This window comes from Xenia sp. Carnegie-2017, unplaced genomic scaffold (assembly GCF_021976095.1).
Source record: "Xenia sp. Carnegie-2017 unplaced genomic scaffold, XeniaSp_v1 HiC_scaffold_23, whole genome shotgun sequence".
NCBI lineage: Eukaryota > Metazoa > Cnidaria > Anthozoa > Malacalcyonacea > Xeniidae > Xenia > Xenia sp. Carnegie-2017.
Genome location: NW_025813486.1, coordinates 1,790,393 through 1,912,288, shown reverse-complemented (window position 1 = coordinate 1,912,288; position 121,896 = coordinate 1,790,393). Strand labels below are relative to the sequence as shown.

General features: G+C 35.2%; 20 protein-coding genes and 1 non-coding gene across 30 annotated transcripts in view; 15 read left to right on the top strand and 6 right to left on the bottom strand.

The window, feature by feature from the left end:
* Positions 1-1,781: 1,781 nt before the first annotated feature.
* Positions 1,782-9,242, top strand: LOC124448442. The gene is made up of 20 exons (XM_046999457.1): positions 1,782-2,260; positions 2,483-2,785; positions 3,080-3,162; positions 3,259-3,388; positions 3,483-3,557; positions 3,791-3,879; positions 3,974-4,047; positions 4,374-4,450; positions 4,710-4,793; positions 4,894-4,967; positions 6,070-6,147; positions 6,227-6,287; positions 6,680-6,764; positions 6,920-7,215; positions 7,289-7,406; positions 7,582-7,649; positions 7,768-7,845; positions 8,239-8,283; positions 8,369-8,458; positions 8,526-9,242. The coding sequence occupies exons 2-20, from the start codon at positions 2,486-2,488 to the stop codon at positions 8,646-8,648; spliced, it is 2,028 nt and encodes a 675-aa protein (XP_046855413.1). The 5' UTR covers positions 1,782-2,260; positions 2,483-2,485; the 3' UTR covers positions 8,649-9,242.
* On the bottom strand, positions 8,644-9,249 carry LOC124448444. The gene is made up of 2 exons (XM_046999459.1): positions 9,000-9,249; positions 8,644-8,822 (listed from the first exon to the last, which is right to left on the bottom strand). The coding sequence occupies exons 1-2, from the start codon at positions 9,218-9,220 to the stop codon at positions 8,741-8,743; spliced, it is 303 nt and encodes a 100-aa protein (XP_046855415.1). The 5' UTR covers positions 9,221-9,249; the 3' UTR covers positions 8,644-8,740.
* Positions 9,250-9,779: 530 nt separating this feature from the next.
* Positions 9,780-12,573, top strand: LOC124448443 (nuclear distribution protein nudE homolog 1-like). Its single transcript, XM_046999458.1, has 9 exons — positions 9,780-9,799; positions 9,872-10,009; positions 10,134-10,287; positions 10,491-10,639; positions 11,387-11,432; positions 11,508-11,598; positions 11,716-11,948; positions 12,086-12,187; positions 12,260-12,573. Exons 2-9 carry the CDS (start codon positions 9,912-9,914, stop codon positions 12,278-12,280), a joined length of 894 nt encoding a protein of 297 aa, XP_046855414.1. The 5' UTR covers positions 9,780-9,799; positions 9,872-9,911; the 3' UTR covers positions 12,281-12,573.
* Positions 12,574-12,739: 166 nt separating this feature from the next.
* LOC124447768 (leucine carboxyl methyltransferase 1-like) lies at positions 12,740-17,728 on the top strand. Its single transcript, XM_046998769.1, is given in 11 exon segments — positions 12,740-12,991; positions 13,069-13,157; positions 13,546-13,735; positions 13,737-13,855; positions 13,971-14,073; positions 14,139-14,307; positions 14,583-14,636; positions 14,705-14,796; positions 15,084-15,181; positions 15,605-15,672; positions 17,611-17,728. Coding segments are annotated over 10 exon segments (951 nt in total). The 5' UTR covers positions 12,740-12,980; the 3' UTR covers positions 15,631-15,672; positions 17,611-17,728.
* Positions 17,729-17,742: 14 nt separating this feature from the next.
* On the top strand, positions 17,743-22,266 carry LOC124447767. The gene is made up of 3 exons (XM_046998768.1): positions 17,743-18,143; positions 18,236-18,802; positions 22,017-22,266. The coding sequence occupies exons 1-2, from the start codon at positions 18,111-18,113 to the stop codon at positions 18,767-18,769; spliced, it is 567 nt and encodes a 188-aa protein (XP_046854724.1). The 5' UTR covers positions 17,743-18,110; the 3' UTR covers positions 18,770-18,802; positions 22,017-22,266.
* Positions 21,613-28,294, top strand: LOC124448004. Its single transcript, XM_046999014.1, has 2 exons — positions 21,613-21,647; positions 26,805-28,294. Exons 1-2 carry the CDS (start codon positions 21,613-21,615, stop codon positions 27,640-27,642), a joined length of 873 nt encoding a protein of 290 aa, XP_046854970.1. The 3' UTR covers positions 27,643-28,294.
* Positions 28,295-28,842: 548 nt separating this feature from the next.
* On the bottom strand, positions 28,843-31,552 carry LOC124447766 (bifunctional apoptosis regulator-like). Its single transcript, XM_046998767.1, has 6 exons — positions 31,070-31,552; positions 30,790-30,997; positions 30,399-30,713; positions 29,629-29,814; positions 29,368-29,552; positions 28,843-29,303 (listed from the first exon to the last, which is right to left on the bottom strand). The coding sequence occupies exons 1-6, from the start codon at positions 31,255-31,257 to the stop codon at positions 29,024-29,026; spliced, it is 1,362 nt and encodes a 453-aa protein (XP_046854723.1). The 5' UTR covers positions 31,258-31,552; the 3' UTR covers positions 28,843-29,023.
* Positions 31,553-31,756: 204 nt separating this feature from the next.
* LOC124448003 (coiled-coil domain-containing protein 57-like) lies at positions 31,757-43,286 on the top strand. Its single transcript, XM_046999013.1, has 13 exons — positions 31,757-32,317; positions 34,047-34,340; positions 34,631-34,770; positions 34,969-35,127; positions 35,718-35,880; positions 35,958-36,093; positions 36,741-36,941; positions 37,033-37,242; positions 38,370-38,464; positions 38,776-38,830; positions 38,911-39,057; positions 41,758-42,309; positions 42,399-43,286. Exons 1-12 carry the CDS (start codon positions 31,961-31,963, stop codon positions 42,306-42,308), a joined length of 2,508 nt encoding a protein of 835 aa, XP_046854969.1. The 5' UTR covers positions 31,757-31,960; the 3' UTR covers position 42,309; positions 42,399-43,286.
* On the bottom strand, positions 42,357-43,994 carry LOC124448002. Its single transcript, XM_046999012.1, has 8 exons — positions 43,917-43,994; positions 43,734-43,841; positions 43,591-43,674; positions 43,335-43,518; positions 43,146-43,228; positions 42,871-42,998; positions 42,653-42,762; positions 42,357-42,574 (listed from the first exon to the last, which is right to left on the bottom strand). Exons 1-8 carry the CDS (start codon positions 43,992-43,994, stop codon positions 42,375-42,377), a joined length of 975 nt encoding a protein of 324 aa, XP_046854968.1. The 3' UTR covers positions 42,357-42,374.
* A 418-nt stretch (positions 43,995-44,412) lies between these two features.
* Positions 44,413-46,608, top strand: LOC124448350 (growth factor receptor-bound protein 2-like). Its single transcript, XM_046999361.1, has 6 exons — positions 44,413-44,720; positions 44,798-44,895; positions 45,347-45,447; positions 45,526-45,547; positions 45,675-45,840; positions 45,948-46,608. The coding sequence occupies exons 1-6, from the start codon at positions 44,643-44,645 to the stop codon at positions 46,113-46,115; spliced, it is 633 nt and encodes a 210-aa protein (XP_046855317.1). The 5' UTR covers positions 44,413-44,642; the 3' UTR covers positions 46,116-46,608.
* Positions 46,609-47,617: 1,009 nt separating this feature from the next.
* On the top strand, positions 47,618-49,603 carry LOC124448349 (growth factor receptor-bound protein 2-like). The gene is made up of 6 exons (XM_046999359.1): positions 47,618-47,805; positions 47,898-47,995; positions 48,440-48,546; positions 48,615-48,636; positions 48,708-48,885; positions 49,055-49,603. The coding sequence occupies exons 1-6, from the start codon at positions 47,728-47,730 to the stop codon at positions 49,226-49,228; spliced, it is 657 nt and encodes a 218-aa protein (XP_046855315.1). The 5' UTR covers positions 47,618-47,727; the 3' UTR covers positions 49,229-49,603.
* Positions 49,604-49,961: 358 nt separating this feature from the next.
* Positions 49,962-54,300, top strand: LOC124448412 (syntaxin-8-like). The gene is made up of 10 exons (XM_046999429.1): positions 49,962-50,047; positions 50,144-50,215; positions 50,601-50,700; positions 50,977-51,071; positions 51,368-51,421; positions 51,508-51,564; positions 51,938-52,068; positions 52,502-52,594; positions 52,727-52,828; positions 53,812-54,300. Exons 2-10 carry the CDS (start codon positions 50,199-50,201, stop codon positions 53,874-53,876), a joined length of 714 nt encoding a protein of 237 aa, XP_046855385.1. The 5' UTR covers positions 49,962-50,047; positions 50,144-50,198; the 3' UTR covers positions 53,877-54,300.
* LOC124448411 (netrin-1-like) lies at positions 54,080-62,398 on the bottom strand. Of its 6 annotated transcripts, none has more exons than XM_046999425.1 (9): positions 61,839-62,398; positions 59,085-59,725; positions 58,690-58,836; positions 57,790-58,051; positions 57,254-57,436; positions 56,270-56,419; positions 55,782-55,814; positions 55,649-55,714; positions 54,080-55,188 (listed from the first exon to the last, which is right to left on the bottom strand). In XM_046999425.1, the coding sequence occupies exons 2-9, from the start codon at positions 59,676-59,678 to the stop codon at positions 54,839-54,841; spliced, it is 1,785 nt and encodes a 594-aa protein (XP_046855381.1). In that variant the 5' UTR covers positions 59,679-59,725; positions 61,839-62,398; the 3' UTR covers positions 54,080-54,838. The 6 variants fall into 6 exon arrangements, with proteins under 6 accessions (XP_046855381.1, XP_046855382.1, XP_046855384.1 ...); XM_046999426.1 differs by having other exon boundaries at positions 59,085-59,722; XM_046999428.1 differs by having other exon boundaries at positions 61,922-62,398.
* On the top strand, positions 56,848-56,976 carry LOC124450169. The gene has a single exon (XR_006949890.1). It is a non-coding gene; the product is annotated as a U11 spliceosomal RNA (small nuclear RNA).
* A 1,328-nt stretch (positions 62,399-63,726) lies between the features above and the next one.
* On the bottom strand, positions 63,727-65,036 carry LOC124448774 (cold shock domain-containing protein C2-like). 3 transcript variants are annotated; one of them, XM_046999741.1, is made up of 4 exons: positions 64,938-65,036; positions 64,730-64,859; positions 64,478-64,603; positions 63,727-64,405 (listed from the first exon to the last, which is right to left on the bottom strand). In XM_046999741.1, the coding sequence occupies exons 2-4, from the start codon at positions 64,840-64,842 to the stop codon at positions 64,240-64,242; spliced, it is 405 nt and encodes a 134-aa protein (XP_046855697.1). In that variant the 5' UTR covers positions 64,843-64,859; positions 64,938-65,036; the 3' UTR covers positions 63,727-64,239. The 3 variants fall into 3 exon arrangements, with proteins under 3 accessions (XP_046855697.1, XP_046855698.1, XP_046855699.1); XM_046999742.1 differs by having other exon boundaries at positions 64,730-64,856; positions 64,938-65,031; XM_046999743.1 differs by lacking the exon at positions 64,938-65,036 and having other exon boundaries at positions 64,730-64,886.
* LOC124448772 (protein zwilch homolog) lies at positions 65,012-67,230 on the top strand. The gene is made up of 3 exons (XM_046999739.1): positions 65,012-65,155; positions 65,359-65,407; positions 65,523-67,230. Exon 3 carries the CDS (start codon positions 65,524-65,526, stop codon positions 67,162-67,164), a length of 1,641 nt encoding a protein of 546 aa, XP_046855695.1. The 5' UTR covers positions 65,012-65,155; positions 65,359-65,407; position 65,523; the 3' UTR covers positions 67,165-67,230.
* A 412-nt stretch (positions 67,231-67,642) lies between these two features.
* On the bottom strand, positions 67,643-68,702 carry LOC124448773 (bifunctional TH2 protein, mitochondrial-like). The gene has a single exon (XM_046999740.1). It carries the CDS (start codon positions 68,544-68,546, stop codon positions 67,668-67,670), a length of 879 nt encoding a protein of 292 aa, XP_046855696.1. The 5' UTR covers positions 68,547-68,702; the 3' UTR covers positions 67,643-67,667.
* A 190-nt stretch (positions 68,703-68,892) lies between these two features.
* On the top strand, positions 68,893-85,142 carry LOC124448456 (lethal(2) giant larvae protein homolog 1-like). 2 transcript variants are annotated; one of them, XM_046999475.1, is made up of 21 exons: positions 68,893-69,074; positions 69,154-69,251; positions 70,843-70,924; positions 71,002-71,120; positions 72,598-72,741; positions 73,369-73,444; positions 73,548-73,799; positions 74,303-74,468; positions 74,552-74,621; positions 75,194-75,341; positions 75,910-75,977; positions 76,812-77,115; positions 78,314-78,489; positions 78,560-78,648; positions 79,657-79,920; positions 80,203-80,433; positions 81,553-81,711; positions 81,780-81,999; positions 83,084-83,170; positions 83,442-83,625; positions 84,079-85,142. In XM_046999475.1, the coding sequence occupies exons 1-21, from the start codon at positions 68,994-68,996 to the stop codon at positions 84,214-84,216; spliced, it is 3,156 nt and encodes a 1,051-aa protein (XP_046855431.1). In that variant the 5' UTR covers positions 68,893-68,993; the 3' UTR covers positions 84,217-85,142. The 2 variants fall into 2 exon arrangements, with proteins under 2 accessions (XP_046855431.1, XP_046855432.1); XM_046999476.1 differs by lacking the exon at positions 84,079-85,142 and adding an exon at positions 83,736-83,783 and having other exon boundaries at positions 68,902-69,074.
* Positions 85,143-94,453: 9,311 nt separating this feature from the next.
* On the top strand, positions 94,454-112,456 carry LOC124448399 (myosin heavy chain, striated muscle-like). The gene is given in 44 exon segments (XM_046999409.1): positions 94,454-94,758; positions 95,308-95,451; positions 96,902-97,086; positions 97,224-97,329; positions 97,403-97,498; positions 97,572-97,635; positions 97,709-97,807; positions 97,918-98,163; positions 98,257-98,375; positions 99,341-99,433; positions 99,498-99,554; positions 99,653-99,823; positions 100,457-100,754; positions 102,616-102,889; positions 102,984-103,104; positions 103,197-103,333; positions 103,420-103,501; positions 103,586-103,627; positions 103,972-104,085; positions 104,184-104,393; positions 104,487-104,609; positions 104,798-104,884; positions 104,968-105,048; positions 105,332-105,396; positions 105,469-105,559; positions 105,651-105,707; positions 105,797-105,883; positions 105,957-106,123; positions 106,192-106,330; positions 106,428-106,613; positions 106,732-106,928; positions 107,089-107,221; positions 107,310-107,447; positions 107,790-107,868; positions 107,983-108,098; positions 108,635-108,759; positions 108,985-109,010; positions 109,013-109,056; positions 109,131-109,199; positions 109,292-109,471; positions 109,652-110,020; positions 110,100-110,303; positions 110,960-111,127; positions 112,234-112,456. Coding segments are annotated over 44 exon segments (5,811 nt in total). The 5' UTR covers positions 94,454-94,575; the 3' UTR covers positions 112,273-112,456.
* Positions 112,457-113,584: 1,128 nt separating this feature from the next.
* LOC124448001 (forkhead box protein K2-like) overlaps positions 113,585-121,896 on the top strand; it is a 12,343-nt gene continuing 4,031 nt past the window's right edge. The window contains exons 1-7 of the mRNA XM_046999011.1: positions 113,585-113,654; positions 113,784-113,840; positions 113,934-114,070; positions 117,865-118,116; positions 118,419-118,544; positions 118,613-118,846; positions 121,244-121,848. Coding sequence (XP_046854967.1) covers positions 113,585-113,654; positions 113,784-113,840; positions 113,934-114,070; positions 117,865-118,116; positions 118,419-118,544; positions 118,613-118,846; positions 121,244-121,848 — 1,481 coding nt within the window. The remainder of the gene's footprint in view (positions 113,655-113,783; positions 113,841-113,933; positions 114,071-117,864; positions 118,117-118,418; positions 118,545-118,612; positions 118,847-121,243; positions 121,849-121,896) is intronic.
* LOC124448403 (TNFAIP3-interacting protein 1-like) lies at positions 114,147-119,553 on the top strand. Of its 2 annotated transcripts, XM_046999413.1 has the most exons (8): positions 114,147-114,971; positions 115,533-115,695; positions 115,870-115,941; positions 116,419-116,491; positions 117,865-118,116; positions 118,419-118,544; positions 118,613-118,846; positions 119,075-119,553. In XM_046999413.1, the coding sequence occupies exons 4-8, from the start codon at positions 116,426-116,428 to the stop codon at positions 119,249-119,251; spliced, it is 855 nt and encodes a 284-aa protein (XP_046855369.1). In that variant the 5' UTR covers positions 114,147-114,971; positions 115,533-115,695; positions 115,870-115,941; positions 116,419-116,425; the 3' UTR covers positions 119,252-119,553. The 2 variants fall into 2 exon arrangements, with proteins under 2 accessions (XP_046855369.1, XP_046855370.1); XM_046999414.1 differs by lacking the exons at positions 114,147-114,971; positions 115,870-115,941 and having other exon boundaries at positions 114,987-115,695.

Sequence of the window (121,896 nt, the reverse complement as noted above, 5' to 3'; positions counted from 1 at the left end):
TATGTTTAATGACGTCATGTCCGGCTTTGTTGTGTCTATTTTTACCTTCTTTTTTAGCAGCCCAAGTTCTGTGCTTGAGGATTTCATTGCGCCGTTTTTCGGCTGCGTTCAATTTTCTCTCAACACTTGTCCGAATTTCTTGGCTTAGTTCACTGCAATAATACAGAATGTTTGAATTTTTTACTCTGGTTGGAGGTAACAAAATGATTGCTTTGTCATCTGAGACGAAGCCTACTTTGTATTACACGATTTTTCATATACTATCTGGAAATTATTGTTTAGAAAATGAAAAAGACTATTTTGTCGCGGGCTCTTCTTCTAACACAATTAATACTTCATGAAAGATTAGTGAGTGAAATAAGGAAACATATGAACTGTCGTACTTTCTGGATTTCATTCTAACATTCAACTTCCTTTTGTTTTTCCATTCTCATTACACTTCTCGGCTTTCTCCACATTCCTAAAGATCCCCAGAGATCCCTATACATTTCTCTACGCCACTCATATCATATAAGTCAGTTTTATTTTCCTGCAATATCATATCTCACCGTTGAACTTCTTCCTGTTTAGCCGGAGTAACTTTGGCTGTAGAATGACGTCTTGCGGACTGAATTCTCTTCGCAATGTTCATATTTCTGCGTCGCTCTGCCTCTTTTTGTCTCTCCTCGATGCTTGGAGGTTTTGGCTGAAATGTCAAATGGAAAATGCAGGTATGTCGAGTCAAGCTACTGAAGATGGTTGCTACAACTTTTTGTAATATATGAATATCCTTATTCTCGGTTATAAACTTCCAAAAAGTGATTTTTTATTCTTATTTTTTATCATTGTCTGGTCGGGAAATCAACATATTTGTAAACAGCAAGGTGGAAACCAAAGATTTTGTGGGAATAAATTGAAAGGTATGGAACTTGTTGCTTGTTTTGGATAGGAAAACAAGAAATAAACTTCTTGTTTTTCTTTGCATTTTTGATTGGAGTTACGATCTGTACATCAAGTGTTTGAAACCGTACAAAATGTCGCGATTTACCCGGTTATAATAACGATCGTTGTCGCGCGCTACGATTCCAATTGGCACTCGTCGTAAATTGCATTTGAGTTCATTCGGCTTGCCAATACTAAATGCCGTGTAGCGTGTTCGTTTTTTCTCATCTGGTCTCAACAAAACTCTTATTTGACTGTGAATGTTTTTGATGTTTTTTTGCTGGTCATCTGAAACGTCGCGCGTCGTTATAGCTGGAAAGACTACAAAAAAAAAGGAAAGATTTTGATATGGCATTCTCATAAGGTATTGTGGGAAGGAGGTAGGTCGATTTGATTGGATATGATTGAAAACTCCGAGAAAAGGTGGTACTTATTCTCTCCGTGGTGCGAATTTGAATCGTGTTCTCGTCTTCAACAAATTTTTTTTCCTTCCACCGTATCTTTTTAGCGCCATTTTTTTCTTGATGATGTTCTACGTATGGAATAAACTGATGCGGTTTGCGCTGAGGTGGTATTGGGGGTGGAGGTAAACCAGCAGTACGGAGGGGTGGAAGAATCGTTTTCAATTTGTTGATTTTCAGTTGACATTTCTTCATTCTTGGAATATCTGTGAAAAAAAAGGAAAATTATTCATCCTATTCCTTTAATCGACTGTGTTCATTGTGCTAGAGACCTTCTTCAAAGTAGCGCTACCGCGCGCAGTTTTTGGTCTGGGACCCTCAGGTGCTACTCTAGCTGAACGAGAACCAAGGGTGCAACAGTATTGTCCCATTATTTTATCTTTTATTGACTGTGAAACAGTTTTTTTGCCTTGTAATTTGCTTCAGAATGGTGCGTTATGTCGTTACATTTGCTGTCAATTAACTCAACAGAGTTTATGAATTAATTAATTGCGCGCAATCATTATGACATCAGTAATTGTGCCATTAGTGTCGCGCGTGCTACGTGCGTGTCTCGCGAAGCATTCCCACGTCACTCGTGGGAAATTCTCTAGCTAAATGTCGCGCGAATTCGAAAAGAAAATGACTTTGAATTTTTTTAAATTTAATTTACAAAAAAAAAACTGTAATATTTTTACTTAACAGGGAAAAAATATTCAATAGATCACTAATCATTATCATGATAAACATATTCAAAACTGTTTACACAGGAAAACTGGGTCAACAAGTAAGGATTAAATCCTGCATTCCTTTGCAGCGAGGGTTACGCGTTTATTTGATTAAACTTAAAGATATCGTCTTTCTTCGAAACATTTCTCCAGCTTCACTGCATTTTAAAGGTAACTTGTACTTTTTTTTATCTTCAAATCTTTTATGAAAGAAATATATTTCTGGATCACGTTAAACCAATAAAAGTTGCGGTTTAAGTCGATTTATGCTTTGGGTTGTCTTTAGTAATATTTTACAGCGATTAGTTCTGATGTAGCCGTCGAAGCTATCACTTATAAAGCCCTTATTCTTCATATATACTTTGATTATTTCTACTTGTGAAAAAAACCCAGAAGATGTCCAAATCGAAAAAAAGCAATCAAAAAAATGGATTGCAAGAAATTCATTTCCAGTCTCTTGACGTTCTCGTTACGCGACCAAGAGCTCGTTCCCAAATCTATCAAGTGGCGACGCAAATTGTAGATGGTCGAAGACAGCGCAGTCTCTCACAGGTCCAGAGACGTGTGAGTCAAACCTTTCGTAGACATAGAGAATCCCGACATGCCTTGCAAGGTGTGTGCGAAACACGTGATCAAAGTTTGTACTCGGTCAAGAAACTGGACACGAAGCAAAAAAATTCGTGTTATTTTGACATGGTGAGGCTGTTGTTAATAATCTATTTATTGTTCTTCTAATGGTATGCTCGTCATTTCCCGAATTATCTGAATAAATTCTACATTATTGAGTTCAAAAACACAGTAAAATCAAGGAACTCAACTGTTTAGTAAATATACATCCAACACTGAATTATTGAGCATAATTATATAATTTTTAGAATAAAACTATTCAATGCCACTGCCACACGTAAAAGTTCCTTTTTGTTGATGAATTCTTGGAAATTTAAAAAATAAGACCATTTTAGTCAATCTTGGATCTATATTTCTTTTCAGAATTTATCCAAATTGGAAATTTTTCGTCGAGCGAGTAAAATCATTCAACTTTTTGCATCGATATGCTTGTACTGCCATCAGAAGTATGTTTTAATGGAGAGTCGTCAATGATTGTTAATTTTGTAATTAAAGACTGCTTCTTTTCGAATGAAAACTTTATATTATTACATCTTCCGCAGAGAAAAATCAAAATTGGAGTATATAAAACACACAGCGTTTACAGAATACCTTCAAGATGAGGAGAAAGTAAATGAAGAATCGGAAAGCAATATACATTTTAATGTTTCGTATTTCAAAGCTAGTCGTAAGGTACATGATTATTGTTCCTCGTTCATAATCTTTAAATCAATGATTGTTCGTAATTTATATTGTTTGGATGAGTGAATGAATAATTGTATTTCAGATGTATGTCTCTTCTGAAGCAAAGTTTGTGCTATCTTTAGCAAAAAGCGAAAGGACAGAGCAACAAATAGCCAAGGTTTTTACGTCTATTTAAAACTCCAATTAAACGTTTCATGTCACGAATGACACAGATAGAAAACAGCGAGTTAAAATCCTTTTTTATCGTTGTGTTTCCAATGCCTTATACACAAAGGAAATTTTGATGTGTGAAACGGGCTTTAAAGACAAGTTAACATTTGTTCAATTTTCATGTCGTTTTTACTCATTGCGCTCGAAGTATTCTTCAAATAATTTTATTTTATAAATAAGGTGAAATTTTGGTTTGGTCATATTCGAGCTTTTGCCGAATATCCTTGTCGCATTCAAGAGAAAATGATCCAAGTCGGTTGGTATGAAGGGTAAGCGAGTCTGTTCAGTCGTGAACGTTTCTGACTTAATGAGGAAAATTTTAATGTAGAAAACAATTTTTAGATGTTTGTTTACACTTTACAGGCATCCTGCAAAACGTGTGTTGATCCGACAAGGTCACAGACCACAAGCATTTTATTTTCTTCTCTCTGGTTCAGGTAAACTCGTACATTTTTATTTAATAAACTAGGAAATCTTTACTCTGACATTATAATGGTAGTAGATAATAGTACGGGATAGTAGGGGATAGTAGAGGACAGTATGAAATGGTTGATGATTATATACATGTTGGTAAATGAGCGTGACTGGTGAGATGATAATATGTAAAGGTATATTATGAGATATAATAGTACATGTTAGTATGTAAAGTTAAATGATACTATGTACATTAGAGTATATGATGGTGAATAACTTTTGTCGTCAGAAAACATCGATACTGTATACTTGTACTTTTCTATCTATTTATACTTTTCATTATATCCAGCTGTGGTCACTGTCATGGATAAAAATACTCAAGTCAGTCGAACCGTTCATTTTTTAAAGCGTGGCGATAGTTTTGGAGTAAGTGACATAAATAAACTTCTGTTTTTGTTGTTATTGACTGACGTTTCGACAACCTTAGCGGTAGTCATCTTCAGAGTCAAAATCCTTCTCAGGACTATACCAACCTGGACGATCTACATCTACAAACATGTAACGATACTCCCGGGTTCAAACCATTTACTTTATATATAAACTTCGTAAAAGCTTTCCGTTTAAAAGTCATTGTGGATATTTTAGCCAGGACTGACTGACATATATTTCTTCTGAAACTTTATAGGAACTCGCTATACTTCATGATACGACAAGACAGTCATCCATTATCACGAGAGAGTTTAGCGAAGTACTGGTCATTTCAAAAGAGGTTAGATGACATTACTAAAGAAAATAGGAGTTGGATGCTTTTTAAATTTCCATTCAATTGTATTGAGTAAATGACTACGAAAATTTCTCAAATTCCTTAGGATTTTGTTGATATATTCATGACTAGTAGTGGTGTCAAGACGGTAAATGATCCCGATCATCTTGACTTCATCAGGTAAGATTTAATATTTATAATATTTATGAGTAAAAGCAAGGCATCATGATCTATAATAAAGTAAAGGGTTTGAACCCGGGAGTATCGCTACATGTTTGTAAATGTAGATCGTCCAGGTTGGTATAGTCCTGAGAAGGACTGTTTTTGTTGTTGTTGACTGACGTTTCGACAACCTTAGCGGTAGTCATCTTCATTTGACTCTGAAGATGACTACCGCTAAGGTTGTCGAAACGTCAGTCAACAATAACAACAGTCCTTCTCAGGACTATACCAACATGGACGATCTACATTTACAAGCATCATGATCTATAAATTACCACGTATCCCATGATTCAATGTCTGTATTATCAATGGCTGTCTAACACAGATGTTTGACGTTGCATTGATAGTAAGTTACTTTCGCAAACCAATAAAAACGCCCCATCCAATCAATCATGACATTCATGTACGTCAGTGTTCAACCCACATCTGTACCACGAAGACAACACGTGACCCGAATATATGTGGAGTGTGAAACGTCGGCATCCATAAGATTTATATCCACTTCTTCCTTGTATATTTTGAAACATTATCAGTTATTGATTTCTTTAGAAATTTTGTCGTTTTTACAGTTATAAATGAACACAAAAATATTTACTGATTGATATAAAAAGTTTTGCTGACTAGTGGCTACCCTAGTGAGCACAGTTGTACCATTCACACCAACCCTAGTGACCACAATTGTACCTTTCAAACCAACGCTAGTGACCACAGTTGTACTTTTCAAACCATCGCTAGTGACCACAGTTGTACTTTTCAAACCAACGCTAATGACCACAGTTGTACGTTTCGATACAATGCTAGTGACCACAGTTGTACCCTTTCAAACCATCGCTAGTGACCACAATTGTACCTTTCAAACCATCGCTAGTGACCACAGTTGTACCTTTCAAACCAACGCTAATGACCACAGTTGTACGTTTCGATACAATGCTAGTGACCACAGTTGTACCCTTTCAAAACAACGCTAGCGACCACAGTTGTACCTTTCAAACCAACTCTTTCCATGTGGTTAACGTATGAAACATAGTTGTAACAATTAACACAATATATTTCTTTCAAGGAATATTAATTTTTTGAAAGACTGGCCAATTGAGATTCTTTCCCTTAACACAAAGCGATGTTTATTTCACTTCTTCGGGTTTGTCTATTGTCTATTTCAATTTTTTCTCTTCTTTTTGTTAAACAAGTTCTTCGTCTTTATTTTATTTCATCCTTAGACGTGGCTCAGTGTTAGTGAAAGATAGCAATCATTCAGAGTGGATCTACATTATTAAATCGGTACGCATTTCAGTAAATAGAAAATATAGAATTTTGTTTTATATCGGTAGTCCAGGGTATTTGTTAGAGTTGAGATTTCTTTAAAATTTGGATTGAAAGAATGAAGTATTAATTTTATTAATGTTTTAAACTCGGTGCTTCAAGCCTTCTTCAGAACATAGAATATAAATGTATGATTTTATGCAGTGCTGTAGAGCTAAATTTATCAGATGGGGCTCTCTTGACGAAGCTGAAGCCATGAAATTATGAAAAGTTACCCATTTCAAAGGTAGAAGGGGGCTCCTCCCCCAAGCGCACCCCCACTTCTACAGCACTGATTTTATGCATGCAATGCAAAGAATGCAAGTAGGACTAAAAGATCAAGTTCGGATAACAGGTAATTTTCTTCGCAGGGAAGTTGTCGCGTTCTGAAGAAATTGAAGAAGGTTCACTCGCATTTGACGCAACATCAGAAACGAGTCGTTGGTTTTGAGCGAGGTTTGTGACTGGCTGGCGTTCTCATGTTCGCAGAAAGTCATCTCATTCCCGGAGCCCTTCGGAATTATTGTCTTAATTGCGTGTGTTAAACTATCACCAAATCAGAAACATTCTTCTCAGAGGGCTGACGAGAAATCCATTTTTTCTTTGTTTAGTTTCCAGTCGTATTAGAAAGCCCTCAAAACAATGTAACAATTTACAACTGAAAATCTCAACTGTAACTGAGGGTGACGAACCAGGAAGCTTTATCGATGACGTCAGCAACCAAGCACGTGACAACGCGGATGGTACAAGTGAAAATAGTACAAGTGAAACTGACGTCATTGATAAGGTAGCGCATGCTCAACGTACTATTACTGGTTGGATAGAACCAGAGGTGGAGCATGTAGATGACAATAAGTATCTTGGAGAATCCATTAGGAAGAAATTCAATAATAATGTCAACAACAAGGTAAAATTCCCAAGTGCATAGAAGGTGATTGAGCTAAGTCATTGCATATAATCAGAAATGCTATTTGCTTTAGCATACCCTCAGCTTGCCTTCATTGGACAAGTCCCAAAAAAGTCTTTCAAATAAAGGCAATCATTCGTCATTGAAAGTTCGCTCTCCTCAAAGAAACTACGAAAATTTCCTGATAAAAAGTCTGTTTATTTTCTCAAATACTGACATTATGTGAATTCTTAATTAAATGTTGATGAACGGGGATAACATGAGATAAAATGCATAACATATGATGATGCATATGGATATTAAGAGGTAAAATGGTTAACAAGTTGATGCATGTGGATAACAAAAGATAATTTGCATTGTACTTAGACAAAAAAGATAATGAAGATGTACTTCCTTTGAATCAATTGTCATTTCTTGATGAAGACGACACAAAGGTACTAAAAATGTCTTTCTTCTAGCTGTTTTAGCACTAAATTAATTTGATGGTGCTAATGATGTTTATTTGTAGTAACTTGGTAAGAATGGTCCTTTTAAATACTTAAAATTATTTAGAAAGATAATTCGGTGACATTTGATGAATCCAAGTCGGTGTTTGTCGAAGTTGCAAGTCTCACTAAAGGAGATACCTTTGTAAGTCTGATGCAGAATTAATATCAGCTGAGATAACTTAAGAATTTTAACCCTTTCTTATATTGTATTATGGACCTTTCAACTAGGAACACAGAGCATATTTTTTATTGGGGGTGGTATAGACTTGAGGTGTTGGTTGAAAGTAGGGAATTTGGAGAGAAACATTAAAAATTCAGAATGGTGTTTAAATTACTGATGTGAAGGATGGGCTGTAGCTAGAGAGCCACCAACCTTGCTCCTTAAAGTCTGTGTAGTGTTTATTCTACATATATAAGCACAATATATTTTGTGCTAAAAGCTACAACAGTGCCAGAGCAAATAATTTCAGAACCATTTAGTGTCAGCATCTCTTTTCTTACATCTATTTAACAAGGTCATATAATTCTATTGCAGGGAGTAAACCACTTGGTGTTCGAACGACAACCAAGTCTAAGTTTGGTGGGCAATCATTTAATATCTTGATATTTTGAAATATCTTGAAATGTTGGTTGAATGGTATGTAATGGTGGTATTCTTAATGAAGGTTAGCAATGGTGCCGAATGTATTGTTATTGCAAAGAAGTTCTTCCTTGAACATTGTAATGAGGCAATGAAACGAAGATTACTTCTTGAGGCAAGTAACTATGGCAACTCTGATGTTATCGTGCTCTTTCATTCTTTTCTTGAATTTGATGTCACAGGAACAAGCTTACCCGAATGACGAAATTTTGCAGAAAAGTCTTCAGAATAAGATCAATTGGGAAAGTTTCAAAAGAAAGACACTGAAGTGCACAATACACAACCTTACTCAAAAATTAATTTAAACTTGGGAAAATATATGTATTTCATAACAAAGAACAAATATTTTTGTTATATTTTAAGTAAACTTTCAATGTTCATCATGATAGTAGTTCAATCAACACTCAGGACAGCAAAAATTTCCAAACCAAGAACAGTTTTTTTCTTTCATCAATGATACTTTCTCATCATACTGGTATCTGTAAAGTAAATGAAATTCATTTAGCAAGTCAAAACCTGAAGTTTAGCCACTCAAACCTGAAGTCAACCCTGCATTTCTGGTAGTTGCTAACAATTCACCATTGTTCTATGAGTACATCACTAAGAATAGTGATGAAGATTGTCTGTACTTGAAGAGAAATGCTAAATCAACTTACGCTTCAAATGTTTGTACTCGATGCAATAATTGAGAAACATTGCTAAACCAATAACGTGAAGGAAAGGGTGATTTTCCCATTTTGCAAAGCAAGTACTTCTGCTGATAACGAGATACCATTCCCATAAATCCACGTGGAATACTATTCAGTTTAAACTTCTTGAAATACGCCGGTAATTCACCAAGTTTAACGTCACTTATCGGAGGATTATTGGACGCCATTTTTCACAGGGTACAAGAAAAACTGATCTCAATGAGTAACTGGAGCTATGAATGCATAAATATCCGCCAATCAAGACAAAAGAAATGCAAATGTAGATTGACAATAGTTCTGCTTTTGTTGCACTTTTGGATCGTGGTGTCGTGGCAGTCTGTCAGGGACTTTAGTAAGTCCTTGTATATTGCGAAAGAAATTATGACGATAATCTAATGATTTACCTTTTGGGAATAAACTTGCCAGGCTGCTACGCTACTATTAGGCTGTTAGCAGTGTTGTAACATTTTCTGAGCCAATCAGTGTTAGTAAATTACTGTTTTAAAAACAGTAACTTACACTTATTGGCTCATAAACGTTTCAAATTATTACGTCATACGTGCACACGTGGATCATATATCATACATCCGATATCAACTGAGCATATATATTACTGGAGTACGATTTGTTTCCCATCCCAAGCTCCTTTGCGAGCATGATGTCATTGAAAGAGAAGAAGCCATCATTATATTCATATGTCAGTAACAAAATTTACATTTCACAAATTCCACTGTACTGATGAAATGTCTCTTCCATTACTTCATTAGGTCCTCACTGCGGTATTGATTACGTAGGAAGAGACTAAGCCATATGTGACAGATATTTTCTTGTTCGTGTAGTGCTTGCATTGGCTTGTAGCCGCGTGGTAAACACTTTATTATGCCAGGCATGAACTCAAACGATGAGGTTCCTAAGTTCGCAGATACGAAGGAGGAAGCAAAATACTGGCGAAAGTTAGCAGAGGAATACTCCATGAGGTATTTTTATGCATTTAACGTTATCTGATGGCGTTATACGATTGTTAAAAACTAGGGAAATGTTGCTTTGTTTAACGCTACGATGAACATAATGTAATCAAACTTCTCCTTTCAAATTCTCAAGGTTGCGCGAAACAAGAGAGGAACTCGATGAATTTCAAGAAGGTAGCAGAGAGCTTGAAGCTGAACTCGAAGCTCAACTGGAACAAGCAGAAGTTCGTCAACGCGAACTGTTATCAATAAAAACACGACTTGAAACTGACAATGAAAATTTAAAGGTATTGAAACAGCGAATATTACATATCAAAGATAAATGTAAACTTCGCATAAATATTTCAATGCCGTTATGAATGCCCGAAAATTCTGCTTATAAGGTATATACATGCGAAAGCTCTCGAGTATTCAATTCGCCAAATCTATACAAGCAAGATATGTACTAATATAGACCAGCGATGACTATTTCTTTGTCTGCCTTTTACAGGAAAAGCTGGAAGCGAGTCAAAACGAATCATATATAACCATAACATCTTTACAAGATGAAAATGCTCAGCTGAAAGCGATTCAAGACGAACTCAGGAAATATGTCAGAGAATTGGAACAGTCTAATGATGATCTTGAACGAGCAAAACGGTATCTTATATATTTATTTGATATTAGTTTAACTTAATGTAGAGGAAGTATGTCAATACTCAGTTTAATACACGACACCTTTCATGAAACGAATCAAAGTAAACATAAGTAAACATATTTTAAATGCTTTCGTTCTGAAGATCTTGACATTTTGATTAAAGACAGATGGGATGTGTCATTCTTTTGAGAACGACGAATCCTTTACGAATTGTTTATGTAAATCAACTCGATGGTTAATTTAACATAATTTTTAACGATGAAGTGTTACTTGTTAATCGCTCGTTTTCCTTTCGTTAAACAGCCTTCGCTATGGTAAAGTTTATGTTATTTTGTTTAATTGAATAGTTTCTTGTCCCCTTATCAATAATTAGCTAGAGGAGACAGTTCCGAGTATTCGAGATTCCTTCCTTTAATATGCGTCTTTAACAGGAAAAAGTTCTTTGTTCGTCGCGTCGTTATTTGGCAATCAAGTCTAATCGTCTTAGTCATAGATATATCTGCTCGCTTTCAATAAAGACCAAGAAAATTTAACAAATGTTAATGACTTGTGTGTTATGTTAATGTATTGTGAAAACGGTTGACTAGTTGCCATTGTGCTGTGTGTCTGTGTATAGTCCAAATAACATTCAATTTGATGATTAATCTGAAAATCTTTGACTGATTTCATATCTTTTTTACCATGGTGAAAAATTAGTGTTGATATTTTAGCAGTTTTTGAATTCATTCAAGTTTTTACTCCTTCTCTAGAGTGACAGTAAGTTCACTTGAAGATTTTGAGCAGCGACTAAATGAGGTACTGCGATGCTCACGTATAAAGTTATTTTTATAAATCACAGCTTTGTTTATTCATTTATTATTTTCACTTTAGGCTATCGAAAGAAATGCCATCTTAGAAAATGAATTGGACGAGAAAGAAACATTAGTTGAAACCATACAGAGATTAAAGGATGAAGCCAGAGGTTAGGATATTTTGATTCTTTCTATTGTGAAGGATGTATTTGTAACTTAAGAACATTATTTGTTTTGACTTATTTCTTAGAAACATAATTTATAAAATTTTATTGATGTTTGTTTAGATCTTCATCAAGAACTTGCTGTTCGCACGCAAAAGAGTTTAGAATTAGAAGATACAGAAGGAACAACAGATGGAAAGAAAGATGATAAAGCGAAGCCACATATCAGAAGAGATGTGAAAGCTGAACATTTAACACCATCCCCGCATAAATCTCAAAATGGTGGAACGCCTCTTGCACCTTCAGCCAGAATTTCAGCACTAAACATTGTTGGAGATCTTCTACGTAAAGTTGGGGTTAGTTTATCATAGCCACATTACAAGTCTTTTCTTTTGACTGTCTTTAAGATTGTATTCATATATTGAGGGTGGTTTGTTGTAGCTACATTACAAATTTTTCTTTTAACTTATTTTCTTTATTGATTTTACATCAGGCTCTTGAATCCAAATTGGCATCATGTCGAAACTTTGTTAAGGATCAACCAAGGACAATTAAAACCATTGGTTTACCAAATGGATCTTCGCAGATTCACAAGGTGACTTTCAAACTGCATTTTTGTTTTCATTATTGTCTCTCTCACTTACCTTTCATTTGTTTACTATTTCAGAGTCATGCAATAAAGATGTAAATAGCCAACATGCCAACATTTGTATGTTGTTTGACTTATTTTTACATCTTTGGAGCAGTGTTGTAGAAATGTGACAGTTCCTAATGATGTTAAAGACATTTCTTCTTCAGAAACTTCTTGAAATGTGACAGTTCCTAATGATGTTAAAGACATTTCTTCTTCAGAAACCCTCTTGTATGAAGAATTTATAGTAAAGTTAAAAAATTATTTCTATGAACTTTGAGAAAATCAAATGGTCTATCATTGTAAAATAATTGTTTTATTTCATGATTATGATGTTGTATATACTAAAAGATGTTTTAATACAAATATGAAAATTTTATGTTTGAAATTCACAGTTTGTTCATACCATTGCTGATGCGGGGTGTGAGGAAGGATTTCTGCAGGTAGATAAGAGAGCTGGGTTCTAGTGATAATGACATGGTCCAATCATTTTGTCCAATTTCTGAATCCAATGCAAGGACCAAAGGTTTGGGCCAAGGTTTGATACAAGGGCATGGTCCTTCGAATATATTAGTCAATAATATGCCGCTGTTAAAAATATTAAAGGCTCGTGAATTCAATATGGCCGATAAGACTGATTTTTTAAATATAAGCTTTTTCTACGAAGCTTCATCGTTATTCTTCTTCAACTTTTGTTCAATTAAAACGCGATGCTTTCGCAAGACGAGGTGTGATAGCCACAAATGACGATGCATCTATGTGTAAAAGGTTGTCCATATTTTGTTTATATTTTGCTCATTGAAAAAGAATTGATAATTTCAGCGATTGTTTTCATATTTTTTTAGATTTGCTGTTCACTTGGGGTACTGGCAAGATAATTATATACAATATTTTGTGAAGAAAACAGAAAGAAAGACGCCTGAGATTAATAGAGGTTCGTTCTTTAAATCGTTTATATGAAGTGAAATAATGAATTTTTTGCAGACAAACTCATAGCAGTTATACACTCGTAGTCTCAGCATTTATTATGTATAGTGCACTCCAGAAACATTTGTATGTGGCTGGGTAACTCGTTGAATAATGAGACTTGCTATACTTGGTATAGGTTCCGTTTTGTACATATATTATTTGCACATCAGCAAAGTGTATCATATATTTTATTTTTAAAGTATAGTATAAGCTTGACATGTATATATTACACTTTTATTATCACTCATAAATAGCATACTATTGGTTGTTTTTCGTGCATTTATGGTACATAATACTTTCATTGTGCAGAGAAAAGATCTTGTGGAAAATTTTCTCTTCAATATTCTACACAGGTTATTATGCTCGTAAAAGGAATGGAAACTATACTCAACCAATTCCTGAAATGACATCCAACGGTTGTCAGGTTATCAATCTTGGCGCTGGATTTGATACACGCTATTGGCAACTCAAGGAGTCTGGCACTTGTCCAATGATGTTTTATGATGTGGACTTTGGTGCCGTTACAAGTAGAAATGTATGGCCAGGTGAAAAGAATTGATAATGATGACAGTAAAAGGGATGTGAAGCTTAAATTGTCTTGGTTTCTAACTCTTAGACAAAAGAAAGCGTTGCAGTTGTATTTTGATGCAAGTGTTGAATATGGTTTGTTTTATCTCGAAATGATTTTTTTAACCAAAAAAGCTTCATCATTTTATTGTTGCAGAAGGAAACAACGCAATTTTTCTCACTTATAGTGAAACATTTTGTCTCATTGTAGGTCATGAGGAAATTCACTTTAGGGATTATCATTTGCTTGCTGCTGATATCAGGAATATTACTGAACTAGAAGAGAAATTATTGAAATACTCACTTGACAAAAGGTATTTTACTTTTGAAACACACATCCTTATCATTTTGCTTATTTTTGTTTTGCTCATCCGGACAGCCTTCCTACGGTGTTTATTACTGAGTGCGTCTTGGTATATCTTCATCCTAAAGAGTCTGAGACTCTGATTAAATGGGCAGGAGAGAATTTTCCTACTGCTTTATTTTTAAACTATGAGCAAGTGAATATGAACGATACCTTTGGTCAAGTTATGATTGATAATCTCAAGGTAGGCCTCATATTTTATCTGCCTGTGCTTGTTTTGCATCAAGAGAATAATCCTTGCATTTTGTTGATCATATATGTGCTAATTCAAATTTTATGAGCTTGCCATAAAATACAACAATCATTAGATTGTGATTTTAAAAACATCATTACTAACACCTTGTTGTGGATTTGATTTTCAAACATTAGTTTCACCAATGATACGTGTTAGCAAACATCAAATGATCATCTTCAAGTAGATCATGAATTTTTGATTGTGCAATCATATTTTCATTTCAGGTGCGTAATTGCTTTCTTTATGGTGCTTTAGCTTGTCCAACCCTTAAATCACAGGTAAACCGATAAACAAAAGCTAGCAAATCATTTATACTTTAGCTTTATTCAGGCATATTTCCTTTAAGGTTGAACGCTTTGAAAATCTGTCATGGAGCACCGCTGGTGTTCTTGATATGTCGCCTGTTTATCAAAAATTACCATATGAAGATCGTGAAAGGTTAAGTATGTTGTTGAATAAAACTTTCTATAAAGTAAATGGTTTGAACCCGAGAATAACATGTTTGTATGATGCCCAGGGAAGCCTATAGGATTGTGTTACGGTAGTCATTCAGAGACAACAACTCTAACTTTTTGACTCTGAAGATGACTACCGCTAAGGTTGTTGAAACGTCAGTCAACAACAACAAAAACAGTCCTTCTCAGGACTATATTAACCTGGACGATCTACATTTACAAACATGTAAAACTTTCTATGTTAGTTTTTACACAAATCAATAATTTTAGGATTGAAAAACTCGAAATGCTTGATGAAGTAAACTTGTTTTATCAATTGCTAAATCATTATTGCATTTGCTGGGCAATTAATGATACACAACAAAAAGGTATTCTCGTCGTATTGAACACATGACTATAAATAATTTATTCATATATTATAATATATTATATTATATTATATTATATTATATTATATTATGTTATATTATATTATGTTATTTTATTACAAGCGTCACTTCCGGTGAAAAAGTGCGCTTTGATTGGCTCCATTATGAAGGACAAACGGACCATTACAAATAAATTAAATGCCCGCAAAAAACATCAAAAGTATAAATATCCTATGCCATATGATAAAGTTTTCGTCAACCTTGCGTGCTTTGTATATAACGGAGAAATATCGGACCTCTGTATTTTTGTACAAAGGTTGCACTGCTGGCTCTGTCTGTACAAAAACACTTCGTTCCTTTATTTCTCTGCAAAAACCTTACATTTTGGTTAATGATAGTTTATTGACAAGTGTTTTTATGCAGGTCTTGTAAATCTTGGCTTTCATTGAAGTTCGTGTCTCTTGAATGGAGCACCATCCAGTAAATGTAAGGTCAGTTACTATTCAGAAGCTTATAGTATATGGTGATGGTGTAGCGAAATTAGAGTGAGTTACCTTATTGCTGCGAATGAAGGCGAATTTCCACTTCAACATAAATTTATGTACATAAACGTCAAAAACAGTTGTTTTAGAATTGTTAGGTTAGTGTTCTGGGTTCAAACAGCTCTTTTAACAACTATTACGTTATTATTTTGACTATTCACAATGGTATTTGCTATTTTTAAGACAATTTTTGATTTTGTCACAACGACAAAGTCGTTATTTTACTATGTAAATCGACTTATGTTAAATCAACGTCTTTTGACATTTATGCAATCGACATACTGCTATTGGCAAAGTCAACACAACATCTCTCACAATCATTCATCACCACACTTCCTAAAAATCTATCATTCAAATGATAGATTGAAAAATCGTCTTTGAAACACGTTTTCCATCAAACGCAACAGTAAAAAACAATTCTCAACTACTTATTACTACTTTACTGTCCTTAAACATCACAAAAAAAGTATAGAAGTCAAGAAATTGAAGAAAACACTAAACTTTAGGTTACAGTGTACTTTTCATTTCTCTTATTTGGCATATAATTTAAAAACTGTACGGTAGAATTTTTTTAAACTTGTCCAGAATATAGATAATTAAATTGTCTAAAATACATCCAAAATCTAGAGAGTGCACAAAAAAATTAAGTTGTAGAAAATCATCGACAAAGTTAGGTGACACGAATGCGCGTAATATAATTTTATATAATTAAGTTAAGAATTCTGGTTCATTACTAAACAAAGGCCTATAAATAAAAAACTACACGGTAGAATTTTTTAAACTTTTGCATATTACACATGTTTTTATTGTCTAAAATATATCCAAAATCTAGAGAGTGAACAAAAAATTTTTAATACAATTCACTTTTTACAAAATTGTTTCAAAGTAGTAAACTCTGTTTGGTTGTTTATGCCAAATTAATTATGCAGTGACGTAACAGTGCTGGTTATCTTTCTTGAAAGTTTGTTCTAGATGCTCATCGCTTTTAATTTTTTCAAAATTTAGTGAATCTAGTAAAGTAAATGACATAATTAGTTCACTTTATTATCTTACAATTACAAATCGGCTATTATTTACCTTAGTACTTTTTTTCTATCGCATTTTTTACGTTGTTAACACGATCAGAATATCGATAAATGATTTCAATTTTTCTGAAAATGTTCCTCTTGCATTCTGAACTTATATGAAGTTACTTTATTTCGACGATTGATAGAGAATTGAACGTGATTTTTGGCAGATTTTGATTACAACGCTCTCGCCCGTTTCTGCTTTCTAAACACGTCACTTGTAGCTAAATAGAAATGTAGTTATTCATAGATTATGTTACGCGCATTTGAGTCACCCACATTTGTCGATGTTTTTCTACCATTTATATTTTTGTGCACTTTTCAAATTTTGGATATATTTTAGACAATATAAAATTCTATAATATACTTGAGTTTAAAAAAATTCTACCGTGTAGTTTTTTAGCTATAGAGCTGTTTGTCGAATGGTGCCAACTTCACAGTTTATACCAGAGTATTCTCTCGGAATGTTATTCCTTATATTTTTGTGTACTCCAGATTTTGATGTGTCATTTTCTACAACTTATTTGTACCTCCAGATTTTCGATATATTTTAGACAATATAATTATCTATATTCTGGCCAAGTTTAAAAAAATTCTACCGTGTAGTTTTTAAATTATAAGCTAATTAAGAGAAATGAAAAGTACAATTTAAATTGAAGCTTAGTGTTTTCTTCGATTTCTTCACTTTTATACATTTTTTGTGATGTTTAAGGACAGTAAAGTAGTAATAAACAGTTAAGAATTGTTTTTTACTGTTGTATTTGATGGAAAACGTTTCTTAAAGACGATTTTTCAATTTATCATTTTGAATAAATTTTAGTTGAATGTGGTGATGAATGCCGTGTGTGTGTTGTGTTCATTGTGGTGCCCAATAAGGTGCCAATTTCACAGTAGTAAACCGGAAATGCGTCAGCCAAACTCGTTCTCCATTTCCCCCGAAAGATAATCAGCCGACCGACTTTCTTTAATGCTCTTAATAAATTGCTCGCTTAAGATGTCTACTTTAAAGGAGCGTCTTCAAATTGTGCGCTTCATCCTTCCACGATATCACCCTGTCGATAGAATAGACCAAGCAGGCCAGCGGAGGAAAAATTTGCGCAGAGTTTGTTAAACATTGGTCTACCAAACGCTGCAATTTTCCCCAATTTGCGGATACCAACGATACCGACTTCTCGTAAAAGACGCAAAAATCCGATAAAAGACGCAAGGGATGTCGTAACGGACCTTATACACGTGAGATAGATTTTGTTTTGATTCACCATAGTGGGATATACGTATTGGAAATAAAAAATTGGTCTGGGAATCTTTCCGTTAGTAAAGATGGTGGGAAATGGATTCAGTCAACGCTTAGAGGTAGCCAAAACATTGAAATCAAATATGACAATGTTTTAAAGTGTCTAGAAGAAAAGACGCGATTACTTCATGATTATTTGTCTCGTAACAAGGTTATAGTTCATAAAGAATATTTGAAGCCAAGAGTTGTATTCGTGAACAGAAATATTTGCATCGACAAGAGAATAGAAAACCAGTCAGAAGTTATTCTTCCAAATCAATATCGAAAGTTTATTGGCGGTTTTCGAGAGGGCTCCGTTACAGACAATGCACGACGGTTACCGGAAGCACTACAGCATGAAGTAAAGGACGTTTTGAAGAATGTTGGCTCATGGGATGTGATGTATTTGAATGGTGGTAAGCAGTTACATGGGGATTTCAAAGGTTGTCCATGTATTACAGTTGATAGAAAGATAACTGAACGCCTTGTTTTTTCACATGAACGAAGTTGTATAATAGGTTTTTTTTCTGCCTTATTTGGACAAACTCCGTCTGTGAAAGTCACCTTACATGAACGAGAAAACACAGGTTATCGGACGAAGATTCAAATCCCTCACGATGCATTGTTTCAATTTCATGAATGTGGTGTTAATAATGACGTCAGTATTTTAGCAAATGACATTAACAAGATTGAATTAAGTATTTAACTTGATTTCATTCATCGATTATTGCACATAGAGATGTACCATTGATATAGACAAGTTTTTTTTCAGAGTCTGTTTAGAGTAATTTATGATTACGTGGGGTAGTCTTATTTTCAAAACCTTGTAAAACTATAGTTTAGTTAGTTTAGTAGAGCTTCGTTATAGTTTCAGCATTTGTTTTTTACTAATTTTATTTATATTTTGCTTAAACATTAATACAATATCTTGGGATTTTTTTCAACGACAACTATTTAGATTTTACTTTTAATTAAATTTTATTTTGATTAGAAAGGTTTTTTTTTGTTAGGAGCATATTTTGATAAGAAACGAAACTTCCAACCTGTAGATGTTACATTTCGACAAACGTTATGTTACAGTCAAACCGGATGTTGTGTTCCATGAACATTGCAACATACCTGTTCACTTTACAATATTTACTGGTTGATTCCAAACGTTGCAGTTTGAAAATTCAAATTGCAATTTGTCTGTTTTGCTGCGCAGGGTCTTTCATCAGCGTACATCAGCATTACATCAGCATTACATCAGCATTACATCAGTTTGAATTCTGCAGTAACCGTACTCAACTTTTGAAGCTTTTGATATTCGACATGTTCGACTACATTAGGGTTGGCAAGTAGCCTGTCCTTTTCTCCAGGTCGTAATGCCAGTAAAAGACTTCTTTCAGTTGCACTTGATATAATTTTCGAGGATGCTCTGTTTGAAATGTCCAATTTGGAAGTAATGCATTTGAATGTTTCGCCTTACCCCCGTATAGCTACCCCACGTTCTCAACTTGGTAAAGATTGTTTATGAATGGCATAATGAGACATACCAACTGTACCGCACGCGAAAACTTCAATTTGTGTAATAAAATTAATGCCCAACTTAAAGTTTTAATTAGAGCCAGAAATAGACCAAAAATTGTAAAATTGAATTTATTAAGAATCGCACACTGTAAATCCGCGCGTACTTGTTATTCGTGACAAGTGATCGACAAAATTTCCTATAAACCATGCAAATTGTCCGTTCAGACTTGACTGATATATTCATAAAAAGGTGTTAGTTAAAATTTTGACTGCCTGCCGACTGTATCCGACCACCAGCCACCCTTGTTCTAGATGTCGCTTTTAATTTTTCTGAATTTAGTGAATCTAGTAAAGTAACGTGACATAATTAGTTCACTTTATTTCATTCAAAATTACAAATCATGTATTTATTTATCTTTTGGTAATTTTTTTCCATGTTGTTAATACGATGAGAATAAATTATCGGATTAACAATTTCACTTTTTCTAAAAATGTTCCTCTGCCTGAACTATATGAAGTTACTTTTTATTTCGACGATTTCAGATAGAGAAATTGAAACGATATTGGCAGATTTGATTACAAACGCCTGCCCGTTTCCTGTGTTTAATCACGTCACCATGTCAAAACAGGAATGCAGTTATTCATAGATTATATTACGCGCATTTGAGTCACCCACATTTCACTGATTTACCATTTATATTTTCAGCATCTTCTGTGACAATATAAAATTCTAAATATACTTGAGCTTAGTAAAAAAAAATTCTACCGTAGTTTTTTAGCTATAGATGTTTTGTCGAATGGTGCCAACTTTTACAGTTACCAGAGAAATATTCTGCTGAATATTATTTCTTTATTTTCACAGCCACCTCCAGATTTGGATGTGAAGACAAATAAGAATATTTACATTATTGAGTTTAAAAATTTACCGTGTAGTTTTTATTTATGCCTTTGTTTAGGAATGAACCAGAATTTTAATCCACTCAAATAGATAAAATTATATTTACACATTCAAAAAAAAGTTTTCACTCTTATCCTTTGTCGATGATTTCTTTCACAACCATCCCTTTTTTTTGTGCACTCTCTAGATTTTGGATTTATTTAGACAATTTAATTATCTAACAATGTTTAAAAATTCCTACTGTACAGTTTTTTTTAAATTATATGCCAATAAGAGAATTGAAAGTACACTGTAACATAAAGTTTAGTGTTTTCTTCAATTTCGACTTTATACTTTTTGTGATGTTTAAGGACAGAAAATAGTAATAAGTAGTTAATTGTTTTTTACTGTTGTATTTGATAGAAAACGTGTTTTAAAGACGATTTTTCGATTTATCATTTTGAATGATAAATTTTAGTTGAATGTGGTGATGAATGCTGTGATGAATGTTGTGATGAATGTTGTGTTGATTGTGGTGCCCAATGTGGTGCCAATTTCACGGTAGCAAACCGGAAACTATTGCGTCAGCCAAACTCGTTCTCCATTTTTCCCGAAAGATAATCAGCCGACTGACTTTCTTTAATGCTCAATTTTGAGATCAGTTTACACGCTGATAAATTGCTCGCTTAAGATGTCTACTTTTAAAGGAGTTGCTTCCTCCGGGTACCTGTGCGTTTCATCCTTTTCCACAGTATCATTGATGCGTCGTGATAAAATAAGACAAAGCAGAAAGTCGGATTTGCGGAGAGGCAATTTTGCGTATTTGCTAAAGATCGGTCTACCAAGGTGCCGCAATTTTCCAATTTGTGATAACAATACTATCTTGGTAAAGACGCAGAAAATGTTAGTAAAAATGGCTTAGAGGTAGTCGATACATTCAAATCAAATATGACAATGTTTTAAAGTGTCTAAAAGAAAAGACGCGATTACTTCATGACCATTTGTCTCGTCACAAGGTTATAGTTCGTAAAGAATATTTGAAGCCAAGAGTTGTATTCGTGAACAGAAATATTTACATCGACAAGATAATACAAAACCAATCAGAAGTTATTCTTCAAATCAATATCAAAAAGTTTATTATGTTTTCGAGAGGGTTCCAGACAATGCCCGACGGTTACCGGAAGTACTACAGCATGAAGTAAAGGATGTTTTGAAGAATGTTGGCTCATGGGATGTGATGTATTTGAATGGTGGTAAGCAGTTACATGGGGATTTCAAAGGTTGTCCATGTATCATAAAGTTGATAGAAAGATAACGCCTTGTTTTTCACATGAACGAAGTTGTATAATAGGTTTTTTCTGCCTTATTTGGACAAACTGTCTGTGAAAGTCACCATGAAATGAGAGAAAAACACAGATGCCCGGAGAAAGGTTATCGTGAAGATTCAAACTCTCTGATGTATTGATTCAATTTCATGAATGGTGGTAATAATGACGTCAGTATTTAAAGTTAACAAGATTGAATTAAGTTTTAACTTGATTTCATTCATCGATTATTGCACATAGAGATGTACCATTGATATAGACAAGCTTTTTTCAGAGTCTGTTTAGTTTAGAGTAATTTATGATTACGTAAGTAGTCTTATTTTCAAAACCTTGTAAACTATAGTTTAGTTAGTTTAGTAGACTATAGTTTCAGCATTTGTTTTTTACTAATTTTATTTATATTTTGCTTAAACATTAATACAATATCTTGGGATTTTTTTCAACGATAACTATTTAGATTTTACTTTAATTAAATTTTAGTTTTTGATTAGAGTATTTGTGTATTTTTGTCTAGGAGCATATTTTGATAAGAAACGAAACTTCCAACCTGTAGATGTTACATTTCGACAAACGTTATGTTACAGTCAAACCGGATGTTGTGTTCCCATGAACATTGCAACATACCTGTCAATTTAGCAATATTTACTGGTTGATTCCAAACGCAATTTGCAGTTTGAAAATTCAAATTGCAATTTGAACTGTTTCCCGTGCGCTATTGTTGGTACCTTTCATCAGCGTACATCAGCATTACATCAGCATTACATCAGTTTGAATTCTGCAGTAACCGTACTCAACTTTTGAAGCTTTTGATATTCGACATGTTCCACTACATTAGGGTTGGCAAGTAGCCTGTCCTTTTCTCCAGGTCGTAATGCCAGTAAAAGACTTCTTTCAGTTGCACTTGATATAATTTTCGAGGATGCTCTGTTTGAAATGTCCAATTTGGAAGTGATACTTTTGAATGTTTCGCCTTACCCCCGTATAGCTACCGCACGTTCTCAACTTGGTAAAGATTGTTTTATTTTCTATGTGAATGGAATAATGAGACATACCAACAGTACCGCACTGGAAAAACGTCAATTTGTGTAATAAAAATTAATGCCCAACATAAAGTTTTAATTAGAGCCATAGAAATAGACCAAAAAATTGTAAAATTGAATTTATTGTAACGTTTCGTCGCACACTGGTAAACTTGCCGCGCGTACTTGTTATTCGTGACAAGTGTGATCGACAAAATTTCCTAGTTAAATTGTGCAGCAAAAGTGCGAAGATCATATCGTCATTTAGGCCCGGTTCAAACGTCGCATTTTACATGCGCCGAATCAAATCTGAGTTTTAGTCGACTAAAATAGTTTTATGCGTAGTTTGATTCAGACGTCGAATTTAATAGTCGCATTTATTATAGTTATGCTTCCACTTTTTTTCATAGTTTATTCATTTTCTTGTACCATTTCCTAAAATGGCGAACAGAAATGTTGAGTTTATGCATTTCAATATGATTCGTGTTAATAGGAAAAGACGAAATTATGCATGTTACAGCAAATAAACTATTTAGAAACGAGACGGCAGCTTCTGCAAATTCCATGTTTTCTACCGTTAATTGGTCAAAAAAGCTTCATACGTAGCCCTTATCGATCACGAAGACAAGATAGAAATTCGGCTGGTGGAAGAAAGTTTGAAGTATTTATTTGATTCAAACATTTATCCGATGAAACTTTCCTGTACATATAAATTTTGCACTTTAAACAAGTGTATTTTGTTAAAATGTGCACGAAATACAAGGCCATTACCCCACTGCCGCCGCCATGTTTTTACAACTTTGCGCATGGCATTTAGCATGAAATAATTATTTTGCCTTAGAAATATCTTAAAATTATGCATAAATTCATGACGGATCAACATCGAATTGTCGAATATCTGACTAACTCACGAATATGCGACTAAAGTCGCATTAAATTAAAATCCGTCGAATTTAATTGATTCAAACGTCGCATTTTACATGCACATAATTCTCGCATTTGATTCGGCGCATGTAAAATGCGACGTTTGAACTGGGCCTTAATTTCAAACACCGCACTGCATATAACATTCTTTCAACTTCCAGTGCAGCTTTTGAATGATAATGGTCGACAAACGAGTCAATATCAACGCGTTTGATATTGTCGGCCTACCAATAACAATGTTCAAAACCTCCGCGCACACTAGGAAATTTCGTCGATCACACTTGTCACGAATAACAAGTACGCGCGGCAAGTTTACCAGTGTGCGGCGGGCTTAACATTTCGTCTTTCCTTAAGACATCTTCAGACAGGGGTTTGTTCCAAGTTGGTATACCAACTTTCTAATGTAAGCCGTTGTCTATAGTCAGCACTGTAAGTAATGCATTTTGCCGAGTCCCAGTCAATGTTGTGCTTTGTGATTCGGTGATGTTCGGCAATGTGATTAGTTTTGTCTTGTTTCTTAGTAGCTCGTTTGTGCTCAGTAAGTCTTATGTTTAAGTTCCTGCCAGTTTCCCCGATATAGGAGAATATAAGATATTATATATACAAAAAGGTGTTAAATTACTACTTCTCTTGTCTTAGGGGGTGTTTACATGAATCCGGAATGACTTTCAATCCCGATCAAAACGTGATGTCAATCCGTGTTTACATGGGAAATCAAAACAAGGATTGACATTTCGCGGGAATTTTGAAATTTGAAGATGGAGAAAATAAACATTATAGCAACCCTTTTTTTTCTGTTGTTCCTGCGTTAATACAGCTTAACACTTGCATGAAGCTAATTGTTGTTTTTCTTCGCACTCATTTTAACCCATTTAGCCTCTTTATTTGCTTATGAGCTTCAATTTGCCAGAAGACAATACCCATGGCACATGCGTGCTTCGTCATTAATCACAATATCATTCCAGAATGAAACTCAATTCGCGTTTACATGAGATAAAAAGTAAATTTCGATCCGGAATGAAAATAAGAATGAACTCGATCCGGATCGAGTTGTGACTCATTCCGTATTCATGTAAACATGCAGTAGGATTTCTTTTACAGTGGAATGAGTTCATTTCGGATCGAAACTCATTTCGGATCGAAACTCATTCCGGATTCATATAAACACCCCCTTAACGTCCTATTTATTAATTGTCTGAAGATCTCATGAGTAAAGACGAAACGTTACAATAAATTCAATTTTACAATTTTTTGGTATATTTCTGCCTCTAATTAAAACTTTATGTTGTCCATTAATTTTTATTACACGAATTCGATTTCCGCTCGGCAACTCTCTCGCTACTATTTTAAACTTCAATTTGCAATTTGAATTTTCAAACTGCAAATTGTGTTTGGAATCAACCAATGAATTGACAGGTATGTTGCAATGTTGAGTGGAACACAACATCCGGTTTGACTGTAACATATCGACAAGTCTTGCATTGAAATTACCTGCAAAAATCAAACTGAAAGTGAATGTGTTGACTAAGAAAACGATTATCTTTTGCATTGATACGGGCGCAAGTTCTTTGAATTCGAGTTTGTCGCTCGCGGAAATACCTCAATATTCCACTTGTTTCAGACATTGCTCTTTCAAAGCAAAAGTCAAATTTTTAAAGTACTTGTACATTTCACCATTTCTTAATCCTAATAATGAAAACAGTGATGAGTTTTTTTGCTGAGGAAAACCAGAGAAGTGAAAACCAACCTTGCGAACCAACACGAAAGAGAAAAAGCAAGAAAGTGTTGTTTCAAGTCAAATAGCTTGCCTGACTGAAGCCATTGATTGGACTGCATGTCTTAGTGCAAACCAATGATATCACACGGTACAAATCTCGTACTTCCGGGCCCCGTCTGTACGAAAACAGTGTTCCAGTGAACTCGACATTTGAATAACTGGAATGATAACCGAAGCCAAAAATTGAAGCCAAAAAAATATTTGTCGTCATCATTCGTCATCACACGTCTCTCGCGTGTTCATTTTAATTTTTTTCAATCATTTGTCCCTTGGTAATGGTAGAGTTCGGATCTTGATCAGAGCGTAAAAATAAGGAAATTTTTGGAGTGAAAAGGTTCACGGAAAGTGAATCAAAGTGATAAATCGAGAAGCAGGGTGAGGTGAACTTAGTCGATCTGCTTTTACGCTGCGGTTTTCCTTTAAAACAAAGTCTTTAAGGATATTCAATTACTGATATCGATGACAACCATTTAGTATTTTCAAGCACTATCAAAATCGATGAAAGATACAATCGTTTCTTGTAAAAAGTGAAATGCGAGTTATAGACTCAACATTTTTATGAACCTGGATATTCGCTTTTTTCTTCGGAAAAACAAGATCTTTAAATCCATTGAAACGACAAAAAAGACAAACACGTCTGACACCGTTTGAAAATTTACCTTCCGACGAAAGAAAATTCATGCTTGAATATTTTCTCATCATGTTTTATATATTGTATTGCCTTTGAGCATAAAGTAATTTTCAGTTGGCTTTTTCCTCGTTACAAGTTGTGCTACAACGAACTCACTAGTAAAGTTTTAGCTGTAAAAAATAATCTTTTGCGAAGAGTTGGCCTCGTGTGTTGTTTGTCGTGATTTTGTTTATATGTTTATGCTTTTGCAATTTGTATTCAAATTTATAGTGGCCGTGTATGTTTGGCACTCAGGGGAATGAAACTGACGTACAAACCGCGTGAATATTCGACTTTGAAGGACTGGAACTGACGTACAAACCGCGCAAGAGACTAGGACTTTGGCTTCAATTTTATATCTATAAAATGTATTGTCGTTATCATTCCAGATATATATATATGGAGTTCACTGCAGTGTTCTCATAAATTAGTGTCTTTATGTTAACCAATCAAATTCGTGTTTTTCAAAATAAAATTTACAAACGAGAAAGAACAATATCAAAAGAAGGATAAAAGAAGAAAACAAAGCATTCGAGTCGGTTGATACTCGCTAAAGATGCCTTCTTTATGGCAACGTATTCAGGAGGTTCATCTTTCTTCCAATCCAGGACAACACAGCGTAGATGAAAAGATAAAGCAGGCGCGATGCGGAGAAATTATTTGAGAAGTTCTTGTATGATAGCGGTCTGCCAAGGGAATCAATTTTTCCTAATTTACGGATACCAGATTTTAAAGGTCATCAGAAACGAGAGATAGACTTTATCTTGATTCACGTTAGCGGTATATACACGCTGGAAATAAAAAATTGGTCTGGGAATCTTAGTTTAAGTGCAGATGGTCAAAAATGGATCCAATCAAGGTCTGGAGGTAGAGAATCTGTTGAGTATGGAAATGTTTTGACGAGTCTTGAAAATAAAACACAGGTACTTCGTAAATATCTTTTCAAAAAGAACATAACAATTCGTAAAGATTACTTGAAGCCAAGAGTAATATTTATGAATAATAAAATTCATATTGATGAGAGAATTGGAAGCAAACCTGAAGTTATCCTTCCAAATAAACGAAACGATTTCATTAACGGGTTTCTAAATGGTTCCCTCCTTCCAAATGATCAACCTCTACCTAAGAAATTACAAAGTAAAGTCGTTACAGTTTTGAAGAATGTTAGTACATGGGATGTGATGCATTTGAATGGTGGTCAGCAATTGTATGGGGATTTGAAATGTTCTTCAGTTGATCGTAACGCAATTGATTATCTTGTCTTTTCTCACAAGAGAGATCTACTAAAAGGCTGCTTTTTGGCTCTTTGGGGACGTAGTCCTTATGTTAAAGTATCTCCTCACGAAAGAGGCAAAAATACGTATCAAGAAAAGTATCGAATCCCAATTGATGAAGAGTTCATATTTCGTGAATGTGGTCATGATGCCGACACTAGTATTCAAGCAAATGAAATTGACAAAATCCAACTAAGTATTTAAGCAACCTTTTAATGCCCATCTATTGTAGGTTTGGAGTAATTTAGGATTGTGCATGGTAGTTTTAATTGTAAAACCTTAATTTTTTAGTTTTAGTTTAGGTTATAGTTTTAGCATTTGTTTTTTGATAATTTAATTCATGCTCTAGTTTAACTATAGGCTGCATTATTGTAGAATGCTCAGGATTTAGGCATACAGGAAATTCAATTTCTTGTTGAGGGCAGATTACCCAACCAAATTTTTTTTAGCATTGTCCATTGTTGTAATTTGTAGTCATATGAAAGTTATTGTTTTAAAGCAATTGGTCAAGTAAACTGACATTCGTTCAAGATCATAGCCAATGATTCAATTGCTGCTAGTCACGAGCCCTAAAGGCATGAGATTGAAGTCTGGAGAGTGTTTTTCTTAAACCTGTAAATTGCTATTTACTGCATTTTTGAGGACACTTTAGTACAAGAAAATGTGAAAAAGGCATTGAAAATAACTGACAAAAGGCTTTTTGGTATGTGTGGGAAACAGCACTTTAAATCTTAGTCATTTACTTGCCCAAAAAGCCACCTCTTCTCAATACTGGGAGAGCCTAGCCCCTTGGATTTAGCTGCTAAATAGCATTTCATTATGGTGCAAATTAATAAAAAATTGTACATTCGTAAAATGTTCAATTCTCAACCTTAGGTCATCAAAATCATTTTGTCAATTTTGCATCCTACTTTTGCAGTCAATTTTTTTTGTCAATTGTCATGCTGCAAAATGTCTTTCATAGTCAGCATTCGTATCACTGCAATGAGCTATGTTTTACTTCATTCATATATTCTGTAAAAATGGAGTAAAGAAGATTTTATTGATACATTTCACCTTTTTCGTGTTGTTTCATACAAAAATCTACCATCATGAAAATTGTCTTAATTTTAGACATATATGTTGGTAGGTCTAGTTCTGAGACAGCTCACTAGAGTTTAGTGCAATCGAGAGACATGTTGATTTTGGTGTAGACTGACATTTCAACATCCTTATCTCTAGAAAGCCAACAGCAAGAGCAACTCTTCTCAGGACAGCACTAACCTGGATGATCTGCATCCTAAACATGTAATGGGACAAGACTCTTGTCGCAATATTTTGTTTTACTCTTTGTGGCCTTCTGTTTCTCATTCGCAGAATCAAAGCTAACTGATACAATGCATTTTTCAAGTGACATAACTGGCATGGCTTCTAAATTAGTTTTATTTAAAAATATCTATTTCTAGTATAAAACATCGTAACCATAAAATTTGTGATGATTGTTAATAAAAAACTAAACATGAACTTAAAAACTAAACTACAAACAGAAATTTACTTAAAAATTACAAAAATCAGTAACCCAGTAATTTCCAACAAGATATAATAGTCATCTCCTGTGGTTTCCTCGTCTAATGTTGAATAGGTTTCTTAGAGATCTCTCCAGCGTTGCAGCAGCTACCAAAACATTAAGTCCTCGGAGAATGCTTCTCCTCAAATATTCAAGTCTTACTCTGTGAGCTGTTTCAAAAGGTCCATAGTAAAGTTTAGTGATAAAATAGAAATCCAAGATGAAGGATGGTGCAAACCATGTTGCAATCTTGTACATTACACTTCTGATGATAAATGAGAAGACTGCCTCGGTGTAAGTTGTAAGTGCCGCATTCCAACTGTGTAAAACAATGGAAGTTAGCACAAGAAGCTATTGTGAAGATGTCTGACATACATACGTACCTTTTTTCAGCATTGAAAAATTGTACAATCTCATGAACAGTGAGCATTGTACAATGGGCAATGATCATCCACACTGTATAGAAATGAATCTTCACAAAATGATAAGAAAACTTTGCTACAGGCAAAAATGGCAATAGAAGACATTCAAGATAAAACCACCATCTATCCACCAATGTGATTTCTTTCTGCAATAAATGTAAATAAGTTCATGTCAGGTTTTTGCGAGATGGATGAAATAACTGGTTCTTTGAATCAACTAACCTCTACACACAAATTATCAATGTTATAGCCACTTAATGAACTACAGTCCTGCGGTTCACTGATCACGGTTTCCATGAAGGGTCGAAAAAAATGGTTGTAATTGAAGCAGCGAAAACAAAATAATGTAAGACGTGGAAATTCTTGTAACATGAATAGGAGGAAAACTGATGAAATTCTGTTTGCATTCTGTAAGAAAAATAAAGAAAAACATGTAATTCATAAGCTAACTACTTTTTCTTTTCATAAGAAAAATAACCACTGGCAAGGGCTTGCCCTCAACTTGTCGTCTTGCCATATAAATATTTCTGTGCTTATTTAATGAGAAAGTTTGAAACAAGGGTACCAGTTAACTCTTGATGCAATTGGCCAAATTGAATAAAAAAATTAATTTGACAAATAATAGTATTGAAAGTGATTGAAGTACCTTTAGAGGCATATCGAAACACAGCAACAGTAAGCCTGACAAAGTGATTTTGACAAAATTTAAAAACGTGAAAATCACTTTGTCTTCCTATTATTTTTCCAACCAAAGCTTGTGAAAATGAAGTTATTTGTTTGGGCAAATGCCAAACTGGAAACCTTGGTTTGTGACTTTAACTCCATCATTGAATACCTTTCTCCCCCCTTCAGACTGTTGGGCAGGCAATGAAAAAATGTACAAAATGCCTTCTTAAAAACATTAGGTTGTACTTCCATCCTAAGTCAATGCTTATTCATCACAAATTGTATGTAAGGATCAAATCTTTTAGATAAAATGTAGGGTAATGTACTTTGTATTCCCATAGATCCCTTGGTGTCCTTATACCAGTTGCTTGGAGTTTGTTGATCTCAGCAAGGATGAGTTTCCTATGAAGATTGATGGTCACATTGAGCGGGAGAGTTTTGAGATCCTCTTCATTCAACGATAACAACAGTTCACCATCAATCTTCAAATTTTGAAAATGCCGGGAATAATCATGACCCAACTGCTTGCTGAATGCCTCGGCCCAGGTCTCCACTTCGTTCACCGACCACAAGTACGCAGGCTTGGAGTAGATGGAGTTACTATGAGTATCTCCTGTGAAGAATAGCCAATATAAAATAGCCTATGAAAAGAAGATCATGATAATATACATCAAAATATTTACTATTGACTAATATACGTGCACAACAAACTCTTACAATCAACAAAATGACTACAGCAGCCACAATGATCAACAAAATCGCACCAATCACAGTCTTTATGTATTCCTCAGAGAAAACCTGATCAGGATCCTTGTTCTTTCCATATTCCTCAAACATTTGCAAAACTTCGTGATAATCCGCCGTATTTTCTTGTGATTTTTGCCGTTCAACGATTTTCACGGGAAACGATTTGTCAATGACACGTCTATGGTTTTCAATGAAGACAATATAACACAAATGTATTTAATGTCAAGGATTTAATGCCTCCTTACTTCACCTTAATGTAATATTGACTTGCGGGAATCCACTCCAGGTTTGTCGACATAAAGGACATTCTGGCTTGTTAGATGTGACAAACCATTTTGCCAAGCAGTAACGACAAAAACTATGACCGCACGTTAATGTTGTCGGGTTACAGAGAAGTTCACAACAGCAACCGCATTCCAACTCATCGACACTCGGCATTTTATAACAGTTCACAAGTTTCTGAGGAAGTTTTAACGTTTGACAGCTCAATGTACGTAAATCTTCAAATATAAACTTGACTACGTTACTCGGAGATGTCGAAAGGACAAAGGTTGATTCTTCACTCTTGTGAACTCTTTTCGTAAGAGGTTTTTAAACTTGCCAAACTTCTTACCATGAAATATTCATACGGTGTGTTTCAATGCAATATTTTAATAAAAAAACTGACAATTTCTGAAACAAAAAGCGAAATACTTTTCTGTTTACTTAAATTTGCATAAGTCCGGGTCCCAGGGAGAACATTACCCGGGACCCCGGTAGACAGCCCCACTCGGATCCATTCCACTACATGCATAAGTGAGGAAATTCAACCGCTTTGTTGGTAAAATTAACGTAGAAATTGCTCAGCTGAAATAAACATCAGCAGTTAGCAAAACCTGGAAAATTTTTGTTCAAAAATTTTTGTACAAATGAGGAGTAAACGTCAGGTACTGTACAATGATCTGTTCAGAAATTTATTCTCACCTCGTGGGTTTCCTCGCAGATAGCGTGACACACGCGAGGAAATATCATGGCGGGTAATTTCGTATAAATGGTTTTTGTAAGAATGGTTGTCATGTTGTATTTATTACAATTTTTCACGTTTCTTTTTTATGAAAATAGATTAACGAAGATCATTTTGTACACAAAAAAAACGAGTTAAATGTCTACAAATAATTCACTGGATTCAGTGGTTTTCCAGAAGGAGAAAGAATGGCGGGAAGCTTTTCAAGCTCACATAAAATCTTTGCAAGAGACTATTTCTCAAAGAGATAAAGAACTGACACAGGAAAAGTTGAAATTCAAAAAATTAAAAGAGGATTTTGAGTATAATTTAAAACTATTGTACGAAAGAGATGAAGAGTTAGAAAAATATGATTCAGTTATTGGTCAAGTTAAAGAGACAGATCATAGCAAGACGGCGCAAATAAGTGAATTATACGCACGGCTAGATGAGATGAAATTAAAATTAGATAATGAACAAAAAGCAAAAGAAGAAATGCAAAAATATTATCAAAAGGTATGACAATTTTATAACCTTGGTATATTCAATACAAGGTCATGCATTAAGGGGTGGGGTGGGTGAATTGTAACCATCCCCCACCCCAAAGCTTTGTGCATAAAATGTTGGTCCAAAAATGTGAAATGGTGAAAAAGTGTTCAGGCTATTATAGGCTGTTCTTTCAAGCACAAAATAGAACATCTCTCAGTAAGAATAGGATAAAACTATATTCTAACATGGTGGCCTTTTTAGCATTACTTGTATCATTAAGGGGATAAGGGGATGTGTGCCTTTGATGTCTTTCAATGTCATTTCATGATTATAAAATTTCAAGATATTGTGCAAGATTTCAATTTTGTGTAGTATCTATCATTTTTCACCATCATCTTTTACCATCATCTTTCACCATCATCTTTCACCATCATCTTTCACCCATCATCTTTCAAATTTTCACCATCATCTTTCACCATCATCTTTCACCATCATCTTTCACCATCATCTTTCACCATCATTTCACCATCATCTTTCAATCATCTTTCACCATCATCTTTCACCATCATCTTTCACCATCATCTTTCACCATCATCTTTCACCATCACCATCATCTTTCACCATCATCTTTCACCATCATCTTCACCATCATCTTTCACCATCATCTTTCACCCATCTTTCACCATTCACCATCTTCATCATCTTTCACCATCATCCACCATCATCTTTCACCACCCACCATCATCTTTCACCATCACCTCACCACCATCCCACCATCATCTTTCACCATCATCTTTCACCATCCTTTCACCATCATCACCCCACCATCATCTTTCACCATCATCTTTCATCATCTTTCACCCATCATCTTCTTCACCATCCTTCACCATCCTTCACCATCTTTCACCATCATCTTTCACCGTCATCTTTCACCATCATCTTCACCATCATCTTCTTTATGTTACAAGAGTACCAAAATGATTCAAAGTATTTTGAGTCCAAAGATCGATTTCAGAAGAGCCTCCTTCGTGAAATTTAGAAAGCAATTACGTAAATGCCATCATCACTATTGTGGATACTTTATCCATGATAAGCTTAGTGTTCTATCTAGTTGTATTGATTTCAGTGGCTACTTGTTGTCGTACCATATCAGATTTTAGCACTTTACTGAGATTTTGCGGTCCCATTGACGGTTCAACTGCACCTCCTCCCCACATCCCTCCCACCACTTTCACTTACCCTCCTCCTCCCTCCTCCCCACCCATGATCCTTCATCCTTCCAATTTCTACTCACCTTATTTCATCCTTTCCATTCCACCCTCTATTCCTTCCCATTCTCCCTTACTAACCCCAACCCTCCCCTGCCCATTACTCCCCAATCCATCCCTGAGCGTAATTTATCATTCCTTTAAAGAATGGCTGGAATGAGGTCGTCAAGAACTTGTACTTTGATGAAACTTTAAAACGTGGACCAGGAATATCGTGCCAAACTTGATGACTAACCATATTAGCTTTCCAATGAGATGAAGGTAACAGTATTGATAAAGTTGTGATATTTTTGTTTTATACTGGAATACAATAAAGGTATACCTAGGAATAGAAATGGATAAATGGTGAGATGAAGGTAACAGTATTGATAAAGTTGTGGTATTGGCTAAACTTCGCCTTTTTCACTCTTCATATATCTGTAAAATAAAGTGTATTTCACTCATCAATTTGCCTCAAATCGATAAATTTAATCATCTATTGTATATAGATAAGAAGTCTTACTAAGGAACTCGAGTTAGTTCGAGCGGATGGCAATCGTTGTAAAACTGAACTCAATAAAACTGAAGTGACTTCACGTGAATTGGAGAAAGTAATAAAAGAGAAAGATTGGACAATTTCCGACATGGAAAACACTCACAAATATTTTGTTGCCGATCTTGAAGTGCAACTCGAGACAGCAAAAAAGACGGAGGAAAAATTACGTGAAGATTTTCAAAGAAAGAATGCCGAACTTGATCGTGCACTCCGTGAGAAAGAGACGATGCTGGATGATGTCAAAAATGTATGAATGATAAGCAGGGTCGACGAGAGAAATTTTGGGCCTGGGGTGAAATATCCGGGGTGTCGGTGACGTCATGATTTAAAACATCCGCTACTGAGTGTAGATGAAATTTAGAAAGGATGCAAGGATGCTCAATTGCAAATGATTCCTTACACCGACCACATTTTTAGGGTACTTTGCTAAACTTGTGCCCAGTCACAGTTATGAGTCCCCCCCTTCTCTCTCGGTGACCCAGATGATAAGGTTTGCAATTCTGGATGCTTTTATCTCACATAATGTCTTGTGTTCAGGGTTTTTCCAAAGAAGAGAGAAAGCTGGAGGCGAAGATTAAGGAGTTGGAAAAAGAGTTGGAATCTAAAATGAAAGAACATAGAGACAATGAATGGCGATATGTTGATAAATTAAAGGAAAATGAAGTCACCATGGGAAGGTAAGGCCATCGGGGGGGAGGGGGGTGAACCTTGACCGGGGGGGGTGGGGTTAATGAGAAAACTAAGTCCTTATGTACTTCTTAGTCATGAGACTCAAGTGACGCTCTCGAGGCTGTATGGCTGCATCCACCTTTTTTTGTTTTGAATGATTAAATATTTTTGATTCATTTTGTTGCCTTTTTTTTATTCTTCTAAAGATTGCAGCAATCTGTTAGCGACCTTCAGGTAAAGTTGCAGAAAGAAAACGAGGAATTCTCACGACAAACTGTTGCTAAAGATTTAGAAATCGAGAAATTACTTCAACAAGAGTCAAAACTAAGAACTGAACTTGCAAAGAGAAGAGATGAATTGGAAAGGTTTTTATCTTATGTTTTATCTCAACAAACATTCTTTGATTTCTCGCATATCTCAATTTGCTCAACATATTGTAATTACAGCACAATCCTTATAAACGTTGATGAAACCCTCGATGCTTATACTATTGATACGATTCATCATATATAACGCCTATGATCTATGTTCTTCTAATCAAATCATAAATGGACCCTGGATACGATGATTTTTTATATATTTTTCAAAGTCCTGGATATTCTCATTGTTAATCCTTCACAGTCCTGGTTGTTCCTCATTGTACACCGTCTTATTCCTGGATATTCTCCATTGTATATCTTTTAAAGTCCTGGATATTCTCATTGTTTATCCTTCACAGTCCTGGTTGTTCCTCATTGTACATCGTCCTATTCCAGGATATTCTCTATTGTATATCTTTTAAAGTCCTGGATATTCTCATTGTTTATCCTTCACAGTCCTGGTTGTTCCTCATTGTACATCGTCCTATTCCAGGATATTCTCTATTGTATATCTTTTAAAGTCCTGGATATTCCTCCTTGTGTATCCTTCATTGCCCTGGTTATTCCTGGACTTCACAGTTTCTCGTTCAATTTAGACGTCAGAAAGATCTTACAGCATCACTAGAGAAGGAGAGAGGACTGGAGCGAGCTAGAACTCAATTGGAATTGGACTGGCAGCGCAGATGTGAAGAAGCCGAGAGGATTGGATTCGAGAAACAAGAGGAACTGGTGACGAGTTTAACTCGGGCCAAGGATGAAGTACAAAGACATTAAATAATCATATCCTTAAGTTTATACAAAGTTGTCATTATGTTACTACGACGATATTTCTTTAGGCTTTATCTCGAGTGAGACAACAAGAACGCGATTTACAAGATAAAGACAGGCTAGTACGTCATGTAATGTCGCAGAGAGACGATGTTATTGCAATTCTCAGAAGCAATGGTCTTGACTTACCGACACCAGCAACTTGTAAGTACACATGTCCAAATTTTATAAGGAAGCTGAGCTTGCGTAAGGGGAAGCAGAACGCCAAACGAAATTTTAATTTAAGAGACTTTAGTTTGGATTGCAGAGTGAAGTGGAGATGATGGTTATGGTTAATAGAACGTAAAACTAGAGATTGAGTTTGGAGATTATGGTTAAATAGAACTGCCTTGAACGTAAAAACTGGGATTGAGTTTGGAGATTATGGTTAAATAGAACTGCCTTGAACGTAAAAACTGGGATTGAGTTTGGAGATTATGGTTAAATAGAACTGCCTTGAACGTAAAAAACTGATTTGTTTGGAGATTATGGTTAAATAGAACTGCTTTGAACGTAAAAACTGGGATTGAGTTTGGAGATTATGGTTAAATAGAACTGCCTTGAACGTAAATGGCTGCTTAATATATAGGGTGGTTGCTTAGTGTATGGTGGTTGCTTATTGTAGGGAGGTTGCTTAGTGTAGTGTGGTTGCTTAGTATAAGGTGGTTGCTTAGTATAGGGTGGTTGCTTAGTGTAGGGTGGTTGCTTAGTGTAGGGTGGTTGCTTAGTAAAGGTTTTTGTATACAGGTTTGATTTTCCTACTTAATCCCGATGATTAAAAGTTCTTTATGATGAATTTTTTTTTATCAAAGTTAGTGTTGTGGCGAACGGACATCCCTCAGAAGGCGACGACAATTTGCCGAACGTTGATCTTAAAAAACAAAATGAAATCTTGACACAAATCATTCGACAAATGAGAGAAGATATGGAAGAGTTAACTAAACAATTAAATCGACAAGATTCAAGTAAAACGTCGACAAAACCTCGGGATTATAAATCCTTTATATCCGAAGGTAATCCGATCATCTGATTAAGATAATTCAAAAGTTTGTTTCTGTTTTTTGTCTAGTTTTCAAATGAAAAAATCGTTTTTGTTACGAATAGATTACGTAGCGAGTCTTGAAAAGGAAATTCGTGAAGTGAAGGGAAAAAATCGAGAGTTGAATGAGGCGATGAAAGATCTTAGAACCAAGGCAAATGACACGGACGGAAATGTCCTCGTGATGGATGGAAAAACGGAGGGAAGAGTCGATGTGACGGATGGTTATAAAAATGAAATCAAAGGACTTGTACAACACTTGAGTGATTTGATTGGTAAGGATAAAATTTTGTCTATATGTTTATAGCTGCCATTTCTGAGCGACCGTTAGGCACAAACTATTTTGCGCTTTGTTTTCCGGCTTAAACGTCAGATCAAGACTGTCCTCCGTGTTAAGTTTTGTCATAAAAAGTCCTTTAGAAACTCCAATATAGCGAGATTGATGACGATGAAGAAACATAACATGTTTGTAAATGTAGATCGTCCAGGTTAGTAGAGTCCTGAGGACTGTTGTTGTTGATGTTTACTGACGTTTCGACAACCTTAGCTGTAATTCATTCCTACATTTGCTACTATCCCTGACGAAAATGTTATCAAGAATGTTGTTTAACATGCAGACGTGACATGTCAAACCTTAAAGTAAATGGTTTGAACCCGGGAGTATCGTTACATGTTTGTAAATGTAGATCATTTTTTTGACTCTGAAGATGACTACCGCTAAGGTTGTCGAAACGTCAGTCAACAACAACAAAAACAGTCCTTCTCAGGACTATACCAACCTGGACGATCTACATTTACAAACATTTAATGTCAAACCTTATCAACTCACAGTCCAAACTATTTACTTGGCACATTTTATCGAGTATGTTTGATGCGAAAAACGTGACGTTTGAGCCTGAAAACGAGGCGAAAAATATTGGAAAACGGTCGCTTACAAGTGGCAATATGTATTTAATGTTTAACATTTACTTAACGGTTACTGTGTTCGAATGGCCTGATCCTAACACGCGGAAATCAACACAAGCCAAAGGTGAGCATTTTGCACCGCTTTTCTTAACTTCAGCAACAACTCAAACTACCGTAATCACGAAGAAAACAATCACGATCTTTCTCATCCAATTCTCCGAGTTTTAAACTTTACATATTTTAATTATATGCCTTACCAGTATCCGGTGTCCAATAGCATCATGGATATAAATCACGTGCTCGATCAATAATTATCCGGTTGAATCCGCTATTGGGTTAAATGGTATTTCGACACGTTTCCAGAACGACATCATGAATGTCAACGTGTTTAAAGGCATCAAATCATTGAACTTACGAAAAATATTTGTCCGCAGACGTGTAATGTGTGCGATAATAGTGATATTTTGGGAGTTGATAAAATCTTTATGTATGTTAGGAGATCTTCGGCAAGAAAAAACAGAAATAAAAACGCTGCAACGTGGGAATGAGCCTGTCCGTGTTCAAAGTCGTGTCAATTATATGAACGATAAGGTGACTATTTACCATCATGCTGGGGCCGGTTGCAGGAAGCCTGGATAGTGTTATCCATTGGATAGCAAAAATTTTCAAACTTGTAAAAAAGGTGTTTATATTTTTCTTACGACAACGATATTTCGTAATCTTCGAAATAATATTTTAATTCATCGATTGCTCATTTGGAATACTACATTTTTTTCTTTTTAAAAGGTTTTATAGAAGTTAAAAAAAATGCTATCCAATGGATGGCGCTATCCAGGCTTCGTGCTACCGGCCCCTGAACGACAAATATAATAGAGATGTTTCATTAATTTTTAACCATCCAGATCGTGAGAGATCCTTACCGTAAAGACGAGCGTCCAATGATAGAACGAGATGTAAGTAAGTATTACAGATTTTCGTTGAACGACTTTCTTTGAATGTTTTTTACAATTTCATCTTTTTACTCGATGAAAATAAAGAAGAAAGAACGAGCAACAACGCATCTCGCGCATTTCTTCAAGAGAAACTATGGGAAGCCAGTCAACGTATTAACGATTTGACAAAGGAAAGGGAACAGTTGATAAAGATGGGAAATAAACTGAGATCTGAGTTGATGAAGTATAAAGGTATTATATTAAACACAAGTAATGTCTTTTTCATATTCTTTCATGTCTTTTACTTATGGTCTTTGAACAACTTTCCTCGATGTTTTACGTCTGTGTTTTTCATATTCTTTCATGTCTTTTACTTATGGTCTTTGAACAACTTTCCTCGATGTTTTACCTCCGTGTTTTTCATATTCTTTCATGTCTTTTACTTATGGTCTTTGATCAACTTTCCTCGATGTTTTACATCTGTGTTTTTCATATTCTTTCATGTCTTTTACTTATGGTCTTTGATCAACTTTCCTCGATGTTTTACGTCTGTGTTTTCATATTCTTTCATGTCTTTTACTTATGGTCTTTGATCAACTTTCCTCGATGTTTTACCTCTGTGTTTTTCATATTCTTTCATGTCTTTTACTTATGGTCTTTGATCAACTTTCCTCGATGTTTTACCTCCGTGTTTTTCATATTCTTTCATGTCTTTTACTTATGGTCTTTGATCAACTTTCCTCGATGTTTTACCTCTGTTTCATATTCTTTCATGTCTTTACTTATGGTCTTTGATCAACTTTCCTCGATGTTTTACCTGTTTTCATATTCTTTCATGTCTTTTACTTATGGTCTTTGATCAACTTTCCTCGATGTTTTACGTCTGTGTTTTTCATATTCTTTCATGTCTTTTACTTATGGTCTTGATCAACTTTCCTCGATGTTTTACCTCTGTTTTCATATTCTTTCGATGTCTTTGATCAACTTTCGATACCTCCGTCTTTCAACTTTATGTGATTATTTTTCCTATGTTTCATGTCTTTCTTTTATGGTCTTTGATCAACTTTCCTCGATGTTTTATTGTGTTTTCATATTCTTTCATGTCTTTTACTTATGGTCTTTGATCAACTTTCCTCGATGTTTTACGTCTGTTTATTTCATTCTTTTACTTATGGTCTTTGATCAACTTTCCTCGATGTTTTACGTCTGTGTTTTTCATATTCTTTCATGTTTTTACTTATGGTCTTTGAACAACTCCTCTTTTACCTGTTTATATTCTTTCATGTCTTTACTTATGGTCTTTGAACAACTTTCCTCGATGTTTTACCTCCGTGTTCTTTCTTTCATGTTTTTACTTATGGTCTTGAACAACTTTCCTCGATGTTTATTGTCTTTTCATATTCTTTCATGTCTTTTACTTTGGTCTTGAACAACTTTCCTCGATTTTACCTCCGTTTTCATATTCTTTCATGTCTTTTATGGTCTTTGAACAACTTTCCTCGATGTTTACCTCCGTGTTTTCATATTCTTTATTTGGTCTGATCAACTTTCCTCGATGTTGATATTCTTTCATGTTTTACTTATGGTCTTTGATCAACTTTTCGATGTTTTACCTCCAGTTTTCATATTCTTTCATGTCTTTATTATGGTCTTTGATCAACTTTCCTCGATGTTTTACGGTTTATATTCTTTCATGTCTTTTATTATGGTCTTTGATCAACTTTCCTCGATGTTTATGTCTTTTTCATATTCTTTCATGTCTTTTACTTATGGTCTTTGATCAACTTTCCTCGATGTTTTACGTCTGTGTTTTTCATATTCTTTCATGTCTTTTACTTATGGTCTTTGATCAACTTTCCTCGATGTTTTACGTCTGTTTTTCATATTCTTTCATGTCTTTACTTATGGTCTTTGATCAACTTTCCTCGATGTTTTATTGTCTGTTTTTATTCTTTCATGTCTTTACTTATGGTCTTTGAACAACCTTCCTCGATGTTTTGTTCACTTTATTATGGTCTTTGATCAACTTCCTCGATGCTTTTATTCTTTCATGTCTTTACTTTATCTTTGATCAACTTTCCTTGATCTTTCATGTCTTTACTTTATGTCTTTGAACAACTTTCCTCGATGTTTCCTCCGTGTTTTCATATTCTTTCATGTCTTTTACTTATGGTCTTTGAACTTTCCTCGATGTTTTACGTCTGTTTTTCATATTCTTTCATGTCTTTACTTATGGTCTTTGAACAACTTTCCTCGATGTTTTATTGTTTTTCATATTCTTTCATGTCTTTTACTTATGGTCTTTGAACAACTTTCCTCGATGTTTTACGTCTGTGTTTTCATATTCTTTCATGTTTTACTTATGGTCTTTGAACTTTCCTCGATGTTTTACGTCTGTTTCATATTCTTTCATGTCTTTACTTATGGTCTTTGAACAACTTTCCTCGATGTTTTACGTCTGTGTTTTCATATTCTTTCATGTCTTTACTTATGGTCTTTGAACAACTTTCCTCGATGTTTGTCTGTTTATGTCTACTTCTTTCATGTTTTCTTATCTTGATCAACTTTCTCGATGGTTTACGTCCTTTTTCATGTTTTCATGTCTTTACTTATGGTCTTTGAACAACTTTCCTCGATGTTTTACGTCTGTGTTTTCATATTCTTTCATGTCTTTTACTTATGGTCTTTGAACTTTCCTCGATGTTTTACGTCCATTCTTTCATGTCTTTTACTTATGGTCTTTGATCAACTTTCCTCGATGTTTTACGTCTGTGTTTTTCATATTCTTTCATGTCTTTTACTTATGGTCTTTGATCATCTTTCCTCGATGTTTTACGTTGTTTTCATATTCTTTCATGTCTTTACTTATGGTCTTTGAACAACTTTCCTCGATGTTTTACGTCTGTGTTTTCATATTCTTTCATGTCTTTTACTTATGGTCTTTAAACAACTTTCCTCGATGTTTTACGTCTGTGTTTTATGTTGGCTACGCAAGTAGTGTTAATCATCAAGCAACAGGTTTCACGAGCGCATCGAACCTCGCGAATGTTGGACGTTTAAAATATGAAACTAGAGAAAACGAACCTCAATACGGTGAACATCCTTCAATAAACAACTCACAAAAGACTGTTTCTTCTTCCCGCCAAAATATCATGACACAAGAGGAAAATAAACGACAGTTGACTAAAGATGATGACGTCACTTCACCATGGCAACCGTCGTTCTCATCGGACGACCGCTTATCGTTGCAGGAAGTCTGGAAACTACTGGATGAGGAAAGTCCCGCGGGATTGACCCCACGCGTGATTCGTGACAAACAAGCGAGAGAGAGTAGCTCAGATGGTTTCACTGTGAAAGGTCATCAAAGTGAAGTTTTGGTAAAACCAGAGATAAGCAGACCTGTTCTGTCAGCAAAAGTTGCCGGTAAGCACAAACTGAGTAAGCCAAAGGCCAGGATAAGAAATTATAACATTCAAGATGAAGACATTCGCGAAGGATTGTGAGGTGGGACTGGTGAAGAATTTTAATGTTTTAAACTCGCACAGAAAATATAGAAACTTTTTAACAATTTATTTACGTTTTTCATTTGATAGTTGCATTGTTCTAACATGAAGTATTATTCCTGTAACAAGAATGAGAAGAAGTTGTATGAGCACAACCAATGTCAGGTAACCTGTTTCAACATAATTTAAACCAAAAAATGCTGCCAATGGATGACGGGATAGATCACCAAGTCTTTCTTTGAGATATTCACATTCGTCAGTCTCCCCTAGAAACAGCGTTCAAAATGACGTCATCAAAACTATGACGTCATCAGTCATATTTACAATGTGATCGTGTGTCTTACCGTCATAAAGTTGAACTGTTGTATTGAAGACCTCAGTGAATTTTATATGACATAGATTCAAGACTTTTAAATGACAAATGCCGATATAGTTTTGTCGAAGAGCACCAGAGCTGTATAAAGAGTGATTTGTTCTATGACTTCCAGTCACTGTTTATAAAGAGCTAAATTGCATTTAAAATCATAGGTTTGTTTTGTTGAAATGTTGTTTGAAAACTCACCAGTTTCCTGGCATTTCAATCCTCCACGGTTTGTCTTCGCGAAGTTTGTTAAGAAAATTGATCTTTTCTATAATTCTCATTCGTGGTGTACACGTCAAATTGACCATGTAGACAGAAAAAAGACCAATCTAGAGATGGTAATTCTTAATTAGGTTAACGAATCTAGCTTTTCTATCTGGCATTTTTACTACGTTCCTTTGTGAAACAAATTATCTCGCTTATGTGAGTGTTGTGTTATTTATGTTCATAGTTTTGATCAAACTATATCAATGAACCTTGCTTGTGGAATCTTGCAGCTCGAAAATCACCACTCCATTTTGTTCGGGTTTTCTAACTAAAGTCGACTGTCCTTCTTTGTCTGTAATATCGATATTCAATGAAGTAATTTTACTCACAGAAAAGTGAACATGAAGATCTTTTGTGGTTTGTGTGTGGTTAGAAAGTTTAATATTCTTCGTACTTACAGTCGTCACAAGGATAGTCAAATAATCCATAAGGCCAAACGAATACATCAAAATTACACAAATCCAATGAATTGGACTTTTTTGACCATCTGGTTATAACACATTTATGTGTGGCAAGCTTTTTTCCCATGTGTATCTCGTTTTTTTTGACAACCATTTTAAAAATGATTGTTTCTTTCCGCCCCTGTTGTTAAGAGAAATCGATTCTTACCGTTCTTTGTAATACGCATTTAAATCTATAGCTGAAATAACGTACAGGTTTCAGAGTATAAGACATCGGAGGTTCGTCAATAAGTTTCATCGTTGGACAATTTAATGTGACTTTGTATGTGTCTTTCGTCTAAAAAATCGATGTTTATTAGTTAAGTAAATATTCTGTCGTGGTTTTAATTGAAATACCTGTTTTTTGTTGGCCAGTTTGGCCTCTACTACTGCTAAAACAAGTGAAGGATGCGGTAGAAAACGATAGAAACCACATTTTGAACGGCGCCTTTTCATAGTTTCATTCTGCAAAAAAATTTTCAATAAACGCACAATGTGTAAGACTTTCGCTATATTTAAGCTTTTTCGTGTCGTCGATACCTTTGTTTTTTCAGCTCCAAAAACTAAACAAGTATGTGCAGCAAGTGCACAACAAATCAACTTGAATGTTTTGTTCATATCGATAAAATATCTACTGTAAAGATGCCTGTTTTTAAAAATACGTTGAACTTGATTTTGCCATTTCCCAATCATACGCACTCAAATTTTCCAAAAACACGCGCGCGTGGCAAAAAAGTGCTCCAACCAATGAAAATCTTCCTTGGACGTGCCACGCGTGGTTGTCACGCACATTACCTAATGCTATTGAAAAGATATTTTTCGTGAAGAACTTAGGTGGGATTCATTTCATTTTCTTGTGTGAACTTAAAGTCCTTATTGCTATGCGACGTATCCATTGGATATACCCGATAATTGCACAAGCATTTTAATGATGTTCGGTCATTTTCTATTTGATATTATTCAGCTCAAACTAAATAATACATAAATGTAGAGGAAATGCTTGAGTAACCCGAGTAAAAAATGTTCTCTTACTGATAGACGTCTTGTTTTCAAAAAAAACCTTCCTGAAGTGTCCACCCGTTCTCGCCATCTGATTCTGACGTGCGTCGTATCATAATCGTTATTCTCCGTCATTTTACGTAAATATTGCCTTCGGAATGCTGCATCGACAAGTGCAATTTGATGAGCGCCGCTTGAGAAGGCTTTGACGCTGTACTTCGTCATTAAAAATATCTCAAAAAAAGGCTGATTCATAGGGTTTCTAAGATGGAAGCTGTGGCGAAATTTCCATTTAAAGCTACCGCAGACGATGAACTATCATTCGAGAAAGGATCTATCCTCAAGGTATGAAAACAAAAGCGTTTCTTTGACAAGATGTTATTGTGTGTTTGTGCTTTTGTTGCCATTCGATATATATGTAGATATTGAATACGGAAAACGACGAAAATTGGTATAAAGCGGAACAAAACGGACGCGATGGTTATATTCCTGCGACTTATATAGAAATGAAGCCGCATCAGTAAGTTGAACGCTTATTTTAAAGCTTTGATAAAAATCATTATCCTTTACCTAACTATAAATCTTTTTACTAGACTTAAATAGTCCTAATATTGATAACTTAGCGGTAGTCATCTTCAGAGTGATGACTACCGCTTTACGTCATCATCAAAACAGTCCTTCTTTATTGACGATCATCATTTACAAACATATAACGATACTCCCGGGTTCAAACCATTTACTTTAAATACGTTTTTATTGAGTTGTGTGTTCGAAGTTCACCGGTCGTATGTTTTCCTTACAATAATCTTACCATTCGCCATGAATAATTGTATACATGCTTACAAAATGTAAATTTTAACACTTGTCTGTACAGGAAAAGGTTTGGTTTTCTTGTAGAAACACGTAAATTTAAGACAGTTATTGATTATAAGAAAATTTTTATCAAATATATTTTTTGTATTGCACGTTAGATGGTACCATGGTAAAATTTCAAGATCTAGTGCTGAAGAGCTGTTAATGAGACAAAATATAGATGGGGTGTTTTTAATTCGAGAATCTGAGAGAAGTCCAGGTAGAGACTGGTTTTGCTATCATTTTATAGCATAAATGGTATTATTGCACTGTGCTGTAACTTATTGTGTTTGTTTAGGTGATTTTTCGTTGTCTGTAAGGTATGCATCTTATATTGTTTGCTTGAAGTAATTTCCATGTACCATGGAGTATCAGGGCTGCAAAGGATGGCTACTTTTGAGACTTTGCAATCTGTTGCAAACCCCAATCTGTTGACGTTCATTTCAGATATAACAATGCTGTACAGCACTTTAAAGTTCTTCGCGATGGTTCTGGGAAGTATTTTCTCTGGGTTGTTAAGTTCAATTCTCTAAATGAACTTGTTGAGTATCATCGAACGTCATCTGTAAGCAGGACACAGAATATAATGCTTCGTGATTTGAATAATGATAAAGTATGCGAAGTATTAGCTTTCATAATTGTGAACTTATTGATTTTTATGTTCTTTTATGTTGTAACGAGAGTTTCCTAACTTAATTGTAAAAACTTTGTTTATCTTAGGGGAAAAAAACCATTGTGAAAGCTTTATTTGATTTCGTTCCACAAGAAGAAGGCGAATTGGCTTTCAAAAGAGGTGACATGATTGAAGTTATTGAAAAGGAAGATCCAAATTGGTGGAAAGGAAAACTAAACAGCAATGAAGGACTTTTCCCCGTCAAATTATGTTGAAGTTCAACCATAACTTGCTATCAATCTGGAAAATTTCACCAAACTTCAATTATAAAAGATCTCTCACATTTTCCAATGGGCTTAGAGTTATGTGATTTTTGATTAGGCTTATGCTTCTATGCTTACTGAAATAAGAACATTGTGGAGAACCTCTCAACTTTAATATATTGATTAGATATTTCTTCCTAATTATAGTCTTAATGCACTTTACAAGTTTCGACTGAAAAATCTGTACAGTTTTGGGAAAGAATGTTTCTCTTCTCGTAGTTAGTGAAATCATGATTTATTGAAATGTTTAGATTTAATTTTGTGTACTGTAATTATGTAGATCACCAGGAGTCAGTTATGTTTTAATATTATGGAAATTCTTCTTAAATTCTATATTAATAAACACCTGTCTGCATGACATTTGACAAGTGTTGAAGTTTTAATATGCATATAAAAAAATGACAGCTTTCATGTAATGTTGTGATTACTAACCTGTTATCATTAAGCTGTGTTTGTTGTCCAAATTATTCTGAGATGTGTGGAGCTCAGGTCCCATGGAACGTCCCTCTTGCCCATTACCGACCTCTTGGTTATATTTAACTGAAATCAAATCATTTTATCATTCAATGTTTTTGAAGTAAGTTTTGTTCTGTAAATTGGTGTACTGAAGTATATATGTTCCATGTGACTTTTACTCTCTTGTTTGTAGTCTGCAAATTATTCATGCATCTTTAAGTCTCAATTTTATCAGTTGGTGAAATTAATGTGTTCGCATTCTTAAAAGTAAAATGACGCAGTGTTGAAAATGCATAAAATGTTTTTATTGTAAAAGATGCCATTAAATTGCATCAGCATGCAGAAAAAGTGATTTCAAAGAACTCTTTAAGGGCTTGCTTCCACTACAACTTTCTATTAACACATATGTCAAAAAGTTGTTGAATATTTTACGAATACTGAAGATTTTTCACCGAAACTCTTTGGTCAATAAATGAAAAAGAATATTTTTAATTAAAATCTTATGTCATCCATCTAACGGAAGTTGATCAATTTCAAACAACATTGAGCGATAATATTGAACATCAATCTATTGCACATTAATCTCAACAATATTTTACTATAATTCAGGAACAATATTGAACGTTAATTCACAATATTGAAAATTAATTAATAATACTGAACATTAACTAAACAATATGGCACATTAATCTTAATGAACAATATTCCTCTATAATTTAGGAACAATATTGAACATTAATTAACAATATTGAACATTAATTAACAATAAAGTAAACGGTTCGAACCCGGGATTAATTAACAATATTGAACAATGTTTGAAAAAATTTCTTCAAAACACCCGACTATCCAAACATGAAAATAGAAAATTTATGGAGTTATTAGTATAACATCCAAAACAGTAAACATTCATAACGATTTATAATTGTAACCAGTGAAAGGCAATGATTTTAACCATCTTTTATCTGTGTCCAGTGCCAGTCTCTAACATGTAGCCGACCGCGTGCTTCCCATATTTGGAAGAAAGAGGAAGACGAAATTGTTGAATATTCTGTAAAGCTTTTGTAAATGTTTTGTTTATTTATGCTGTGCGAATAACTGACCACCAGAAATGGAAGCTGTGGCAAAGTTCGCTTTTCGAGCCACTGCAGATGACGAACTTTCATTCGAGAAAGGCTCCATTGTAAAAGTAAGCATTGTAAACATAAACTACATTAACTGCGTTCTTCGTCACTGAATTTTCCATGTAGTTGATTTGTTTACGTTTTCGTTGCTCCGTAGATTTTAAACATGGACACTGATGCAAATTGGTTTAAAGCTGAACAGAATGGAAAAACAGGTTTTATACCTGCGAACTACATCGAGATGAAACCACACGAGTAAGAAACGAATAGTTCACTATGAATAACAAAATTGTTCCCACTTGTGGTGTTAGCGAAGCTCAAACATCCTAATATAATGATTTAAATCATACCGTAGCAAATTAAGAGCTTCGCTGACCGTTTGATGTAAATATCTTAACGTTTATTTTCATTTTGTGAAGTGTTCTATTTGAACATTTTCCCCGGAACTTTTTAGGAAATGATCTTAAACGGATCACACTTGTTTTATGACCCTTTTGAACCTTTCTATGAGCGTTTGCATATGCCGTTATCGGTCCTACAATTTTTCTAATAAGTCACAATCATCTTCGTTCTAATTTATGATTATTGTAATAAGTTTCAATCCATTGCGTTCTAATTTACAATTTTTTATTAAGTCACGATAAATTGCTTTCTAATTTTCATTACAGATGATTAGTGTCAAAATATTTCTAATTTCAGCTGGTTTCATGGTAAGATAACACGATCAAAAAGTGAGGAGATATTGATGCATCAAGCAGTTGATGGAGGTTTTCTTGTTCGTGAGTCGGAGAGCTCTCAAACACAAGGTGAGGAAGACAACATCTTCTTATTTTACTTTGACAAAAACATTGATACTCTCAATACTTTTTTACAGGTGACTTTTCGCTGTCAGTATGGTATGTGAGAAATGACGTGTTGATGTTGACTGTTTTTCAAAAAGATAAACATTATTTCTATGTATTGTCAGGTTCAACGGAGCAGTTCAACACTTCAAAGTTCTTCGTGATGGCGAAGGCAAATACTTTCTTTGGGTTGTGAAATTTAAATCATTAAATGAGCTTATTGACCATCATCGAAAATGTTCAGTTAGTCGAACACAGAAAATATTTCTCACTGACACAAACACAGTGTCGTCTGGCAACCAAGTATGCAGGCTCAATTTTTTTAATGTTAATTATAAGGTTCTTTTTTCCCTCCCTCCCCCCTCCCCCTTCCCTCCTTGTTGCCTCTTTTTTTAATGTCATTCTAGGACTTAGGGCTTGAAGCAAGGTTTGGTTTACTGTAGTTTCAATTCGAGATTTTTTCTGTTTCTAGGTTTTATTTTCTGTAAAAGCATTGTTCGATTTCAATCCTCAAGAAGAAAATGAACTGCAATTTAAGAAAGGAGAGATTATCGAAGTTGTTGAACAAGATGATCCAAACTGGTGGAAGGGACGACTGCAGGGTAGAGAGGGATTGTTTCCATCGAACTATGTGGCTGTTCAATGATAGAGTGTACTTGCACTTGTGACCGTGTACATACATGTGTACATAGGTATATAATCCTGATTTTGTTAGGACATTTGCATAGCAACTTTAGAAAATCATACGTAACTTTTTTAATAAGGCAGCAAATAACTCTGGCAAAAGTTCAAAATAGAGAACTTTCTTGAAAATGATAAATTTACGCCTCATTATTCGAGGTATGTCTGATTTGTGTGCTGTAAAAAATTGCGCTTCAGTAGGCTTAACAGGCGATGCTAAATAGTTGATTTACTATTTCAAACTTATAGATTTTTCTCATTGTCTACATTGAGCAGTTTTAGATTAATTTTAATTATAGTACTGTGATTATTTAAACAAATACTAACATCATCAAAATGATTTTTACCTTTTTATGTTTGTTTCCAAATTACAGCCTCGGTGTGTGATGAAGTGTGAAAATTTTTTGCCATAATTCCTGCATTTCTTTTATGTACTCTCAATTCCCATTTCATCACATTTATTATTGAATTGCAGGAACCATAGACCTGGGAGATGAGGGAATCTCACATATAATTAATATAAATTTTATTTGTGTGCTATTCTGCCCCCCCCCCCCTCAACATGCTCGGCAGTTTTTGTCTGAGTTGACGAATGGTTAACTCAACTGTCAATATCAGTTCACCTTCACCTCACTAGTTTCCTTTCAAGGTGGTTAAGTTCTAGCTAGTTGGAGGATGGGCTAGTTGGGGCACAAAATCTGTTTCTTGAGTCTCGGATTCAACTCCTCAGCTGGCCACCAGGGAAAACAGGATAGGAGACAGAGAAGTTACTCCTAGACTTAAGGTTACTTCCTGTCAAGTTTATCAACCATTGTTTCCTCTGCTAATGTTGTCAAAATTTTGTTATATTATCTTCAGTCAGCCGTTGTTAATTACACAGGCTTGGGTCACCTGGCTGTGGTGGGAATTTCTGACAACATCACAAGATTTTCAAAATGGCCGGCGATACTTGGTGAGATTTTTGTTGTTTTACTTGTTTATCTAGCCATTTTTTCTCTCTTGTATGGTGTGTTGGAATGTTTAATGAAGTAAATCTTACATGGCTTTCAAGTCGTATCGTTTTTTCATAATAAATTACGTGTATTATGTGTGAGAAGGAACTGATAGTGAGTCAAAGAGTTCCCGTTAATGAACCATGTTTACTTTATCGTGACGAAATATAAAGTGATTTCAGAACCCGTTTTCTTCGAAACTTAAGTTTTTGCGCATTTTTCTTCCATATATAAAGAAGAGGGAGCAAATTTTCTCACTATTCGTTATCTGTATGCTTTGGCAGTATCTTAGATATTCGTTTGTTTTAAACTTATCATAACGTAAATTAAACAAAATAAATGTAGGGTTTTGGAGTGTAAGTCCGCAGAGGATCTTGCCTGTGATATTATGGAAAAGTTAAACGAAAAGAACCGTTTAAAGAGATCTGGAGCGAATTGTTCCAAGGTAGTATCTTATCTTTCACAGTGAAATGTTGCTGCGATGAAACTTTTATGGTCCAGACTTATTTGAAGTTTGAACTCCTATGCTAAGCAAGCTTTTTAATATTATCAAACCCCAGTCCAGAGTTAAACATGGTTTCAGAAGATGTATGTCACTGAGAATAAATGCCAAGAAATTTTATAAGTCGCACAAATAAAACTGGCTTTAAGTATATAGTACATGCAACATATTGACAATCTTTGCTGGGTAAGATGTTCATTGATGTTCTGCTTATTTAAGGTTGATACGCAGTGCCGTCTCATGCTTCAAAATTACACTAAAGAACTTCAAAGATTAAAGGATGAACTCAGACGAGCGTCATCATCTTATTTCATGTATCCTAACATATCCCTTATGATCCCCGTTGTTGTTTATCTATTTGCATTGTCTAATCATGGGCATCATCCTATTACATATATCCCATCATATCCCTTATTATCCTTTGTTCATTGTTTATCTATTTGCATTGTCTGATCATGAGTATCATCCTATTACATGTGTCCTAACATATACCCTATGATCCTATGTTGTTTATTCTTTTACATGGTTTGATCATGATACTGTTATGAAAAGATTTTTTAAATGTTCTGAAATTTCAAATAAATGTTAGTATGATTTAACACTGACTTAGAACAGACAGGGAGGCAGAACGACGTCAGGACATGATTGATCAGCTTGTTACAAGGTAAAATATTGCCTCTAAAATATTGCTTTGAAATACAATTCCCATATGTCCAATATCAAATTGATTGAAACTGAATAAAATTACAGAGAGAAAAGATTAAAAGCAGCATTTTCCCAAGAGTCTGCTCAGTCTGATTATGGAAGGTAGTAAATTATTTGGTTTTATTTTCATCCAGGTTTTTATGGCAATTTTGCAAGAAAACTGCCTGGCAAAGGGTTTAATATCAAAAGTGGGGCCACTATCTGTTTTTCAGAGTGTGGGAAAATTTTCTAATTGAGAAATGGGATATTGAAATGCATCTGGATGTGTAGAATTTTGGAAAAAATAACATTGCAATATCCATTCCTGGATTGTGATTGCCTGTAGCAAATTCTAGCTGTGGTTTTTTGTTGTTTTCAAGTTGTTTAGTAATCTCGTCAACGATAAATATTTTGACCTTTAAATGTGTACTTACGCAAAATTCATAACGAAAACAAACAAACAGCTTTTAAAAAGTCGACCATATGTTTTTCATAGAGGATCCTTGCTTGGTACTGGATCGTCCTTCAGTGTCCCATCAGATCCCTGGTCAACTGATGTGGAATCCGATGACACTAGGAACAAAGGAATAAACGAACTTCGTCAGCAACAACAGCAAATGATAGCAGGTTCGTGGTTTTATCTGGTTTATTATGTATGCAAGCGTCACTTCCGGTCACAAAATGGCGCGCCTTGATTGGCTCAGAACTATTTTTGCCGGTCCATTATTTTCCCGTAATCGACCACGGTTCAAAACGCGTAATTTTACAGTCAAATGTAAACAAACTTCGTAAAGCAAACAGCAAAATGCAAGAAAAAAACGAAATCAAAAACCATTTACGAATGTGAGTCGAAGGGAAAACACTTGGAAAACGGTTTAACTATCCAGACGATACAATTCGAAACGATTTATTTTTTACAAAAAAATTTTAGTCCGATATTTCTCCTAAAGACCTCGAGCTCGGTCAATAAGGGCTTACTATTGCAAGTTTTTTTTTGTGAATACCACTAATTTGACTCGCCAGTTAAAAATGTTCAGCAAGCTTTCTTTCTTACACTTAGAGCAAGATCGTGGCTTGGACGCTTTATCGGAAGCAATTCAACGACAGAAAGTCATAGGCAATGTCATTATGAACGAAGTTGACGATCAAAATGGTATCGTTATTCGATAACTTGCATTCGTTATGATTTTTAGAGAATAGTTTTGCCTTCATTGTATATATATTGATTGCTTTGTGAACTTTATGCATGCATATTGTAAATCGTGTTTCCTTCTTCACTATTTAGAAATAATTGACGATTTATCTAACAGCGTTGATAATACTCACAGAAAATTGATACGAGAAGATGCTCACGTGAGAAGAGTTACAGCAAAATCTTCCAACTGTGGTAGGTATATATATATATATATATATAGTACGGATAATATTCCTGGATAAAAGAGCGCTCAATATTCTATATATTAGAAGAGCGTAAGATAAAATGAAGTAAAATAAAATGGACAATTGTTTGCTGTCGCTACTCGGAGTTTCACGCCGTAGGGCGATCTTCAGGCAACTGACAGATAATATTTTATTTGCTGACTATATACATCTATATATATATATATATATACAAAGTGTATTACAATGTGCCCTCCCGGCTATCACCATATTAAAATGGTGACTCCTGCACTTGGGACACAGGACGTACGGTTATACATTGTATGGATTGTATTGTAGAGTCACCACAGCGCTCAAACCTATATAGGTGAGCATTGCATAAAGCGAATGCGGTGAACGTCTCTTTATGAGACTCTCTACGCAATCCGAGAGCGCTCAAACTGCGCAAGCGCAGCGAGCGTAATATACAAAGTGTATTATCAGCAGTGCTGGATTACTAACTCCAAGGCCTTTATGCTATGACAAAGTTGTGGACGTTGGCAAGCCAAAGTGGACCTTTAAGTGATGTCTATTCCTTCCAATAAGTTTAGTTTCTTGACGACGTTTGCTTTTCTTACGCTTCTTAGCTTTTGCATTTCCTGCCTTGTGTTTGTAGCTTCTACTCAGTGTGTAGAATTAAATTTATCAGACGGGGGGGCTCTCTTGACCCTTTTAAAATCACCCATTTCAAAGGTAGAAGGAGGATCCTCCCCAAGCGCCCCACTACTGCACTGCTTATACTGTAAACAATAGGGAATAAATCTCAAAGTGGGAAAACTCGCTACTTCATGCGTTCATGCTAAGTTCTTGGCATGAACTTTCCAAGATCTGGAGAAGAGAAGTTCTTGTCAAGATGCTCAACCTTTGTAGGCGGACAACATTGCAATATGTACCTGAAGTAAGGATATTGTTTTCAAAACATTTACGTTTCCATTTTTATCGAAATTTTAGTAATGATGGTCGTTATTGTTTTATTAATAATCGCCATTATTGTCGTTGGTGTGGTTCCCAAATGAAAATTTCCTGCTGGTACTTTTTACGACTTCGAATCTGAGGTAAACAAAGTATCTCATTTTTTACACAGCACTCCAATAAATTTTGGCCTCATTTCTCATGATGAATAATTATCGGTGGAAAAAAGATTTCTACTTGGCGATTTTGAAATTAGAATTTCATACGAAGTCTACGAAATACTATTTACTAAGAAATAGTAGGCGAATTTTCAATAATTAGTTTTACTATCGTTAATATAAACGTTGAAATCTGCATCCAAAACGCGGACGAACCACGCAAATGCTATTTATATACATAGTTGTTGTCAATAGATAGATACGGTTTTTCACTTAAATATCTCGATGAATAGGAGAATGAGAGACACTTGCTTTTCTTGTAGTTTTTAAGACAATCAGAATATTATAAACATACTCTAAGACAACGAAACAAAGCGGTCAATTATGTTCTTCAACAGTAAAATTGTTTTTTTCTTGCTTAAACCCAAAACTAAGCGTTGAATTCATCTGTTAAATGCATTTGTGCGCATGACCAAACTAATTTCTAGAGAGTTTGCCCTTTGCACTTGGGTTGTAATATTACAATCTTATAACGAAATTCTACTTTTTCACAAACTAGCTTATTCCTGTTGTAATGATGAATTAAATTGCTTTAGTTTAACGGAACAATGATTCGTTGTCTTTCAAAGCTTATTTTACTGTCTGCTTATCAATCCTCAAAAATGAAACAGTCTATTTTCAACGTTCTGCTTCTAGAACTGTTATAAGTTCATGTTTTATAAGACTATGTACAGTGAGCTGGCATATAAGCTACCATATCAACTAGTAATGTGAAATTAGGCGTTCTTTAAAATCCATGACTGTGCTGCCTGCTTATGAACGCATATCGACTATTGTCTCTCTCTCTATCTCTGAACACTGCCATCAATATGTTATGATTCAGCTTTCTTGAACAGCCGCTTTCTATCTCAGACATTTTCTTCCACACTGGTCGCGAAACAGGCGCCTTTTCTTTGTCTCTTTTTAAACTTTGTCACTCTTCTGGCTACTTTTTTTGACCATTGTGTCACAACAGTCCGCTGATTAACAACGATGCCTTTTTGGATTTCGTGAATGTCGTTGAAACCCACGATCAGGTAGCGCCTGTTCATTCTTATTTTTGGGCAACTGCATTTGAGGTCACGTGTTAAGACCCATACCGCTTGCTCACCCTCGCGTAATCGTGTCTCCCCAGTCCATTTGTAAACCTGCTCGATGTTTACGTTGAACTTTACCCAAGATTTGACGTGTGTTCGCCCCTCTATCTTCACTCTAATGGCTGACAAATAAGTGAGAGAAGAGGTCATATCTAAGTCCAACTTTACTTCATGTAATATTTTTGAATTTTATTACAATACATGCTTGTATACTTGGTAAGGTCACTTTGCCAAAGGTGAAAATTTGTCGTCAAAATTAAAAATTCTAAAGGCCAAAACTATTTTGTATAATATTGCCTTGGGTGTTAATCGACGTATAAGTTTAAGACCATGTCTCAAATTAGTAGAATTAACATTTATTAGAACACAAATTATATTACCGGCGTTTTAAGTTTAAGTTTCGCTTTATATAATTATTTACTGAGAAATTAGTAAGATCGGGCAACTGTGCAATTTCCTTAAAACCACTTCTCTTGTCTGTTGTGGTAAGTCAAAATTTTTGTCATTCTTGAAATTTCTTGCTTAAGGATTTTTCTCTCTAAAACTAAGGGTGTAATTCATCGGAATGCCATAAATACTTACCAAAGTCTCGCTTGCAGTATTTTGTAACCGATAACAACATTGGTCGACATTTTGTACAATCCAAATCTAAAACACATTGAACATAGATGAATGTATGGACGAAATGGTGTTGTTAGTAAGAAATTTGGGTTACCTGTTCTTCTTATGTTCTTTGGTTGTTTAGCTTCTAAAAAAAAGGAAATTATTCTGTGAAAATTTGATCGTTTGTACTTTTGCAGTTTTCATGTATCGTTGACCGCGTTTACTTCTGAAGCAGAAGCAAACATCTCTCTTGAAATATTCAAACTTGTATTTACACAAAGTGGGTGCTCTTTCTTGAAGTATTCAAACATGTGTTTACAGAAAGTGTATGCTCTTTCTTGAAATATTCAAACTTGTATTTACACAAAGTGTGTGCTCTTACTTGAAATATTCAAACTTGTATTTACAGAAAGTGTATGCTCTTTCTTGAAGTATTCAAACATGTATTTACAGAAAGTGTATGCTCTTTCTTGAAGTATTCAAACATGTGTTTACAGAAAGTGTATGCTCTTTCTTGAAGTATTCAAACATGTGTTTACAGAAAGTGTATGCTCTTTCTTGAAGTATTCAAACTTGTATTTACAGAAAGTGTATCCTTACTTATGCAAGGTGCAGCTTTTGTTTTCGTTTTCCTATATCCACGTTTGCATTCATTGCAATTTTTCCCGGTCACACCTTCTTTGCAAGGACATTGTCCGGTTATTTGATCGCACATCTTTCCTCGTGATCCAACTGGATGGCAATCACATTCTAGAAAAAGAAAACTTCCGCTAGTTGTCTAGCTTTACAATAAAACTTTAAGGAACTATCGACGTCATTAAAACTTCCTTGTAGCTGTCTAGCTTTACAATAAAACGTTAAGGAACTATCGACGTCATTAAAACTTCCTTGTAGCTGTGTAGCTTTACAATAAAACTTTAAGGAATTATCGACGTCATTAAAACTTCCTTGTAGCCATGTAGCTTTACAATAAATCTTTCATGAGCTTTCAATTTGAGTAAAAAGGATGCTTTACTTTCGCAGCTTCTCGTACCACATCACCGTACCAGATGTTAAACTCTTAGCACTTATTTAGCCTAATTTAATGTGAAGGTCGTTACTGCGCATGTCAGGTAAGCGTTCACCACAAGCCTGAGCAATGTGTTAGTTATTAAAACTGCGAAGGTTCTCCAGTTTGATAAAAGGGCTTTTACTGTAAATAGTACGTTGGTCTGGCAACGGATCGGCGCGGAATCGCCATCAAGAGATTTCGGAAGCATAATATTTGGCTCCCAGAGGCTGTTGGTCGCCACTGCGCCGACGCCCGTTTACAAATAATTTAGAAATAATACATCCTGTAATTTGGAGATGCTTTGTCATTATAAATCATGAACGAAAAGACCTTGAACAATGTAACTTTACCCATCTTTTAATTTACGACGTTCAATATATTACTCGCGGTTTGCAGTACGTCGTATGCGCAATACACGTGATATATAATTACGTCATACACAACACGCGTGGCATATGTTTACGTCATACACAACACGCGTGGTATATGATCATGTCATATACTCGTAGTCGACAAAGAAAACAATCACTTACTGATGCAAATTTTTTTGTGTGTGATGTCTTTGCTTTTATCTCGGTAATAGCCTTGTTTGCAATAATGACAGAATCTTCCTTCTGTGTTATGACGACAGTTTAAACACTCTCCACCGTGGCCGTCCATTTTGTATAGTTCCAGATTAAAACGACATTGTTTAGCGTGACCACTGCAGTTGCAAGCTGTTGTAACGAAAGGAAAAAGATAGAGGTGTTGAAGAGAGTGAGAAGGGCAAATATATAATCCACGACAGTCAATGCTACTGAGCTGTAATACATGCTGGAATGCTAAATGGTTGCACGAAGAAATACGTGTTGGACGTCTGAGTTTTTGGGTTATCAAATCTTCTGTGGTAAAACTTATGTTGACAGTTTTTGCTGCCTTATTTTTTGTATATGGTTGTTGTTGGTTTTTATAATAGATCGTGGAATTTCTATAAACACAGAAAAACTACCTCAATTTCGGCTTCAAAATGGCGACAACTTTACCGTCGATATTTAAGTTTACTGTACATTGGTAAAAATAACTTTGTTACCTCTACATTCGTTAGCAGAGTATGTAGTCGCCCTCGACCACGGTCTATCTTGATAGAAATCTGCGCATTTTTCACAATTCACGCCACTCGTGTGATGCTGACACTCACACGCCATTCTTCCACGCGCGTTTTTCGAGCACTTTGACGAATGCCCATTACATCGACAGCGACCTCCAATGGAGAAGTCTGATATACCGTAGTAAAGCACATCCTTGCCTCTTCGTCGATGTTTTCTGTTACCTCCTATCTTCATGAACACGACCTTAAAAAATAAGAGCGGTCTTCGAACTGTCTCCGAAATGAAGACGTCCAAAGCTAAGACTTTGTCAATATTCCGTCATCAAATTTTGATCCATTTAAATTGTAATATAAACTGGAACGCTCTCTCTGATGCTTCAAAACATATTTTCATTCGAGTTTTTCTTCCGGTGAATTATAAGAGCTTGTGTGGTAAAACCTATCATGGGGATTTGCGCTACTGTATTATTTATATATCGTTGCTAATTTCTTTAAATAATATCATGAAACTTTTAAAAACTCAGAAAAACTAACTTCACTTTCGGCTTCAAAGATGGCGGTAATGTTTGTGTAATTGAACTAAATATGTACCTGGAATGCTACCTCCCTTTATATAAATATGCTGTACTTGTGTGAAGCCATATTTTACCCCCAAAGACGCGTGTCTGGGGGTCTTATCCCGCAATTTATCTTATTTGAGTAAATGAACCACTGAAATGAACTTTCTTTGGGCCGTGCGTGGAAAGATTGGGACTGGTTGAATTGTTTGCTTCAAATTTTGGCGGGAGATAGCATTCCAGTTATATTCAGTTCAGTGGTTAGCGTTCCAATTTATTTTACAGCTCAGTGGACTGATCATATCATATATGTATATACATGTACCTTAATATCTGTAGCTGTTACCCAGTCTTGAAGTAACTCGTTTCTTTCTAGTTTATGAGCTGATGGTCGGCCTTCCAGAGTACTAAAGGCTATACGACCTCCTCTCAAAGGTCGCATAAGATGATCATTAGTGCATAATACTTCAACCTAAAAGCAAAATTTCCTCATTACTATCACAGCTGGGTACAAGTATAGTGGTCAGTTCACTTTAGTACTCTGCAATCTTTACGGAAAATTCCACTTTAATGGGAAAATTATGAAAGAGATTTGAGAAATAAGACTTGTGCAGAAGCTTGTAGCATTTCGTTAAACTCTTTTAGACTTAAAATTAAATCTTTCATAAACTAACTCTGTGGTCATGCGCACATTGCATTATCCATTCCGCTGACCATTACCTCATTCTTCAGGCTTACAGTTCCTCTTGTTCTTTTGTGAAAGATCTCCATACACTTATCAGCGTAGTACTGGTACGGAGTCCATGTTCTTCCAAAATCGTCCGATTTATAAATGACCATAACACGAGGTCGATATGAACAGAATTCTAAATTAATGTACGTTATGTCAAATTTCTTTCCAAGACTTAAAGTAAGTGTGACGTTCTCTTTAGGATTATCTAACGGATCTGTCTGCCAACATGTAGGATCTGCTGGGTTATTAAGGTCAGTCAGGTATTGAGGAGGATGCGCTAGGGTCGGATCCATAGCGTCACAAATTTCACAGCGTTTATGACGTGGTGATTTACAGAACTTTTTTGCTCCGCCTAACCCGCACGTATGCGAGACCTTAATGCGTTGTTGGTAAGCTATGTTCCTAAATTCGGGCAGACATCTGTGAGCTTGTTCATAACGGTTGTAGCAGGCATCTGACGTGATCTCTTGATCGTAAAACATCGTCACTGTTTTTGCTGAAATTTTCCCTTGCCGCCAAATCATCACATCAATGGTGATGAAAATGCTGTAGGTGATCATAATGAGTTTTGAATTGTCCATTTTTCGTCTTGAAGAATTTCGTTGCACTCTTCTTTATTCTACAGCTGCTATAAAATACAAACCATGTTGTCGAATTATAAAGTTAGATGAAAAAGCGCCAGAATTACTTACTGAAACAGCGAATCGTAACTATGATTTACGAGACTGTAAAAACGTCGGGGTTTTGACTATTTTTAACGATTTTTTTTTCCACAGAAAATGTTAAAAGTTCTTTAATGAAAGTCGGTTACATGTTTATTGACAACAAGATGTGTATTTTCATTGGAATACTTACTAAGCTGTTACCAGAAATTTAGTGAACACTGCAGTTTAAAGAACTGTGGTTAATTTATACGAAGAGATCTGCTTAGAGTCGTATCCTTTAGTTCAGTTCCGTGCTTCTTGTAGTGTGTTGATATAACTTTCAACCAAATTGTCTCTTGCTGTTATATGTGCTAAATGACCACTTGGCACAAGCCATAAAAGGCTCAAAAATAATAACGTTTAGAATGTCCTGTTTAGGGCACAGTCTTAGCACAGACTATTCTTGGCTGTACGGTGTGTTTTTTTTTAATGCAGAGTGAAATACAATACAAACAATAAGTAATTAAAATGATTGTCCCTAGATCTTTAGGATAATAAGAAAAGACAAAGGACTCAGTAGGATATATGTATAACCGTTCGTTGTTCATGATCAAATGAGCAATTGCTAATGTGCTATCGACTTTATTTCATATCGAAATTCTTTCTGAATATTTCTTTTGAATTTTCACAAACCATACAGACTGTTATATTATAAATTGTTGTAAACACTTAAACCAACTAACTTAACACCGTTCTTTCGTGTTTATTCAATGAGCATTCATTAACGTTCATCTTCTAATCATATAACCTAAAAAGCATTCCCTTACAGTTCATTTAATTTTAAATAATTTTGTTTCGTCGCCTAGTTAAGTATTGGTAAATCCTGGAATTATCTCTCCTCAGAAATTTCTCCCATAAAATATTCTAAAAGCATTTAACGCCCAAAAATCGACAACAGCAAATGTCTATGTGTTTGTTAAAAAGATCTTGCTGGATTAACAATATGGACAAAACAGTACATAGAAAATTGGCGTCGTCCTCGACCACATTAACACACAACACCGGAAATTGTTGACATACACTAAACTATACGAAATGTCGAAATTTACAATGGTAGTTTTGATAAGAAGCCTTTGAGCGCCGCTTTGACAGAAATAGTCCAGTGACTTTCTATTGAATTGGCAATCTCTCTCGAATGATTGGGAAGATAAAGGAATTTTTTAATAAGGTGATCAATTCGAGGCGAAAACTTCACATCAATTGTGCAAATTTTAATTTTTAGTTTTAAAACGCACAAGACAGTTTCGTCAATTTTAATGTGCTGATACTGTAGGCAACATATTGAAACTGTTGCTGACTTGTAGTTAGGCACAGTTTGTTTCAAAATGTTCTTCCAGTGTTGAAAAGAGATGGCAAATTGAAGCAAGTCATGGGAAATTTCAAATATTTGGATACAACGTGAATTATAAAATAATGCTTCAATAAAAACATGAAATATCCAAAAAATGCCAAAAAGCTGTTAACAATGAGGGCGTTTTGTATAAAAGAAAGATTGCGAGGAGGCTCGTCGGCGAAATAATCCGTTTTTAGTTAGTCAGTCAGTCAGTCTGGCCCCCAAACCCTTGGTTTTTAACACTTCTTATGTCATCTTGGCGAACCTCTCCATAAATATACTGACATTTTATGCCTTGGAATTTGAAAACAACATTTTTATCGCTTACACCATCGTTCGGAACTAAACACCCCCCCTCCTCAGTCTGCTAATAGCTCTCCTGCTTTGCCATATGACATTAAATTGGAGCGTTTAGTCACAAAAATCAAATAATTTCCTCGAGCCTATTTCTGTGTTGTTTCCTGGACGATATTATTATTTAAAATGGACAAATGGTTGCGTTTGAAAGTCGACACGAAAAATTATGTTGGAAGGAAAGATTGTTTGAGACATTGAAACGCAAAATGTTTAACCTTTTATGTACAAAATGATCTTCACAGCTGGTCCGGTAATTGCAATAGTAAGGAAAGACTAACAGCGTCTTGTAATAAGAGTGTGTATCAATTACATAGACCTTATAAAGAACTCAAAACAATCCTCTATACCTTATACAGTTGATTGCGCCCCCAGATTTCTTCAGCAATAACAGAGCAACTTTAAAAATAAATAACGAGAAATTTCACTTTACCCCTCTCGCAAGGTGAGTTTTCACTATTAAATTACGCCAAAGTACATCATCGAAGTTATTTATCTTGAGAGATGAGAACACTTGAATGGTACTTGAAGAAAGAACTTTATGTCAATTTTCGTTTGATGTTTTGCTCCAGACTTGAGGATATTAATTATGCGATTATTTCCAATGAGCAAGCGGTATTATTCCTTTTTGTTTACGGCGAAACAGACGCACGAAATGTCGAACTTGGACTCGAAATTGGACCCACCACGAAAAGTTCCAACTTTAAACCAGGAAAGTTAAAGACAACGTGTCTTATGTCAATGATTCTATTGTCCAGACGTTCTAGCTATATTTGGAAACCTTTTATCCCCAATTAAACCAATTTTACAGTCCAATGATTGCTGTGGTCGCTGTGGTTAGAGAGGAATTGATGCTGCTGATTTTCTCGTCTCAACCACGATGCATACACAAATATCACGCGTCTCTAATTGTAATGAAAAAATGCTGGACAATTTCCTGTCCGCCTAATTTATTGACGGTGATTGCGAATCAAAGCTTTTGTGTACGAAGTGTCAGAGTTTGTAATCGGATTAGCTTTTCGTGACAGCTTTTTTCCTTGCAAAAACCAACTCCACAATAAAAAGGTTGCTGAAAGTTCAAATGCCATATTATGTTTTCGTTCCCTTTTTTTTAAGGACCTGTAAGACTTTTTTGTTCTATGCATATTTTTACACCTCACGGAAATCGACGTGTGTATATTGCATTCTGAAAAGCAAAAGATCTACGAGACTGAATGATTCCACGAATACAATCTTCACTTTAGCTTGACGCGCATCAAATATTATTAAACTTCCGACTTATGCCCGTTCACTGCGTCGCGTAGTGATTTATGATCAACACTAATGTTCTTATGTATTTTATTAAAAAATTCCTTAAAGCGTGGACATTACCAAAAAGAATGCCCATTATCGTTAATTGCAAAGATATTTATGTCAATATCATTTTAGTAGGGGTCATCGAATAATTTCTCATATAGCAATTTATCGTTCGAAATTGAAGCACCAGTTCTTTACTTATGTACCATTTGAGAGTTTAAAACAAAAATGGGGATAGAAATACTACATCCATGATCCATGTTCATTATAGAGCTTCCAAATCAACATGATGCTGAAAGTATACTCAAAATTTTATTGGTCAATCGTCACTAACGTTATGAATTCAACGATATGTTTTAATTTTTTTACACGTTGTTGTAACGTAACGACAGACACATTGACCTATTGATGTGTCTATCAGACGAATAGATCATGTTTTCGTTGAAAAGAGCTTTTAAGATGACTGTAGATTTTCCCAGACAGACTAACACAGTTTATACAGGTCTTTTTCATTAAAAAAATCAGATTACATAACTATTGATGTCGAATTGCATAATGAAGCTTGTAATCTTGAACTATCAGGTATGTTTGCTAATAAGTTTCTTCAACCAAGGAGAATTCCTTTCGTTGTTTATACATGTTTCAAGTTTCCAGAAAACGGAATGATTTTTGAAATTCTACGGCGACCGTTATTTTGCAATATGACGTCACGGGTTGTGTAAAAATCGTAAGTTTTAACCCCGAGAATGAAAAGCGTTGTGTAATGAAGTTGAATTCTAAGGAAATATAATGCAAATATCGATTTCTGTGGGTCGCACTTATCAATTTATAAATTTGTGCGGTGGTTTCCTGAATGAATTAGCTAAGAACCATACTAAAATAACGATGATGGAGTATTTATAGATTTGCTGTGCTGTGTTGTCTCATAATCATAAATGATAATTTATTTTTTTAATTCATTTTTTAATAGAGTATTCAAAAATATTTCATTTCATCAAACTTTCCAACTGCAAGTCATGAAACCATGGCTTCAATTTTACATAAATGACAAGTTTTTCTTCATAAGACATCAGTTTCACTATTCAAGCATACATGTTTGAAGGTTGAAGTTCTCGAAAACTAAACTTTTCACAAAAACAACTAAACACTAGCCTGGAACATGAACACAAAAATATATTAGCATTCATAGTGTTTGGCCATTGGCCAGTATTCGAGGAAATCTTTATTCCTTCAATAATGCATGCCATGAAAGTAATTAAATATCATAAAATATTGCTGTCAAGTGTTATTTCAGTTTTACCTTTCAATGTTAAAACTAATCAATATGTTTATAGTCAATTACAATCAAAATTATTCGTTCATTACAATGGAGGAGCCCCCACATAAGCTCAAAGATCAGTGATGGTTCTGAAATCAATTATTACGGAGATCATCAAGAATTTTACATGGTCAAGTTCAAAACGACATGTTAGAGTGAGACAATGGAGTCCAAGTGTCATGAGGTCCTTTTGCATTTGTAATAACAACATGTACCGCTTGTTTTTCTGTACATTTTGGTGGCAAGGGTACAGTACGATATTTCACTCGATCTCCAGCCTTGAGAACAAATTCGCCTTCAATACTGGAAATAAAAATAGTTCCTTTCTTTGAGAGTTGAGCTACTGGTCATGAAGCAAGTGAATATGAAACATACTCTGAAATGTGCACAAAGATATCTCGTTTTTCTCCCTCATCCGGAGTGATGAAGCCATGACCTCGTTCACGACAAAATCTCTTGCATGTACCATGTTCCAATGGTGAATCGGCAGCAAGACTAGACCTGGAAAATTAAAAAATATCATTATAAATTAATAATGGTGTTGGTCAATTAAATAAATCAAAACGAGTTGGTCAATTATTTTGACATCGGACATTAATTAACATATATTCAAAACAGATCACTAACTGAGATGTGGTGCGTGTTCTCCTGGTAGGTATAGGACTTGGCACTAGAAAATGACTGTCTTCTTTCTCGGATCCTTTGGCTAATTTTTGCTCTTTTTCGGGACTTGATGTCATTGCATATATTGTATCTGCTGCAATATTTTATCAGTGAGTCTTGACGAGCAACACGAAACTAAATACTACTTAAATACAAAAGGGTAGTCCCTTACCTGGCTTAAACGTCAATAAATGTACACTTTCGAGAAATAAAAAGACACTTCGATAGATCGCAGTTGTTGATCAGAAAGAACATTTATACGCACGCGTGCTCTGAGGCTGATTTTGCTTCGGGGGGGAGGGAGGCTAAATATTTTAGTTCTAATTTTCATGGGTTCTTTCGCATTTTTGTCGTGATATTGTTAGAAGAAACTTTCCTATGTTTTTAAAGGTAAACTTGAAACGATTTTTGCTTTTTTCTCACAAGTAATTTGATGTAAAATCGTCAAAACTCAACAGCTTTGCTATCGGAATTTGCCGTGGTGAATCGTATATCTACGTAAAGCAACTTGAGCGGGAAAATAAAGAAATTTTTTTACAACTTGCTGTTGCTTTGAATTTTGAAATCAGCTGAATAATTTTATTATTTTAAAGTTCGACAGAAAATCGATGTTCCAGGATAGTATAAAATTGCCTTCAATAGGTAAGCGCTTACTGTAAACCAAATACTCTTATAATCATTTTATATTTGAATCTGTAATATATAAGGGCAGTTGTGTCAGTGTACGAAATTTTCTTTCCCATTTATTCAATTACAGCATGAGTGTTTCAAACAGATTACAAGGACAAGCTGAAGGTTTGTGCGAAGTACTGAACAATTTAGTTCACAATAAAACTGAAACTTTAATTCCTGCAGCAACATACAACTGTGGATTTGACTTCATCATTCATTATGTGCCAACTAACTTCCATCATCCTTTGAAAGATATAGTTAATTTAATCACTTCAACTTTCTTCCTGGTCAGTAAACAACCTAATGCCCTCGAATCCTGTCAGAATGACAGTGATGCAAGTATTGACTTGGAAACAACAAACATGTCACCAACCATCCCTGAGATATCAATATTCACCAGACAATATGTCCATGTGGGTACTCCAATATCCCAAAAAGTACATTACCTTTTTCAGTCAAAGAATTTTCATGAAAGCGAAATGGTTAAAACCCGTAATTTTGTGGATACCAATGAGCTGGAATCTTTGAACATTAACGATTGCCGATACATAGCTTCGATCTATATTCAATGTTTGAAAAAACAGCGAAATCTACCTCAAATGTGGTTGCTATGCAACCAGGATGGTCCGCAACATATTAGTTACTTAGGTATTGTGCCTGATGATGCTATCAATGGTACTCAAAAAGTGAGAACAATAATGATCCGTTGTGAAGATTATGATGATAAAAAGTCTAGTCAGACTTTGTCTAATATCAAAAAACAACACATGTCACAGCATCAAGTCAAGGAGATAGAAACTCATGCGTACGCACTGTACTATCTCTATGGTACAACAGAAAAGCCCGAGATGACTCAAAGCTATATTTCCTTAGAGTTTCTATGGAATGGTGTCCGTGAAATCTTTCGTCCTCCTCCATCGTCCAGCAATGCTGTTATGAACATTTTTGCCAATCCTGAAGATGTTCAATCAATTTTGCCTAAAATTTCTGCAGAGCTGAACCAATTAGGTGAACTTTTTGTCAAAGCAAGGCATGATTTTGGCAAAATGGATGAAGTTATTGGGTTTGATAAGATGCAACAACAGAAGCAAGTCATCAGCTTTCTAGACGAGTTACAACAACAGACCTTAGATTGGGAGGGAAATGAAAATAGTACTTTCAATGTGACACCCAATAAACTTGGTTTTAACATTTCCAAGGGATTAGATAGACAAAACACTGAATGTGGTTCTAATTTGGATCATAGTGAATCTTTATGGTTGTTTCTGAAAGATCTTGCATCTACCAGTGAAATGCTATTCTCCTTAGAGTTGATATTTGAACAGATGTTCTTTGGGAACTATCAGCCGGTGTTGGATGCAACTAATCAAACAGAAATTGCCAGCCTTATGAAAGAGATTATGAGTTGTACAACGGAAAAGGAAAGAGCCGGTATGAAGATGAAAGTTAGGGATGCATGTAAAGATATTCAAACCGTTGTGGATATTGGCATTTGCAAGCTTCAGAATGACTACGTAAACTTCTTTATCGAGCAGACCCTTACAACTAAAGATATGTTGGATTATTTTACAAGAAAGAGTGTTGACCAAGCTGAAAGATTGCAAAGTTTATTAAAACTGCATTGTGTTTTATCATTGGTAATGCTTGCAGCCTCTTATGCTCATATAGGTCATGACGGAATTACGACAAATAGTACCAGCTTCTTTGAAGTACTATATGAACCATAGTCACACAGATATCCCTATTTACTCCCTGTCTCTCCCTGCTTTCTCTTCTTCTTCCATCAACATGAAGAACACTTGCATAAAACAGTTTCATCCCAATAAATGGGTTGCCGCAGTAACAAGCATAAATGACAACGTGTCAATGGTTCATCTTGAACGGAAGCATAATTCTACAAGTTTTGTTGAGGAAACTAATTTTGATCAAAGCAGTTTTTCAAAATCAACTGCAACATCTCATCAAGTTTTGATTGGTTGAAATATGTGTGGTATCAATCAACGCAGTCATTCAAAACAACTGAAAATATAGTCAAGTTTTGATTGGCTTGTAACAAAAGATATGATGATTATCACCACTGACGCGAAACTTATGTTTAAAGTTAACTGTCATGATCCAAGTGTATTTTGTGCTTTTAATGTGTGCATTAAATTTTATGTTTAAAATATGTTTATAGTTGTAAAAAAAACCAGTTAAATGCCATCATAAACTTTCACAAATTATTACCAAATCAATAATTACTAGTCCTTAATATAAAATCTTCTATTTCTTTCCAACTATTTGCACGAAATAAAGTTCTACTATTTTCATTGTTATATTTGTAAACACTCTTCCATTTGTTCAACGAAATTATTTCTACTCCAAAGGCTTTACATACATGTTGTAAACTAGGGCTATTACCAATGATGATACCAATGTCAGCTTTCAATAGGGCCAGTAAATCTGTAGATGAATCACCAACGTATACAATCACACCAGATCCAACTTGGTTTAGTTGATCCAGCTCAGCTTCCTTATGAACAGCAGTTATAAACTTTTTCTCTACATTCCCTGTACAAATACCATCGTGGAAGACAAGATTATTGGAGTGAATTTTTATTGGCAATGTAGTCTTACGGTTCAAAACAAATGAAATCAATTGTTCAGAGAAATTTAACGATATCAAATGCAGAGGTAGACCAAAATCCATTAGGTTTTTTAGTACAGTTAAAACATCCGGCTTAAGTTGGACAGTTCTTGAAAAAATGTGCAAGCCTTCAACGGTGATTCCTTTAAGTATGTTTGATGAGATAAGTCTGTCCATAGCCATCTTGTCCACAATGCCAACTTGCCTCAAGAATTCTCGCAGACCTACTTCATCAAACTCGAATGTTGTGTCGTTCTTTAATAAGTGAAAGACCTCTCCTACTGATTTACTGTACGACTTAACTAGTTCAAACCATGTATTGTCGAGTGTTTTTTTGTTATTGATATAATCCTCTCTTGACTTGTATATATCAAGAACTGGTTCTATAGTGCATGTCTTGTCAAAATCAAACGCAAAAACTTTAATGTTTAATCGGGTTTTTTCGCAATGGTCCCTCGAAGTCCGTTTCATTAGTAAAGCCATAGATTGTTGCTGTCTTTGGCAAAGAACCTGACCGTTTATGGGCCGCACATGAAAATAATAAAATGCAAAATTAAGTATGCAAATATGATAAAATACTTCATCGTTTATTCAAATTTAGATATGTAAATTTTCTAAAGAAAAAAGAACAAGGAAACTTTCCTCAATGTTTTTAATATTCATTAATTATTACGAATGTTCCCTGAAATCCCTATATAACTTTGTAGAAATCCCAATAACTCCCCGTTTCTCCCACAAAATACTCAATATTCCCTATATTTTGTCAGTGGCCGGGGGTCAGTATCCGGGACACCGGAACAAAGTTCCGCCCTGATTCTTAGCCTGGGCTCTAGTCGTTCACGCCTTGGCATTTTGATTCAAAATTTCTTATTGATCGTTTGTTTTGTTTTAAAATTTTATGCCGAACGATAGTAGAATTTTCCCTTCGATATGTTGAAGTTTTCACGAGGTAGAGGACGAAAACCTGATCCTAAAGATAAAATCGCTCAGGAATTATTGGCTTTTAACAAGGTACATTTGAATGTTCGCCTGTAGTTGATTGTTGTTAAAATCTTGACCCGAAGGTTTTTTATAAATTTTAACATCCTAGTTAACTGAACATGGCTTTCCTCACAAACCCACCGCTGTCGCTTATGATAAAGAACTTGGTCTTTTAGCTGTTGGTACATCGACTGGCTTTCTCAAAATGTATCCTTGAGTAGATAGAGGATTTCATAAATGCTAACAGATTTCGTCTATTACTTTTTATTGTTTACAATTCGTTCAAAACGCTTAAGCAGTAAACTTGAGGACACACGTTTATTTCGGTGTGAAATACGGTTGATATTGATTATCATTTCTTCGCTAAGATGTTAGGAGCTTCACAACAGGTGTAACTGCTATTCTGTAATACTCATGAATCGTTATCCAAGCACACGGCAATGACAATATTGTTGAAATACCCGCGAAGATTCTTGTTTGATACGTGTCTAAAATGATGCGTTAATGTTCCGGCTCTTCGGTGAAGTTTATTTAAACTTAAATCCCTCTTTATAAGTCGTAGTGTTTATGTTTGGTGTAATTCGGGGCTATTAAAAGAGTTTAAAGAGGACCACGGGTCGTTGCTTGCTTATTTTTCCGTTACAAAGTAAAATGCATCTTTGGGATAAATGTCTTTGACCGTCTCCGTTATCTTAGAAAAAGTCCTTGAAATGAATGTTTCGCTTGATGACACAAGGTTAAATTAAACCATCAATCTGAAAATAGCATTTAGAATAAATATTACTAAGCGGATTGGTGAAGCTCGATATGTATGCTTAAACTCTGTGTAGAAACACTTTTCGGATATTTTTAAAGTGTCGTCGATTCTATTATTGACTTTCTAGTCATTGATGTATTTATTAATGGAATTTCTGGGAAATATTATGATTGCAGTCGAGAATTTTTGGTTCGAGAAACAAATTGCCGGAAAAATTTACTAGTTACACGTGAATTCTTGGTGACCTCGTATTTATATTCGTAGGAATCATGATGGAACCAGTGATACTATAGCTATCTGTGGTTTTTGGGCGTGCAATTAGGCTTGTATTTTTGAATGATCAAAACTGAAATGAATAATTCTGAAAAGTTTAATCAATGTGGTTAGTGTTTAAAGGGGGTTTGTAGCAACTTGGCAGGTGTATTTAAACTGTAGTAGTGAGTGATTTTTAAGGCTCCTTCAGATAATTAATTATTTATGTGGTCTAATTTATGATTTAAAGTATTTTCGTGTTTTATTCACAGTTTTATGGCTTTGGTCAAAATTTTTCTATATAATTTTTAATATAAATGTAATTTTAGAATTACACATTGCATTACTTTTAATTTTCATAAAACTCGTTGAAATTTCAATAATTTGATATCAGTTTTAGCTGTCATGAGTGTTGAATATTTCATCTAAAACACAAACAGCTTTTGCCGATAATGAAAATGATTTTAGCCAAAGAAATTGTGCTTCATGTTATCTTAATCACGTGTGTGTTAAGATATGACAAGAATGATTTCATTTACCAAATCATTTTATGGTAGAAGAGTTTCTGTCACAGTTGTGGAAAGGACACTGTTAAACTTTAATGCAAATTAATAATTAATTACTCACTTGAATACACAAAATATTTGCATCAGCTGAAAAAATATAAACAAACCTAAGGATATTTTTCAGTGGTGTAGTTAAACTTGATGATTTTTTCTCGAGGCCTTGGGGTTGGCTTCATGCTATTTTGTGATATTTCTTTCTGTTTTTCCTTAACAAAATATTCAGTTTTGGCAAACCTTGTGTAGAACTTACTGCCTATCCTGCGACCAAGACCAGAATACAGGAATTACATTTCTTACCTAAACAGGTAGTCATCGATAATCTCTATTATCTATATTCCTAGCTATGAATTCCTAGCAATACTTTATCTTTATTTATTTATAGGGAAGAATTATCAGTGTCTGCGATGATGTTACACATGACAGTGTTCACCTTTTGGAAATCAACGAGCGAGATGGAAAAGCTGTTTTGGAAGAGGTGAAAACATGCATGTTGCAAGGAAGGTATGTTTAAATACTACAAAAACTATATGTTTAAATACTACAATAACTATATGTTTAAATACTACAATGACTATATGTTTAAATACTACAATAACTATATGTTTAAATACTACAATAACTATATGTTTAAATACTACAATGACTATATGTTTAAATACTACAATAACTATATGTTTAAATACTACAATAACTATATGTTTAAATACTACAATGACTATATGTTTAAATACTACAATGACTATATGTTTAAATACTACAATGACTATATGTTTAAATACTACAATGACTATATGTTTAAATACTACAATAACTATATGTTTAAATACTACAATAACTATATGTTTAAATACTACAATGACTATATGTTTAAATACTACAATGACTATATGTTTAAATACTACAATAACTATATGTTTAAATACTACAATGACTATATGTTTAAATACTACAATGACTATATGTTTAAATACTACAATAACTATATGTTTAAATACTACAATAACTATATGTTTAAATACTACAATGACTATATGTTTAAATACTACAATGACTATATGTTTAAATACTACAATAACTATATGTTTAAATACTACAATGACTATATGTTTAAATACTACAATAACTATATGTTTAAATACTACAATGACTATATGTTTAAATACTACAATAACTATATGTTTAAATACTACAATAACTATATGTTTAAATACTACAATAACTATATGTTTAAATACTACAATAACTATATGTTTAAATACTACAATGACTATATGTTTAAATACTACAATAACTATATGTTTAAATACTACAATAACTATATGTTTAAATACTACAATGACTATATGTTTAAATACTACAATAACTATATGTTTAAATACTACAATGACTATATGTTTAAATACTACAATAACTATATGTTTAAATACTACAATGACTATATGTTTAAATACTACAATGACTATATGTTTAAATACTACAATAACTATATGTTTAAATACTACAATAACTATATGTTTAAATACTACAATAACTATATGTTTAAATACTACAATGACTATATGTTTAAATACTACAATAACTATATGTTTAAATACTACAATAACTATATGTTTAAATACTACAATAACTATATGTTTAAATACTACAATGACTATATGTTTAAATACTACAATGACTATATGTTTAAATACTACAATGACTATATGTTTAAATACTACAATAACTATATGTTTAAATACTACAATGACTATATGTTTAAATACTACAATAACTATATGTTTAAATACTACAATAACTATATGTTTAAATACTACAATGACTATATGTTTAAATATTACAATGACTATATGTTTAAATACTACAATGACTATATGTTTAAATACTACAATAACTATATGCTTAAATACTACAATAACTATTTAATAAGGTAATACAACCGTCTACAGCCAATGCAGCTCTATCGATTTTGATTTTTTAGATTGAAGAAGATAGCTGTTTGCTCGCTCTCAATGAAGACGAATAGACTTTATCTTGGAACGGAGGGTGGAAATATTTACCTTCTTGATATAATAACATTTGATCTTTTGGATCACATCATTTATCAAGATGTTGTTATTCAAGGGTAAGATTTCTTAAATGAAATTGGATTAGCTTACAATAGGATTAGGATTCATTTGCAGCTAGAGGTTGAGTTAGGATTTCATAGTTATAAGGTTGTAACACAAAAGTCATAGACTTCTTAATGACAGTTGTGTTTGCTTCTGTAAAAAAATTGTCGTTCATTTAGAATGTGTATGGTTTGGATTAAATAAATTTATCATTTAATACACATACCAGTCATCGTGAGCAATCACCTCAATCAATGCATTATTCAGTTTACCTTTCAAATTTGATTTTTTACTGTAAGCTTTATGATTTTCTTATTTTATTTGTAACCTATTATAATATCCAAGTGTTCAAAATTCAGCAGGTTGATTATCAAGCTTAAAGATAAATTAGGTATTGATAATTTGAAAATATAAAACTTCAAGTAAAAAGTCAGTTGTATGATGGTACCAACAATGATACATACTGGGTGTGTGTGTCAATTAAGAAAGAATATTTTTATCATTTTATCTGCTAATCAAAATTATAAGACTTAGTAGTGGGGCTAATATTAGAGTTTGTTAGTTTAAGTACTCTGGCGTATGTTGATTCATTCGTCATTGTCTTTAACCTATTTCTTCTTCTTCATATTTTTTCATACCAGTGTTCCTGAAGAGTATAAGACAGTCAATCCAGGTTCAGTTGAGGCCATCCAAGAAAATCCCATGAACAAGGAACAGGTTGCGTTAACCTTTATTTCATAGAGAGGGACTGGGGGAGAGTGTTATGTGATATCTCTTGTTTTATTTCTTATGTCTAATGATTTCTGCATTACTTTCTCAGGTTTTGATAGGCTACAAAAAAGGTCTAATGGTTTTGTGGAATCATCAATCTGGCGATCTAAAGGAGTCCTTTTGCTCAATGCAAGGTTTGGAGAGTTTGTACTTTCATCATTCGGGCGAGAAATTTGTCAGCTCTCATGCCGATGGTAGCTTGACCGTGTGGAATCTTAGAGAAGATGCAGAAGCAAAATGTGAATCTCCTTGTGAATCACCATGTCCATTTGGACCTTTTCCATGCAAGGCTATCACAAAGGTACGATTACATTATTTGTAAACCTTATTTCTATTCTTGTTCATGACATAGGGAACATATATGGTTTATTGTGGATCATTGATGTTTTATTACATGGGGAACATACATAAACGGTTTATTGTGGATAATGAATGGTTTATTACATGGGGAACATATATGGTTTATATGGATCATTAATGTTTTATTACGTGGGGAACTTGCATGGTTTACCAGGGATCATAAATGGTTTATTACCTGGGGAACATACATGGTTTACCTGGGATCATAAATGGTTTATTACATGGGGAACACGCATGGTTTACCAGAGATCATAAAAAGTTTATTACCTGGGGAACATACATGGTTTACCAAGGATCATAAATGGTTTAGTACCTGGGGAACATACATACATAGTTAATCAGGGATCATAGTTGGTTTGATATAATAAAATAAGAATTAACGCAGGCAGTTTGCTCTGCGATTTAAGAATTCTCAAGGCTAACAGATATATTTCCATGGATCAGGTTTGTTGGAATGAGCCATACACTATCTTCAGTGGTGGAATGCCTCGAGCAAGCTACGGAGATCGACATTGTATCTCCGTTATTTGTGGTGATTCAACGCAAGCGACGTTTGATTTTACATCGAGAGTCGTTGATTTCTTTGTTATATTTGATAAACTTGAGAAATGTAAGTGATATTTACATCGAGCTGTTTACGTATTTTTTGTCAAAATATTTATTTAATACAAGGATTGTGTATCAAATTTGCAGCTAATCCAAGATCTTTAGCAGTCCTTTGTGAACATGAGTTTGTTATCATTGATTTGCTCAAAGAAAATGGGTAAGCAAATCTATAAATATCATTTATGATAACTTCTCTTATTTAAGGCATAATTTTACTGGCACTCGAAGTACTTCATTTAAGAAATAAAAGATGTTTACTATGTTTGCACCATTGAACTTAAATACATCTGGAACGCTACCTGCAGCAAATAATTGAAGCCAAATCTTACACCCAGACGCGCGAGATTGCACCCAGATTCTCTCGCGGAGTGAAAATTGATTGAACTACACGCGTGTCTGGGGTAAAATTTGGCTTCAAGAAGTTATTAGGCTTCTCTATTACAGGTTGCGTTTTTCTATTACATGTATTTTAGTTCAATGGTTTGCACAGACTTATGCAAACCGAGGAGACCTTTGGGAGAACTCGAGAGCAGATCAGTGCAAACCCGAGACCAAAGGTCGAGAGTTGCACCTAAATGTATTCATGATTGATTTGCAAATTCTCTCTGATTAATTAAATTGATTGAGCTCCAATCTGTTCGCGCAGGCTCGTGCAAACTCGACTACAGACCAATCAGCGCATGCGTGGTATTTATTTTATAAAAGTAAATCGTTTATCTTTACTTGTAGCTACCGGACGTACGCATCGCCATATTTATCCTGCATTCATTCGTCGTCAATCACGTGCTCTCAACATATTCAAAATTGTCCTGAAGATATGTGGAAGTTTTTAAAAGAAGCTGGTTTAAAGCATCTTGGCAACAATTATCCACCTGAGGTTTGTTTACTGTCCTTTTTGCATGTTCTTCGTGTTTTAATAAACATGCTACTTCGTGTTGTGATAAACATGCTACTTCATGTTGTAATAAGCATGCTACTTCATGTTGTAATAAACATGCTACTTCATGTTGTTATAAACATGCTACTTCATGTTGTAATAAACATGCTACTTCGTGTTGTAATAAGCATGCTACTTCATGTTGTAATAAGCATGCTACTTCATGTTGTAATAAACATGCTACTTCATGTTGTAATAAACATGCTACTTCATGTTGTTATAAACATGCTACTTCATGTTGCAGTAAATATGCATGACCCTTAAGAGACAGGCCTGTGTTCTGGTTGCCTTCGCTTTACGGAGCCTTTACAACAAGTCTGTTGATTATAGAAATTGCTACCTTCTACGTTTGCTGACTAATAATATTGTGCAGAGCAATATTTTTATTTCTAGTTTTCTTGTTGTTTTGAAACATAATTTTCGTTTGGTTGTCGTGTTTTCACTGACGCTGTGGGCTTGTATTCCACTTATCGTTGTCCGAGAATTAATTTGCAAGATTATATTTCAGGATTGGCCAATCACAGGAGGTCGTTCGTTACTTTCGAAGAATAACAAACATGATATTTTAATCACAGGGTTAGTTCACATATCTCTGGAAACATAACTCACATTTTAAGCTATAGTTTACATAAGTTGTTATCTAACCTAACACAGTGCTACATTTGAAATTTTTAAGATTGAGGTGGTTCGTTTCACTGTCTGTTTATTTAAAGAATCATTGTCAACCACAATGCAACGCGCGTCTATTGTTTGTTCATATTCGTGCTAAATATGACAATTCCTTCCAAAACACGTCGATCTTTCTCTTAGACTCTTCGTACAATTTCGACAAGTTGTGCGAAGTTTACCTACATACCACGTTTTGGTCTTCCTGGTTCAGGAATGTTTTCAACCGTTAAGCTTGCCATAGTTTTGAATAATTATTTGTCCACACAAACAGATCCGTTTATGAAAAGTAATCACTAGCATGCCTCTGAAAATACTTTTTTTTATCCAACATAAATTTTTATACATCCACAAAAGATGCATAAAATATCCACGGATTACCGACTGATACAACTTTTGTCTGTTTATTCAACCAGGAAAATTGCTGCAAAGATCATTTTTGGCGCGCGTTGCATTGTGCTTGAGAACGATTCTTTAATGATTTTGTTTAGCCTGCTAGACATTAATGTCTCTATCTTCACCAAACGATTCAGTTTTCTTTAGAAAAAAACACAAACAAGTCTCATGATATGAGACAAGCTCACGAAAATAATTAGTTTCTTTCCATCAAAGTTAAATAAAAACGAAGACGTACAACTTGTGACTTATCTTTAAAGAGTTTAAAACTGAAATTTGAATTAAAAAATTTGTATTGCTGCTGTAAAAGTCCGTCTTTATTACAACGATTTTTATCTTTTCCCTCAGACACGAAGATGGCTCCGTCAAATTCTGGGACGTTTCTTCTCTTAATATGAGCCCGCTTCACTCGATCCAGACCTCCCGATTCTTTTCCGGAGATCATGAGCCCGCAGATCAACTAGACGGCGATGATGAAGGCTGGCCCCATCTTCGTAAAGTTGGCGTTTATGATCCGTTCTGTGATGATCAAAGATTGGGCGTCCAGAAAATTTATTTTGACCCTTTTTGGAAAGTCCTCGTTGTTGGAGGCCATGGAGGTCAGGTGGTTGTTATGGATATACAGAATGAAGAAAAGGATGTTGAAATAAAGGTATATAGGTTCATTTTGGTATAACGAGAGTTTGTAGTGAGGTAGCCCATTGTCTCAGCATGTGGGTAGTTGGTACATCTTGGTATAACTATGATTTGTGACGTAACTTAAAGTCTCAGCATGTTGATAGTTAGGTACATTTTGGTATAACTATGGTTTGTAACGTAGCTCATTGTCTCAGCATGTGGATAGTTAGGTACATCTCTGTATAATGATGGTTTGTAGTGATGTAGTTCTGCAGTTTACGATGTAATCGTATAATGAACATTAATTCCTAGGTTGTTACCATAATATGAAATGCCATTTTAATTAGAAATATAAAAAAGAGAATTTTATTGACGTTTCGTCGCAGCGCATGACATCTTCAGAAATTCAGAATGATGATATAAGGTTAAAAAATAAGAATATAAATGACAGTATTTACAATTTACGAATAAATTAAGTTGTAAAGAAGAGATTAACCAATCATAGGGCAGCTAGAAGATTGACAAAAGAATGGAAGAATGCTTTTCGTTGAGATCAGGTTTAAGATTCGAGATAAGTAAGCTTTCACGAACTAATAGTTGGAGATTGGAAGATAGAATGAGTGGAAGATAGTATGGAAAATTGTCTGGAGGGAGGATGCGTCCTGTTTCGTGACAATGTTTAAAGATACTGCAGAACGGAGCTGTTTTGTATTTTCCTCCCGTCAAAGGCGAGACTACCAAATGTTCCGAGACTTGTGTGTGAAAATGCTAATTTTCTCATTTGTTTATATAACAGTTCACTGATCTGCGTCACTTCTTTTTACGAATATATTTGATAGTAAACTTTAACATATGATTCTTTACTTAGCTATAAATTCACAATGACAATTGACACCCACACATTACAACTAAAAACGTCACACCTAAATCACACAGCACAACTAAAAATAAAATATTTCACTTCACACTAATTCACAATGACAATACACATTTCCTGTACACACAATACAATGACGTAAGAACCAGATAACAAATACGGCTAACCTGACGTTTACTCCTCATTTGAGTCTGAAGATGACTACCGCTAAGGTTGTCGAAACGTCAGTCAACAACAACAAAAACAGTCCTTCTCAGGACTATACCAACCTGGACGATCTACATTTACAAACATGTAACGATACTCCCGGGTTCAAACCATTTATTTTATAGCTATAAATTGTTGTTTTATCAAGGTAATCGATGTCAACTTAGTGAAAGAATTTGAGAATTTTAACTGGAAAGGTCACGGACCTCTTACACCACACTCAGGATCCATTAAGGTCCCTATGGGATTCAAACCGATCGTGATTGCCCAACTAACACCTGCGTCTAGTGTCACTGCGCTTGCGCTAAAGGCCAAATGGGGATTGTGAGTACTTCATGTTGTACGTCTTTTATACATTGTTCTATTTGTTCGAAGTCTGTTTATTTTATTGTAGACTCTCTGTTGGAAGCACCCACGGGTTCTTCATCTTAGATTTTATTCAGAAAGTTGCAACATTACAACGTTGTACAGTCAGTCTTGATGGTACGTATTTACTACATTTGGTATAAACCATTTTGAAAATGTCTATTTCAATAATGCGGACGATTAGAAATGATGTTAATTTATTGGTAGCTACATGCATAATTAATATGGCTACTTAATGTGTGCTCTATCTGTGTTTTGCCTAGCAATTGTCGTATGTGTGTGCGTATTTTCAAAACTTCCATTTCTAGATCACTTTTCAATTTTCATTACCTTAAATCATCCAATAAACGCCCCCTGTCAAATATCGCTTTGTTTCTAATCAACGCCGCACTCTCCAATAGACGCCTCCATATATTAGCATGATAATTTTATAATAGTGGGTTATCGATCTTGGTAAGAAATCGTGTATTAAGTTGTAGGTTGGCTTTCATTTGTGTTTACACAACGACGATAGAACGAACAGATATGAACGCCTCAATAAACGCCGCGTATCTATTAAACGCCGTGTATCTATTAAACGCCGTGTATCTATTAAACGCCGTGTATCTATTAAACGCTCTTCACCCCAAGAATCGCTAGAATGCTGGAATTTATTAAACAACTCCGACCTCTGGTATTATTAAATCATGTGTGTTTTTTGGATCATTTTTGGATTCTTAGTTTATTTTTATGAACAAAATACGAAGCGGAAAAAGGAAACGTTAAACATCTTTGATTGTAACATTAGCCAAACGTATTTTGATGCTTTTAATTTTTTTACTCTTTCAGCCAAATCTTCTTTGAGATTTTCGTCAATCCGACGCAAGGATAAATTCTTTAAGTTCAAAGTTTTTTTGTGATAATATCGTTTATTTCCGTTTATCCCACGCTCCACGTGAAAATGAGCGAACTTTCACGTGGTCAGCGTGTGTACGTAATCAGCTTATCTCAGTCTAACATTAAAAAATTTTCCATTTTGTTTACGTATTAAAACTACAATCAACTCATGTGACGTCATCCGGAGAACATTGCCCTGGACCAATCAAATTGCTTGATTACTTAATGTTATAATATAATCTCTTGCAGACATGGACAGTGAAGGAGGAACTTTGGTTCGACGACGAACTCTGAAAGAATCTTTACGAAGATCATTCAGACGGTTGCGCAGTGGAAGACGTAGCGGTCGAAGACGACAAAATACCCGAACTGGAAAAGATTCGAGGCACCAGTCTCCCAGCAGTGGCGAAGAAGCTCCTGTACAAAGATTAATTGACGAAAATAGCAAGATTGGTGAAGGTTATCAAGGCCTTGTAAGATGTTTATATATGGTGGATACGTTTGTGAAAGATGGTAAGAAAGTTCAAGTTATAATGTGATATCTTGTAATTATTATAATATATGTCATATGACGTAATGGTGAGTGAGAAAAGTTTTAATTATTATAATATATGTCATGACGTAATGATGGTTGAGAAAGTTTTAATTATTATAATCTTTGTTATATGACGTAATGATGGTTGAGAAAATTTTAATTATTATAATATATGTCATATGACGTAATGGTGGGTGAGGAAAGTTTTAATAGTTATAATATATGTCATGTGACGTTTCTGTTTTGTATTTTGTTTGTAGGTGTTCACCATGGTCCCTCGCTATGGGTGGGTACAAACTCCGGTTATATTTACCCCTATACGATAGAACTCCCTCCCGATGATGAAAGAAAAAGTTCTAGCGTCCAGGCTTTTGCAAAGAAACCCGAAATTCGTCTAAAACACAACGCAGCTGTGATATCGATGTTGGTTGTCGATAAAGATGGCCAACCAATGCATGAAGATTATTTAGTGAAGAATGGAGAAGAAAAAGGTTAATTGAAAATTATTCTGCTTTACTTTGCATTAAGGCGTTTATATCTCGATGCAGTGTTGACAAAATCTTCTTGACATTTTCTCATCTAAGACAAGAGAAGGAATAATATTCTGTCCTTTCTCCTTAAAGCATGTGTCAAGATGTGTTTCCATTCTTACAATTCTCTGTTACATCTGCAATTCAAACTTTTCTACAACTATAAATATAACGATATTAGACACACTATTGTAAAGTAAAACGACATATTTCTCAGAAATAGACATGTTTCAATATTTCGCGATGCTCGATATATGATAATTACCACTGCAAAGCTCAACTGTTATCATACGTACTATCACTTATGGCTTCTGAAGAGGACCTCAAGAAATGTTGAAATAAAAGATGTTTACTATGTTTGCACAGGCTTATGCAAACGGAGGACACCTTTGGGAGAACTCGAGAGCAGATCAATGCAAGCCCGAGACCAAAGGTCGAGAGTTCTCACAAACGTCTTCGAGGCTTGCATAAGCCAATGTAAACACGGCAAACATGTTTTATTTCTTTTGTAAAATAACAATAATGCGAAACAAACAATACCTTTTAATATTCTTCTAGCGTGTATTCATGATTGATTTGCAAATTTTCTTTGATTGATTGATTTGTTGAGCTCAGATGTGTTTTGAACAGGTTAATGCAAACACAGCTCTAGACCAATCAGCGCATGCAAACACAGCTCTAGACCAATCAGCGCATGCAAACACAGCTATAGACCAATCAGCGCATGCAAACACAGCTCTAGACCAATCAGCGCATGCAAACACAGCTAAAGACCAATACGTGCATGCAAACACAGCTCTAGACCAATCAGCGCATGCAAACACAGCTAAAGACCAATCAGCGCATGCAAACACAGCTATAGACCAATCAGCGCATGCAAACACAGTTAAAGACCAATCAGCGCATGCAAACACAGCTATAGACCAATCAGCGCATGCAAACGCAGCTATAGACCAATGAGCGCATACAAACACAACTCTAGACCAATCAGCGCATGCAAACACAGCTATAGACCTTTATAATCTCCCGTAATAACTGTGAGTCGAAGTCTTTTATAAATATAAATGAATTTTCTTTCAGCTGCGGACATGAGCGGTAATCACTCTATAATCATATGCTCAGAGGAGCAATTCAAAGTTCTCTCACTACCACAGCTGAGAATTAAACACAAAGAAAAGTTAACCGCCATTGACGGATCCAAAGTTCGTAAACTTGGTGTAATATCGCTTAGAAGTGAAGGTATGCGCCCTCGAGCATTTTGTACAGTTTGCTGCCGAAGAACTGTTTTAAGTAGTACTTCATTTTAGATGTCTCAGATGAAACATACGCTTGTCTTGGCTGTCTTAACAATCAAGGAGATCTGAACGTCTTTGGTTTGCCCAGTCTTAGGCAACTCCTTAAAGTGAATTGTTTAAAACGTGAAGATATGTTGGCTATACAATCCTTGCTCTTCACAAGACTGGGTGAAGGATTTTACTTACGTTCGCCTTCTCAGCTAGAACGATTTTCTCTTGCTGTATCTCACAAGTAAGATGATCATGTCGTGTTTGAGGCGGGGGGGGGGTGATTTCGATTTTTTGTTGTTGTGTCAGGGGGGGTACACATTTTTTCCCATATATATGTTCAATACATAACTTAACAAAAGTTTTATTTTCATTTGGAAAGGTGAGAGAGAATAGATTAGTTGAAATTGACAAGCAGAGTTTTTTGATTGTTTACATTACATGTTTGTAAATGTCGATCGTCCATGTTGGTATAGTCCTAAGAAGGACTGTTTTTGTTGTTGTTGACTGACGTTTCGACAGCCTTAGCGGTAGTCATCTTCTCTTTGATTCATTTGACTCTGAAGATGACTACCGCTAAGGTTGTCGAAGCGTCAGTCAACAACAACAAAAACAGTCCTTCTCAGGACTATACCAACCTTGACGATCTACATTTACAAACATGTAACGATACTCCCGGGTTCAAACCATTTACTTTACTATTTACATTGATAATCAACTCAAACTACATGAATTAAATATTTGCGAAAAAGATTTTAGAAAATGACGAAGAAACGAATTAAGACGGTTTAAATTTACATTATATCCAAAGTTAGGTTTTGCATAATGATGTTAAAATGTTCTTACATTCATAAACATCGTTATTTAAGCATAAGTTTGCCTCAAAAGTTAGGTTTTGCATAATGATGTTAAAATGTTCTTACAATCATAAACATCGTTATTTAAGCATAAGTTTGCCTCAAAAATGCCTCAAAATACTTTAATGCTTTTCTCGTTGGTTATTCTTAAAAGTATCAACAGCATGACAGGCAGGGGAAGTTATTTTTGTTTGCAAATTTTTTCCCGTTTATGTCATGCTATATAAACATGCAGCAGTATCTACGGTTGTAATGTCCTTCGTCGTGACGTTTCATTAACCAAACTAATGCTACATCCTTTTCTTTTCTGTATTTTTTAAAAAAACTCATAAAATTCGTCGTTTTTAACACCATGTTGAGTTTCAATTCGGGAGCTTGTTGTATTTGTATTTTTGATTTGAAAGCATTAAAATATTATCGTCTGCTACAACTGTCATTCGATGATTTCAAATCGGTTGAATTTGATTTTAGTGTCCGCCCTGATTGTGTATTGAATTTACCGGATGAAGAGGAGAAGGAAGGTGCTGCAAATGAAGCAGAGGATGATTCAAATATAGGGTAAGTAAAAGCTCTACATCATTCTGCTATATCAACTGCGTTCCCTCACTATTGACAGTATTACCAGTATCGTACCATTGCCCCAACACCAAGTTCTAGTTTCTTCTTTTCCTCCCTCCTCCCCCACCACATCACCTCTTGTTGTGCAAGTGCTGTATCTCACCTCTACTTTACGTTAGGAACTGCTGTTCTCTCTCCCCAAACCCCCCCCAGCAAATGCTCTTCTCCACCTCGGTTATTTGACTTAATGAAAACATTTTAATTCCGTCAGAGACACGAAATCCGATGAACACGTGACTCGTCACCAGACCACCAATATCGTGGAGAGCCACGAGGAGAACACAGTTGTGGTAAGAAGTGCGAGACATTCGTCCAAATCAAAAAAGACCACAACAGTCGATGTGGCGAATACTACGCAAAATAAGGAATTATTAAATAATGGTGACCATTCGGAGGTAAGGAACGTGGGCTCAAGTTATGAATTTCATTTATTTTAGAAAGATTACTGATGATTTAAATTTTGAAAAGACACCTTCATCAAGGGACTAATATCCTCTTGTTTTAGGAAAACCACCGGGGGGTGAGGTCGAGTTATTAATCTCTTCTTGTTTTAGGAAAACCACCGGGGGGTGAGGTCGAGTTATTAATCTCTTCTTGTTTTAGGAAAACCACCGGGGGGTGAGGTCGAGTTACTAATATCCTCATGTTTTAGGAAAACCACCGGGGGGTGAGGTCGAGTTACTAATCTCCTCTTATTTTAGGAAAACCACCGGGGGGTGAGGTCGAGTTATTAATCTCTTCTTGTTTTAGGAAAACCACTGGGGGGTGAGGTCGAGTTACTAATATCCTCTTGTTTTAGGAAAACCACCGGGGGGTGAGGTCGAGTTACTAATCTCCTCTTATTTTAGGAAAACCACAGGGGGGTGAGGTCGATTTCACCATCATCAAGTGATGGCGATGGGACTACATTTAAAGCACCTGGGATATCACACAAGAAGGAGGATCAACGAGGCGTTAATGATCTTGAGATAAATCCACGTTATTAAATCTAGGAAAGTTATGAACATAATTTAGAGACGACCTGAATGTTTCAATGAAATAGGCTCGAGGTTCCCGTACTGAGGTTAAAGTACTAATTTAACATAAGTTTGTTGTGCCTGCAATGATGAAGTAAATGTGTTAATTTAACATTCGCTTTCTTGTGCTTGCAATGATGAAGCAAATGTGTTAATTTAACATAAGTTTGTTCTGCTAGCAATGATGAAGTAAATGTGTTAATTTAACATAAGTTTGTTGTGCTAGCAATGATGAAGTAAATGTGTTAATTTAACATAAGTTTGTTGTGCTAGCAATGATGAAGTAAATGTGTTAATTTAACATAAGTTTGTTGTGCTAGCAATGATGAAGTAAATGTGTTAATTTAACATAAGCTTTCTTGTGCTAGCAATGATGAAGTAAATGTGTTAATTTAACATAAGTTTGTTGTGCCTGCAATGATGAAGTAAATGTGTTAATTTAACATTCGCATTCTTGTGCTTGCAATGATGAAGCAAGTGTGTTAATTTAACATAAGTTTGTTGTGCTCGCAATGATGAAGTAAATGTGTTAATTTAACATAAGTTTCTTGTGGTTGTTTTCACTAACCTAGGCAATAATATGGGCAAATACTAATAGTTTTAGTAATGTAATGTTATTATATAGTTAGAAATGTTTTCTTTAAATAATCTTGCTTCTAGTAGAAGTTATTTAAATCTTTATGCTTCTACCATTGTGCTATTATTATATTCTTTTGAAACCAAAGTGAAAATATTGTGGATTGACAGTGTAAAATATTATTATACATGATTTAGTTATTGAATATGCAACTCTGTTCCTTATTGGTAATAAATCTACGCATGTCCCTTCAGAGTTATAAAGCTCGCCGAGAGGTGCAAGTGTATTACTTTATGTAAGAATAAATTTATTAATTGTACACATTTTGTAACTTGTTCATTTTGAATTGTTGGTTATTGAAAACGGTGTTTGCGGGGGAAGCAATCTTACACGAAGTTCTGTCATAAAACATGAATGGAATAATTCTTAACTAAAGGTAAATAATTGATGATTGCTTCTAGTAAAGTAAATGGTTTGAACCCGGGAGTATCGTTACGTTTTTGTAGATGTAGATCGTCCAGGTGGTATAGTCCTGAGAAGGACTGTTTTTGCTGTTGTTGACTGACGTTTTGACAACCTTAGCGGTAGTCATCTTCAGAGACAAATGACTCTGTTGTCGAAACGTCAGTCAACAACAGCAAAATCAGTCCTTCTCAGGATTGCTTCTAGGTTTTTCATCTTTTTTTGCATCTATCCATCTGTTTACCCTATGTTTGTCTTTAACGGTAGTATTTCTACCACATATTCATTTTATGACCTTAGTGTTATGTTTTCATATTTTAAACAGAGTAATATAAATTGTTTTGACATACAATTATTCTTCAAAGCAGTTACTAAATACTGACGTTTTGTATGTGAGTCCCTCCTTTATGAACCGAGGCGACATTGCTACAAATTTGACGTTTTATCTACAATGTGAAGTTTGAAGTAATTAGAACGGAGAATATTTGAAAGGTTAGTGATTGATAACCGTGTAAGCATCTATTTTGCGTACAGGGGGAGTATCAAAAAAATATTGTTATAATTTCAATGCTTATCACTTTGTGTTTGTAAATGTAGATCGTCTAGGTTGGTATTGTCCTGAGGAGGACTCTTTGTTGTTGTTGACTGACGTTTCGACAACCTAAGCGGTAGTCATCTTCTGAGTCAAAGTCGTAGCTTATCACTATGGCTGGATACGTAAAAATCCTTTCGTCTGCATCAGTGGCGTGGTGGCATAGTTTTTACTGCGGTGGCCAACACAAATTTTGCGCCCCTTTCACCTTTTGTTATTGCTATTTTCAAGTATTTTAGTTATTTTCATTTTATAAAACACAAACATGAATCTTCATAAAAAGAAAGTAACTTAAAAACAAAGTTTCATCAAGCAATTATATGTCTGTTACGTTTTTTGTTTTTCATAGAAAAATATATTTATATTAATGCCTTTGCAAGCGTTGGGGAGGTTTTCCCAAGTAAAGTTATGATTCTATCTTTGTCGATACAAATGAGAGTTTCCCTTCCAACGTTCATTAAAAGCAATGATTCCAGGTGTTCCTGTACCATCGTAGATCGAATCCTCGTTTTTACTCTCTTCAGCGAAGAAAAAGAACGTTCAGCAGTTGCTGAGCTAATGGGTATGGCCACTGCAATTTAATAAACTTTGCATAATGTTGGGTATGCGTCAACTAAATGGTACTTTGGAAAACAAAGCAGCTTCAAGGCATCTAAGAATGACGGAGTTTTAGCCTTCTCGGTAATTGACGCATTATTCGAATGCTTACTTATGTCAGTATCAGAATGATTTTCATCATCATCATCACCATCACCATCATCAATAGTTTCAAAGTTCTGCTCATTATGATCATGGTCACTTTGAGTTGTAAACTGAGTACAGTGAAATTTTTAAATGTTTCTGCAAAGCTTAACAGTTCAGTAGCGCATCTTTGGGTCTATCTTATACACATCACAAAAGGCTTTCACTGCAGATTGAAGATCTTTTGAAGATGTCTTGTACTTGCTCGAGACTCGTCAAATTGATTGGGTGCGAATAAAGCAAATGATTTCATTAGTGGTCGATTCTTTTCAAAACGATTCTTCATTGAAAATTGAATGGAATCTAGCACTTTATAAAATGTGTCTCGCCTCCATTGTGCTTTTGGTGAATCTGCCAAATCATCTCTGGCTTGTTCTCCGTCCATTGGTCGTCGATGACGAGGTCGTGTAGACCTCTATTCGACATCTAATGCAAAAGAATCGGACATTTCAATGATTTTTTCTGGTTTGTCACGTATGATTTGAATTCTAGAAATTGAGCTATCAACCATATCCATTGCTTTTCCAAAGTCAGCATTTACGCTCTGTAGATATCGACTTAAAGGTCCAGTAATTCCAAAAATTTCTTGGAAAAGACAGGCAGTCGCAACAAATTGCTTTGTCTGAAAAGCTGCTTGCAATCCATTTGCTGTTGCTCGCTGACTTTCAGTGAACGATCTTTCCTCAGCTACTTTTTGGAGCACTCGCATGATGCACTCGAATCTCAAAAGAAATACGTTTAGACAAAATTCTCTTGCATTCCATCGAACTGTATTAAGACGTTTAATCGAAAAAATTTTGAGGTTTTCATTCTTTTGAACCAATTGAAACAATTCGTGTACTTTATGAGAATTATTAAAGAGAACGTGCAGTTTTTCGAGAGAGTCAAAAAGAGTAATGACATCAATAGCAACACAAGCTGAATCGGACAAGACGTGATTTAGTGTATGCGCATAGCAGTGAACAAATATGATGTGGTTTCCGATTTTCTCTTACAATTGTGCAAACCATTATAACATCCGCTCATAGTGGATGCTCCGTCATACGTTTGGGCAACAAGTTTTTCAAATGAAACTCCATGCAATTGTAATATTGTTGTAATAGCAGTGTATAGGTCATGTGCAGTTGTTCCAATTGCTTTTTGGCATGACAAAACGTGTTCAGAACACTCGCCAGTTTCATTAACAAGCCTTACGCATATACTCAATTGCTCTGTATGAGTTATATCGGGTGTTGTATCAGCAATCAATGCCCATGCTTTGCAGTTGCGTATTTTTTTGTACAATTACAGAATATATTTCTTTACCAATGATATTGATTAACTTATTTTGAATATCATTGCTCAAAAACGTTAGCCATGAGCCACGTCCTTTGATTCCTTTTTCATCAGTTTTACCACCATCCTTTGTCGATTGTTTCACTTGGCGATCACGAACTTTCTCAAGATGCTCATTGATTGGTTGATCGTACTCTGACAATAATTTAAGCGTTTCCAAAAAGTTTCCTGTATTAACATAGAAATTTGTCAGTGATTAACAGTGACCCCTAAAGGAAAGCCCTTGTCTTCCAAGAAACATAATAACATCTATCACACGTTTCAAAACTGTTTTGTTTAAAACAACTTCCTTTTTACGTCTTTCAGACTCGATTTTCCCCTGGTGATGAAATTGATCCGATATTGAGTTTTCTTGAAGGAAAAGAGCTTCTGCAACTTTTGCGTTTAGATGAGAATTGCATTGTTCATGCTCCAGAATTCTAATATACCGCTTTTTCCATTTGGAGAAACCCATGTTTGCATAAGCTTTTCCTTGATTTGACCGAATATTTTCTCCCCTAGACTTTACATCTGTAAACAGACTGCATGGTATGCAAAACAAGCTGTCTTCACTTAGTGAATAGGAAATCCATTTTCGTCTTGTTCCATCATCGTGGAAAAACCTGCTTGGAGCAATAGCGAGTGCGATCTCCTTGTACTATCCTCCTTTGTTTCAAAACAAACTGGGATGGTTGGCATGGATTCATTTTAAGTAAACGCCTTTTTCGCTAATGCTGAGATTAAGATCAACAACTGTCCCAGGATCAAACGTGTTTTCTTTCGTATCAATAGAAATTTTGATTCAATTCATTTTCAGCAGATTCTGAGATGCCTTCGCCTTCCTTACATTCATTTGAATTGACAAAGCTGTCAATATCAGGGCATTCACAAACAGAATCAATGCTTTTGATTGATTTGAAAATATGCTCATCTTGATCGTTTACATCTGTCGACTCAGATTTTTCTTGCGCATGCACTTGTTTAAGGTCTTCGCTGATGTTCGGCGTTTCCCTGAGTTTTAATTCTAACTCTCTGTTGTTTGTGACAAAATGCATGGTGGGTCATTTTGTATAGGTTTAGTAATCAAGCAAAACTTCCCAAGTTTTGAAAATTCTTCTTGTCTAGCTTTAATCTTCGATACTCAGCACCCGACTTTTTTCTCTTTGTGGTGTTGAAAGAATTAGACATTGCAGTTAGTCTTTAACATTGCACCATGATCCATGATGTACATTAAATAATATTAAAATAGACTTCCCAACACAAAGGGAATTATCAAATGAAATGTTTGTTGTGTGAATTACATCGGTATTACATCTGCTCAAAATGAGAGTTTTGCTTTTTGAGACATTAATGTAATTGGTCTTCAATTGTTGTTGTTTAAGAAATATCTTAATTTCAATTAAATATATGCTGTTATGCACATTCGATAACTGCTGATAAATGAATCTTGAACATTTACGAAGAACCTTTAAGTGATTTAAAAAAGTTTTACCGTATAATAACTTGCTTTACTACTAAAAATGACAAATGAATCGTCGTAACGATGAAAATGTAAATAACACAAAACAAACAATGCAGTACATGCTGCGGTATCATTAAGGGCTACTTCATTTTAGACTATGCATTATGATAGCAATTTACCAATGACTGCACTACTGTCATTTTTGAAAAATATATTATTACGCTCGGATTTATAAGATACAATGCCAGTAACGATTACAGTCTGTGAGGGAAGCAAAAAACATTGATTAAGATAGGCAAAAAATTACACATTTTAGGCCTTGTTGCGTCCCTTAAGAGGACAATTTGGCCGTGTACGCATAGGCGAAACTAGAATGCTAATTGGGGGGTGGTGTAAATATTCATATATTCAGCTCTGCCTTGCTGTTGATTTCTTTTGTTGGCGATGTTAAATTCAATAGAAATCAGCAGGGCAAAGCTGAATATATGAATATTCACACCCCCAATTAGAGTTCTAGTTTCTTCCCTGCATGTATGTTGTCTACAGTCATCGTGACAAATTATGCAGGTTGTGGCCACAAACGAAACATCTAATTATAGAATTCTCGTCAATATCCTATTCTTTATTCGACCCCCTTACAAGGTTTCATTTTGGTCTGTCTACTTTTTACCTAATTCCCTAAAGTTAACTTCATTCACTGAATATATAACTGCGAAAATAACTGTTCTGTTTCAAATGCGTTTTAATTTTATAGCCCATTTTAAAACTTGATGACTCGTATTCAATTCAGCGCCCCCAAAATCAACAGCTAGGGGCCCTGGCCCTGGCCCCCTTCCACCACCACTGGTTCGCATGCTATTATTACATATCTTTTAACAACGCTTTTGTGGATTTAAACTTCACTGGGAAATATGTACAATAATACACTCTTCTTGTATATACGACGCATTGAAATTCCAACAATTGCCTATTTTGCCAGAAAAAATATAATGCTATAGCGTTTATACAAAGTGTATGGAAAAAAGAAGATTGGACATTTGAATTCAAACTGTTTTATCCACAATGTAAGCAATGTCGCTTTTGATTGGTCAACTACCTACGAATAATTCTCCATATTTGTAGATATGACGTCATGACTACAAATAATAGTTCCTACAATTATGGACGCCACATCACAGAATTAAAGTTATCGCTATCGCTTTTATCGTGATAAACTAATAGTGGAAACCGCTTAAGTGCCGGTTTTGAAAAAAGGAAATCAAACGACAGCGATGTTCGCCATAATTTCTAAAAACGACGTGAAAGCTTTTAAACAAAAATGATGTGTGGAAAACAATAACAAAAAGGGGCGAAGCTGTCTTTGAACACATTTACAACATATTTAAAGCCGAGGAACTTGAATGAACCGTCCGACGACAAAAAGAAATTAGCGAAGGTTTGAAAAGTGTTTTGTAATGATATGTTTTAATAATAGTTCAGTCAGTTGAAGTGAATAAGGCCCGGTTCAAACGTCGCATTTTACATGCGCCGAATCAAATGCGAGAATTATGTGCATGTAAAATGCGACGTTTGAATCAATTAAATTCGACGGATTTTAATTTAATGCGACTTTAGTCGCATATTCGACTGAGTTAGTCGAATATTCGACGGAAATTCGATGTTGATTCAAACGTCGCATTTTACATGAGCCGAATTTAATGCATAATTTATTTTAAGATATTTCTGGCAAAATCAATTATTTCCATGCTAAATGTCATGCGCAAAGTTGTAAAACATGGCGGCGGCGAGATGGTAATGGCCCTTGTATTTCGTGCACAAGTTTAACAAAATACACTTGTTTAAAGTGCAAAAATTTATATGTACAAGGAAAGTTTCCTCGAGTACGAAATGTTTTTTGAATCAGAATAAATACTCCAAACTTTCTTCCACCAGCCGGAATTTCTATCTTGTCTTCGACATGATCGATAGGAGGGCTACGTATGAAGGCTTTTTTGACCAATTAACGGTAGAAAAACATGGAAATTTGCAGAAGCTGCCGTCTCGTTTCTAATAGTTTATTTGCTGTAACATGCATCAATATTCGTCTTTTCCTATTAACACAAATCATATTTGAAATGCATAAACTCAACATTTTTCTGTTCGCCATTTTAGGAAATTAGTACAAGAAAATGAATAAACTATGAAAAAGTGGAAGCATAACTATAATAAATGCGACTATTAAATTCGACGTCTGAATCAAACTACGCATTAAACTATTTTAGTCGACTAAAACGCAGATTTGATTCGGCGCATGTAAAATGCGACGTTTGAACCGGGCCTTATAAAACAATTACTGAACCCGGCTTTCGCATGATATCAAGAATGGTTCAGAACTCGATCTAAATAATTTTTTATATCCTGCTCAACCTCATTCAATAATTTTTTAATAATTTCAATGTCTATCATTATATTAAGCCAACAGCTGCGTAAAAAATTATCAGCTATTTGCAAATATTACCCGTATACGCAGTAATGCACCAGAGGGAATTTAGGATCGTGATCAGGCATAGAATTTTCTACAATAGCTCTTTAATACACCATGTTCACCATTTGTAATTGACTAAGCACATCAAAGACATAAAATCTTCGTGACTACACCACAGACAGTCAGTATGCTATTCGTAAAGACTTTATTTATTTGCTTCTTCGATACAAATTCTTATCTCCATAAGAGAAGTTTAAACGGAAGATCAAACTGCTGCATAGCAGAGAAAAGTAAACATACAGAGACTTGCTGCTCTATGTTTAATTGGATTATTTGCTGTTTTTTACCATTTTAGTGTTTCTTTGGTCAGAAAATGCTATATAATGGCTGAAGTCTTGGGTAAACGAAGCTTTAGACTGTGCGATAGAGTCCATCTTAAAGGTAGCGTGGTAGCGTTTCGATGTTATAAACTGATTTTGACATTAAACTTTTGAATTTTGAATGATTTTCAATAAGTTTGCTCATGCAGAGTCTTGGCTTGACAAAAATTTAGACGCTTTCCTGTTGTTTTCTAAACTGAGGTTTTTTGTCTCGTTGCATGTGCTTCGCGTTAAAATGTTGGGATATTTTGATTTAAAGACCTTGAGATGATGGGTTTTAGCTTGAGATAAACTCTTTAAAATCTCATCATTTCGCTCATCTTCCTACTGTCCAAAGTGCCATAATTATGATAACAATATCTTATCTTGGATCTTATACTGGTTTTAAAGTCAATATTTGTACAGCACTTGAATGAGAGAGTTGAAACTAGTTTTCTGGGTTAGAAATGTACGAACTGAAGGTGGTATAGTGATAAGGGATACACTAAGGGTGTTGGAGGGATATTTCAGTGATATATGATGAACACGCGGGATCATCTTCAAAAATCATAATAGCTTTTAGCGTAAGGAATGTAAAAGTATCATCGGATTTGTATTTCGGTTAAATAATCTGAATATTATTCAAATGATATTTGCCCCATGGAGCTCCAAAACAAATACCAACTCTTGGTATTTTGTATATCCTGGTAATGACCATGGTTTGATTGATCCTCATTGATCCTTAGCTGCTATGCCCCACAAGAATCCTCGTGTTCATATGAAACCCTTCACTTATCTACCTTCTCCTTTGCATTTGATCCTCATTGATCCTTAGCTGCTATGCCCCACATAGTAGCTTTGCATTTGATGCAATTGATTGCAATCTTATTCCCACTCTACCATTTTTTCCACCTTGAGGATTGATATTTTCCCACCATGAGGAATTAAGCGATATTTTTGTCTATCTACTTATAGAAAAACATGGAAGCAAGCCTTCATCTCTCTCACCCCGTCTGCGTGTTCTTCTTGGAGTGTAAAATATCGCCAAAGTCAAGTTTGTTGAAATATTACAATTGTTCGTCAGCGACTTTGACCAGAAAGATCTTGTTACCAAGCCCTAAAATATCTTTATTTTACGTGGGCGGGAAGGAGTATTGGAGCAAACGAAAAATGACTTAATTGAATCGTAAAAATCATCGTTATTTAGCTCTTTTTCTTGACTACTTTCTTTTCCTTATAATTGTTGCTAATTTTCTTTTAGCAAAAGTTTTTCTCTTCTGTCAAGTTGAATTTGAAATATGATAACGGCAAATGTTAGCCTTGACGAATAACGATGTCAACAGGCGAAAGGAATGTCTGGTTTCCCATCGAAAACAGTTAAAAGAAACATATTTTAGCGTTACGATTTCAAGCTACGATTACTTCCTTCCTAAAACATTTCATCACGTTCGGTGCTTTGCGAGTGGGTTTGGAAGTATTACTACAAAGATGGGTTCTGTGGCTTTTCTTGTTTTCAAAGTATTTGAATGCAGCCGAACGAAGAACAGTTTTTGCAGCTAAGCAGTTGTGCAGAAAGCTTGTGCGAAAATTACCTCACAACTGTCAAATATGGAGATTGCGTTTGATGTTTGCGTAAATTTACGCGAAATAAACACGACAAATCAGCCGCCTCCTCAGGGGTCAACAAGTTAAGTCCCTTGAAATCTGTTGCAACTTTAAGTGAAAACCTTATAGTTAAACATTTCTGGCGTTTTTTTTTACATTTTTCACTCCGAACTCCAAAATGCTTTCGTAATTTTGTCGACATTTTCTAGATTTTTCCACGGGAAAACATCGACAGTATTTCAGCTTGTTACTTATTAATTCCCAGGCCACAGGGTGATTCATAGTCTGTCGTAAATGTTGTTGAATAAACAGCCGTAAGTAATGGTCCCCGTTGAGAAAAAACACAATCGTGAATCGTACATCTTTGCTTTTATTAAGAATATAAATTAAGACAACGTTTACGGCATAAAACATTGCACTATAGAAATCATAAAAAGATTATAAATTGTCTTTAGAATGAACGACATAACGTGATTGGCCGATAGTACTTTTTCGTTCATCATCTGCGATTAATGGTGATTAATCTGTCTATATTTGGTAAGATGCGGGATTGTTATCAACCTTTGACTCTAGCCCGCATTAGCCAATCATAATGCCCCAAAGATCTATATGTATCTTATTTGTTGTATAGGGGAGTTGTCTTAGAGGTTGACTGTCAATGCAGCCTCTTCTCTGCCCAAGATTCTAGCAAGCATTTTATTGTTTTGCCATTTAAACCAACGCGAACGTCTTTCTACTTAACATTAGTTCAAAATGTCTGGGGAGGATCCGGAACCGTATCTTCGTCCAACGGACAAAGCGACAATGATCGAACGTACCAAAACGTTTGATGCAAAAAAATGGCTGTGGATACCTGATAAAAAGGAGGGTTATTTGGCCGCATCTGTCGTGTCCAGCAAAGGCGAAATGCTCACTGTTGAGACATCTGCTGGCAAGGTAACACTATATAACTGATACTTTATAGTCATGAAACAAAATATACACAAAGTGGGCTGACATTTCTGTCGCTAACCATCCCGTCCCGTTAAAACATCTGTGCATGGGATGAACCGTAATGCCAAACTTTATGTATGTTTTTGTTTACTGTGGGTTTGTATTCGCTGCTATTTAGCATCGATTGATATAAAAATGACGCAAAATCATTCATTTTTATAATATTTGGAAATACATTCAAGGCATTGTTCATACCAGACTGCTAGCGGGATATGTCAGTTATTAAGTTACTTTCTGGTTGGAATTTTACATAATTAATACCACCAGAAGAGCTCTGTATAACATACATCATTCATAGAAATCTTTCATTTGCCCGATTTTTGTTCCCATATGTTTCAAAATTCACAATTGCTCGATGTGCAATGTATAATGCATAATTGCCGGCTAATATGTTCCATATGCAACCATCTTATTGATTATTTTAATGAAATTTCGTATGCATTTTTGTTTACCAACATTCATGACATTATCGTGTTTGATTTCTTTATGTAGAAACTGGAAGTGAACAAGAATGACACACAGCAGATGAATCCACCGAAATTCGAAAAGTGTGAAGACATGGCCAGCCTAACCTACTTGAACGAAGCCAGCGTCTTGTACAATTTAAAACAGCGTTACACGTCAGCTTTGATTTATGTAAGTGCTTCTGATTAAGAAAATCTTTTTTTGTAGAGTGCTGTGACCAACTTGCTTGTTGCACGGTTCTGCCAAGTTTGCAGTACGTGCTTCATCATCTATGGTGCCTTAATAAGGAATAAGTTTGTTTAACCAGATTTAAAGGCAGCTTTACCTAATACAGTCATGATAATTTGCTTCTGATTTCGCAAAATTCTTATCGTTATTTTGCATAATAAATACATAAACATACCTTTGGGACTTACACTGATGTGCTTTAAGTCACGCTGTCTGCGATTTAAAATAAAAAGGTAATTTACGCAGATTTAAAGTGCTCCTAATGGATTGTCGGATCTCTTTTATCTTTGTGTCTCTGTCATTTATATTTGTAAAATGACATTTTATATCCTTGTGAACAACTTGAAATAACGCAATTGTTAGATTTTTATTCTCTTCTCCTTTAAACCCGAAAATCGAGACCTATTTATGTTTGTCAGTTAAAATACCCGTTTATTTTCTTACTGTTGCATCGCCTACGTCAATTACACATCATAAACATGTTCAATTAATATGACTATTAACACCGAGAATAGGATTGTACATACTCTGTTTGTCAAGTCTTAACAAAGACATTAAAATTTATTGACTTTACAAACCAATTAATCTTGCCTAAAATTTGTTATTTTCTGTTACATATAGCACTAGCTGAAGTCGTTATTTCTCAAATGACAAAAATCAGATGCGCTTTGCTGTGGTTGATGATTATGCAACCAGCAATCTTGCCAAAAAACCGACTCTTTGTAGAACTTAGAAGCAAAGCGAACCGATTTTAATCTTGCTCGTAAAAGTCCTACGTTTCAGAAACGTTAACTTTGAATAATATTGACAATTTACATATTTGCGCACGTGCACAGCACGACATGACGTGGAGGTGTGAAGTGCCTAAAGACCTACGAAACATGAGTCACATTTCACATCCGTCACATGTCTTGTGTTACGCTCGTACAATGCACGAAGCCCGAGTATCGTTACCCGTCGGGAGAGTCAATTTTTCAAACATGTTTAAAGATTGTTATATTTATATCAGCAACCTGATTATTAAAAAGTTTAGTAGTTTTCTTATTAAAACATAAGTATAGCATCATATCAGTTTCCAAGAATTTGAAGCAGAAAGCCATTGATTACATAAGGGGGGGGTGAGATTTTTTACCTTCCATACCCCCCTTCCTTGCGATGTCTCAGGTCATCGCATTTTTGTATCAACAATAATAATGATAAATTTAGTTGAAGCTCAAAATATTTTTTCCGTGCCGTTTTTGTATTTCTGCATAAGAATCGTCAAATACATTTTCGTTGAATTCTCGGAAGTTTAATTTGTGCTTCCCTCGGCCACAGTTGTTACTTTAGCTTTGCTAAATATCCAAAAATGTATTACCTCGAAGCAATTAAAATAGTTTTGTTTTCATTTTAGACGTACTCTGGTCTCTTCTGCGTCGCAGTAAATCCATATCGTCGTCTTCCTATCTACACACAACAAGTTGTTCATATGTTTAAAGGAAAGAAAAGAAGTGAAATGCCTCCACACGTCTTCTCCATTTGTGACAATGCATATCACGACATGTTACAGGATCGCGAAAATCAATCTATGTTGATCACGTAAGAGCCATCGTGTATCAACTGTTGTTCCTCCTTATCCTCCGATTGTCTCTTCCGTCAAGTCGACTGTATCTCTGTAAAGATTAGTGGGAACGCATTCAGATTCTTATGCGAGGTTTTGTTTACTTCTCTTCTAGTGGCGAAAGTGGCGCTGGAAAAACTGAAAACACGAAGAAAGTCATTCAGTATTTTGCTAACGTTTCAATGGGGGGGACAAAGAAAGAGCAGGAAAAGAATTCCAACGTAGGAAGCGTACAATTTTAAATGTCAAAGATCTTCTTGAATCCTCACTTATATAAACGTGGCTTTATTTCAGCTGCCATCCATCGAAGATCAAATCGTTATGTGTAATCCAATCCTCGAGGCTTATGGCAACGCCAAAACCATCCGAAACAATAACTCTTCACGTTTCGTAAGTTAGAAACGAGTTAAAATTTCAAACGGAAACGATGTTACTTTCAGTTTCAGCTTTTCATCTTTTACAGGGAAAGTTCATTCGATGTCATTTCAACGCCCAGGGAAAACTGGCTGGCGCCGATATCGAAACATGTAGGTGTTTGTGTGGGCCTAACGCGCGGCGAATTGCAGCACGAGTAAACTCACAAATTATGGATGTTTTTAGACCTTCTGGAGAAGTCACGTGTCATAAATCAAGGTCCAAATGAGAGATCCTACCACATCTTCTATCAAATCTTGAAAGCTGCACCGGATGATCTGCTGAGTATGTAAATATAATCGGCTTAGTATATAACAAATCTCTCTGGATGAAAATTTGCTCTACCCCTCAAACATGTCGCTTGATTTAACGAGGCTGTTTCTCGACTTTCTCAGAAAAGTTGCTGATTGACAGTCGCTCGCACGAGGACTACAAGTTTCTAGAAAAAAGTGTGGATTTTGCTCAAGGCATTGATGACAACGAATTGTGGGACGAAACTGAAGAAGCTGCGCAAATTCTGGGTTTTTCGGATGAAGAACGAATCTCGATGTACAAAACATGCGCAGGAATACTTCATTGGGGTAATGGACAGTTTAAACAGAGGCCAAGGGAGGAACAGGCAGATGTTGCTGATTCTAAAGGTACGGATGTTATGTTTTTTAAGCCTTTTTTACTGTTCTATTTTCTAACTTGCTTAATGAATATCTGTTTAAATATTTGATGCTGCAATTCAGCTTTGGAGAAAACGTCTTTCTTGCTTGGAATTCAGTATTCGGACTTCACAAAAATGTTGGTAAAACCGCGAATCAAAGTTGGCCATGAGTACGTAAACCAAGGAAGAAATATGCAACAGGTTTGTCTTGTTTTTATGCGACGGGTTTGTCTTGTTTTCAAACAACTGGTTTATCTTGTTTTTATACAACTGGTTTATCTTGTTTTTATACCACTGGTTTATCTTGTTTTTATACAACTGGTTTATCTTGTTTTTATACAACTGGTTTATCTTGTTTTTATATAACTGGTTTATCTTATTTTTATACAATTAGTTAGTCTTGTTTTTATGTAACTGCTTTATCTTGTTTTTATACAATGCTTTATCTTGTTTTTATACAACTGCTTTATCTTGTTTTTATACAACGGGTTTATCTTGTTTTATACAACCGGTTTATCTTGTTTTTATACAACCGGTTTATCCTGTTTTATGCAACTGGTTTATCTTGCTTTTACACAACTGGTTTATCTTGCTTTTATACAACTGGTTTATCTTGTTTTTATACAACTGTCGTATCTTGTTTTTATACAACCGGTTTATCCTGTTTTTATGCAACTGGTTTATCTTGTTTTTATACAACTGGTTTATCTTGCTTTTATACAACTGGTTTATCTTGTTTGTATAAAACTGGTTTATCTTATTTTTATACAATTAGTTAGTCTTGTTTTTATGCAACTGGTTTATCTTGTTTTTATACAACTGGCCTATCTTGTTTTTATACAACCGGCTTATCTTGTTTTTATACAACTGGTTTATCTTGTTTTTATACAACTGGTTTATCTTGTTTTTATACAACTGGTTTATCTTGTTTTTGTAAAACTGGTTTATTCTGTTTTTATACAACTGGTTTTGTTTTTCACCAAATTTATTAAAGATGACGTTGCAATTATTTAAAAAATGTACAATTGCACTATACCGCTCTCCATGGATTTGTACAAATCCTAGGTTGGTTGGTTAACGAGAGGAGTATATATGTTATGTTAGCATTGCAATGTTTGCAGTAAACACGTATTAAAGTCGTTATTATGTAAAAATATCTGTTTTAGGTTCTGTATTCTATCGGTGCCCTCTCCAAATCCATGTACGAACGAATGTTCTTCTGGCTTGTCAATAGGATTAACGTAACCTTGGATAGAAAGGTTTAATATGTTCGAATATTGTTAATCCTAAAATATTTTTGATTAACTTGATGATTTTCTTTAGGAAAAACGAAACTATTTTATCGGCGTTTTGGACATAGCTGGATTTGAAATCTTCGACGTAAATACAATTAAAAGATTCTTACTTTTGGAAAAATACTTAACTAATATGATTATTCTATTGTGAGGTTCTTGATTTTCAACTTTTCAATTGTGTAGTATAACTCCTTTGAACAATTGTGCATCAATTTGACGAACGAGAAACTTCAACAGTTTTTCAATCATCATATGTTTGTTTTGGAACAAGAAGAATATCAAAAGGAAGGAATCGAATGGGATTTCATTGATTTTGGAATGGATCTTGAACCGTGCATTAATCTTATAGAAAAGGTAAGTCTGTGAGTATAAGTTGTGTAAGAACGAAGAAACTTCACACTTTGACTAATAAAGTAAATGGTTTGAACCCGGGAGTATCGTTACATGTTTGTAGATGTAGATCGTCCAGGTTGGTATAGTCCTGAGAAGGACTGTTTTTGTTGTTGTTGACTGACGTTTCGACAACCTTAGCGGTAATCATCTTCAGAGTCAAAGGTTGTCGAAAACGTCAGTCAACATCAAGAACAACAGTCCTTCTCAGGACTCTACTAACCTGGACCATCTACAACTACAAACATGTAGTGAGACTCTTGTTATGAAGGCCTTATGGTTGCTATATGGATACGGTATACTAATATTATGAATCGAAAAACATCGTCACTATGCACCATGCCATTATTGAAACAATTTAAATTTAAATGTACTTCGCTGACGAAATGCACCGTCTCGTTTTTTCTATTTTTTCAATGCAATAATGGGAAATTTGTGAACAATGATTAGATGTTTATCACTAACAACCGTAAACCTTCAATTGTTTGTCTCTTCCGAACATAAGTTCTTGTTTGTGTCGGGCTCGTAGCGATTGTCTTGTTTTGACTCGCTTAAAGATTTCAAAGATTCAATATTTCTGCATTTTTTATTTTCCAGCCTATGGGTATTTTTGCTATCCTTGAAGAAGAGTGCATGTTTCCTAAAGCGACCGATCAAACATTTTTGAGCAAACTTCACAACACACATGATGGAAAACATCCCAATTACGCCAAACCAAAAGGGAGTAAAGCAACTTACGATTTTGAACTTGGACACTACGCTGGTAATGTCGGATACTCGGTCGCCAACTGGCTAGACAAAAATAAAGATCCGATCAACGAAGCCGTTGCTTCATTGCTTGGAAAATCCAGTGATAACTTTATTGCTAATATGTTCAAAGAATATAGCGGTGAAAGTAAGTTTGTTTTCGTTTATTTTATGCTAATATGTTCAAAGAATATAGCGGTGAAAGTAAGTTTGTTTTCGTTTATTTATTGCTAATATGTTCAAAGAATATAGCGGTGAAAGTAAGTTTGTTTTCGTTTATTTATTGCTAATATGTTCAAAGAATATAGCAGTGAAAGTAAGTTTGTTTTCGTTTATTTATTGCTAATATGTTCAAAGAATATAGCAGTGAAAGTAAGTTTGTTTTCGTTTATTTATTGCTAATATGTTCAAAGAATATAGCAGTGAAAGTAAGTTTGTTTTCGTTTATTTATTGCTAATATGTTCAAAGAATATAGCAGTGAAAGTAAGTTTGTTTTCGTTTATTTATTGCTAATATGTTCAAAGAATATAGCAGTGAAAGTAAGTTTGTTTTCGTTTATTTATTGCTAATATGTTCAAAGAATATAGCAGTGAAAGTAAGTTTGTTTTCGTTTATTTTTGCTAATATGTTCAAAGAATATAGCAGTGAAAGTAAGTTTGTTTTCGTTTATTTATTGCTAATATGTTCAAAGAATATAGCAGTGAAAGTAAGTTTGTTTTCGTTTATTTTTGCTAATATGTTCAAAGAATATAGCAGTGAAAGTAAGTCGTTTATTTTTTGCTAATATGTTCAAAGAATATAGCGGTGAAAGTAAGTTTGTTTTCGTTTATTTATTGCTAATATGTTCAAAGAATATAGCGGTGAAAGTAAGTTTGTTTTCGTTTATTTATTGCTAATATGTTCAAAGAATATAGCAGTGAAAGTAAGTTTGTTTTCGTTTATTTATTGCTAATATGTTCAAAGAATATAGCAGTGAAAGTAAGTTTGTTTTCGTTTATTTATTGCTAATATGTTCAAAGAATATAGCGGTGAAAGTAAGTTTGTTTTCGTTTATTTATTGCTAATATGTTCAAAGAATATAGCGGTGAAAGTAAGTTTGTTTTCGTTTATTTATTGCTAATATGTTCAAAGAATATAGCAGTGAAAGTAAGTTTGTTTTCGTTTATTTATTGCTAATATGTTCAAAGAATATAGCAGTGAAAGTAAGTTTGTTTTCGTTTATTTATTGCTAATATGTTCAAAGAATATAGCAGTGAAAGTAAGTTTGTTTTCGTTTATTTTTTGCTAATATGTTCAAAGAATATAGCGGTGAAAGTAAGTTTGTTTTTTTATTGCTTTTTTTTGCTTGTTTGTTTGTCTGTTTTTATTTGGCTTATTCACTAGTTTGTTTTTTTTGCGATAAAAATGCTATTATAAGCATATAAAAACTTACTGTGTGTAAGGAGTCAAGTTGAATTGTACAAGATTCAGTTTTTACCAGTGGTTTTTTAACAAATATCAGAAGAGATGGATTACTTCATCTAACCATCCTTCATATGAATTCAACGTCGACGTCTTAATCATGGAAATGCTTATAAAGCAAAAATATTTCTTTTTAAATTATAGCACTCCAAAAAAATAAATATAATATATTAATCCTAACACGGTTTTTAATATGCACATGAAAAACATGTGACTTGGACGAGATTTGAACTCGCACCTTCGGGATACTAGTCCGCCGCTCTACCTGTTGAGCTACCAAACCCAGAAAGGAACTTTTAAAATGACAGTGGATATCAACTTTTAAAATGACAGTGGATAGCACTCCAGAAAGGAACTTTTAAAATGACAGTGGATATTCTAAAATAGTTTTAGTGTACATCTCTTTTACAATGTTCCCATTTTGTACAACTACTGATGTCATAATGAAACTCTGCATTATCAAATATACTTCATGATATTTTACTTAGATCGGGCAGCGATAGTGTTGTTAAATGGTGTTAGTGTTACATCCCCCCTTCATTTTCAGGTAGTGGTAAAGCGCGCGGTGGGGGCAAGAAAGGTGGAAGTTTCCAAACCGTTTCAAACAGACACAAAGAGCAATTGAACAAACTTATGACGATGTTATACGCGACCACTCCTCATTTTGTGCGTTGTATAATTCCGAACGAGAAGAAAAATCCTGGTGAAATTGATGCAAATCTTGTCCTTCATCAGTTACGGTGTAATGGTGTCTTGGAAGGAATTCGAATTTGCAGAAAAGGATTCCCGAACAGAATGCCGTTTGATGAATTTAAACAACGGTTAGTAAATTGCTATTTAACTTGCATCTGGTTCAAACGCCATCGGTTATTCTGCCATCTTTATTAATCTGTTATATTGGAATGCAATCGTTAGGTACCAGATCCTTGCGCCAAATGCTATCCCACAAGGCTTCATGGATGGCAAGAAAGCAGCTGAGAAACTGATTGATGCTTTACAGTTGGAAGAAAATGAATACCGTGTTGGTACAACCAAGGTAAAAAGATCGACCAGTCACGTTGCTTCATAGTGGGAAACCGTGCTCTGATTGGTTGATTCAATTCAAAACATCCACTTCTCCATGTTTAGGTGTTCTTCCGAGCAGGTGTGCTAGGTACATTGGAGGATATGCGGGATGAACAATTGTCGAGGATTATCTCTCAGTTCCAGGCTTACGCTAAAGGTTTCCTCATGCGACGACGATACCGCAAGATGTGTGACCAGCGGTAAGTTAAATTGCCTTCACACAAAGATTTCGCGAAACAAAATTTTTAGCCCTTTGCAATGTTTTCATCCTGATTCGTTTTTGCAGAATTGGTATTGCTGTTATTCAGAGAAATGTGAGAAAGTATTTGTATTTGAAGAACTGGGCATGGTGGAAACTTTACACAAAGGTTTGCTATAAAATGTTCTTCATCAAAACAAGTTTTTCCGATGTAATAACAATTGTTTTTTTTGTTTCCTATCGTGATGTTCAGGTGAAACCGTTATTAAACGTCGCTCGTACTGAAGAAGAAGAGGTGAATATAAAATGATTGAATAGAGTGAAAGAGGAGGAGAGAAAGAGTTAGAGGAGGGTATGGAAGAGTTAGAGGAGTTAGAGAGGAGAGAGTTAAAGGAGAAGATGAAGAGTTAAAGGAAAGAAGAGAGGGAGGAGAGGGAGAAGAGGGAGGAGGGAAGGGAGGGATGGAAGAGGAGGAAGAAGAAGGAGGGAGGAAAGAGAAAGGAGGGAGGAGAAGAGGAGGGAGAGAGGAGGAGGGAAGAGGAGGGAAAGGAGTTGAGGAGGAGTGAAGAGAGAGTGAGGGAGAAGATGGAGGAGGAGAGGTGTTGTAACATCCTGTAGTAATTATGGTTATTGTGTTAGTTAGCAAAAATAAAAGAAGAATTGGCAAAGGAGAAAGAACTCAGACAGGCGCTTGAGAATGAAAAGACAGATTTGATTCAAGAAAAGCAAAACTTGTTTGATGATCTACAAAAGGTAAAATCCCATCTTCACCCTCTTGAATGAATTTCATCGCAACTCAATTGCTGGAGTTTTTCACAATGATGAATGTGTCGCTCGTTTTATTTGATTAGGAAAGCGAAACGTTAGAGAACACAATGGAAGATCTTCAAAAAGCCAGAGGGCGTCTTGATGATATGGAGTCACAATTGAATGAACTGAATGAAAGATTAGAAGATGAAGAAGACAACAATGCTGAAATGACTGCATTGAAAAACAAACTTGAGGATGAGATCGAAGATTTAAAACAAGAAGCAAATGAGCTTGGAAATGCTCTCGATAAGGTATGTCTGATTTCACTGTAAGCAGATCTATTCAGTAATTTTAAGAGATCATCTTTAGTGAACATGTTTCTGTTAAATTTGTGTTTGTTTCAGGCCGAACAAGAGAAGGCAGCAAAGCAACAAGATATTGAACGACTCAACGATGAGATTGCCAAACAAGACTCCGCCTTGGAGAAGCTCAACAAAGAGAAACGAAGCCTGGAAGATGAACGAAACGTGAGTTATTCTTTTTCTCTTATGAATGTTTCAGCAACAAATTTCTCTTCACCCAAATTATGCAGTCTTTTCACGATGGCATGCATATGTGTAAAGGGAATTTAAATTAGCGCTAATGTACTACCATTCTCTAGAGAAATATTCTCACATATTTACGAACTAATGCTGTGAAATGGCTTACGTTTAAGGATCTAGAAGAACAACTTCACGAAGAAGAAAATAAAGTGAACAGTTTGAATAAGGCGAAAGCGAAACTTGAACGAGAGTTGGATGAGGTAAAAATGCAATTTAAAAACGACAATGTCATTGACAGTTATAAATCTTTGTTTTTATACTGTGTTCTGTGTTTTACTTTTAGCAAATTGATGCTTTTGAAAAAGAGAAGAAAGTTCGCGGCGAAGTAGAGAAACAAAAGAGAAAATTAGAAGGAGATCTTAAGGTTTGAATTTCATAGATTGTCGACGATAAGTTGATGTAAGTTGCCGCCATTGTCTGGAGTGTTGTTGTTCTAAAGTAAGAAATCAACACCCCCCTGGTGTCTTTAATATATCAATAATTTCCGGGTAGTCGGATTTCTTCAAGCATACTCACCTGCTAAACTCTGTCGTATATTTGAAGGATGTAAAATCAACAAAATACAAAAAAAAAACCAGTCATATTCCCAGTTCTCGATGACACATGCACAAATTGACAACATTTTGATCTTCTTTTTGCAATATCAGATGGCTCGCGACGAAATAAAAGAAATCACAGGGAAACGAGATGAACTGGAAATAGTTGTAAAAAAGTTTGTATCATAACATCTAAAATCATTAAATTCGAAATACGAAATATACTTAAATTTTCCTTATTTTCCAAGGCGCGATGCCGAAATCAGCGAACTGAACAACGTAGTTGAAGATAATAATTCTTTGATTGCCCAGTTACAGAAAAGAATAAAGGAACTTGAGGTTTGTTGTGAGTTTTATGATTAAGGAAAATGACTTTGCCAGTTGGTCTTATCTGTGAATGATCAATCGTCAATTTTCGTTAAAACTTTAGGCTAAGGTTGCAGAGCTCGAGGATGAGTTAGAAAACGAGCGAGGTCTCAGAGCAAAGGTACGATTATTTTGGTATAACTTTGGTGAGAAAAATGTCCCCTTTTCAGTGTATTAAATCATTTTTTCTCAATTTCTAATCTCACTAAGGTTGAACGAGCACGTAACGACTTGGAGAGAGAACTCGATGATCTTCAAGATGCCCTCGACGAACAAGGAGGCGCCACGCAAGCTCAGGTAATTCATATCCTTCATTATCTACGATTATCCATAAGTTTATTCACAAAATTAATTGAACTTTTTGCTGCAGGTCGAGTTAAACAAGAAACGGGAAGCCGAGATTAGCAAATTAAGACGTGATGTGGAAGAAGCTAATGTTCAACACGAGCAAGCCATCAGTAGTATGAGAAATAAACATCAACAAGCTTTGTCAGAGGTTCAAGAAGAATTGGAAGCTTCCAAGAAGGCAAAATCAAAGTGAGTTAAGGCCGTACTCCTCCATACATTGAAGCGATTCTTTAATAAAACACTCTTGTCTTTGTTAGACTGGAGAAAGAACGAAATTCTTTGACAGCTGAAGCGGACGAACTTGCCGAAAGTAACGAAAAGCTGCAGAAAGCTAAGTCTTCTTTGGAAAAGGCCAATCGAACTTTGGATTCTGAATTGTCTGAGCGAAAGAGCGAAGTAAGAGGCTTTACTACCAAATATTTTTACTTTTATCATAATAAAAGCGAACGCAACATCTTTAGCTTATTAGCTGTTCGTCTTTGTTGAAATCTAGCTCGAAGAGCTGCGTCTCGCTAATGCCGATCTCGTTTCTGCAAAACAAGCACTAAGCAACGAGAACGCTTCTCTCAGCGCACAGTTGACTGAGTTGGAAGGACGCGTTTCTTCTTTGTTGAAGAGCAAAAAAACTTTGGAAATCCAACTTGAAGAGACGAAGAATCAACTAGAGGAGGAAAGTCGGGTGGGTATCTCCATTTACTTCTGCATTTTATTGGTTGATTTAACACGACCTTTCCTACAGTCAATTGCTCAGATATTGAATTGTTTTAATTTTATTCTCTTCGGTGTGCTTTTAACAGGCAAAGAACGACTTCTTCGACAAAATGAAAAATTTCGAGGCGGACCTGGAACTTGCGCGTCAGGACAACGAGGATCTAGAAGAAGCGAAGGAAAACTTGGAAAAGGAAGTGGCGAAAGCAAAGAATGAGATTTCAAACTGGAAGAGGAAATTTGAAGAGGAAGGACAAGCAAAGGCGGAGGAACTGGAAGTGGCTAGGTAAGTTCCTTTTCATACATCCCTTCATGTTTAACATGTACATCATAAATCTTTACGTTCGTTCACACTTTATGTTCGTCCATTTTTATTTTTTTTTTGATAAGAAGTGTTCTAGCTAAGAACAGATTGTATGTGAACCTACATTGTTGTGTATTTTCAGACGCAAGCTTGCTGCAAAACTGGCTGAGACAGAAGAACAACTCGCGGCTGCAATGTCTAAGGCGAATTCCGCTGAGAAAGCGAAACAACGATTGGCTGGTGAGGTCGAAGATCTCAATGTAGAACTGGACAAGGTAGACAATCATTTTTAGGAGTTCTTTCAACATATCATTGACCCTTACACTAAGTAATTACATATCTGCCCAATGTTTATTTTTACAGGCTCAAAATCTTGCATCATCGTACGAAAAGAAACAAAAGAAAATTGATCAGGAAATCGGACAATGGAAGGCAAAAGTTGACGAGATTCAAGATGAACTTGAGGCATCGCAACGCGAATCGCGCAACAACTCCACTGAGGTAACCTGAGCTATATATATGTATGTATACCTGGATGGCGTTATGCATTGGATAGCAGAAATCTCCAAATTTGTAAAAAAGGTGTTTATATTTTTCTTACGACAACGATATTTCGTAATCTTCGAAACAATATTTTATTTCAGTGATTGTTCAGTTCGAATCTTATACTTTTTGCTTTTTAAAAGTTTTATAAAAGTTTAAAAAATTTGCTATCCAATGGATAACGCTATCCAGGCCCCTGATCTCCCTCTCTCTCTATATATATATATATTATCGAGGCAACTTGATCTATATATGTATAACTGAAGTGATGTTTATTGACTTAAAACTATGTACTTTCAGGTTTACAAGCTTCGAGGTCAGCTCGAAGAGGCACAGGATCTAATGGAACAATTGAAACGAGAGAAGAAATCCTTGGAAGGTATGTTGAGAAGTTTTTGAATGGTGGTATACTTTAACTAAGCTCTAAGTTTTTGTTTGATGACGTTAATGTCGATGTGTTTGACTCGTCTAAATTGGAGATTTTGCATTGCAGTGGAAGTGAAAGATCTTTACGATCAACTTGGCGAAGGAGGAAAGTCTGTTGTTGAGTTTGAAAAACTTAAAAAGAGACTAGAGTTGGAAAAAGAAGAACTTCAAATGAACATGGAGGTAAAAGCTTAAAACTTCTGTCCATAAGTTTTGCCAGTTACAAACATTTTTACCAATATTTCACTAAACGAGGGTTTTCTACAGCTTAAAGAATGAGTGTCATAATAACGCTTTGCGCGCTTGGGTTTGTAATAAACTTTTGATTTTTGACACAGAATTTAGTGATTGTTTTCTAACTAACCTAATGTAAAATAACGTCTTTTTTAAATTTGACTCTCGTTGTTTCTTGGCCAGCAACGTTTTGGGGTTCATGGATAAGACTTGCTAATAGAAGTGGACATAGTACAGCACTAAAAACCTAAAATGCTGTCATTTTTTGGGTGCGCGTAAATGTCTGCCGGTAAAGTGCGCAAAGCTTCTCTGTGTGGGACTCATTCTTTAACGAATAATTTTTTAATTATTTCGTTCAGTCAAGTATAGTCTAATTTGAAATTCCAGAATTATTTGTGCGATGTAATTATGTACGCACAAAGCTTTAGCAATTTCTATCTTCAATTTGATTTCATATAACCTCACCTAGTGTTGTATTCTTACAGGAACTAGAAGGTGCATTGGAACAAGAAGAAGCAAAGGTTCTTAAAATGCAACTGGAAATGACTCAGTTGAAACAAGAATATGAACGCCGTCTTGCTGAAAAAGATGAGGATGCCGAAAGTCTAAGGTAGAAACTGTCGCTTGTAACTTCTATGAATAAAATGATTGATTTTACTTCCAATCCAGGGTTCGAATCCCGTTGAGTCACCTGAATTTTTCAGGTTCATGAGACAATTGCTTAAATTGTCCAGCAAAGTGCGAAGATCATATCTACATCTAATTTACTCCCGTTATCATTATTCACACTATATTTGGGAAAATTTCCATCATGTTTTAATTTTGATCAATGTAGAAAAAATTTCAACCGCCAACAAGAGAGTATCAAGCGTCGCTCGAAGCCGAGAGCAAAGCTAAGAATGAACAGGTTGAAAACAAATCTTTATCAACATCTTTCGCATCTTTTTTCATTCATTTTATTCACCCTTTCGTTTGTGGCAGATACGACTGAAGAAGAAAGCTGAACAGGACGCTGCCGCCCTGGAACTGGCTCTAGAAGGCGCAAACAGGGTAATACTTCATGTCGATAGCATTCAACTCTTTTTCATACATTAAATCTATAGTTACACGTTTTGGTAATAGCAACATTAACAAATTTTCAGGAGAACGCCGAAAACGCTAAGAATGCAAAGAAATTGCAACAACAGATCAAAGAATTGCAAGTTATGATTGAAGATGAGCAGAAGGCGCGCGATGACGCTCGGGAAAGTCTGTCGAAGGCCGAACGAAATGCCAACAAGCTGTCTTCTGAACTGGAAGAAGTTAGATCCTTACTGGAACAGGTAGATGATAAATGAAAAATGTTGAAGAAATGAGTAGAATGTTTTAGGAAATAGGAAAAATATTCAGGTGTACGTATGATAATCTTATCGAGACTATAGCTATATGGCAAATGCCGTTGGAACGAGTTGGATGTTAGGGGAAACATGAGGATATTTGATCACGTGATTATTTACAATTAGGCTGAACGTGCCCGCAGAAACGCCGAGAGTGAAGGAGCTGAAGCTGTCGACCGTGTCGCTGAACTTCAAGCGCAAGTTTCATCATTACAATCGAGCAAGCGTAAGGCTGAAGATGATGTACAGAGCATGCGTGATGCTCAGGATGAGTTAGAAAGTGATCTTAAAACTGCCGAGGAAAAAGCCCGCCGAAGTGCTGCCGATGCTTCCCGACTCGAAGACGAACTCGCTTCAGTTCAACAAGCGGCGAGCGCTGCCGAAAAAGCAAAATCTAACGCGGACAAATTGGCGAAGGATCTTCAAGCTCGCCTTGAGGAAGTCGAAGCTGCCGGTGGAAAAGCTTTAAAGAACAAAATCAAGACTTTGGAACAGGTTTAAATAAATATTTATTCGTATGTTTCACATAGGTTAAATGAATGATAAAATGCTTATTCCGAGCCTTGTTTTGCAGCGAATCAAAGATCTGGAAGACGATTTGGACGCTGAAGCTCGTACGAAGACCGAACAACAGAAAGCAATAAAGAAGAATGATCGCAAGCTGAAGGAGATGGTTGCCCAAGCTGATGAAGATCGCAGAACAATCGAGAAACTGCAAGATGCCAATGAAAGAAACAACAAGAAAATGACTTCGTTACGTCGTCGTGCCGAAGAAGCTGTAAGTAACAATACTCATTTTTGATTGGCTGTAGGATATTCATATTTGATTGGCTGTGACTAAGGATGTTTATATTTGATTGGCTGTAAGTCAGGATGATCAAATCAGATTGGATGTAGGGTATTCATATTTCATTGGCTGTTAGATATATTTGATTGGCTGTATGTTGGTGATGTTTTATTGGCTGTAAAGTAAGGATGCTTCTATTTCATTGGTTGTAAGGATGCTCATATTTGATTGGCTGTATAGTAAGGATGCTTCTATTTCATTGGTTGTAAGTAATGATGCTCATATTTGATTGGCTGTATAGTAAGGATGCTTCTATTTCATTGGTTGTAAGTAATGATGCTCATATTTGATTGGTTGTAAAGTAAGGATTTTGTATTTCATTTGCTGTAAGTGATGATGTTCATGCTTGATTGGCTAATTTATGTTTTGTGAACAAATTTGATTCATTTCCAGGGACACTTGTAATAAATGTTAACTATAAAGTCTCTCAATGGTGTCATACAACAACCATTTTATTTTATTTTCTTCAAAGTTCAACGATTTGTCTACCGCTATGTCGATTATTGAAAACACTCTAAATGACGAGATTCGGTAAGGTCATAAAATGAATAGATATTAAAACGAGTCAAATTGTTTGTTTTTTGTAGGAAGAAACAGCAGCCAGTAACATGACCAAACTTCGTCGCGTACAAGCAGATCTTGAACTAGCTGAGGAGCGAGCTGATGCCGCTGAGCAGGCTGCTCGTCGTCGTCCTACAGCTGGCCGTTCTACTGGGAGAAGTGCAGCAAGAACCCCTTCACGATCTACGCGCGAGGTGACGAATAGTGACGAAGACGACGAGTAGATTTTTAATCCCAATTTCATTGACCTCATTTGAATAAAAAGCCGTATTTAGTGATTACATATACTTGCATGAGCAAATTCCAGAAACGACATTATGTCTCTTTGATAGAATTAAAAAAATACTTCCTTGCATTTTTATACTTAATTAAGAATATATATAAATTTTTTGGCGTGGAACATGCAGTGTTTACATCACATGAAAAGACTTCCTTTATGTCCTTTTATGTCTCGGTATTGAAAATTACAAACATTAGTTTCACTTAGTTTCTTTGAATTTTAACAAAAACTTGGTAACGTTAATGAGCGTCTTTAACGAAGGCTTCGTACGGTATGCACGAAGTTTTAAGAAAAGAAAATAATGCAACAACATTTCAAAAGCTGAAAGTTTAGATGTTATTCGTGACAAGTGTGATCGACAAAATTTCCTAGTGTGCGCGGAAGTTTTGAACAACATTTGTTATTCGTGACAGATGAGTAAAAGATCAAATGTTGTTCAAAACTTCCGCGCACAACAGGAAATTTTGTCGATCACACTTGTCACGAATAACAAGTAAGCGCGGCAAGTTCATCAGTGTGCGGCGGGCTTAACATGCAAACATCCGTAATTCCTTAAAAATGTCAAGAATTTTTGTAATTTCAAACCGAAACACAAGCTGAAGACCCCTAGGATAGAAATGTATTTACTCGGAATGGATTGAAAACTAATCGTTTTATTTCCAAGACATGCATCTTTTTCTTCCGTTTTTAATTGCGATAATTTTGATAAGAACTATGATATTGTTGCTGCGGAAGTTTTAAAACTCTTTCATAATTCAGGAAACGCGATCAAAAATGCTTGACAGACATAATTCATAAGCTTCTCTTGACCAAATTAGGCATTATTGACGTCGGAAAATACTTTTTAAGGATATGTTTTGACTGTCAACTAAATAAATTATTTTAAGTAGATTTTGAAAAATGCGAGGAAGTATTTCTGTCCCAAGAGGATGAAGTTTCATGTACTTTATGCAATGCAATATTTTACATGTCTGGTAAATATATTTTGCTAATTATTTTTTATCGTCTTGTCCATTTTAGGGTTCTCGAAGAGGCTCGCAGAGCAGTGATGCTGAATGATTCAAAAACGGAGATCTACCTGAAATACTTACAGCTGGAATAGCATCTAGATAACTTATCTTGGACAATTTTATGAAGTATTTGAATTGTGAAGAATAGCTTATTTTTATCATTGATTTTATGTAACCAGTAATAGGATTGTAGTCATTTTCTAATTTCAATAAAGTAAACTTTGTCAATTTTCCATCGAGGTTCTGAATCAATAAGTAACTATAATCTCATCTTCATTGGCAAATTCGCATTTTTCTTTGAGAATATTCTTTGGTTTTCGCAATGAAGGTTAGGGATATCTGTTGATTCGTTATCAATATGGGTGTCTATCTGCAAGGGAGAGTTAGGGATGTATGTTAGTTATCAATATGGATGTCCAACTAATAGAGTTAGGAGCAAACGTTTGCATGAGTGTCTACCAGTGGGGAGGAGAATATTTGTGTTCAGACCGTATCTACCGGTTTGATATGGGTTTGATGCTTTGATGTTCTCAGCATGTGTGTCTACTAGGGGGGATGGATCATATTTGATCACATGTGTATTTCATAGTACCATAGGTGTACCCAATTGCTATGGGAGATTTTTGTAAAATTCCAAAGCTCCTTTCGATGACATAAACAAAATATTTTTAAATTTCTTTCAGACGGTTTAAATAGCTTGTGAGAAAACGATGAATCTGGGTTTTAAAATAAACACAAATCAATCTTGGAGACATTTGTGGGAACTCTCGAGCAGTTGCAACCTCTGACATGTATAGTAGAAATCAATGGCTGCAAGTACAACCGTCGACCATGCACTGATCAGCTCTCGAGTTCACCCAAAGTTCTCCTAAATTTGCCTTTAGCATTTGCCTTAGAGTAGCATAGGAACAATTAGGTACATAGGAGTACTTGTGTGTGCTACATGCTGTGTCACGTGCGAAGAGCTGAAAAGCGTCGGTTTCATTTTGTGAAAAGCCTTGCAATATTTGCAAGAAATTTAACCGATTTTCTGTTGTTTCATTCAAGATTTCGTTAATTTAATCAGCAAATTAAAAACATGAGTTACGACAGTCGTCGAGGACCTCCTAGTATCGAAGGAATGACGAGTTTAAAAGTTGATAATTTAACATATCGTACAACGGTGGATGATTTAAAGAAAGTCTTTCGCGAATACGGCGACGTTGGTGACATTTACATTCCTCGAGACGCAAGGACAAACCAGTCCAGAGGTTTTGCTTTCGTTCGCTTTTACGAGCGACGAGACGCCGAAGATGCAATGGACCGAGTTGATGGCACAGTTTTAGAGATGGACGAGAGATTCCGAGTTCAACATGCAAAATATGGCAGACCACAAAGTGAATACAGGCCACGCTCGGGTAGAGATCGTGGCTATGAACGTCGAGGTAGAAGGTGGGTATCACATTGGTAATTTTAGAGGTGTATGATCTAGTATTGGCTCAAAACCATTTGACCAAATTCAATGATTGCTATTATTTCTACTTTACAAGTGTATTTCACATCTTTCCTCTATATTTATAGATCTTATTCTCCTCGACATCGACGTTCACGATCTAGATCGTATTCACCCAGAAGAAGGTGTTTATTCTAACTCAGAAAAGCTCAATCCCATGAGTTAAAGTCTTAATCGATAATGATTTAATTGTATGAAATTTAATTAACTCCATATAGATCCCGGTCTCCTCGATCAAGAAGATCCAGGTCACGTTCTCCTCGTGGTCGATCATCTCGCTCACCTCGTGAGGAACGTCGTCGCAGTTCGAGATCGCCATCACCCAAGAAAAGCAGTGCCTCTCCTGAAAGAAACGGTTCTCCTTCGAGGAACAGAAGATCAGCGTCTCTTGATAAATCTTCATAATATCTAAACTTTAACTCACTTTTCTCAACAACTTAACCTTCTAACCACGTTTGAGGTAATACATCCTCTAGAAGAAAACCATCTGAAATACCTTAAAGTATTTTACACTAAATATTTCTAAATAATGTCACATAATCATGTACTAAAAATGCGTGCTTGTTGTGAAGATCTCCCGCATATAGTGTATTTAAACATGAATATTCTTAACTCTGTATATTTACATTGATATCTTCTGCTATTTTGCAGGCACTTTATGTAGCCGTGTCTGATAAAACTCTGCTGTTGCTCTAGTAGTAAAGTTTAAATGGGAGCCAAGCTGTATTTAGCAGTTGTAAATCCATGTGAAGCAGTTGCAGAGCTGTTACATGCAGTTGCAGAGCTGTTACATGCTGTTGCAGAGCTGTATTAAGCTGTTACAAAGTTGTTACAGTTGCAGAGTTATTTCATGCAGTTGCAGAGCTTTGTCATGCAGTTGCAGAGTTGAATTTAGCTGTTACAAAGTTGTTACAGTTGCAGAGCTTTGTCATGCAGTTGCAGAGCTGTATTTAGCTGTTACAAAGTTGTTACAGTTGCAGAGCTTTCTCATGCAGTTGCTGAGCTGAGTTTAGTTCTTACAAGGATGTTTCATGCAATTTGCAAACAAATCTTTGGATACCGACATATGGCTTCATAAGCAGCCAGATTGTGGATTTGTTAACTTTTCCCAGCTATGCTATTTTCATCGTCTTCTACTTATAAAGATTTAGGTGAAGTGTCAATCAGCAAAAGATATTCTACATTTCATTTTGGTTTCAATAAATTTTCATTGAAGATAGCATCAGCAACCTTACAATAAACAACACAAGTCACAGGTGGGTTAAATATTATAAAAGTATGTCATAAGTTGTATACCTTAAATTGGCTTTATCCTACGTTGGCTTGCAGTATTTTTTTTGTGAATCCATGCCTAAGTCGTAACTTGCCTGCATTCATGTTATTGTCTAAAAAGGCAATTTTCTCCATTCGCTTGTGTTCTCAACGATGTCCGGCCATCGTTAATAAGAAACAGTATTTCGGTTGCATCGTAAGTTAAACATTTAAACACGTATCCAATTTCTTGCTGAATCCTCTTTTGAAAACTATATGAACACGGACTTCTTAATTGTGCCATTGGAAAGCATGTGGTGATAATGTATTTTGCCAATTTATCGCTACTGTAGGAATTCTATACGAGCGGAAGTTCACTTTACACGTCTTAAGACTCAAACAAACTCTCTTAAATGTAAATATTACAAAATGCGGTTGAATGGTAAACATAGCTTTTCAGTTTTGTAAAATATCATTTACTTTGCGTCTCAGGATGTTTCATTAAAAGACGTTTTGAAAAAGCTTTAAATTATTTAACTAATGCCGGAAGCCTTCGCAATATTTAGGTCGTTGTCAGTTAGTCTTCCGCTCAAAATTTTATCGTTGGTCCTCTGGGCTATCAAACAGTCCTAATTATACGCTGTTTTGGTTGTGACCAATGAAGAATGGATTGGTTTATGTCGGAGGAAAATTTGTTTTGCAGTTTATCCACATTTATTGAGAAAAAAGGTACGACGATTCGAGGGTAATTTGATGTGGGCGATTGATGATGGACGTCAAAACCACGTCACTTAACAAAGTAACTATAACCTGAAAGGAACTGATTTGAAGTTCCTTTCTAAGCTAAGACTTAGCTTTTGAAATATTTCTTTTTAATTCATTTCACACCTTTATGTTTACTAGAAATTGTTCAAAAGTTGGCGAATTGCTATGGTAATTGTACCTTTTAACACTGCGAAGCAAAAGACAATTATTGTGAGTTTATGTGGGCATTTTGAAATCGCATAATATTATTGATATCATTTAGCTGTTTCGTCTGTCAGAATATCATCAATTATGAATTTTGCAATATTTTCGTTTGCGGTCCATGGAATTGTGAGAGATTCAGAGGAGATCCATCTTCAAAAGTTTTGTTAGAAGAAACTGTGTTAAAGATTCGTTTATTCGCATGAAAGACTATTTTTATTATCACAAATCGGTTGGTTAAACGACGGCTATTTATTGTCAGTTTGGCCACATACAAGCAAGAAGTCTGTCATAGGCTTTTGCTGAATTCTGTTCTGAGTATATTATGTATCACTTTTCGTTTTTTTTGACGTCAGGTTGAACGATTTAAAAATTTTTTTGTTGAAATACTTGGAAACGGAGGAAATTGAAAGTTTGAATAGCATTTTTCATAAGCTACATCGGATATATATTTTCATCTTTTAATGTCTCTCCTACTGTCTTTAGTTTCAAAATGAATCGTTGTGGACGCAGTCGAAGCTGTGGAGAATGTTGTTCCACAAATGAAAACTTGACCAAGGTATGAAATATCTTTATGCTCATATGAAATTTTCCTTTGTTTGCATCAAACTGGTTTCGCGATACTGTCGTTCGCGTGTTATTCCAGTTTCTTACGGGGAAACTGTAATGTGTTTACGTATGTAAATGCATGCACATTGTGTGATAAAAAGTCCATTGATCATGTAATAAAATGGTCACTGACCACATAGTGTAGTAAATTTTATTAAAAATATGATTTCAGAAAGTTGTTTTAAGTGCTGTGACAAATTGCCAAATTATCGTCGTGTTCGCAGCTTTTTCGCGGGAAATGTTTCCTCCAATCGGATGCGAGTATTTTGATATCGTTGCTTTAAACGTAAAAACGAGTAACGGAGCCGTATTATTTAGGCTGTATTTATTTTTTCAATTTAAAACTTCTTTGGTTCGTTGCGGTTTGAAACACGAAAGTAATCTCTTAATGCAAGCGTATATATTTTCAAATATACCACCAACCATGTTGAACTGCATGCAATGTCAGTTTTCCATCTGCTCTTCATTTGAACGTTTATACAAAACGTGAATATTTTTGCTTCAGTTGGTTAGACGAAAGACAAATTCAGAAATTGGACGATTTGCCTGGCAGATACTTCTATCGTGTTAATGGCACTTTGTGCCAGGTGGTTGGATTGTTAATATTAACCAAATTCAAAGATTTTTTCTTTGAGGTTCACTGCTTATACTTCCGCGTTGAATGCATATCAAGTTTCATATTTCTAGTATTCAAGATTTGATTCCTTATGAATTTTTTGTGGTATATTTCATTTTCGCTTAAAACATTATCGTTTGTGATTTCTGTTGACCTATTTTTGGAATTGAGATGTATTTTTCGAGTGCAGACTTGTCATTGACTTCCTTGTCTTATAAAACGTGAATGCATCTCAGCAGATCAACTTCCTGTAGTTGAGTTGAGCGGTGTGGGGATCAATTCTTGTAGAATATATCAGCTATTTCTCATGAAATAATTTCGACTTACATAACACCGCTATTTCGAATCTTCTTTATTGCATTGTGTCGGTTTTTTCTATGCGTTATGCGGTTTCTCTTAAAGAGTTGGCAAAACAATTTTGAAGTGAGCTTTTCTGTTGCTTAATGCAGCGAATAACGGAAATCAAACAGGCAGGTTTCATTTGTATTTCTTCAAATTTCGTAAAGCGAATGCATGTCATAAGTTGAATTTTATGTGTGTTAATTTGATAGTTGATGTATTATTAAAGAAAACCTAGTTTATTTATTGCGTCTTAAGCCGTTGCTATGTGAATGAAAGTGCGAAGATCTGTTTTTTGGAATGTGCCAAACTAGCAATGTTGAAATTTTCATTCGATTTTTTGTCATCTTTAATTTCTTCTTGTGCAGTTAACGGAAATCAATCGTCTATGGAAACACGAATATGATCTCTTGAAGACAAAATACCTTAGAGAAAAAGGCGCTCTTCAAGAGGAGAACAAAGTTCTCCGAGCTGAAGTAACAACGTTAAAAACTAAACTCGAACGTTCATCTAAAAATGTCCACGAAGACACTTCACACGATAACTTCTTATCTCATGAAAATAAAAGACAGGAATTGTGCAACAGAAATCATAATGTAGAAGAACTGATGAAAGAACAGGTAATATCGACTTTGTTAATTTTGTCTCGTTATTTTCTTTGTTATCTGCTCAGGAAGAAATTTGAAAAGGAAGGAGTCGTTTCTTAAAATAGTTTCAATTAGTTCTATTGTGTTTGTATATTCCAATTACAACCTTTTCATAATGTTCTTTGAATGTTCCGTATGTTAATTTTTTTATATTCCGCTTCTTATTTCACTTGTCGTTTGTATTTAAACTGTATGGCATTGGAATTTGTGTGTTTTCGAAACGATTCGAACAATTCATCGAATATGATTTCAGTTTTGTACTTTTTCCTAATTAGCTAGCAGCGTATCGTGAGGATTTTAAACTAGAACATGAAGACAAAGCAAAAATCGAGAGCGAGAAAAACTCTTTACAGGAAAGACTTACGCAGTGTGAACAACGGTTCCAAGCGCTACACAAAGAGGTATTTAAACTGTTAGTTTGGCAAAAATGCTCGGACGGGTTGCAAGATTTACTAATTTTATTCTTTAGCTTGATGTGTACAAACAGGAATGCAAGCGGTTGCAAGAACTTCATGGGAAAAGTAAGGATATCAAGAGATATCCGAGTATAGATAGGAGTAAATCATATCCAGAGACAAGTTTATTATCATACGAAGATGATCTTGTTGATCCTATGTCTACGATAGCTTTACCACCATCAATGTGTAGCAAGCGTGAAGGGTATTTGGCTTTTCGGGACTTTCGAACTGAGCAGTTGAAAAGGGTAAGAGCGAGATCGCACTTCATATAAAGAGATTAAGTTATCAAAACGTTGTTTCGTGCATTTCAGTATTTTTTTTCACAGCACACTCCAGTAAAACAATTTTTTATATTTCTTCTCCCATCACCTTTGAAACGCCCCCAACGCACCCTCCCACGTTTCAAAAATGAACATTCTTTTCGTGCTTCCATACTATAAATGTTAAGTTTCTTTATTAAAATTTCACATCAGGGTATTCTTGTACGAAATCCATCTCATGGTAAAACACAAGCCTCTACAAATTACTCCAACATTTCCCCGAACAGAAGAAGTGACTCATCTCCCCCACCTACGTTGACAACTTACCCCCCCGTATTTTCCCCGACGTATCGTCAACCAGACACCGATAAGAGTTCTTGCACTTTGTGATTGCCTGCAGTCAGGCATTCGCTGATCTTGTTATACTCCGCCCGCATTTGGTTGAAATTAAAATCGCTGAACAAATTAGTTCGAGATAAGTGGAATCATAAAAATTGTGTTTACTGCAGTCAGGAACAGGAGTTAAATTATATGAAATCTGAAGAACGTCATGTTGCCTATAATATTGAGACCACAAGATGGCAAAGTATTGTTCGTTTGAACTAAGTATTGCAATGTACAATATAGTATGTATATACAATATTTAAATGTTGTAAATACAGCACAAATAATTATATAAAAATTATGTAAAACTTTCTTGGGCACGAGTCGCGAGAATATTTTTCATTTATTTTTAACTTTTTTCCCGGTCATAGTTACCATGTCGCTCCAGTCGTAACCATGGTTACCATATCGCCCCTGACGTAACCGGCCAAATTGATTGCAGTGTGACCAGCAAATTGCTTTATTAGGTTTGGTGGGACGAGCCTGCACTCCCTCCTGTCCAGAACTTTGCAACTATATAGAGAAGGTGGGCGAGTCTAAGCTCTCTGACCAAATCTAAATCGGCCAAAATGAAGTGAAAATGGCGAAAGTGCAAAACAACGAAGATTTTAAACCACTAAATACGCGACAAAAAAGACAAAATAATGAACTAGTTGGTACCATTGTGTCTACTGGGTGTTAGGTTTGAACGTAGGACCGTTGACGAGTGAAGGGGAGCAATGTGTACATGATCTGCCGTATGAAGCTCCTTTGAAATCATTGTTTTTACGGTGCGTTTATGAATATAGTCCCCCCCCCTAATCATTCATCTTACCTATTTTCATGAAGATGAATAATGATAGAAAAAATATGCCACAAAAATTTTAAATTGCCAAAATCACTTTGGCCGGCTTTTATTATTCCCGTCAAACGCATTGAATACGTTTTTTTGCTTCGTTTTTTTTCGTTTTGCTGGTATCGGAGCGTGGTCCCATACCCATTACGGGAAAATAACATGCCTGAAAAATGTATCTGAAAAGCGCGCAATTTTGTGACGTTGCCATAAAATGGCGCGCTTTGATTGGCTCAGAAACATTTTTGCCGGTAATGGACCACGATCCAATTTCCAATACGCTTAATTTTACCATATGCAAACCATTGAGCTCTATAAAACTCAATATATAGAACTCAATGATGCAAACAAACAACCAGTGCTAAAACACGGGCTCAGTCTAGGCAATAAAACTCCGGTCGGACATTTCTCCGTAAAGACCCCAGCTCGGTTAATATAGGCTTAATATTTACTTTTGAGATATTTCTTGACTGTACCGTCTAACTCTGTCTTGCTTCGTTCATATCTATCGCTTCATAAAACTTCTTTACGCGGCCTAACTCTTAAAAACATTCACCCAAAAAACAGTACTTGCCGTTTTGCTTTTATTCTTTGCATTCTTTTATAATTCTCGAACTTCAAACGATTGCAATAGTGGAAATATTTGTTTACGTTTACATTCAACCGGCGCCATGTTTTTTTTTGAAATGAAAAGAAGTTTGTTTGGCTTTCACTGCTTTTCTGCCTTTTCACATTAACTTGATCCAGTGTTATCATTGGTAAAAACCTAAACTAAACCACTGATAAACCCTAATTGATCCTGTTGCTTTTATTCTTTGCATTCTTTTATAATTCTCGAACTTCAAACGATTGCAATAGTGGAAATCTTTGTTTACGTTTACATTCAACCGGCGCCATGTTTTTTTTTGAATTGAAAAGAAGTTTGTTTGGCTTTCACTGCTTTTCTGCCTTTTCACATTAACTGCATTGCAATCAACTAGCCAATCACAGTCGAGAAATATCTCAAAATATATTATTTTGCACTGTTAATCTGCGCTGGAGCTTACTTCTATTTTGCACAAAAAAAACAAATGTACAGGCAGTCAGAATATGGAGTGGTTCTCAAATAGTTTGTTTCAGTTATCATTAGAACTCGAGCTGAAAAAAGCTAAACCATTGGCTTAAAGAGTGGTACTCCCCTAACTCCTAAATCTAACCAATACCAAATTTATGAAAAATCCGCTGAACACTTTATGTGCGTGGTTGTGGCCCGGCTCAGGTCCGTTAAACTCCAAATATGGCGAGTGTTATTGTTTTTGCGTGTTCCCGGATGCTACGGACCTCGTGTGTTGTTGTTTTCATCCAGAGAATTGAGCTGTAGGATTTACTTACTATCAATTCATCGCAGAATTTATTTCTTTTTGGTGAAGATCATGGAGGCAAACACGGGTGAACATGAGGACGATGCATTAGCCTTGCTTGCATTGAAATCTGGTATGAATAACGGTGAGAAAAAGACTTGGTCTCCCGTTAATGAAATCAAACCCATTGCCAAATTGGAGGGCCGTGAGTTCGAATACTTGGTCCGTCAAAATCATATATCCATAGGCCGAAATAGCAGCTTAGGTATTGTCGATGTTAACATGGGCCATTCTAGTTTTGTATCAAGACGTCATTTGGAAATTTCGTTTGATTCGAAACATTTTTTCCTCAAATGTAATGGTAAGAATGGAGTATTTGTTGACGGCTCATTCTTTCGTCGTGGTGACTCGACGCTGAAGTTACCCTCGAAGTAAGAACCTTGTAAGAGTTAGCTAATGTGTATCTATTCGTATTTTAA

What these genes read in the sequence shown, in the direction of transcription:
- LOC124448349 (XM_046999359.1), top strand. Translation starts at nt 47,728, where the DNA reads ATGGAAGCTGTGGCAAAGTTCGCTTTTCGAGCCACTGCAGATGACGAA. An exon ending in GGAGAGCTCTCAAACACAAG is followed by an intron (nt 48,547 to 48,614) that starts GTGAGGAAGACA and finishes ACTTTTTTACAG; the next exon opens with GTGACTTTTCGCTGTCAGTA. An exon ending in CAGTGTCGTCTGGCAACCAA is followed by an intron (nt 48,886 to 49,054) that starts GTATGCAGGCTC and finishes TTCTGTTTCTAG; the next exon opens with GTTTTATTTTCTGTAAAAGC.
- LOC124448774 (XM_046999741.1), bottom strand. Translation starts at nt 64,842, where the DNA reads ATGACATCAAGTCCCGAAAAAGAGCAAAAATTAGCCAAAGGATCCGAG. An exon ending in AGAACACGCACCACATCTCA is followed by an intron (nt 64,604 to 64,729) that starts GTTAGTGATCTG and finishes TTAATTTTCCAG; the next exon opens with GTCTAGTCTTGCTGCCGATT. An exon ending in ATCTTTGTGCACATTTCAGA is followed by an intron (nt 64,406 to 64,477) that starts GTATGTTTCATA and finishes TTTTATTTCCAG; the next exon opens with TATTGAAGGCGAATTTGTTC.
- LOC124448443 (XM_046999458.1), top strand. Translation starts at nt 9,912, where the DNA reads ATGCCAGGCATGAACTCAAACGATGAGGTTCCTAAGTTCGCAGATACG. An exon ending in GCAGAGGAATACTCCATGAG is followed by an intron (nt 10,010 to 10,133) that starts GTATTTTTATGC and finishes CAAATTCTCAAG; the next exon opens with GTTGCGCGAAACAAGAGAGG. An exon ending in GATCTTCGCAGATTCACAAG is followed by an intron (nt 12,188 to 12,259) that starts GTGACTTTCAAA and finishes TTACTATTTCAG; the next exon opens with AGTCATGCAATAAAGATGTA.
- LOC124448002 (XM_046999012.1), bottom strand. Translation starts at nt 43,994, where the DNA reads ATGAACAAAACATTCAAGTTGATTTGTTGTGCACTTGCTGCACATACT. An exon ending in TGACTATCCTTGTGACGACT is followed by an intron (nt 43,229 to 43,334) that starts GTAAGTACGAAG and finishes TCGATATTACAG; the next exon opens with ACAAAGAAGGACAGTCGACT. An exon ending in TGCAAGATTCCACAAGCAAG is followed by an intron (nt 42,999 to 43,145) that starts GTTCATTGATAT and finishes TACCATCTCTAG; the next exon opens with ATTGGTCTTTTTTCTGTCTA.
- LOC124448773 (XM_046999740.1), bottom strand. Translation starts at nt 68,546, where the DNA reads ATGGCTTTACTAATGAAACGGACTTCGAGGGACCATTGCGAAAAAACC.
- LOC124448350 (XM_046999361.1), top strand. Translation starts at nt 44,643, where the DNA reads ATGGAAGCTGTGGCGAAATTTCCATTTAAAGCTACCGCAGACGATGAA. An exon ending in AGAAAGGATCTATCCTCAAG is followed by an intron (nt 44,721 to 44,797) that starts GTATGAAAACAA and finishes ATATATATGTAG; the next exon opens with ATATTGAATACGGAAAACGA. An exon ending in GATTTTTCGTTGTCTGTAAG is followed by an intron (nt 45,548 to 45,674) that starts GTATGCATCTTA and finishes CGTTCATTTCAG; the next exon opens with ATATAACAATGCTGTACAGC.
- LOC124448003 (XM_046999013.1), top strand. Translation starts at nt 31,961, where the DNA reads ATGTCTACAAATAATTCACTGGATTCAGTGGTTTTCCAGAAGGAGAAA. An exon ending in AGAAGAGATGAATTGGAAAG is followed by an intron (nt 35,128 to 35,717) that starts GTTTTTATCTTA and finishes CGTTCAATTTAG; the next exon opens with ACGTCAGAAAGATCTTACAG. An exon ending in ACACTTGAGTGATTTGATTG is followed by an intron (nt 37,243 to 38,369) that starts GTAAGGATAAAA and finishes TATGTATGTTAG; the next exon opens with GAGATCTTCGGCAAGAAAAA.
- LOC124448004 (XM_046999014.1), top strand. Translation starts at nt 21,613, where the DNA reads ATGCCCGACGGTTACCGGAAGTACTACAGCATGAA. An exon ending in CGGAAGTACTACAGCATGAA is followed by an intron (nt 21,648 to 26,804) that starts GTAAAGGATGTT and finishes AAGATAAAGCAG; the next exon opens with GCGCGATGCGGAGAAATTAT.
- LOC124447766 (XM_046998767.1), bottom strand. Translation starts at nt 31,257, where the DNA reads ATGCCGAGTGTCGATGAGTTGGAATGCGGTTGCTGTTGTGAACTTCTC. An exon ending in TTGATAATTTGTGTGTAGAG is followed by an intron (nt 29,553 to 29,628) that starts GTTAGTTGATTC and finishes CATTTATTGCAG; the next exon opens with AAAGAAATCACATTGGTGGA. An exon ending in TTTTTCAATGCTGAAAAAAG is followed by an intron (nt 29,304 to 29,367) that starts GTACGTATGTAT and finishes TGTTTTACACAG; the next exon opens with TTGGAATGCGGCACTTACAA.
- LOC124448411 (XM_046999425.1), bottom strand. Translation starts at nt 59,678, where the DNA reads ATGGACAATTCAAAACTCATTATGATCACCTACAGCATTTTCATCACC. An exon ending in CTCTGCTAACGAATGTAGAG is followed by an intron (nt 57,437 to 57,789) that starts GTAACAAAGTTA and finishes TCGTTACAACAG; the next exon opens with CTTGCAACTGCAGTGGTCAC. An exon ending in ATACTGCAAGCGAGACTTTG is followed by an intron (nt 55,189 to 55,648) that starts GTAAGTATTTAT and finishes CTTATTTGTCAG; the next exon opens with CCATTAGAGTGAAGATAGAG.
- LOC124448456 (XM_046999475.1), top strand. Translation starts at nt 68,994, where the DNA reads ATGTTGAAGTTTTCACGAGGTAGAGGACGAAAACCTGATCCTAAAGAT. An exon ending in TACATTTCTTACCTAAACAG is followed by an intron (nt 70,925 to 71,001) that starts GTAGTCATCGAT and finishes ATTTATTTATAG; the next exon opens with GGAAGAATTATCAGTGTCTG. An exon ending in GGATACGTTTGTGAAAGATG is followed by an intron (nt 79,921 to 80,202) that starts GTAAGAAAGTTC and finishes TTTTGTTTGTAG; the next exon opens with GTGTTCACCATGGTCCCTCG.
- LOC124448444 (XM_046999459.1), bottom strand. Translation starts at nt 9,220, where the DNA reads ATGGCGTCCAATAATCCTCCGATAAGTGACGTTAAACTTGGTGAATTA. An exon ending in CGAGTACAAACATTTGAAGC is followed by an intron (nt 8,823 to 8,999) that starts GTAAGTTGATTT and finishes TTTACTTTACAG; the next exon opens with ATACCAGTATGATGAGAAAG.
- LOC124448403 (XM_046999413.1), top strand. Translation starts at nt 116,426, where the DNA reads ATGAATCGTTGTGGACGCAGTCGAAGCTGTGGAGAATGTTGTTCCACA. An exon ending in CAAATGAAAACTTGACCAAG is followed by an intron (nt 116,492 to 117,864) that starts GTATGAAATATC and finishes CTTCTTGTGCAG; the next exon opens with TTAACGGAAATCAATCGTCT. An exon ending in TCCAAGCGCTACACAAAGAG is followed by an intron (nt 118,545 to 118,612) that starts GTATTTAAACTG and finishes TTTATTCTTTAG; the next exon opens with CTTGATGTGTACAAACAGGA.
- LOC124448442 (XM_046999457.1), top strand. Translation starts at nt 2,486, where the DNA reads ATGTCCAAATCGAAAAAAAGCAATCAAAAAAATGGATTGCAAGAAATT. An exon ending in AGTCGTTGGTTTTGAGCGAG is followed by an intron (nt 6,765 to 6,919) that starts GTTTGTGACTGG and finishes TTCTTTGTTTAG; the next exon opens with TTTCCAGTCGTATTAGAAAG. An exon ending in TTGATGAAGACGACACAAAG is followed by an intron (nt 7,650 to 7,767) that starts GTACTAAAAATG and finishes AAAATTATTTAG; the next exon opens with AAAGATAATTCGGTGACATT.
- LOC124447767 (XM_046998768.1), top strand. Translation starts at nt 18,111, where the DNA reads ATGGTGGGAAATGGATTCAGTCAACGCTTAGAG. An exon ending in GATTCAGTCAACGCTTAGAG is followed by an intron (nt 18,144 to 18,235) that starts GTAGCCAAAACA and finishes TCTCGTAACAAG; the next exon opens with GTTATAGTTCATAAAGAATA.
- LOC124448772 (XM_046999739.1), top strand. Translation starts at nt 65,524, where the DNA reads ATGAGTGTTTCAAACAGATTACAAGGACAAGCTGAAGGTTTGTGCGAA.
- LOC124448412 (XM_046999429.1), top strand. An exon ending in GCTCAGTCTGATTATGGAAG is followed by an intron (nt 51,565 to 51,937) that starts GTAGTAAATTAT and finishes TGTTTTTCATAG; the next exon opens with AGGATCCTTGCTTGGTACTG. An exon ending in CGAAGTTGACGATCAAAATG is followed by an intron (nt 52,595 to 52,726) that starts GTATCGTTATTC and finishes TTCACTATTTAG; the next exon opens with AAATAATTGACGATTTATCT.